This window comes from Hydractinia symbiolongicarpus, chromosome 8, assembly GCF_029227915.1.
Source record: "Hydractinia symbiolongicarpus strain clone_291-10 chromosome 8, HSymV2.1, whole genome shotgun sequence".
Lineage (NCBI taxonomy): Eukaryota > Metazoa > Cnidaria > Hydrozoa > Anthoathecata > Hydractiniidae > Hydractinia > Hydractinia symbiolongicarpus.
The window spans coordinates 28186981-28306027 of record NC_079882.1 but is presented as its reverse complement, the minus strand read 5'-3'; the positions used below and the strand labels follow the sequence as shown (position 1 = coordinate 28306027).

Genomic DNA, 119047 nt, shown 5'->3' with positions numbered 1-119047 from the left:
CTTTTTTTAATTTTTTTTCACAATAAAGTTTTTAAATCTGGCAAGATTGTCATATTTCTAACCTAACTTTCTTTTTAAGGGACGAAGGAAAGAAAAAAAAACTAAAGCTAAAGCAATGGCGTCACACCGGAACGAGATACTATAGACCAAAAAAATATTTTTCTAGCACAACATGCTCGGAGATATCAGTGAATTTGTAAATTGTGAATTTGTAAATTGTGACAAAAACATGGGAAAATGCAAAAGTTGATTTTCCTTGTGTTGCAAAGTGTTTCTGGTGTCAATCAAAGTGCAATCTATGCTTATCATTTGCAATCAAAAGGTCTTTGTGAACGAAAAGACCGAATAATAATCTGAATGGCCTTACGTTATCAAAGGTATTTTGTTTGCTCAACAAGTGAGTGTACATTCCTCAATAAAGTGTTCACCATTCTTTCTGATGTACACTGAAGCCTCTTTCCACGACAATTTCCTTGCGAGAAGTAACGCACCAGAAAGCCACAGGCGTCACTTATTAAGCTTCGCGGTAAGATTTGGGGTAATTTGGGCACGGTAACTTTTTAACATAAGCAGTTATGTTAAAAAGTTACCGTAGCAAATTGAAACAACTGCGTCCTAACGGCTGCAGTATGAAAAGCTATATGTTTCCTATTCGTAACTTAACAAGTGCCCCACACCCTAAGATGCTTTTTATTACAGTTCTTACATTTTTTAACGAGGTTTGTGATCTGTACTTTAAAACGGTGGATCTGATGGTTTGAACCCGTATTTTCCACAGGCGAATACAAATAGATCTAAGACATTCGTTTTCTTTAATTTGAATCAGAACGCACTCCATTACTGTTAAAAATTTAAATAAACTATTTTGTTTTTGTTCTACGGCTTTAGCCGCTAGGACTTTAAAATGGGCTCCTTTTTTTGTCGCCGTTTTACTACCGAGACTCTAGTGAAGCACGACAGGATACCAGTCTAGTGTAGCTGTACGGGAATTATTAGTTTTTGAGTGTGATAATAGACTACTCTGTTGCACAAGGTACAAAAACCTATTATATTTACAAATTAATCATTTTGCATTATTATTTTATGTTCAGTTGGTTTCGCTAGTATCAATCTGCAACGAACGTTTGTTATCTTTTAAGTGATCTGGAATTTACCGAAGCTAGATTTGTATTTCGTACAACAAGTTTCAACAGGCTAAAATTCGTTTTAAAAAACAAACTAAATCTAAAATAGTTGTTTTGATTGCTTTTTTACGTTTCATTTAGGTTTCGTAAAAGCAGTGTTTACAAACTTTACTCTTTTTTTCCCACTTTCATATTGTTATTCTTTTTTGCTGTGCCAGTTTAATAATTAATCATTAATAACGTGAGATTGTTCTGCACAATTAACTGAAGCAAATACTTTCCCGTAAACTAAATCAGTAATACGCCGTGGAACTTCCTGCCGAAACGACTGGCTTATTAATACTTAAAAAATAGTTATTCCTTTTGTCTCTCGTGAAAATGAAAAATACATTTAACAGCTAATTCGCCGCAGAATTTACATCATGGATCCCAGCTTGCAGTCATCCCGTGTGGAAATCCATGGGAATTCGCCTGTCGCAAAAAGTGAGTAGAAATATATTGTAAATATACCAAGGATGTGCATAAATTAAATATGAACCAGAATCTGGTTCATTTGATACCACCTCTCGTTCCTTGAATGAATATATTGACATGTAATGCAGATATTAATAAAAAAAATAATAACCTGCAATTCCAGTTACATCACTTGTATATTCGTAAGTTTTGTATTTGAGGAGGGCGGGATAAAATTTAAACCAAATTATTCTTAAAACTAATTATAACATGGTGTGTCAAAAGAGGTAAAAAAACTAGCCAAGAATAAAACCAGCCTTTGACGTGTTAAATAAAATTCTTAAAAATACCCTGTGTAGGAGGTCGTCAAGCCTTCTGCATGCTTTAAAATTTTATCAAAAATTCTGATCACTCCAGACAAAAGCTTCTTTTCAAAAATGTTTTTTCCTCTGTGCGTGAGAACTTATTTCAAAAGAACATGCAGAAAGAAAGCAAAACCGAATATAAGTTTTGCTTTTGTGAGAGCACATGTGAAAAAATAAAATAAGAAATTATATAAACTTTATATTTTTCAAGAAGTTACAGCTTTATATGTTAATACAACATTGTCCAGAAAAAACACAATAAATTATACGACACTCAAATTCTTAGCTACGATTCTTTAATACATGGCAGAATACACATAATAAAAATTGGTGTGTTTGTTTGCTTGTTTATTTACAGTGTATTACCGAATACTACAAGGTATTACAGTGTATTACCGAATACTACAAGGTATTACAGTGTATTACTGAATACTACAACGTATTACAGTGTATTACTGAGTACTACAACTATTACAGTGTATTACTGAATACTACAAGGTATTACAGTATATTACTGAATACTACAAGGTTATTACAGTACATTACTGAAACTACTACAAAGTATTACAGTGCATTACTGGATACTACAAAGTAATACGGCATATTATTAAGTACTACAGTATACAATACGGCATATTACTAAGTACTACAGTGTATTACTGTATATTACAAAGATATTACATTTGGCAGTAGTATGTATTAACAACATCACGACGTTGATAAACTGTTTAACGTCGCGTGTCGGATGCAGTTGAGCTGTCGTGAGGGAAGGAATACGACAATGTCGGGTAAAGGTGAGATTGTGTTGGAGGTTCAAGCATACGATATATTCACAGACTATATGGATCCTTCCATGAAGTGCTTCCCACATATCACACTAGTCCGTATGTGTGATTTAACTATATCTTTTAGTCTTGTAGAGTGAAAGAAGTTCATACGAATAGCGTTCCTACTGTCGATAGTGCTGTTATGCGAATCAAGCATGAATCAGTTATTATTTTGCTCCAATGGAGCTATGGCATCGTGTAAGCAAAAAAAACTAAAAAGGAAAAGAAATTGACGACAATAAAAGGTAGCTAATGTTCAGCTTTTCACTTGATGTATTAGGTTGACGGCCTTTTTGAAGTCAGTCCTTCTAGCTTCCCTGTGCACCTTCTGTTTCAGATTTATTACCCCCTGAAATGATACATATCTGCAAGGTTTGAACATGGTCTAAATAGTGAGTTGACGCCCCCCCCCCTAAACGTACTTACTTGGAGAATTGTTGTGCATCCACCCTATATAGTACTGAAAGTTCTGTCATTATCTATAGGCGGGTGCCCAACTTAACGCCCTTTTTACACGTAGCATCTTTAAGCGATTTTATCGTGGTAGATTCATAGGGATTGAATCTACCACGATAAAAAATAGCATTTATTAAATTTATTTATACCGTGTTTTGTCGTAATTGCAGTATAGCAAAAATTAAGATCCATTTCTCACAAATAAGTGCCTCCCCTCTCCCCTGGTTTCTCGTCCCCAACACTAAGTCAGAATTTAGATAATTTAGATGATCAATCCACAATTCCACCTTTTGTGGAGTAACACTAGTTCCCACCTTCTGCTGTCTGTATTTTGTTTTTCTAGAACTGTAGTCTTGTTAGATTTTGATATCGGGGATCTTAGGTCTGTGGTCCGGCTTATTTACCTAACGTTCGATCAATTCCACTGCGAGTGCGACATCTGATACCTCATAATCATAGGTCATATCTTTGATCCGGATTTTTTTAAAGAAAGGCCCGGAGTGTTTTGATCCATGCGAACACATCTTGTTCAACAACATCATTTTATAGCGGACAAAGGATTGAAACTTCACGTATCGTCTTTCAGTGATCATAAAGTAAGTATGAGAAAAAGTCGTATAAATATTCTGTTTCAGCGTTTATCAGTATTTTCAATAAATAATAACACATTCGCAACTAATAATTTTAACCTTCTAGAAAACAAAACATTTACACGATTGTTGCGTTGTGTTATAAAATCATCACACTGCGATCTTTTGAACGGTTCACATTTCACGGTCGTTATAAACTTGTTAAATAAATTATGAACATTGTTCTGTTCCGTTAGAAAGTAGATATGAGCTTAGGAGGCTTAGAATTCGTCGTACTTCGTTATTAAACTAATAGAAATCCAGCTAACGAATTCCAAACTTCTACGACAAAATTCTAGTAGTGGACACTTCTCTATAGCAAACGTTATCGTTGCAGATGGGGAAGAAGTTTGTCAGGATGTAATTTCCAATTGAAATGTTTTCAAAACTGACCTCCTTATTTAATGAACGGACAGATCTTACAATGGGCAACACAAAAGCATTACTAAAGTAAAGTTTGTCAGTATTTTATTTTATTTATTTATCAAAACTCTCTCACCTCTTGAGCGGCACAAGTAACTCGTTCCCAGGTATGAAAATTTACAGGGTTTTAAGTTCCGTACCAGCCTTCAAATTAAGAAATGAAAAACGAAAATATATATATATTAAAAAAAATATATTGATTTTCTATATTGGAAAAATAAGCTGCTGAGATGTTTCAGGGTATGTAGGAAGAAAGCTAGACCAAAAATATGCTGCATTACTTCTTGGTTAAACACTGATTTAACGGAAGACATTGTGATACTTTTTGATCTCAAAATCCGGTCTAGAAGGATTTTCGAATGCAACATTCGAAAATAGCTACAAAATCGAATGTTGTAGGTTCAAAGTCATGATTTAAAGTTTTGTGGAAGTGTTTACATGTCTGAAATAATAAGTGACAGGTGAATTTAATTAATTTTTTCACTATTCCAAGAATTGTTCTTTATTTTTTTACTAAAGTCATTAATTAAGGCTCCACAACCTACCCTCTCTGCACCTGAAAGAAAAAAGCTCCACTTATATTATTTTAAAAAGTTTACAGCAACCTTGATTTTATTATTTTAGTACTACAAAATTTTCCTCTATTATCAGCATCCCAAGTAATTGCTTCAGCCCCGTAGGATTTCAATGAGAAAGGGTGGAATGGGGCGGCTGAGGGGGTGGGAGGTGTAATTCTTAGTTTTTTCCTCGGAGGGTTAGAACATTTTGCAAATTCAAGAAAATGATGTAAAAATTTTACCTTATGATGTAACTTTCACTTACGAAAAACTTTGTGATATTAAATAAATAGATAATATTTAATCAAATCTGTCTTTTATATTAATTTTAAATATGGCGAATAAGAAGAAAATCTCTTTGCCTGTTTTGATCGTTGCGAAGAGAAACAACAACAATATATCTTACATATACACCGTTGTTTCTACAACAACTTCCATAGATTTTGAGTCTGAATTATCCAGCGTATGTGGACCCAGGTACCGATACAATAGTTGAACTTAGAGAATGTTTGACTTATCGAGTGTTTTTAAATTTTTGCTAACAGTTGGCGCAGTGAGTTTCTTGATGTCATAAAACGATCAAACATATTGCATAATTGTCCGCACGATACATAAATGACATTCTTTGTAGTATATTAAAACTCAAAAACCTCTACGTATTAATATTCAGTTTTAAACCTTTTTGCCAATTTTGGTGAAAAAATTATAGAAAAAGTTACAGAAATATGTTATTTTTTACTAAAAAATTTTTAAATAAAATTGTTTTAAAAACAACTTTTAAGAATCAGTTTACACGATTTCGACTCAGATGACCTAAAGAAATAAAAAGAAATTAAAAAATTTATGTAAACAATAGCACAGCGTAATAAGAAGAGAAAATATTAAACGGGGTGGTGTCGTTAACTTTCACAAAAAAAACTTGCCTATTTTCTCGGGTATAAATCTTCTCGCCTTTCGCGGATTGTTGCCAAATTCGCAAAAATATGCACTTGGGAAATACTCGTAAAGACAGTATTCGCAAAAATTTAAACTCGCGAAAAAATATACGTGTATAACTTTTGGCTCACGAAATTATCTACTCGTGAAACTTAGTATATTGATGTGCATATAAATTACGGAAAAAAGAATGGACGGGATATATATATATAATTTTGGGTAACTCGAAATTTTCAAACAAAGTAACAACAAAGGCGAGATTAACACTTAATTTCCTTACTCTTGCACCGACTGAATACAAAAGATCGCATAAAAAACTTGTCTATAGAATTATAAGAAGCTGAAATTGTTTGCCAAATGTTAGCTTTAGTCTACTCATCTTAAAAATATATATTCGATTCCAAAAATAGATACGATTAGCAAAAATAACAAGTTCTTTGTGAAGACAATTGAAAAGCACAGTGGACGAGCACAAGTAAATTAGACGTGTGAAGAGAAATGTTGTGATAAAATTTACTTGTTTAAACTTCAGAGTACGGTTGACATTTTAAATCAAGGAAACTCAAAGTTTTCTAAGTACATCGCTATTACAGTTTAGGTGAAAGTAAAAATAAAATGTCTCAGATATTTGAAGAAGGAGAACAATGTAAAAGCACCTGGCACAATGCGAAAGCAGAGTTTGACGAAGCTGATGATCATCTTGTTATTATGGGGAAGCCAGTGATGGAGAGGTGGGAGACGCCCTACATGCATCAATTAGCTGACATTGCGTGCTCGAAGGGTAATTTTTACTTGAATTTTGCTACAGTTTAATTATTCTTGTCCCTGTGCAGTAATGCAGATTTTAAAGTCACTGCACTATGATACGAAAAGTTCGTATGACATCGATTTTAATATATTTAATGGTCACGTATAAGCCATGGAAAAGAGGCCGGAATGATGAACAAAGAGCATGTTTTTCTATTTTTTGTATTTTTCTGCGCGCTTCAAGTTTTTGCGCGGGCCTTCTGCACGAATAATAATAAAGACGTACGAAATGTAAGGGAAAGATGTATAGATTAATTAGTGCGTTTTTAACGGTTTTATGACAAACTTTTTAACATCTTTTACGTGTAAAACTTTCTTTGGCGAGACATTATTAATTTGTGTGAAATAAAATAAACCTTAATATTTGGCTAAAAGTTTGTTGTTTAAAGTAGAGGCGAACATAAAACAATTTTGTGGATTCACAAAATAAATTTTAAGCGAGAAAAACATTATATTTCTTAATTTTAAAACCTGTTATGATAGCTACTATAACAACAAAACGAAATATATTTCTTTCCAACAATATTTTGACAGAGTTTCCATGGCTGTGTTGTTGGAAAATAAGTAAGTTTCAGATGTAGCTACTGTTGGTAGAAAAGATCTCCGACTTCAAATAACTCCAAATATTTTATCCACTATCGTAGTAACAGCATTTTTAACCTTTGTTAATAATTTTTGAAACTTTTGAAGCATATATTGCGACCAATAGTAAAACTTTTTTGGTTCGCTCTTCCACATGTTTTTTAAGAAAATACTCCGTAAGAATAAGAATATTTAAGATGAAATTAGAGAGAGAGAGAGTTAAAGATTCTATATTATAATACCCGTATACGTCTGTCCGTCTGTCTGTCACGAAAAATGGTAGCTTAGCTGCGCAAGTAGCGACACGCACGCAATGCGGTATAACAAAGACGGGCGAACGCATGGATTATTCCACGGGCCACCGACTAGTATTATAAGAATCTGCTCATCTTGAATTTTCGCTTGCATCCTAAATATGGAATATGTTATTGATGTAAAACGTATTTTCTCATGATTTATTTGAAGTACTTCCTGCACAAAATCAAAAATTTAGCGAAGAAGAATTTTGGTTTGTGCTTATACGAATTTGTCCTGTAAAAGCTTAGAAAATAAAAAAATATTCGCCATACATTCAACTTACAAGACTTTTGCGATTTTGACCTTTAAATCTTTTTGGGGTAATCACTGACGCGCAGTATGGAGAAAGTTTAGTCGTATTCTTAATTTTGTTTCTCGTGTTTTGCATGTGTCTACCGTTTAAAACCTTTTACGCGTTTGTTTACATTTCATGCTAACATAAAACTTTAACTGCGCTATCTACATATCTGGCAATACTGAAAAATATTGTCCTCCGTGACATTAATTTGTTGTTTGTGCGAGAAAGTAGAATCGAAAGGCAAAGCATTTTTGGGTCGTCAAAGGCGTTTATTATCATGCTTTAGAGATCAAGAAAAATTTTTTGTCGACTTTTTAGAATGATTAATGTGCAAGCGAATAAATGTATTGAAAGGGTATTTAATGAAAAAGAAGTTTTATCAACACAAGTATCCGTGCGTCTGTTTATCAAAGATAGAAAGTGTTTTAAATGACGTACTGAAGTAAGCCTCCAAGCACTAACAGGCCAACTCAAATTATTTGAAATCATTGTCACACTGTTTACGCTTTGTTCTAGGTGGGCGTGTGCTTGAAATTGGTTTCGGCATGGCCATAGCTGCGAGTAGAATGGAGACTTTCAAACTTGCTGAGCATGTCATCGTGGAATGCAACGACGAAGTTTTTACGAGACTTGAAAAATTTGCTGCTGATGCTCCAAACAAAGTGACACCTTTAAAAGGTTGTCTTTGTCATTTTACTGGCTTTGCCTATTTATCACGAAAGAATTGATAACAGGGAGTTTCAGATAAAGATACAGGGCAAGATTTATCCCCTTTCTGGTTCTGATTTAAGTCACGTCCGGGTGGTTTTGCAGTCTTTTTTTCCTCCTAGATGACTACCCCTCTAAATGGAACACAATTACTTTGTTCCTTGAGGGCTGAAATTCTAAACTTTATTTTTCTCCATCCTGCATTTTTTTAAATGAAGACATGCTATAAAAACACATGACGCTTTTTTCGACGTCTTGAAAAGAGTTAAGAGCATTTAGAGTTTGGGAGATCCTGGGGCTTATTTTGTGACAAGATGTTTATATGGAAGGCTTGAAAGTTCCCACTTTCCATTCATTACCCTCACCCTCATAAATAAGCGTCTTCTCGATCACTCAAAGGAAATATGGCGTTTCTTTATTTAGGTTTATGGCAAGATGTAATTCTGACATTAGAAGATGGAAGTTATGATGGGATCATGTACGATACCTACCCTCTTTCCGAAGAAACCTGGCACACTCATCAGTTTGAATTCATACAGCAACATGCGTCTCGCTTACTCAAACCAGGCGGTATACTTACATATTGCAACTTAACGTCATGGGGCGAGTTCATGAAAGGAAAATATGATGATATTGAAAAAATGTTTGTCGAAACGCAGATTCCCAAACTAATCGAGGCTGGATTTAAGCGTGAAAATATTTCATGGAAAGTTACAGATATCGTTCCAGAAAAAGAATGCCGGTACTATAGCTACAACAAGATGATAGCGCCCACTGTAGTGAAATCATAAGTCCAGATTATAAATCGTATTTGTTGTAAAAATATAGTTTTTTAGAAAGCTGATTAAGAACACCTTTTTTTCAGGCTATCTTAGCTAACTCTCAATCTTGTTCCCAGGGCGTTGTCACTTTCCATAATAACACTTACATAACACTTCCAAAATAACCACTTAGGGGTCAAGAGACCCTAGGGACGACGATGTATTACTCTGAGTTTCTATCCTAGTGTTGTTTATACACGCACTCTTCACATTAATCAAATGCTCGTGTATGTATTTCGCAGCTCAATCGTTCCCAGCGGCTATTGTTTATTCTTACAACTACGTGAAAACTTCAACAGGGTCTTGGAGCTGTGTTTTCTTCTTCTTAGCGGTGCAGGGAAAGAGCACACTGCAATTTAAAGAAAACACAATGTTGTACAATTACTATCAATCAATCATTTATTTTACGCCATCCCCTCTAGTTAGCATGCCACACCCCTAATTACAAATACAGTTTCAAAACACTGACTGTTCCGGAGTTTTTCTATTTCCAGAGAAATTTAATTATTCTTTCAGTTTTAAACAAAATCAAAAATATGGTTGCCTAAGTATTAAAAACAAAAAATCATGGAACAGAAATTTAAATCGGACGAAATTAACGAGTGTTTTTAAATGTCAAAAGATCAAAAATTTCGTACGCTTAAGAGAAGAGCATAATTTTTTTTATTCCACATAAGAGTTTTCCCTTCTTTTTTACTCCCGAAAGAAAACATAATTTGTAAAATTGTTCCACTTCGTTTCATCTGATTCTGGCTCGTATCCAGCCCCTCCGGCTGAAGAAGATACTAATTTGAAACCTTTTTCATAAAATTGATCGAACGCTTTTTCCAGATGGTTGTGTTTTAAAAAAAATCGATTTGTGTATCGTTGCTGATCACGGTCTGGATCACGTGTTTCGTTTAATGTTTCACCGAACACTTCCCTAGCAATTGCGACATTTCCACAAACTAATATTCTCTGCAATTTTCGAAATTTTATATCGGCCAAACCGTCGCGTCCGAAAGCGAACGTTCCGCGAACGCTCAATGTCAAGAAAGCAGGATTTCCTTTCGGAAGTTTCGTAACGTTTGCACCGGTGACCATGTATGCTCTTAAAGCTTTGATAAGTCCGCTAATTTGAAAATACTCGGCTTCATAAAGCAACCTTTCAGTTTCGGTAAACTTTTCTGGTAATATCAAGTTGTTGTTACGTAAATAATCCAGAACATATCGGAATAAAAGCCCGTCTCTGTCGATGAAAAATCTTCCGCGCGTATCTCTGGATATTCTTTGTCTTCCGCTAAACATTCGCGCGAGAAAGGATTCAGGATCTCTTAATAATGTTGTTAAAGATGTTGTGTATAGTTGTCCACCAACATTGAGTTCAACGATAGTAGGTATACCAACGCCATTCTTTTCAGTGGTGGTGATTTTTCTCGATGATTGCATGGTGACTTGCTAATTCTGTAAAAATGAATACACGAATGGTCAACACTTAACTATGTTCATATTTATTTCGTCTTTGCTCTTATCAAAGACTGTTTGTCGAACACAATCTGTTAACTTTAAAGAAAATCTTATTCCTTAGTAACAACGAAGCTAGTGGCTTTAAATACACATTTACATGCAAGCGCAGGTGCAAACTTTTTTCTTGTTTTTTTTTTTACTTTTTCATGGTTAATATTTTGCAAAGATCAATTAACGTGTCTTAAAAAAGAAAAAAAAAAATAAATAAAACTTTATGTTGAATAATAGATACTGGAGCTAGACAAATTTTGATATGTTTTAATATTCTCTCAAACATTCAAGTCCGTCCGAGCGCAATATTAAAATTCTTCACCGCAGAGGCTGCATCGAATAAAAATTATAAAACAAATAAGTTCTTACATCCGATATTTGGTATAATTGTTGGTGATTACTCAGTCAGATATTTAAAGTTGATTTTATATTTATTCTTATGATTTCAACGGAACCTGAAACAAAAAGCGGTTTTTCGTGCTTTCCTTTTAACTAACGGATTGGAAAACTGTCACATGTCAGTCGAATTCTCCATCAATTGTGGTCAACCAGGCACCACTTGACACCGACACATGTTTCTTATAAGTCTTTGTTGGTAAGGGCAAAAGTTGGCCTCAAGGGTTACTAAGCGTAGTATTCAGATGTCAAAGATTTTAGCTTTACACTTTCTATTTTCGTGCTTCAATCTTATTTTTTATTTTTCATTTTTCATTCATTTTTCTGAAACTATTTTGTTTGGTTCTGGTTAGTTGCTTAAAAAATCGTGCAGTTGTGACAACAATTGAAAGGAAGAAGAAGAAGAAGAAGAAGAACACTTCGCCATTATGGTTAAGCCAGCACAACTGTGATTTCATTCGGAGGAAATATTTAGAGCTCTCCATTAAACAGACTAAGTAAAGAAGTTTCAAATTCTAATCAATAAATTCCTAGGAACACCTGAGTCTTTGTAAACTCATCGTTCCAGTCTTTCGTCTGGCGATTTTAAAAGAACTTCGGAGAAAAGAAAGAACATATCGGAGTCTTCTATCTTCTAATTTATAAATTATATATGAGTTCTATTGATTGTTAAAAATATTGTGCCCACTCACTATTATCGTTTTTAAGAAAATGTTTTCTAAATTTTATTGTATTTCGCAACTGTTTCTAGCATTGTATCTATATTTTAAAGTTGCGGGAAAAGTGCCTGTTGGTACACGGGTTATGTGTTTATTTTCGTCCAGTAACCCGTTTGTTGAAAAAAAGAAAATTATCAAAGCTCGCAAATTGATAAAATTAGAGCCCCTTATAAATATAAGCAACTATTAAAAAAGTGTTTTAACTCAAAATGAAATAAAGCAAAACGGAAAAGAAAAGAAACGAAAGGAAGGGATTAGATACTGTTTCTTTTCTGTTTCTGTGAAACATGTGTTACCTGCGCGACGGGAAAGTATACGAGCAAACTTTTTGGAATCACAGAAGACCCCGTTTGTTTTTCTTAGAAGATATGAAGTGTGTAAAAAACGAAAGCGAAAATAAGCGCTCGTGAGTTGCTTATGTGCGAATGCTTAAATACTCACCTAAAATCCAGGATGGAAATAGTTTCGTGAATAAAATTTTGTTATTGACAACTTTGGAAACGGAAATATTACCTGGAATGCCTTTAATGTATTTGTTATTGTCAATCTCTGGATCATTGTTGGACGAAAAAGGAAAGGAAGTTTTTCCGAAGATGCTTTTTCGTAACGGAAATTTAATCATTAACGAAAATTGAAAAATACGAGTGAGTACTCAAACATTATAATTAAACGATTTCTTTATAAACATCAAGTGGGAGTTAAAAAAAAGAAAATATGTAACAACTAACAAGGCGGAGTGAAAGAAATATAAATGTTAATGCAGCTGTTAAGAAGGATGAAGTGTGTTAAGCGATTCCGTGCACCAAGAGGCGTTCATCAACACTAATGACAATGTAAACCTTCACCGACTAGATAGAAATAAATAATATTATCTTAAGACTTGCTCTAAAGATAATTATTTTCTTGACGGCTAGACAATAAGCGTCTTCGTCGTCCGTAACATTAGGTTCAAAGGTTATAAAAAGAACTAAGTAATAGTTCAGTCTCTTTCTGTGTTACACAACAGCGACGACACATCTTCGTTAAACAGACATATATATAATATTTATAATTTTCCTCTATGCTGTATCGTGAATAATAAGAGACAAGAATACAAATGAAACTCGTGTTGTTTCCGAAAAATTCTAGTTACTTACGTTACATACTTTACTTTGTAGCACACCTCCACAGAGGCTTCGCCCACTGTGTGTCGACAAGTCTTTGTCACTTTTTTTGATCTTTTGCGTATTTTTTGCGGTACCAGGGGGGAAGTGGAGTGTCTTCCTTAACCAGGTCAATCCATCGTTAATGAAAAGATATTAAAGGTAGTGTATTTACATCTGCTGTCAGCGAGTGTCACGAAAAAGTTGTATTTTGCAAACGAGACATATTTATGGTTTCAAGTCGCGCTGCTTGTAAAAACTATTAAAGAAGTATCCATGAAAGCAGTTCATGTTATGCCCGCGTTACTTCTACAAAAGCTTTCAAAGAACTCAAAAAGCAAGGAAAATACTAAAGCATTAGAAAGACGAACTGAACTATGGTATAAACTCAAAAAGTTGATGCAAAAATCAAAAACGTTGCAATCAAGAGTAAATGCTTCAAAAGAAATGAAGATAAAAAAGGCATGCGATTTTACAAATGTATTTCCGTAATGATAGCAGAAAAAAAGAACATAACAGTTGCACAAGCCACAGGTTTTGTAAGAACAAAGATTTCATTTCGTTAGTTAGATCAACTTTATTGTGTGTACGCAATATTGTCCCTAAGATCTTGTGGCCTCCGAGGCGTTATTACGAAGTGGCCAAACATTTCGCCGCTATCAGCTTCACCAACAAAGCGAAATGGTTTGGGAACGAGGATAGTATTTACGAGGTTCCAGAACATTGAGCATTTTTTAAGTGATATAAAATTATCAAATGCTATCTCGGATAAGTATAATGTCCATGCATAAAAGCGGGGGTTTTGGATCCTAATTCTTTATTCAAATACTAGGAATGTGTAGAGGGAAATTTCGATCCTTTTTTTGTTGTTTTTGTATCATGGATTAGGCTGAAGGTTGAAACAATGAAATACTTCAATATGGCTTCTCCCATGGCATGGCAACCAAACGATGAAATAAAATACAAATAGTACAATAAAATAACTGTTCTTATTGAGAAAAAGAAAGAAATAATGTAAAATTATAAGGGGAAATTTTATAAAAATTCCGGATTGTGATGAGATTATAAAGAAGTTAACCAGTATTCACACGTTTTTACTGTAAAATGGGAGGTTTCTTCAAAATGGCGTAAACTATACGAATACTACATTAAACGCTAAATTGGAAATTTACCACGTGTAAGACGAGACTAGCCACTACATTAACGCAAAATATTTAAGAAAATTAAAACTTCATATAACTGTTCAATTACACCTCTATTGTGCAACTAAAAATGCACAAGTCAAGTGTTGAAAGTTCAGAATCTTTATACCCATTTTCTTACGTCAGCGGTACAGGTTACGCCGCAGCTTGTGTGGGACAAAAACGAATTGCAATGGATACGATACCAAGTAAAATTTTTCTACCAATGGAAGGACATTTCGGATGATTGGACAACTGCTCGATAGACAGTCGTAAGCGACTGAAAGCCAACCTGATGGAAAAAAAATGACTGACGGCAAATTGCTGATTTTGGGGATGGAATGAAAGTACAGGGAGAAATGGGCATCAAAATCAAGACTTCACACAATTTTGAAGGGCGGAGTAACAAACACATGTAAATATATGCTTTTTTATGACAAACTACAAAATTTTATTGGTCGGTTTTGTTAACACTGCTTAATTCAAAACTTATAATGACGATCAAATGAAAATTTGTAAAATAAAAAATGGTTTATGACATTTGATAGCTCTTTTAAAGCAAAATAGATCTTACTTCAGAGTTGAGGGCAGAATTTTGACTTAATTGTGACATTATCCTGCAAAACGTTCTTGATACGGTCCTCCATGTCTCTACGTTTTGACAGCATTCTAGTGATGAACGCTCGACACCAATCGGAAAATATGATATGAAACAAACCGCTGCAAAAATCTGTCTTGCGATGCGTAGATTCTCACTTAATTTTGGGACTTTGACGAGGGTGCGTATTTAAGGGGGGCGCTTATTATTAAATGTATTGAAAGCTAAGGAAATAATTGTTACATTTTAACGCGAAGAAAAAACAACACGACACGACTATTACCAAAATAGCCCAACAAACCTATTTGGTTGTATTAATTCGGTCTTACCGAAAAATTACCTATTTAGCGCCTCCTTTAAACCCTGTCTTATTAAATTTGCGCCTTTTGGAAGAAAAGGGACGTTCATTCAGGGAGGCACACATTAAATACTTTTATTAAAAGAGGTCGTTTATTCGAGTAAATACAGTACCATAGCACTGCATTACTTTTTGACACGACACACAATTTAGCAAATATATTTTTTACTGTATATACATACTTTGAATATGGATTTCTTCGTGATGAATAGCGCAGTTGAAGAAAACGATAATAGAAAAATGGAACCAAAATAGTAGCTTGTCCCCTAAAAAAAATATCGCGTAATGTGAAAATTAGAAACGAAATCGATATTATCAAATTTTTAAAGACAGCAGATGGCATTTTATAAATAAAACATCTCTTAAACCAAAATATAAACGTTTAGTAGAAAACACAGAAAAAGATTCCTTATTAGGGCTGGTAATCGAGTTTATGTATATTGGACGAAATGGCGCGCCATTTAATTAGTTGTTTCGTTGTTATCGTTTTCAATATACAAATAAACAGCCAGTGTAGCAGTAACCAATAAAATCACTCACTCACCCAAACATCATGAGGAGAGACAGAGCAAAAACTAGAATTTCAGTAGTTGCGATGAACAAGAGCATTTGCTGTTGAATTTCACGATTTTCTATCTTGCTTATCAACTGGCGTAATCTAAAAAAAGAAGGTAGTTGGATGAAAGCCTCCCCTACGCAATGATTGGCTATTCAGCTTCTCTAAGGTAAACATAAGTGAAGGCAAAAAGGACTTACTTTAAAACTAAACTGTTTTCGGTGCCACTGACCTAAATGGAATCAAATAATGGAACGATCTTACAGATCACGTTACAGTGAACACATGTATTATTAATTAGCAAGTATAAAAAAAATCAGACAAAAAAACGACAGTATTTGTACGTCTTAAGACAGCAAAATAAAAATACTAAAATAAAAACAAATAAAAAGAATTATCTAATAAATAATAACAACGTATAACAAAGGGCTTACTTCAATAACCTTTCTGGTGTAAGTGGCAGCATGCATGACAGCAAAAATAAATATTGGCATCAGTATGACTATTAAAAAAAAAGGTATCACCTACATCGATAAAATATTCAGCTTCTCGTAGTTCTTTTTGAAAGCTTATCAACTTGAAAGTGTTTTCCGACAATTTATAGTACTTGACTAAATTTTATACAATTCATAATTTGCTCTTTTCTATTTTTATATTTCACAAGTTAGCCACTGAAAGTAGATTTTCATTTTTAGAAAAATAGTATATTTCGTGTATATTAATTCTCTGCTGTAACGTTACAAAGTAACACCTTTTCAAATGTTCGCAACTTAAAGTATTCCTGAAGGCTGTAATAAACAACTGTTTTCTTTAAAATTTATCAAGCATAAATATAATTCCTTCTTTCCAAAGAGTGTCAGATAAACTTTAACTAAAACTTCAATTTAGTCAAGTTAAAGTTTGTGGTCTCAAAATAAGGTATTTTATTTGAGCTTTCATAACAATGAGATTTTTTAACAATGATATTTAACTTTGCAATACATCTTCTAAGGACGAAATTTTTGGCCACTAAGCAGTCTGGGAAAGACCCAACACAACTATTCAAATTCCACCATACTGGAAAACTTCCAACATTTTACCCTAAACATTTTATCACAATTAATATTGTAAACATACCAGTAGCCGGTTGACTTCCAATTAAGAACAAAACACTGTAACTAAAGTAATGAAAGCTATCTTCCAACACCAACTGCTTAGCAAACTCCACCGAAAATTGAATTCTCTAGAAAATACAAAAATAAGAAAATCAGAATGTAAAACAATTACGAAAAGAACTACCCTCAGCAAAAAAGACAAAGCTATGGGATGTGGTTCCAAACGGTCAAGTATTAAAAGTCACACGAAATAGATCTTTGCAACTGTTAAATTAATTCAAAAAGTCAAAACAATGTTACAGGTAGTTGATATATATGTGTAATCAAGAAATAAGAGTAAATTCTCACTGGCATTCTTTGGTGTATTCTTAACGCTGATATTGCAGCAGAACCAATCAAAACTATTTTGTAAGAACTTGCACTAAACTGCATACTAAAGAAAAAAGCAAGTTCCAAATTTAACACACCACCCTCAAATGAGTTTACTTTAGAGGAATATTTTATCTCTGATCAAAAGTAATGATTTGCAATGGTGGTATAACACTTAGGTTCTGTTGAACAGTGCAAACAAGCATGGCATTTTGAGTACAATTCAACTAAAAACAGATTTGAAGGTTGCTTAGAAAAATTTCATATTCTAGCTATAAAAGATACACTAAAGCCATGCTTATTTCCAAAATTTTATTTTAAAAACATTTCATATTTTTAAGTAGCCCAAAAATATATCTAACAAAAATAAATTATTACCCAAGTAACGGAACTATATATAGAACTGTGCTAAATATCATGTAGATGCGGATTAACCAGAGGCATGTATCGTATTTGTTAGTGATAAGGTATTGCTAAGAGTAAAAATAAATAAATAAATTTGTTGTCTAAATGTCCTACTCAATCTTATGGTAACACATTAATAAAGAAATGTAAATTCTTGATAAAACCAAACAATTTTTTCAATGGGTGTAAACTTTGTAAGTTTATAATATTACCTTTACGGTTGGAGATTGATTCTGCTGTTGATTATTCTCATTATTTTGGGGATTTTCGTCTGCCATGTTTTTTATATGTTTACTGTGATATCTTCTAAATGTCAAAAATATTATTAAAAGCAGTAGCATTTGACAATGGACACCTCGCATACAGCTTGGACATAAAGAAATGCCAAGTAAGACAGGTGACTTCAAATAAAAAATTTACCTTGTAATTTAAATAAGAACTTACATTCAAATTTTTTGTGCCATTAATAAGAGCAATAGTGGAATATACCTTGTTTTAAAAAAATCTAAGAAACTGAGGCATATAAAATAGCATTTTGCATTGGGATATTTTTCTCCACTACACATTCTCATCCTTAGGGTTTGTTAGGTTTTTTGTAATTTCAGGTTCCGTCCAAACACGGAAAACCTAAAAAGGCCAGAGGACAAAGTTGTGGATAACATATTTGTTTAGTTTTTACATTAAAACTTTGTGCAAATTCAGTGAAGAATAAAGGCATGTTGTTATATATCCTAAAAAAAATGAAACAAAATTGTGTAAATTAATAACGAAAATTTTAAGGTTTCAGTAGATAATAAAAAGGAAAATAATTTGGATTTTAAAACTAAAACCAGTAAAAACTTATATGAAGCTAACAAAAACAAATAATTTGCTTAACCCTTTCGGCATAGAAGATTTAAAAAAACTCCATGGTCCCAATGGTCCCTATCTAAAATGTCAAAATTGTACAATTTTTTGCTAACGAAATGTAAAAATTTAGTGAACAGTGGTTTGAAAGATAAATGCTAGAAATTAGGTAAACAAAAAATGTTGCAACCTGAAATTACTAGTTAAATTTGACAAAACTAACTGAATATTGCTCATCTTGATCCAACGTATATCTGATTATATTTCTATCATTGTCTCTCACTTCACTATTAGCTCTACCAACAGCTAGCTAGATTCACTTTGGAATATCCAATAACAAGCCGACTTACAATGTAAAAATACAACAAGGAATATTTTAAAATAATATAAACAAACGTATACCAATCAAGTTTAAAAATTTGCTATAATGCTTAAGATGCTTCACTAAGATTACGCTCCCCTTTCACGGAGGCAAAAAATGTTGCTTTGTTTTAAGGTCTGCACAATTCTCACCTGCATGTTAGTCCTGGATCGTTCTGCTGAGCAGTTTGCATTTACACCAGTTGCCTCTCACACCAGAGAATTCCTTGGCCAGCCAGATTTACAGCTTACACCAGCAGAACTGGTGTAAATAGTGAAGCCAAAACTGACAAGGAAAATCAAATATTTTGCAGAACGAAAGAGCGGCGATTTGCATTTTCCGATAGAAACAAGACCATCACAACCGGGCGCGGAGAGTAGGACTCCGAAAACCAGTTATACACCCTGAAGGCATGCGCATGGGGTTATCCTACTTTGTTCAGACTTTAGGCATATCTTTTTAAAAATAAATTTTTAATGGTGTATTTACATGAAATGCCAAACCTAGTTCACTGCAAATTCAGCTGATTGCTTTCGTTCACCTTTATACTTTTTATTTTTTTTATTGTTGTTACTTGTTGTAAAAAAAAAAAAAAAAAAACAACAACAAAAATATAAATAAGTATTGTAACTTATTTGTAACTTATCATTTAAAAGTGGATTTCTCCTACATTAGTAGGTAAAGTTTTTGCTACATAGGGATCCTGCCTTGTAAATCAACTCACTATGGCAAATAAATATTAGTACTACTACAGTACACCATAGCTAAATCCACCCCTGGTTACTTCATATCTTTACAGACCTATGATTCACAGATTTTTATTGTCCTCGTGATGATGTTGGTAAATGAGGCCAGAAGTTGTATTTTAATAGATCTGATCGCTTTGTAAACCTTAATCCCCTAGGCAAGTAGCAAGACACTTAAAATAGTATTGGCCTAACTTACATTGATTACTGTGCAAACCATGCAATGTGTATTCTCCAAAATAAGTTACAATGCTAAGCACAAGGTAAAGAGACTGGGTTTGCCCATATGTGGCCAGTGTTCACATTAGCCTTCGAAACTTGTTAACAACTAGGAGAAACAACTATCGTCTGGTCTTGATTAGTACAGGTAAGCACCATGATGGCCATTTATCATGTGTACGACACAAACACACCCTTGGTAAACAGAGAAAATAACAACTTAGCCAACATCACCCATTCCTGGCCACTTTGCTTTAAACAGCAACCAATTATTTTGCTTAATTGATGCTCTAAACAGGTTATCAATTGTACAATTTGCAGTTCCTTGTGGTAATTGAATGCTTTTATCTTAGCAACATGCTGGGAATGCTTCCCCTATTCCCAGTCCCCTAAAGCCATGTAAACTCATTTTGCGATCCACCTGAGCTCATTTTTGTCCCCCAAATGAACATAGCATTGTAACTAGCTATCTAACAGTCAGGGAAATCCTCTTAATTAAGCTGTACAGCTTAATTTAGATGTCAACTTAATTAGGATGTATGATACAGTCTAATTAGGCGTTTTACAGCTTAGTTAAGATGTACAAAACTTTGATCGTCTAAAACACACATTTAACTGAATTTTAGCATCTATCTAACTGAATAATTATAATAATCCCCCATTGGTGGCCTTAGAGCAGCAGTGGTGCTCTGCCTTCTATCTTTCAGTGGAAAGTACAACATTGTCAAAGCTACAGTGCAAGTGATCCAGTGAGTAGCACAAGCAAGTTGGAACTGATCAGGGAAATACTATCAGTTGGATACCAAGGAGCGGCTGCACATACTAATTTGGATTATTTTTATGTGCAGCCGAACAGGTACGTGGAATTTCTGCTTGTTTGAAAATGTTGGAAAATGCAACCATGAAAACTGATTCACGCACTCCAGAAACCAATAGAACTCAAGATGAAATAGAGGATTTGGTGGCTGAACTCTGTCTCCGCACAAACTATTAAGACGTAGAACTTTGTTTGAGGAATTATCAATACGGAAAATCCCTTCAACAACTAAGTAGAAAATTTTCAAAGTCAAACAAACCCATTTTATTGGAAACTGCTATATTTCTCAATATTCCAGACTGTAGCCATGTAACCAAGACAGATCTCATTCATCTTATCATTTGCAGAATTCAAAACCTTTTACCAGAAGATTGCACACTCTTCAAACAGAGATACCGAACGTCATTTGAGGAAGTCCCTATCCTCAAATGTGCCGTTTGTGATCAGGGTGTTCATAAGCAATGTTGGCTTCAATTAGTGAATTCTAGCCGTGATGATCTTTTGGAGGATATAGATGAAATGTCGCTGAAACAGCTTTATAATCCTTTTTCACTACCTGGTATTTATTATATTTGTGACCATTGCGACAAATCAACCATTCCTCAAAATGTTGTCAAACAACCTAAAACTCAAGTGAAATGTAAAAAAAAATCTAGTGCCACAAAAAAATGCGCTACAAATTTATTGGACCCTGAAATCTCCACAAGTGATCCTGAACCAAACACTGAGACTGGACATACTATTACAAGGTCACTCCCACCACAACAAAGTAACTCATCTCAAGATAACACAAACGGAGAACCCAAAATGACTTCCAAAATTTGTTCCTTTTTTAAAAAAGGAAAATGTAAACATGGTATGAAAGGTGCATGATGTAAATTCCTTTATCCTAGACTTTGCAAAAAGTTAATGCAACATGGGACTAGAAACCCAAGAGGATGTACTCTTGGTCGCAATTGTCAATATTTTCATCCGAACATGTGCATGCAATCTCTGAGGAAAAGCGAATCCTGTTCCTTTTATCATGTGAAAGGTACAATACGGCATCCTAAAAATACAAACCACAATCAAAACACTAAATCGCCGAAAAATCAATTACAAAGCAATCACCATCAAAATACTAAAATGCACAGTGTAAACAAAACATTGTCAGATTTTTTAGATGCAATCCGCCTTCTGAAGGCGGAATTGATGCAAAAGATAGAAGAAAAATTTCAAATTTTAACTATAAAAGCACAAAATCCTCCTTAAGATACCGCTGAAATCTCACAAGAAGGAGAAGCAAATCCACAAAATATTGAACAATACCTCTTCACCTGCAAAAAAAGAAAAACTAGTCAAGGAACTCCTTGAAATTGAAAAAAGTTTACAAAAGTCTTATTTAAATGGAAATCTACAAAAAAAAACAGCTTTAGGAGCTATCAAAAAAAATCCTAAATACTTTTATTCATACGCAAAAAAGTTTTCTAAAATAAAAACAAAAATTGGACCGCTTATGGATCACAGCAACAAATTAACACATGAGAGCAGAGATATGGCCGAAATCCTTCCCTGTCAATATCAAAGAGTATTCAGTGAGCCAAAACATGTAGAAGATATAACAATCAACCTACCCCAACACACATCAGAAGTTCCAGAACTCCACTTTTCTTAAAAAGACATCATCAATGCAATTGATGAACTCTCTGACAACTCTGCACCAGGCCCAGATGGCTTCCCAGCAACTTTTCTGAAGAAGTGTAAAACATTGCTATCTGTTCCACTTCTTCTGTTATGGCAAAAATGTATAGACTGTGGTGAAATTCCCCAAATTTTAAAGCACCCACTAATCACCCCTTATTTCAAAGGGGGAAGGAAATCTGATGCATCCAATTACCGCCCAGTAGCCTTGACATCTCATATTATCAAAATTTTCGAAAAAGTCATCCGGAATCATATCACCTGCTACCTTGAAGAAAACAAGCTACTAAACGAAAATCAACATGGTTTTCGTTCTGGTCGGTCATGTCTTAGCCAACTCTTAGACCACTTTGATAATGTGACACACTTTGTTGATGGAAAACTAAATTGTGACATTGTATACCTTGACTTTGCGAAAGCCTTCGACAAAGTGGATTTTACCATTGTCTTAAAAAAACTTGAAAAACTTGGAATCAAAGGAAAATTATTTAACTTTGTTGAAGCTTTCCTGACAAACGTACCCAATCAGTCATTGTCAATGGAATGAAATAACATCCTGTTGCTGTTATTTCAGGCGTACCCCAAGGTAGTGTGCTTGGACCACTTATCTTCATCATCCTCCTTGGAGATATAGACTTAAATGTCAATGACAGTATTGTAAGGTCATTTGCAGATGATACAAGGGTTACCAAGAGCATCGACTCTCTCAGGGACATGGACAAGTTGCAAAGTGATCTACAGAAAATTTATGAATGGGCAGAAGATGCAAACATGAAATTTAATGATCTAAAGTTTGAGGTCATGCGTTATGGCACGAATGACACCCTGAAAATATGTACGTCGTATCTTTCCCCCTCTGGATCCATAATCACAGAGCGAGAGGAACTGAAAGATCTTGGTGTCATACTATCCACCAACTGCTCCTTTCATTCCCACATATTGAAAGTAGTAAATGACAGTAAAAACATGATGTCTTGGATTTTAAGAACTTTTTACACTAGAACGAAGGATCACCTTATGACCATGTGGAAATCTTTTGTTCTTCCTCTATTAGAGTATTGCTCAGTCCTATGGAGTCCACATAAAGTTGGAGGGATACAGATGATAGAGGCATTGCAATGGTCCTATATACAAAAAATAAGAAACTTGACCAATCACAACTATTGGAAATCATTGAAGGAACTGAAACTGTATTCATTGGAGCGTAGAAGGGAAAGGTACCAAATGTCAATCTGAAAATTCAAAGCTATCATCATCCTCTGCATGGGCGGAAAGCAAAACGTCCGTGTGGTCCATGCAGTAGGGTGGCAGAGTTCAGTTTACCTATCCATGGAATAAATCTCTTTAACATCCTCCCCAAATCCATCCGTAATATGTCTGGTTGCACACTGGAACTTTTTAAAAACAGCCTTGATAAATATCTATTCCAGATACCGGATGAACCACAACTGGTAGGATACACCACGTTAAGACGGGCTGATTCAAACTCTATTGTACATATGCACACATTGGTGTAAACTGGATGTTCAATCCAATGGAGGACTGGCACACAACTGCTAATCCTGAAGACTTTCTTTGAAAGCCTACAACAAGGTAAGGTATATAATAAATCCAATATTTACGTGCATATAAACATCTCCAATATATTAGTTTTTTCGTAGCATCCCGGAGATCAGCTAAATTTGAAGTTTTAAAAATATCCGCTTAAATAGGATGTATCACGTGATGTGACATCCTAACTAGGATGCAGTACAGCTTAAATAGAATATTGCTAACAATGAACCATTGTTTATAGTCCATAGCTTTTGAACCCGGGGTGCTGGAAATATTGTTCTTCTTTTATAATATAGTGGTCAAACTGACGATGAAAGAGTTGCAGCGGTGATTCTGCTAAAATTTACATTTTTCAAGAAATCAGGGAAAAACTTTTTCTACCTCCTGATTTAGATGTGTCACCTAATTAAGCTGCATGATACAGTTTATTTAGGAGATCTCCAAATTAAGCTATACAGCTTAATTAAGAGGATTTCCCTGACTGGCTAATGGATGGAGCTTCTGCTTTTTGTGAACATTAAAATTTTTAACACATATAGCTAGCTATATGCTAAAGTTGAAAAATGCTGCAAACGTGGTAAAAATGCATTAATATTTTTATGCGTGACTTCTTTGCTACGGGTGGAATTCTAGTTTGAGATTCGTCAATGGCCTCTCTAAACACTTTTAGCACTGTCGTTGTGTCCCTTTTTTATTTTATTATTGCAGGATGGCTATTAGCTAGCTATCCCTCAAGATTAGTGAGGCTAACCACGTGAAAGATAAATCACTGCTAAGATTATTGTAAGAAACTTGTTGCAAGCAATAAAGACACTAAAACGCTAAATTAGACCTTTACTTCTTCCGCAAAACAAAAACAAAAGATCTCTTGTGGCGCCGTAGATTAGTGGTTATAGCTTTCGTACTCTGTGCGGGAGACCGGGGTTCGATTCCTCTTGACGGCGATTCAACATGGGCGAGTGAATGTTACCATAGCCCCGGGTTAACCCAAGCCATGTGAGGGAAATTGGGGAGATGGCACACTGTGTGAGCCGTTGGATGTTGCCGGGAGTTGTCTAGTAGAGCGTGGGCCCTACTAATTGGGTCTGCGTAGCTCAAAATGAGCATTAAATACTCTAGGACTCTCCATCTAAGCCATGGCCCCTCCTGGAAATAATAGACAGGGTATATCCCTCGATATTTGTGAGGCTAGCCATGTAAAATATGCACATCTATCTATCTATCTATCTCTTGTTTATCGCTAGCTACTACTCAAGCTACCATTATGAACTAAGCTAAATTAACATCCAGGCTCAGTAAAAACGTACAGTCTAGTGCGCACAGAAGGGCCAACCTCGTCCTTAGTATTTGTTAGACTTTCTATATTTGGACAAAACTAGTCGTTAAGCCCGTGGAAAAATCCACGGGTTCGCCCGTCGCAGCTAAGCTATCATTTTGCGTGACAGACGGACGGACAGACGTATATATAATATAGATAGCCTTTCAAGTCCTGGTGACTAGGTTGAAAAAAGGGTTCTAAAATAATTTGATATGATTCTTTCCACAAGCTTAAATTTTAACTCCTGTAAAAAGATAAGTTTTTTTCATATGAAAGAGCTTAAAAGTTGTCCATGAATTTTTTTATTTTTTTTGAACAATCTTTATTTCGAGTTAAAAGTCTTGAAAGTTCAGCTGATGCAGAATTTATGACATCATCGATTAGATGCGCAGAAACAATCGCTGGTATAAATGATAATCAGGGTAACTAAATATTAATATTCATGTAACTATGTTCAAAATATCAAACTGGATAGGTAATAACATATTTCGCCAACACATACCTTCATAAAACCCTATAAAAGGCAGCTCACTTTTTTCTAATCCATAATGTCATGCATTAATTAGTATAATTTTTACCGTCTTTAATCACTTAAAAATGCAAAAGGTCTACTACAAAGCTGCAGAAAGAACCTTTATTTTAATTTTAAATATAATAACATCTGCCAAAATAAAATCTGTAATAAAAAAACTTTTTTTGCGCTACTCGCCATTTTTTTTGCGCTACTCGCATTTTTTTACGCTACCCGCCATTTTTTTGCGCTACTCGCCATTTTTTAGACAATTCTGTGAAATATTTGGTTATCTTAATACAATCTTATGAACGGCTGTCATAGCTAGCAATAAATAACACCTATGTCGAATGTAAACCAATCACTAGTCTGTACCAGGAGTTTCTTTGCTGTCGGCCTGAACTTTGCACAAGCTTATTTAACCATTGTTGGAGAGTCATTTTAGTTCTGATTTTCAGCGTCGGACTATAAAAAGAAGCATTATGGTACGAGTCGTTAGCCATTGGAAAAACTCACGAGTTTGTCCGTCATAGATATCCATTCGCAGGTAACTTATATCTCAGGCTTTTCTGTTTCCTTAGTACAAAGTAGCGGTTCTGCTACCCTTTCAAAAAAAAGACTGGTGCAAATATAAGTACTTAGTCGTTAACCCGTGAATTCAGTCCCGTTCCGGTCCTCAGATTATTATCTGCTACCATTTTGAACAAAAGACAGGTACCAATATAAGTAACTAGTCGTGTGGAGAATTCACGGATTCAGTGCCGTACCGGTCCCCAGATTATCACCCGTCGCATCGCTATTTCGTGTACCTTTCTTATCTGCTACCATTTTGAACAAAAGACAGGTATCAATATAAGTAACTAGTCGTGTGGAGAATTCACGGATTCAGTGCCGTACCGGTCCCCAGATTATCACCCGTCGCGTCACTATTTTGTGAACCCTTCTTATCTGCTACCATTTTGAACAAAATATGGGTATTAATAAAGGAGATAGTCGGTAATCCGTGGAAAATCCACCTTCCTTTAAATTTTACGCTATTTTGTGTGTTCGTAGCACTTTGTCCTTGCACACACACACACACAGAATACGGATATTATTATTAAGTTAGGAAAAATTTATTAGATTTTCATTTGAATTGACGTAACTATTTTGCAAATTTGGTTGAGGCCTTTTATGTTATATTATGGCACAAGGTACATGCCAACCTCGTTTCTGCAATTTTTTTTGTTTTGGTTAAGAAAATAAAGAATTCTAAATGTCAGATTTACAAAGACTATGAAACTGGGAAACCTAGTGAAATTCAGGAATGCTTGAGTTTATTTTTTCTCAATTCCGTACAAAGAGAAAAGAGAGGGATAGTTTTACATTACAGAAAGTACGTTGGAGACAGTTAACGCTAACTTATTAAAGTTTTTAGCCTATCAACTTTACGTAATAAGTTTACAACAACAATCATTACGGGAAAACGTAGAGTTAAGTTGCTACAAATCAGGCTTCTAGACAACAACAATAAAAATAAAACGAATATTTAATTAAAATTCTAATATATTTGTCTAATTGGAATAATTCGTGTGCGTGTGTTATAAGCATACATTGTCACTATTTACAGTCGTGTGGATGTGCGTATCTTCTTTCTCAACACAACTCTGCGTCTCTTTTTCGTCGATGTTCCGAAGCTCCTTTAAAATTAGCCACACATTTTTGCGCCAGTACTCTAGGACAACTACCATTACACGGATACTTACAATCTGCGCTGTAATATCTTCTACTACCTAGTTGCAGTTCGTTCCCTTTATACCAATCATAAAAAGCCTCACTAATATGTCTATTATTGACTTTAACTTTCGACCACGTGTAGTCTAGTATAACTTGACCATGTGCAATACATGAATTGGCAAACACTCCTGTGTCATTCTTGAATTTGCGTATTTTATTTATGGTTTGATACATTTTGTTTCGAAAATTTAATATTTTATCACGTTGATCTGTACCGCATTTTGCGTCATCATAAATACAGTTTACTCCTTCCAGGTAAGACAACTGCCAATGATCGTACAATGAATTCACAATATATATGGGAAGTTTAATATACTGTAATGTATTTTGTGGAAATAAACATCTATATTTGTCTTTCCGTGCAAAACTTTTTAAGCATTTCTGGTTTAAAACAGGTCTATGTAGACTGTACAATGCTTTAAATTGTTTTCGCGCCATGTTCTCCGTTTCAGATGTTGAGTCTTCGTCAAGAAACAAACCTGCGTCAATTAAACCGCGAACTCTAGCTTTCTCAGGAATATACCCTCTTATGTAATCACCTTGTAATGCTAGTGCCAAGCCCCCTGCAGACGTACCGCTTAAAACAACATCAGAAGCATGTGACAACCCTTGTGGTAAAAGGTTATCTAACAGCGATTTCAAAACCTTTCTACCTTCGAAATAAAATTCTTTACCTTTACCCGTGATAGAGCTTTTTCGGTTGCCGGAAAATAAACCACCATCACAGTAAGATAAAACTGCAACATTCCATTTATAAAATCGAGGATTAACTGCGCCATTTTTAGAAAGAATTCCATGAAAGAAGCTACTGATTTTCTCATTTTTCGAATGCAAAGTTGAGCCCAATATTGAAGACCTACGTTTCATGCAACTACGAAGATCATAGCACCACGCTCCTCCGTGGAGATGCACAATCCACTTTCTTTTGCCGCTTCCAAACCCTTTTCGATAATAATACCCTGGTGTAGATCCATCCATACATTTTGCTCCATTAGAATTTTTTGTGTAAAAAAAGTTTATCTTATTTTCATTTGTTTTGTTAACGTTTCGATTCCTGAGATTCATTTCCGCCAGATTTTTCCCGCTAATATTATGATACGTTTTCACAAGGTCCGTAATATCGATTTCATCTTTAGAATCAATGTTTATGTTTGGTAATTTTGTTTCTACAATGTTGGCTACATTGCTGATGCTCTCATTCTTTGGTTCTAATTCTTCTTCAATCAAAGTCAAAAAATGCTTATCTATATCATCTCGCGTTTTCCCCGCGTTTTTTGCTTGTAAAGGATCGGTAATGTTATTGATGTTTTGTGTAAACAATGCCGTTGTAAAATTGTTTTTGTTATTGTAAAAATTATCTAGCATAATATCGTAATCAGGTGCTTGGGAGTCAATGTCTGTCGTTTGTATGAAAGGTTTTGTTCTGTTTGTCACATTGTCTTGTTGAGTGTTATTGTCGACGTCGAGTGTTCCTGAAATAAGTTGAGATATGATGGGTATTCGTGTTTCAGAGATCGGTGTTTCGTCTTCCTCGAAGTTGTCGTTTTCGTTATTGTAGTCAGTATCGGTGTCGGTATTATCGTTAGCTGCAAACTCGTCAAATTCACGTATGATTGTCGGCGTCGGTTTATCTTCTTCTTCAAAAAATGAAATAATACTCTTAGGAAAGGCTTTTTCAGTTACTTGATGTGCCGTGGAAGTTTCCTGAAATTCTATGATATTTTTCCGATTGCCAACAACAGTGGCTGATGGTCTTGTTGTTGAAGTATTGGTTTTGACGACATTTCGTGTTTTTGCCGTTATATATTGAACTACATTGTGTTCATTTTTTGCGATTGGTTTCAAAAATTCCTGCAATATATCACGAGTTTGCTGTCTGGTTGTAGCTTGGTGGTGGTTGGTAGTTGCAGAACGTGGTGTTGCGTACGATGTCGTTGGAGATTGCAATGCACTGATATCTTTTTTCACCGACGCAGATAAATAACCCGAGTTTGATCTTTTGTCAGAGCTTGATTCTACAGATGTCGTTGGTTTTTCCATGAGTGTAGGTAATTTTGTGTATCGCGCATTGAAACTAATACCACTACCAGACTCTGGTTTAGGAATATCACTTCTAATATACTGTGCATGAATAACGTGCGCGTCTTTAGACTGCGTTGTGAAGTCGTCAGTCTCAATATTTAAATTTAATACATTTCTCCGCATTCGTAAGTCTTGTGAGCTGCCATCTTGTGCATAACGTCTACCATTTTGAATTAAAAACGTGCTGCGTTTAATTCTTTGCTTGTGTGTTGAATCCGTAGAGGTTTTCTTGCTTGTCAGGCTTGATTCTTGTAAGTTCTGTAAAATACCACTAGGTGAATGCAATTTCGAGTTTTCATGTTTATTAACCACAGTCTGCTCTGTGCAATTTAGTTGTCTATACAAATCTATTATTATGTGTAAAATTAGGAACAGCGCATTTCTAGATAGGTAAAACATAATCCCATATTAAATAGGATAATTTTTTCAGCTGTAGAAGCAGCATCTCTTTGTCACGTTGAAATTAATACAAGTCCTTCCATGGTATAAATGTGCGTTAACTACAAAAGCCAACCAGGTCAACCTTTTATGGTTAAGTTGTTCCACTTTTTACTCATGTAAGTATAACCAAGGTTAAAGCCGTTCATGCAGAAAGGATTCTTTCATTCAAATTTAAATCAGTTTTTCAAGCTTCATTAAACAGTATAGAAACACTACATGACCGCGTAATGTGAAATATATTCTTTCAATTAACCTTTTAAACTTGCACTAGTTTGTAAACACTTCACAGTGCGGTCACGTTTGCCACAGTCGACACTTTCTAAACAACCGCTCAAACATTGCTGCTTCAGTGAGCATGCTTATTGCAGTGGAACTAATGAAATTCAAAACACAGCCGATTAACAGCCATAAAAGTAAACAACAGTAGAGAAAAAAATAAAGTAAAATTTAATTAAAGGAAAACGTATTTCATAGCTACCAATTTTTCAAACGCTGGAACTGATACTGAACTGATAAGACCCTAAAAAATTTTCGCGAATCAATGGTACTCAATTTGCGGATTTTGCGATAGAAAATTTCGCGTTTTAAGACTAACGGGCTAATTTCGCGTTTTAAGACTAACGGGCTAATTGTATGATACCTGTTTTCGTTTCAGGAATTGCAACTTTGGAACACTTCCAGGACTACAGGAACCTGATTGTATAAAGTGGATCCTGGTAGAAACAAGATTGGACTGTGGGCCGTATACTATGCTTTCCTGGGTGGGTGCTGAAAATTATAAAGAATGATGTAATTTCTGATATTTTCTTTATAAAAAAACATTACAATAATATTTACACCTTTTTCGTTAAGCAATATAATTCAACCTCGTTCCCAGAACTTTGACAGGGAACGAGGCTGATAGTAATTTAAAAGTAAAGCATGATAAAAATCCAAATAAATTTTTGACGAAAAAAAAACGGTTGGAAGAAATTGGAAAAAAAGAATTAAGCAAAACAAAAAGAAATTAAACAAGACTTTTTATAAAAGAAAGTTCTGAATTTTTAGAATAAATAAATAAATAAATTGACGTTTTTACTATGTTAGACATACGCCGCTTGTTATTTTACAAGGGCGTTTTACATCAGGTGGTGCAAGAAATAAGGTCCCGTCAGTACACATACATACTTCAGCTGTCCCTCCATGGACAACGTCACCATTTTCTGATTTACCAGGCACCTGAGACTTTCGCAGATTTTTTAAAATAATCTTTTTTGCATCCAACAGAATCTATGAAATGTGGGGATAAAGCAATTAATAGAATTAATAGAAAAGTAAAACATTTGAACAAACAAAACGAAAAACATATATCAAAAATAAAAAATATATTCATATATCGCGATGCAACGAATTTTATAATGAACTCAGAGAAGAGGTTTGGAAGCGACAGTTTATAAAGCGTACCTTTCCCTTCTTAGAAGTTAACTTGGTATCCATTAAACTCTCCAATTTGACGTCATGTGCGTTCGATTTAATTTCGACGCCTTTTGCAGCGTTGACTTTCAACTTATTCGTTAGTGATTCCAATCGGAGGTCTTTTGAATCGCTGGCTTGCACCAAAGGTGTTTGAATTGAACTTTCCAGGTTTAAGCCTCCAGGTACTAAAAATTTAGTTAATGTTTTTGGTAAAATTTTTTTTAGATTCTTGCATTGGCGATAAATTTTTTTTATTCCCACGGCAAGTATAATTACTAATTCGCAGCTTGCTGCCGGAAGCTGAATCGATCCTCTTATAGCCGATTAACATTCAAAGAACATGAAATATAATAAATCTTCACTCAAATAAGCGCGCGTCGTGACAGGATATTAATTTTATAAGAGCCCATTCCTTTTTCCTTCAAATCCTTCCGGATTTTTAGTCAGAACAACTTGTAAGTTTTATGTCAATATCGAATTTCTGCGACATGCGTTAGATCTGATGAAGAATGGAAAAATAAAATTACAAAATAATTAGAAAATAGAACAAATTTTGTTCTAGCTTTCTCTTTAAATATTATTTGCTTTTTTGAAACAAACATTATCTGAAGAATAATAATAGGTTTTATTTAGCAATATTAGGCTTTGACTTTTTATCTTGTGGATGTAACGTTTCGGTTGTCGCTGTACAGTTTTAGCTAGTTGAACATAAATATTATTCAAACTTATAATCAACATTTACACAAGTAGAAGTACCTGAAATGTCCATATGTTCAATGTTCATTTTAATTTTCTTGTCATCAGCAAAAAGTAGCGTACGTCCTGCGCCATCTTGAATGTACAGCTTTTTATTTTTCAATATCACGTGATCACTGTCCAATGTGATTTGACCGACAACATTGTTAAATGCATCCACTGCACTAAGGGATATATTTTTCCGCGAATTCACTCGAATTGGAGAATTCTAAACAAGAAATAATAAGATTATATCTAGATCATTCAGTAAGCTGGTTAGGTCTAAAGCTAACTGCGAAATGTTATAATATATTATAATACCCATATATGTCTGTCCGTCCGTCCGTCTGTCCGTCCGTCCGTCCGTCTGTCTGTCACGCAAAATGGTAGCTTAGCTGCGCAGGTAGCGAGACGCACGCAATGCAGTATAAAAAGGACGGGCGAATCCGTGGATTTTTCCACGGGCTAACGACTAGTGTTGACAATTATTACTGCAATCCAAGTCATAGAGTGTGTTAAGACGTGCTAATGTGCTCATGGTTTTATATTCGGACAAGTGAGCCACAAGTTATTTGGAGAAAGCCACTAAGAGGACAAAAAGCAAAAGCAAAAGCCACATAAAGCCATAATTTTGAATTATTTTTATTATTATTATTCAATATTTTACTTGGTTACAAACTTCAGAAAATAATATTCTGCTATTAACAACAAACAAAATACCCTGCGAAATCTCGCGGCTAAAGTTCATCAGGGGACGAAATTTTGTGAAAAATGGTCGTTCATATTTAAGCACGCATGACACGACGTGTATAAACGGAAGAAGGGTCGGATTTCTTCCTGAATATTTTTTGCCTTTTCAAATACAAAATCAAATTAACAAATTTCTATAAATGTCTTATTCGACCTATCAAATAATTTATTCTTTTTATTAACCTATTATTAATTATGATAAAAAATATTGCTAATGTCAGCAAAGTCCCACCAAAGTACAAAATTCACTACATGTTAAAACCATTTTAATACATAGCCGAATAAAGAGTCAATCCTCCTGCTCGCGAAGAATACGACAAATATTAAAATTATATTCAAGAGTAAAGACACAATTTGTGTGTAAAAATTCTTATAAATCGCATGCAATTCCAGGACTTACAGTTCTGCTCATAATTGTCTTCGCACGTAACACAGACATGAACTCTGCTGTGCCGTCCATTCTCAAGCCATTACTTGTTATATGAAGCTTGCCCATACCATGCTAAAGTGAGAACATTTATTTTCATAGAATGATGACGATTTTAACTTACCTGATTTTGGTAAAAAAAGTTAAAAATTGTGTTATACTTGACATTTCCTTAATCTCCAATGGAAGTCTCATCTGTATTTTTGACAAAAAATTAACAAGTACTACTATTTTAAAATTAGACACAAAAGGTTCAAATTTCTTAATCTGGCCAGCATCTGATTTTCAGAACTTCACTCATACTTAAGTTGTAAAATTAAAAGAGAAACGGTAGTGTTGGAATTTGAGATTTTCTCGATATGTTTTTCAAGAATGCAAATTTGAGCATAAATAAACCACATTAGCGTATATTTCAACTTGATTAATTTAAAATGCCATAAATTTTTAAATAAAATTGCTTATTCCTAATTGGATAATCGTTTCATTGTAATTGCAATCTAGAATTTTTTAATCGGTCAGCAACAATGTAACACAGCAAGGTAACGACACAAAAGGCTAATAAAAAATGATTGTCTATTCTTAATCCTCTTTCACCATAGCACAAAGAAAATTAGCTATTATAAAGTAGTTAATTATATGATTAGTCACTTAGTAAGAAAGTGGTTAACTCCCAATCTCGTGTTTTTCCAAAACAATGCATGTTTACACGAGGAGTCAATATATTAAACAGCACACACTAAAACATTCCTGCTTTCGCCTGCACTGTACATCGTGTCATTTTTTTTTTTAACTTCTTAATGATGCATCCTTTATCAATTTTTAATCACGACTATCTTAACACTATCGGACAAGATACCTCCTTCGTTATCAGGTGCGAGTGTTCATAAAATATTAGTATTAAACAAATAAACGTTTGTTTCGCAAATACGTATCGTAAAAACCAGACTTTTAACTTTTAAAGACTATGTTTTCCCCACTTCGTTAATTTCTTGACCGCCATACTGAAATGGTTTGAACTTATTTCGTACTTAATTAAATCTTGACGTCATTACATTGCGCGGGTGGGCGATTTATGTGCCAGACCCAACCTATATGGGTGTTACAACCGCTCTTGCTCTGTTTACATTTTCAGAGACTTAATTTTGGAAAAAGCAAGAAAAATACAAGTCAAAACTCAACAGCATTGTATAAATATCCCTATGACTCCTTATTACACACGAAATCAAATTTTATGCATTTCTCTGCCTTTCCAAACCTAACGAACACATCCTAGACATAAACAAAGTAAAAAAATATTCACCAATCCAAAATCTTGAACTCTAATGATCCAAATAGTTAAAGCCAAATTGATGATAGCGATGATTAATATGAGCAAGATGAGAAAATACAAGCATCTCTTTCGCCATCCATAAATTCCAATTTTATAGACAATATGAGGAAGCTCAGGCTTTGTGTACTCGACATTTTCAAATGTCGTGGAGTTGTTGTTTTGTCGCTGGCGAGTTGGCATTTTTGCAAATTACATACTAAAAATACACCAAATGTAAAACAATTTTATAAAAACACAAACATTAAATTTTTGGTTAAAACTTAAGAACATACTAAGAACACAACAAGGCTACACTTCAGTAAAACACAAAAACATTAAGTCTCATCGAGATGTAAAGCCTGATCTAAAGAAAGCTTGTCCCTCAAATCGTACAGTTGTACAAGGAACATCAAACAAACAATTGTTGAACTGACTTGGAAGACTATATATATGTATCTCATATCAATGGCAAGTAAGTAAACATCGACACATCGAATCCTACGAAATAATTTCCAACAAAGATAACCTCGAGAACTCAGATCAACTTCTTGCAGAATACCAGCTGGTGTATTTGTTTTTAGAAAACATATTAAAGTTAAAAGCAAATAATGCGGAAAATGTGGGATTTAGCTGAACTACCTCAAAATACAAGTTTACACATGTAATTAGAAACAGCTTTCACAAACTAAAAGCATATTTCAGTCTGTTGCAAAACGTCTGTTTCATTGCACGTGTCTGCTGAAGAAAATAAACGTTGAATACACATAATCCTAACATTATTAGCAAAAACTAAAGTTTAACCGTAGAAAACCATACCATCTTGAATTTAAATAAACAGAGAGACGAGAAGTGGAAAAACAAACAACCTTATAAGACATTTCATTTAACTGATCTATAATCCGAGATTTCATTTGTGCAAACCAAGCAACGAGTATTTATCAATCCTATAAAATCTCCGACAATAATTTTACTAACTATTAAATTAGCTTTTGCAAAAAGTTAATAGTGCACAAGTTATAGTAAAAATTATAACGTTTTGTATTTCTCATTCTCTTCAAACACTGATTTTAATTGCTAGTAATTATGTGATCAAATCTAATATTGGTTGCAGAAGATATAGGAGATAAGATTATTTATATGAACAAAGATGATTAAGGAGATCAAACCTTCATTTTTTACAATATCCATACAACGATTCTCATAGTAACAAATCCATTTTAATGAAAGGACACTTTATATTGACCTTTGACTAGTTACGGTCGATGTACTGTGTAGAACAGAAGTATAGGATGCTAATTCTGTAATGCTTTAATTGTAAATGTCACAGTTCTTGAGGAAACAACAAATTATTACCATGAGCTACCACCTATTGCCAACCATCTACTGAGCTATCTACCACCAACCATCTACTGAGCTACCTACCATCAGTCACCTACTGAGGAAACCTATTCAACCAAGATCCTGCAAAATGGGTTTTGTGCACCAATACTCGTAATAAACTAAAGAACTTTACGACTGACCAACTTGATTGTGTAATTTTTTAAGCAGTAAGTATTTGAGATCAACCCTTCGACACCAGCTGTGCCCATTAGGGTCGACAATCGGCAGCAGCTCATGTAAATGATGACAAGGACAGAAGAATTATCAATAATTTTGTTGCCGATAGTAAACAAAAGCAGTAACACAAATTAAAAAAACACAACACAAAATTCTTCCCACGATTTTTTGTAGCAAATATCTGCCAAATATTGCCGACAAAACTAAGGATTCCCTTTGGCAAACTCCTGATTGACAAAATTGCTATAGCTATAATAACAACCATACAATATTGTTAAGAGTGTTTTATTAAATGTTTACTATAAGGCTATGAAATTATTTTCAATTTTCTGACTGCTAGTGTGTTAAGATAGGTAAAAAACAATATGGAAGCTCTTCGTTGGCGCTTAAAGTAAGTCTTGTTATGACTGCAAAACTACAAAGTAAATCAAGAAATCTTCTCATCCAGTAAAAAAGAAAATGTATTCACAAGAAGTATCAGACAATGAAGCAATTTAAAGAACATTAAAATTGAAAAGTATAAGATCTAAAGACTTTTAATAAAAAATTTATTTTTCTATGAACACTGCCACGAAACATTCTTTTAAAAAAAAAGTGAAAAATCAATAAAAAGTATACAAGACGACACATGTTCTTAACAAACAAAAACTTAAATGAAAGAAAAGAAAACACAGCTGATAGTTTGAAACTAAGTCTAAGTGGAAAAAATCCAGAAAATATAACCAAAAAAAAATCTTTACGTGCTGTAGTACAAAAGCTATGGCAACGAAAACAATATTTTGACCGGAAATTTTCAAATTCAAATAATTTAGGCTCCCAAACTGAAATGATTATCTATACATAAAACTTGTCAATTATTACACCCACATTACAACTTGAATACAAAGCAAAAACAGAACAAAAATTTAGTTTAGCAAAAAAACTAATGTCTTTAAGATAAAAACATAATTTTATTATAACCCAACAACAAAACCAACAATTTCCATCACAGAATACAAAACCTATTTCTTATATGCATATGTCTTTCACAACATAACCATACACTAAACCCGCTTACTTACTTCAGCCATATACTTCACCTCTGCATAATAATCTATTCATATCTCACAGTAACTGTTGAACCTTAAAAGAGGATATCCTGTCTCCATTGTGTTTTGTTTTTCAACCGACAATCAAGTGGTCAGAGTATTTTTATTACCGTTATAAATAGACAAATTTAATTACAAGTTATAAACCAAAACATTAAAAGACGTCCTACAAATGTGTTTGAAGGGTAACCATGACAAACCGAGCTTTTTTTTGCAGTGACACATTCAGAACAATACAAAAAGAACAAAGTATTATTTTGTGTGAATAAATGTTTACTATTAATGAAAAAAAAAAGTTTAGTTAAGTAAATAGAGGTGGGATAATAAATAAATTGGTGTTACGTTACACAGATGATAAGATCGAGGTAACTTACAGTATTTAAAAAAGATTAAACCTGGTCTGTCATACACATGTTGAAGCTATGAAATGAAAGGGTAGGAAAGAGAAAAGTGCCATTCTGATGCAACCAGCGAAGCGTAGCTTTCAGTAGATTTGCACTAACTCTTTTCTTGTTGGGACTTGTACCAAACTTGTTATCAGATCACATCAGGACAGAAGCAAATGAAACGTACAAATAAACACGCATGCTTTACCCTCTAAAAAGATTGCAAATATATCTTTCTGCTGACTTTTCGTGACATTTCAAAGTTGAATTATTTTAATGTAACTAGAAACCAAATCTTTCTGGCGTCAATACTTGTTATCATAATATTATGAAGTCTTAAAATTCCTATAGTGAACTTCTAAGAGTATCACATAAAATCGAATAAGTATCTCACTCAAAATATCCTTTTACACATAACAAAAACACAACCACACAACAGGCTTATAGTCTAAAAAGATATTCTAACTTGTTTTTAAATAAAAACTCTCAAATACAAATAAAAATAAAAACACGAAAAATTTTCCAAACTTTAATATTATACACAGAATTATTTTATATTGCACGCGATTAAATTAAGACTTTCAAATGAACATTTCACACACAAATATATATATGATATCTGATAAATTATTAATGAACCAATAATTCAACTTTACATACAAAGAGATCTAACTACAGTATTTTTAACAATTGTAATTGTTATCTAACATTCAACAGCTAACACCAATTCACCATTCAAAAAAGTTAGACGTTTTGGAGACAATATCAGATTTGAAAACAAGCTAGGTTTAATGTGCTATTTTATAAAAACCATTTTACATTTTTTAGAAGAAAGCCTTGAACGGTTCAGTACTAAAACTTCCTCAGCAATTCTGTTGTTTTATTAATCTTTCAACTTTTTAAAATTTTCAAAACAAATAATTAAGGGGAAATACGAAGACATGAAGCATTACAAAAAATAAAGTTAAAGGGAATTATTTAAATGTTAATGGTTGATTTTTAAGATTATTTTAAGATGCCTTGTGGATGAAGCATAAAAAATTTAAATGCATCAAGAAAATAATATTCACGAAAATACAGAGTACTACTTGAGCTGTAAAAAATGTCGTGTCAAACCTTCATGATAAGTGAGTGTTACCCCAATACAAATGACTTTCATAAAAGCAAGTTGTATTCAAACCACACAAGAGATTTAAGAGATTTTTACTTAAATTTTACAAAGTAAGTTTAGACTCTAAGGTGTTTAAGCAAGACAGGCACAATATAATAAATGCTGGTTTTCCAGACTAACATGAACTTACATATCCCTTATCTGATGACAAAGCGTTGTGATAATATTTGTCATTCCAAATGACGCACAAAAGTAAACCACTTTATGAAAGTTTTGGGAAAGCAAAACACACAATAAAAATTCATATAATATGGTACTTGAATAGGAGTAGTAAAACCCAAAGTTGATTGAAGAATGTAAAAAGATGACTCAGAAAGTAAAAAAAGTATGCTGAATACGACGTCAATACAAAACGTCAATATGGATTGACCTGCTATAACCAAGCGATCTCACAAAAATATCTGCAAATACTAACTACCCAGTCTTAATGTTGTACTGTGAAATACAAAGCCCAAGGTTGTGGTTTTGACATCAGATTTTTTGATACTAACCTGCTTTTTGTACCAGTAAGGTAATAATCCCTGTTACTAATTCTTGGAAAAACATACAGTGAAATATTTTCTAAATTGAATATTCTCAGTTTAAAAAAAAATCGCTGATTTCTTTACTAACATATGTCTTACTTTTCCTAATTGGTAAAACCTTTGAAAATACAGTGAAAAACTGTGTTAAAAAATGACTTTATTTTGTCTGTATGCTATATCCATCTTTTCTCTTTTTGGGTTCATTAAGTTTTAGTAATTTCAAAAATTTTAAATGATTTTATCAAACGAGAACATTCTGTCTGTTTATTAATTCTAACAATCTTGTATAAAAGAAAGACTGTTTAGTGGTCAAATTTCGAAAATCCATCAATAAATTAGGTTACTCCGACTGTATATTAATTCTAACTTGACAATAGATCTGCAAGGAAGAATAGTGACCTATTGTGCTCATCTTGCCATTGCCTGTTTAAGCCAACAATACCAGCAACCAGAAGATACACCACATGGAAATAGACATAAACATAGAACACAATAAATTACTTTTACATCAAAATTATGTGATTCATTTGCACTTTTGTGTTTTTCTTAGTAAGCAATGAACAAGTTAAAACAATACAGCTGTTAGACATATGCGTCAGGATATTCCTACAACAGTAATACTGTCTAGACACCTCATGTGGAGGAATCGATTGATTAACATATTTTTATAAAACTGTCTTGGTAACTAGTAACGACAAATAATAGTGTTTGAGTACAAAAGATTTAAATCCAGAAGAGGCAGTCCATCTTTTAATAAATTCTTTGCTTTTAAAAAGGACGTTTAAATGAAAGTAACACATGAGTAATTACTTCCTAAGAAAAAAAAAATGCGTTAATAGACCAATTTCATTGCTTGATGAAAAATGTTGGTGACTAGATAACAAGGCAGATACGACCATGAAAAAAGAAAACTGATGTTTCAAAACAATAACATGCTGATAAACTCTAAAAGAATAACGTGCTCTATTTTAACATTGCAGCAACATATCATTTAGGACATTAAAATGTCGCATGAAATCAGATGTTTCGTGCACAGTTTTTCTTAAACACAACTCCTGAAGACTTTTTGGCTGTAGATTAAAATGATTGACAGATATAATCTTTTGTTCGCCTCCCGAAGTTCTTTGTGAGATTCTAATGCTTGCGAGACATCCATTATTGAGAACGTTAGTGCTAATGGTGTCTGTAAATATATCCAATATGCAATCAGCTTTTAAAACATACAGAATTTTTAAGTCCAGCATGTTTAAAACAATCATTTCATAACCGGTGGCAACATAGCAGTCAACATTGCTAGCCATACAAAACAATGGTATGAATAATAAACTGTTGCGCCAACACTTAACCTTCTTAACTTGCATTCTTTGTTCGTTCTTTTTTAATCCAAAGTTAAAATCGAAACTTTTCAAGACTGTAAGCTTATTTTCACATAGCGATAACAATTTTAACTTGTTGTTGTTCTGAGCAACCCATATTAATCGACCTTTGACGTTTAACAAGGTGGGTAATTCATAGCTATCATCTCGTAAAAATATTTCAGGTTTTTGGACCATCATTTCATGAGCCTGATTTCCAACAAATGTTAGACATAGAAAGAATTCTGGATGTTTGTGGTTATCAATGACCACAACCACATTTTCACAAGTTAAAAATCGAGGGACGCTTCTTTGCGATGACCAGCTTGACAACGAGACATTTTGGTAACCAAAATTCACAACATATATCTTCACAGGAGCATTATAGCATATAAATAATTGAGAGGAATGCATGGAAAGAGTGTGAGATCCAAATTTACCATCTTCGTCAACAATGTTAAACTCAAACTTTTTAATCTTACAGTGTTTTAATGAAACAAAAATTGTTTCAAACTTAGTAGCAGCTTCCTCTTCTTGATATTCTTTTATAAGAACTATGCTAGCACTATCAGAAAGATAGGTTATATTTGGTTCAATTGTAGTCAATAAAGATGCAGACACATTAACATCTTTATCAAAACAAAACGTTTTTACATCTAATTGTGAAGCTAATGTTGTCAGCCTTTTATTCACTGAATATTTGCTGTTCTCTGGCAAATCACAAACATGCACAACTTGGCTACCATTTTGTAACCAATCAAAACATTCTTCGTAACTACCATCATTGCAATGATACTGGTCAGTAAGTCTTTCTTCATTTGCAGCAAACAATTTGACAGCATTCTCATCACTATTAAATCTTCTTAATCCAATGCACTTATATGAGCACAAAGACATGCTTGTATAAGAAAACTTTATTTTAATCAGCTGAAAATTCCAATTGCTTTGTTTGCTCAAAACACTAACATGTTACTAACAAGTGAAAAGACAACTTTTTCTGTAAGTAGGAGTGAAATAAAATATAAAAAATTATCAGTCAACGTAAACTGTAATAACTCTCAGTATAGTTAACACATAATTCAATCAGGTTTATTTTAACAACACATGATTAAAAGGTTAACTTTAAAATTTATAAGCATATACATGAAACCAAACGAATTTGTATTGGTAAAAAAACACATACATTATTTATTCATGTGCAAACCTTATTATAGATTATTACACTATTATAAAGTTCCTTCTACCCTCTTTATTCATCTTTAACAATTTATGAATAGGGTTGATTCTTAAAGAAAAAAATATAAGGAAAAAATGGTAAATTGCTCAATGTATATATCAAAGATTTCAGCATGTTCTTTTTTATACGTTTCCTTTCGTTACTTAGCAGCAACAAAATAAAAACATTGAGTTAGATCTCGTAATTCAAATTGACTTTGATTGGATATACTTAGTTATCATCTGTCTAATAAACAACACAACAATGTTATACTTCTTATCAAAAGAATCCTAGATTCATGCAAGCATTATATATGCATTTTACAGGAGACACAAATCTTCACGTTACACACCAAAATAATCACTTACCATAGATATTTATCTTTGACATGACACCTTCGTTTCACAGTGCTTACAGATTCTAGGGGGAAGCAATCCAAAACCGCAATACTCTTGAATTTCTTCCTGACCAATCCATCCCATTCTTTTAGACACATACTAGCAGAAAGTAATAAACGTTTTAAAACACAAACATGCTCTGCCTTATCAATGTATTTGCCAGAAGTTTTGAACATAGTTGTTAAATCCCAAAAAAATTCAAATGTATGTCACAGACAACTTTGTTAATTAATATGTTTGGAATATGTTTCTTTGATAAAACACAAAGAACAAAACAGATACACAAGCATTCCTTGAGTTCGAAACAAACTAACAACTTTTAAATGGAAATAAGGTGGTTTACTAGTCTCTATTCGCACTACCCTGGTAATAAAAATCAAAATTGGTAAACATTGCATTTTTCGGAGTACACATTAAAACACATTTAAACACAAAAGTATTCTTTCTTTCTTGTTTGAAATTAAAGGTAACTTTAATGTCCTGTTTTTTCGAATTTAAATTACACACAAGTAGAAAATACAACACATTGTTTGGATTTGAAATCTTAAGAATACTATAATATACTTTCTACAATATACACAGGTTACCTTTGTTAACAATACAAATCTATTTTATCTAACTTAAAAAGAACATGTAAAACAATTCTTAACGCAAAGGCCTTAACTTAAAGTTTGTCAGCGCACAACTGTTGTAGTTAGGTAAAGACAATAAATAGACTGGCTTCGTGCACTGAAAAATAAAGGGTTTGAAAGTTTTTATATGTTTCTCAAATACAAACAATAATGAAAACTTAAAATAATTTGGCAAAACTTCTGCAAGGGATAAATTTGACTCACATGATTTCACACAAAGAGCATATCATAATAGTTCAACTGGAAAAAGTTTATCTATAGAAGGCTTCGCAAAAAGAAAAAAAAACATGTTTTTTTTACTACAAAAAGCAGTGTAAACGTTTAAAAGGGTAAGGTTTGCAAACGATTACACATATTCCAGAGACATTTTTCAGTCAAACAGGTACTAAAATCTAGAAAAAAAAAATCCCATCTGAACATCGAAATACCCTGACATGTAATTTGTTGCCATTTTTAAAAAATCTTGTTCCAGAGTTTAAAAAAAATTATGAGGATTAATATAGTAAGTATAATGCATAGATCTGCAAGTAAAAACAATTTCCATAGAGAATACGAAAATGTAGCTATTTATAAAAAACACAATAGTAAAACTAGACATTCTCATTTGAACATATGTAGTATATTACTGCTTCATAAACCATAAACATCACTGCGCTGTTTGGTACCTGACGCACAAGTTGTGTTCCCAGGCCGCTATATAAACCTCTGCGACCTTCCTCTCTGTAAACTAACATTAAAGTCTGAAAAAATGATTTATATTTTCTAGGTCCAGCACATTCTTCTTGACGTAGTCTAGTTCTTACAACTTCGTGTGGATATGCACACATTGATGCAATTGACTTCGAAAAACCAGCGGCTATCATAAAATCAGACACATTATTCTTTTCAATATGGTCTTTACTATTATGTTTATGGTATTCTCGTAACATTCTTTTGAGTCTTTCATAAATAACAAAATGAATGATAGTCTCTATTATGCCAAAATAGGATGCAGAAAGTCCTCGGTAAAATCCCTTTAAGCCTTCTTCCTTAAAAACTTTACGAACACATTTCATCATGCCATATTTTGTTCTATAATGTAAAGGGAGATGTCTTTAGTAAAGCAAATAATTGTGGTATTAAGGCATTGTAGATTTTTCTGTGTCAGCCACTTTTTTTTATGAAAACTACACTTCTACACTCTCCATATAGCCCAGTTAGTCAACTGTTTGGTTTTAAATTAAATTTACATACTGACTGCTAAGTTGAAGACGTGTTTTTACAAACCATATGGGTGCTGTAAACGTATTTGTAATAAAACCTAGAATTAAAAAAAATTCTGTTATATCGAACAAAACAGAAATAGACTATCAGTTGCTGTGGAAATTCTTCAAATCTATAATTCTATAAACGCTCAGGGACAAGATAAAAAATCGTTTTGAACACAACAAAAACATTTAAAAAAAATAAATAAAATAAAAATAAAAAAAAAAAAATTTTTTTTAAAAAAAGTAAATTTTAAAGCATTTCGAATTAGAAAAAAAAATGATTTGATTATTTTAAATTATTTTGGTACTTTTCTATTTAAATAAACTAACAAAAATAAACATTTATTTCTCCATATATCAAAATCTGAATGGTGTTTTTAACACGCTTAACTGAATTCAAATGACAAAATTTCCTCAAAAATAGAAATCCACCAAATAAGTGAGCTCATTGGTAAAAAAACAAACATCATAGCAATAATCATTGTCATATAAAAATACATTTTATTTCATTTTATACATTTGTCATCTTATAATACAACACATTAATTTTTATCTTAAAAGCACATTTTCAAATTCACAGAAAAGTCACATAATTTTGCTAATAAAATCCTGTGTATGTATATGTTGTGAGAGAGACAGTTTCAAAATGACATGCTAAAGATATAACAAGATATCTTACCTGCTGACGCACCTGCACACATATGAACTAGTGGACTATCTTTGTCTACACCCATCCGTGTTATGCCTTTTGACGATTTAGCATAGACAGCAAAGTATATAGCACTATTTAAAAATCAAAAATTAAATTAAATTATGGAGTTAAATAACAAGTGACTGGTAGATTTAGCCATGTCTAAGCCTTTCTGCCATGCACAAATTAGAAGACCGAAGGTTGTTTTTTACCCATGTTAATTATTATTTGCAAGAGTTTTTTAAGTGCCAATATTTTATTTTTATTTTGCAATTTTATAACACCTACTCTTTATCATGTTAAGAAACTATATTTATTGATTTTAATTTTATAGTATAGATTGGTTGTCAATTTTAACTTATTAATTTGATAGAATGTAAGCAGTTGACACGCTTATGCTTATTTAAAAGAAATTAAGATTGAAACAGGATGAAATGTTTTCAAGGTTTAGATTGACAATTGACAGTTTTTAATTAAGCAAGAGATTATTCATCAACAAAAATTGGATAACACTCTTACAATAATATATAAGTAAATGTTATTGTAAGTAGGATTAGATCAGAGAAGCTAAATTTAAAGGTTGTGTGATAACATTAACCAAAATATTTTTGTGGCAATGTCTCAATGTCACTATTTCCAATGATACTTTTCTCTGCCACAAACAATGTTAGCATGCAAATAATAACATACTAACAGTATGAGAACATTGCAGTTGATATGAAAAGCAACAAAATGAAGGCAAACCAAAAAAAATATCTACCGTGCTGGAGCAACACCAACTAGGTTAGGGCCCAAACCCTTATAAAGAGATCGAACACCTTCTGTGTGTATCATGTGTCTACAAAATAGAAAAAAACTGATAGCAAATGATTATCAATTTTAAATGTCACTAAAAAAACAGGTGAAAACAATCAAGTACACAAAAATATATATTTTTGATCACAAGAACTAACAACCCTTTATTCTTAATTTCGAAAACTGATATAATGGTAAAGATGTAAAGGTTACTTTTACTTTTCAAAAAACCTCTGAAAGGCTTTGAAGCAACATTTTGCAGACATGCTAAAAAATCAAATGTATTAGAAGGCTTCTGCATCTGTAACTATATGCTTGTATAAAACTAGTATCAACAACTGACAACGTCATATTTTTTTTGTACCCCTTAACTTTTAAATGCATTGTTCTACATATATACTAAGGTTAATAACAAGAGCATCAATATCAATGGATAAAATAATTTTTCATATCTTTTATTGTTCAGATAAGAAACTTTTCTTGCATATATGACATCATTTTTGTCAATGATGTCAAAAAATCACTTTTGTGTAAAAAAAAAAATTATATATAGTCTACAATTTTACTAATAATAACAGGTATACAATAGTGTTAATTGTAAAAAAAGGCTAAAATATGTTGTTAACATTCTGTTAAAATGACAATTCTTCCTCTAATTTTTAACCCTAATTTTTTTCCTGTAAGGTCTTCAATTCTCTGTTGCATATAATACTATATTACAGTCTGCCTGATTTTTGTCAGGATTTACATATAGTTGTATACATATATGTGACAACAAGCTTACCGTATGCAACCAAGAATACCTGCAGGGCGGGTAACAATTTCATACTGTCCAGGTGCCATTTTAAGATTAGCCATTCCAACTAATTTTACTGGTTGAAAAACAGGTGCTGAAGACTAAAAAACAAAGAGTTAAAATAAATTACTCTTAAAGAGTGTCAAAGAAGCCAAGGGAAAGTACAGGCCCCGTCGAAAAGTCTGGAAGCTGAAGGAAGAGATTGTAGCAAGACAATTTAGTGCAAAAGTTCAGCAGTTAGCCTACAATAGTCAATGTGATAGTGACAATGTTGAAAGTACTTGGACTACTTTGAAGAATTGTCTTCTAGAAGCTTCTGATGATACCTGTGGGTGGACAAAAGGACCAGCTAGACATAGACAGACCTGGTGGTGGAATAATGAGGTTGACCAGTGTATAAAGGAAAAGAGGAAACTTTGGAAAGAGTGGAAGTCAGGTGGTAGTAAAAATATTTACTTAGAAGCTAAGCGTCGCGCTCGTACAGCAGTGTATAAGGCAAAATCAGAAGCAGAGAGAAACAGATTTGCAGATGTGTTAAGAAGGGAAGACCAGCGCAATGAGGTATTCAGGATAGCAAAGCAAATGAAGAAGACTAATCAAGATATTGTAGGTGGGAAGTGTATACGTAATGATGAAGGTGTTTTGGCTAGCACAGAGGAGGAGAAAAGGGTAGCTTGGAAGAATCATTATCAGAGGTTGCTTAACACTGAGTTTGATTGGGACAAGGATAATTTGTCTGATGATGATGTCGTAGAAGGGCCAGCTATGCAGATCAAGACAGAATGGGTAGTGGAGGCTATTAGGAAATTGAAGATTGACAAGGCTGCAGGAGTATCAGGTATTGTTGCAGAGATGGTAAAAGCATCTGGATATATTGGAGTTGAGCTTATTACAAGTCTTGCTAACCAGATTATAAAGAATGGTGCTATTCCGAGTGAGTGGCAGTCGAGTGTAATAGTGAATTGTTTCAAGGGCAAGGGTGATGCATTAGAAAGGGGTAACTATGGGAGTTATTGTATGCAGATGATTTGGTTCTCATAGCAGAGTCAATGGAAGAATTAGTTGAAAAGTTTGAGAAGTGGAAGAAAGGACTAGAAGAGAAAGGGCTAAAGGTAAACACAGCAAAGTCTAAAGTCATGATAAGTAGCATTGCAGCCAAGTGCGACCTTGTAGTTGGAAAGTGGCCTTGTGGAGTTTGCAGGAAAGGGGTTGGTAGTAACTCAATTTTTTGTCAGACTTGCAAGCATTGGGTACATAAGAAGTGCAGTAGTATTAGTGGAAGGTTAAGAGCTGGCATACAGTTTGTATGCAAGCGTTGCAAAGGTGAGATTATAGAGAATGAAGTATTTCCAGCCTTAATGATGTACAACAGTGGCTCGTTAGAGATAGTTAAGAACTTCTGTTACTTAGGTGATATGTTGGGCAATGAAGTATGTTGGAAAAAGTGTTACTTGCAGGATAGGTTCTGCTTGGAAAAAGTTTAGAGAGTTACTTCCTTTATTGACTAGCAGAGTCCTGTCAATTGAGGTAAAAGGTAGGTTGTATGAGGCCTGTGTAAGAAGTGTTATGTTGTACGGTAGTGAGACATGGGCAGTGAAGCAGGAAGATCTTGACCGTTTAGAAAGGAATGATATGAGAATGGTTAGGTGGATGTGTAATGCCAGTCTGAGAGACAGAAAGAGTTTAGATGAGCTAAGAAGCAGGCTAAGTCTCCGTAGAATTAAAGATGTTATCCAGATAAGAAGATTGAATTGGCTGGGGCACTTGGAAAGAATGGAGAAGGATAATTGGGTAAGAAAGTGTAGAGACTTGATAGTTCCTGGGGCAAAGCCCAGAGGCAGACCGAGAAAGACTTGGCAGGAGGTTATAAGGGCAGATTTGATAGAGAGGAAGTTGAGTTTAGATCTAACACAGTCTAGATCAGATTGGAAGAGGGTCATTAATATACCTCGTCCAACCCATGCTAGCATGGAAAACGGACGTTAAGCCGAGAATGATGATGATGATGATGAGTAAACTTGCAAGTGTCGGGAGGCTAATAAACTTAAATACCTCCCAACTAATGTAAAAAAAAATACATTCAGCAATGACTCTGGTATGCCAAGATATTTTGTGTTAATTTTTTTACTTGAAATCAGAAAATAAATTTACTATTAAACATTTGTCCATGGGAGTTATTGTATGCAGATGATTTGATTCTCATAGCAGAGTCGATGGAAGAATTAGTTAAAAGTTTGAAAAGTGGAAGAAAGGACTAGAAGAGAAAGGGCTAAGGGTGAACACAGAAAAGTCTAAAGTCATGATGAGTAGCATTGCAGCCAAGTGTGACCTTGTAGTTGGAAAGTGGCCTTGTGGAGTTTGCAGGAAAGGGGTTAGTAGTAACTCAATTTTTTGTCAGAGTTGCAAGCATTGGGTACATAAGAAGTGCAGTAGTATTAGTGGAAGGTGGAGAGCTGACATTCAGTTTGTATGCAAGCATTGCAAAGGTGGGATTATAGAGAATGAAATATTCCCAGCTTCAATGTTGTACAACAGTGGCTCGTTAGAGATAGTTGAGAGCTTCTATCACTTAGGTGATATGTTGGGCAGTAAAGGGAGTGTTGGACGAAGTGTTACTTGCAGGATGGATTCTGCTTGGAAAAAGTTCAGAGAGTTCCTTTGTTGACTAGCAGAATCTTGTCAATTGAGTTAAAAGGTAGGTTGTATGAGGCCTGTGTAAGAAGTGTTATTTTGTACGGTAGTGAGACATGTGCAGTGAAGCAGGAAGATCTTGACCGTTTGGAAAGGAATGATATGAGAATGGTTAGGTGGATGTGTAACGCCAGTCTGAGAGACAGAAAGAGTTCAGATGAGCTAAGAAGCAGGCTAAGTATCTGTAGAATTAAAGATGTTATCCAGATAAGAAGATTGAATTTACTGGGGCACTTGGAAAGAATGGAGGGAGGTAATTGGGTAAGAAAGTGTAGAGACTTAATAGTTCCTGGGGCAAAGCCCAGAGGCAGACCAAGAAAAGACTTGACAGGTTATAAGGACAGACTTGATACAGAGGAAGTTGAGTTTGGATCTAACACAGTCTAGATCAGATTGGAAGGGGGTCATTATTATACCCTATCCAACCCATGCTAGCATGGAAAACAGACGTTAAGCCGAGAATGATGATGAATGATGATGAAACAGCCCAATCTTTTAAAGTATTTAGAGTATAAACCAATAAAATAGTAACCATAGGCATAATGCCTTTCCCTGGGCACCATACAAGTAAAATAAAAAAGCTTATAATTACTGATTTTTTTGGCAGTAAAGAAAGTGAGAAAAAACTCATTTTTTAAAAAAAATCAAAAGTTGTCACCAAAATAATAAAAAAGAGATTATTAAAAGTGTACTAGTAAACAACTTTAATTAAAAATATTCCTTAAAAAAATTTTTTTTGTATTACTTGTTATTTGTTGCTGTATGTTAGAAAATTAATTCTTACAAGGCTTACAAAACCTGGAACTTTTGTTAAAAGCGCTAAGAAAGTTCTAGACTTTTGTTTATTTAATCTTGGATTCCACCTGGCCACCGGATTCAGATTAGTTTTTCATGCTAATTTCTGACCTCAGAGTGTAAGCATTTAATGTGAATACTTTTTATTATAAGTAACTAGTTGATAAAGCCATAAAAAATCCACTTAGGCAGAACAAAAATGGTAAAAAAATAAGTTGTTTTAGGAGTTTTGCTGACATCAGCAGTGCATATACAAATAATCTTTTAAAATTTTTTTAACCCGTTGCCTATGTGTGAAGATTTTGAAACGCTGATGAAAAAATTGTAAAGGATCATGTGTTATTGACGCTTGTATAACAAGATACAAGGGTTTGAAAATTTTGCCAACATCAGTAAATACCCACCAAGTATAAATTATTTTAGACATTTTTATCCTTGTTGCCTTTATTAAAGAGAACACTGATCAAGAAAATCTATAGGATCACAAACTTTTAATGAACGCTTACGGATACATTGGGGTTTAAATTTTTCTTGATGACACCATGAACGCATCTATTCTGAAAGGGAGATGATGTCAGTTACCTTCACCTGGCTCCAACTTATTTAGCCTTAAACTTAAAAGTACAAAGCAATGGCTTCTCTATTCTCATTTAATGAATTAATGTCAGTCTAAAGACATTGATGTCATGCCGAAATGACTAAGTACTTGCCAAATAGGACATATACTACTTTTTTCGGCGATATATCAAAGAAAAATGAACACATCTACCTTGTCTGTTACAGACACAAAGAGTGGAAGTATTAATATATGATCATGTATAGACAAACTTTTTTTGTCTGCCAATTTGTAAAAAAGGTTTGTAGAAGGTTGTTTAGTATTAGTCTTGCACACATAATAGACTTATTTTTTCACATTAAAGTGTGTTTGCACTAACTTGCATTAAAATATATAAAAAATATATAATAATTCCAGGTTAAATTGCTGCACTAATTAATCATGGATGTTTCCATTAGGTATTAAAAAATTAGCCTCAGTTACCTATTTGCTGAATGCGAGTTAACACCAGATAGAAACCAAGATTTAGGGTGAGAGTATTAAAAGACATTTTAAGCTCACAACTCAAAAAAAACTTTTACCAATATTTTCTATTACAATTCATAATTTTCTTGTTTTTCAGGATAAATCAAAGTATTACAAAGCATGTCAATATACTCAACTTGTTAAAAAGAGTATGCACAGAAGGAATATCATAGCTTAAACGTTAACTGTCAGTTTCATTACTATTGTTTACTGTCGTTCCATATCGTTTGTTATCAGCAAATTAAAGGACGGTTTTGTAATAACAGCGACAGAATGGCTGTTATAGTTTGCTTACATCATTTTCAAATAACAGAAAAGATCATTCTCCACATTTTACAATTGCTTATGTTTAACAGTAAAATAGTTTACACAAATTATTTCATCTTCTTTTCATTAAAACAATTATTCTCAGTGTGTACAGACTTCATAGGATACCTGCAATCTGGTTTTAACTACTTCTAGTGGACATGTTGCAATGGCTGCAGTGGTGCCACCCAACCTAAAAATAAATCATACTTCATATTATAATGTAAAAATAAATTATAAGGAACATATGGTAAAACTTAAGGACCATATGGTAAATAATAAAGAAGAGGTAACGAATCAAAGTTTTCAGTATATTCGCAAAATTAGGTTGTCCAAAATAATTGTTATCCACTGGTGGTTAAAATTTAAAGGGGTATCATTAAAAGTCACCTTTGGTTTTCCAGAAGGTTAAGTAAAATCAAGAGTATCAGTAATATGAACATATAACAAAACTGGTAGGTAAAATTGAAGGAGCCTCAGTCTAACCGTAGTAGAAAAGTGGGGGACGTTTTGAATCGTGAACCCTAAGCACGATAATCGAGGGTCTACGTATAGCGACTCTCTCAATCTTAACTTCCTTTTCTACACGTCTGAAATAGTATGCATGTCATTTTCATATACTGTCATTTTCATAAATTTATTGTTAATTTTTCACGTCATCACAAGCAAATAGGCAAAAATATGCTTCGCTTGGGTTTCGTTTTTAAAATTATTTGAAAAAAATAACACTTCAGCATAAAGAAAAAACTCAATTAAATTCGCATCTGCTATGGTTTCCAATTGTTTTGTTAAATAAAGAAATTATCTACAAATAAATCCATGATAAGTCCAGAGATAATAAGATCCATGATGATAAGATCCATGATAATCCATGATAAGTTCAATTTTGCAAACTTGCTTTATCCGTGCTCCATCGGAGTTCACATTCGTATTAGTTAAAAACCGCATAGCTGAATTTCTTGTGTAAGACCTGGTTACCAACGATGAAGGGGCCAGGTAAAAGAGATTTATGTCTACGTTGTTCTTTTAACTAAGTCAGGAATCGGTGAATACCTAGGATGGTCAGTTGACTATGAATAGGCTTGCTCGTGGATTAAAAGGATCAGGACTATTCAATAATTCTGAGATTTAAAAGTGTCTGACCAAAATGAAAATCTATTGGACGTTTTGTCCGACGAAATTTCAAAATGAGCTAAGAACATGTTGATTTTCAAAATTCAATATATATTTTTCAGGTGTGTAATTAATCACACGTCTGAAACGATTTAGGCGTGTGTCAAGGCGCATGTGCGCGATCGCACGCCTCTTCTGAAAAAGACTGGAGCCTAGGTAATGCTTCAAACATTTTTGCAAAACAATACAACAAAACAAAACAACAATTCTTATTTTTACGTCTAAAAAGACTCACGAAAAAAAAAGTTACGTAAGTCTAAATTTAATTTTGTTATTATTTTATTTATACCCAAAACAAATGACCTGAATAACACAGATTTTTTTTAACCTAGAAAAAAGGGTGCATATTCCCAATGATTTCAAAACAAAATAAAAACAACTACGCCACTTGGAAAGTGGCCCGTAGATAGGACCATGCAATTTTTAAGAGAAAGAGGTCCGATTCACTAATGCAATATTTTGGCAATTTAAAAGGAAGAAGAATTCAATCATCTTGCATGTTACAAACATACAGAACTTAAGTATTAAATAGGTCATGGGACTCCATATTTTGCTAGCACTGTCTGATTAACATGCTTCTTCATTTCACTGGTACCGAATATATAGAATATAAAAAAATAAACTTTTTCCCCTATAGGCTGTTTCTTCGCAACACGCATCATTCACAGTGCAATCTCAGGTGGTTGATTTAATCACACAGAGATTTAAAAAAATCTTACATGTTGGTTTACTTTTTCTATTCTTAAACATATTATGTGGCGATGTAGATTAGTGGTTATAGCTCTCTTACTCGGTGTGGGAGACCGGGGGTTCGATTCCTCTTGACGGTGATTCAACATGGGCAAGTGAATGCCACCATAGACCTGGGTTAACCCAAGCCATGTGAGGGAAATTGGGGAGATGGCACTATGTGTGGGCTGTTGGATGTTGCCGGGAGTTGTCTAGTAGAGTGCAGGCCCCAATTGGGTCTGCATAGCTCAAAATGAACATTAAACTAAAGCTCTCCATCTAAGCCATGGCCCCTCCTGGAAATAATAAACAGGGTATATCCCTTGATATTTGTGAGGCTAGCCATGTAAAATATGCCATCTAACTATCTATCTATCTGTCTGTCTGTCTATCTGTCTAAGAATTACTTGGTGAATTAGCTAGCATTTATAAACGCTTCTAAGGAGCACAAAAAGGTTAGAAACTGTTATGTTTGCTTAACTTGCTAGAATAATATTTTACATGGCTACCCTGACAAATATCGCCTATTATTTCCGGGAGGGGCCATGGCATAGATGCCCTAAAGTGTTTAATGCTCATTTTGAACTAGGCAGAAATAATTAAGGTCAGGGCTCTATCAGATAACACCCTGTGCATCAAATGGCATACACAGTGTGCCATATCTCCAATTTTCAACATAGTTTGGGTTAACCAGGGCTATAGTAACATTCATTCTAATTTGTTCATTTAGTTGGAAACTGTTAGAATCTTGTCGTGCTGTTATATAACAGGAGTAAAATGTAAAAAATTAGAACATACAATAGAACATACAAACTTTACCAGCTCTTGCTGAAAAGCAGTTACAAAAAAACATGGGTTTTTCGGGATATATATATATATTATATATAATAAAAAAATTTCACCTGAAAAGCCTGCATCCATTTTAAAAAGTAAAAAAAAAATACACTATTTTGGGAGGGGCATGCACACCTATATACCTAAAATCTCATAAAATGGCCTGCTTTTTGGTTGTAGTGAAGCAAAAATGTTTTATCTTATAACTAAGGCAGAAAACACAGTCAATTTATATTACTTTGACTATCAACAAGAATTGCGTGGTGCCTTTTCTAGTAGCACAGGAGTGTTTATTAACTACAAGACATCGAGCTTTGTATCCCTAGTCCTGCTTAAACTTCAATGAAAAATGTAATGGCATATTTATTTCACCAGTGTATATATCTATTCTGCTTGGAGTTACTGCCAGTAGTTACCTAGCGGTGAAATAAATACACTAGCTTAATCGGCCAGTAGTTAGCGCAGGCAGAATAGATACCCCACTTATTTATGTTCTTTGTTTTTGGAGAGCAAAGGAGAGGAGGGACTGAAAGTCCCAACCAGGGTTAAAAATATGTAGCTAAACAAGAGTTATGACAAAAGTAAATTGAGTGTAAAGGAAGAAAAGAAGTAAAAAATTATAAATATCAGAGTGAACTTGCGTTTGAATGCCCCTAATAAGCCAGTTGACTTTGTGATTTTTAAGTTTGCAATATGCAACACAATAACCACATAACATCAAGAAAGGACAATTATATTTACAAAAATTCTGAAAAATAAGTAATCCCTACCCTCCAGCAAATAGATGGACTGGAGTTGAATTCCTACACTCTGCCATGTGTGAATGCAACTCTCCAGCTTTGCTAGTTTTTCTTGGAAAATGACTAGCTTTACAAAACAACAAAAGTGCGAAACCTTCTACTTAATACTATAATGTCGCACTTGGTCTTTAACTTTTGGTTGTTTGGTCACGTGTATGTCAACTCGTCAACTGTAGCTCAGGGGATGTCTCTGAACCTTTAGCTTTCGTAGGCGATATGACGTCGATTTAATAATGATTTGGACAACTTTTAAAAAGTTTAAGGAATATAAAGAGTCAATTTTTATATTTTAAATAATATAGTGCAACAAAGATTGGGAAATGCAGATTTGCACGACAAAACAAATTATCCTGCCCCGCAGAATCAATGACATTTGATTGGTCGACAGCACGTGCAAAGAACATGATCGTCACTTATCAGTATTTGCCTGTCCATGATACTCCTTTAGAATAACTTTAAATACAAAATATATAAATTTGTAAAATCAAATCGATCAATCATGTATTCGAAAACTTTAAACACACTTTTGAATTTTATCGAATTGGTATCGAGTTATCTTCTTTGGTCTTCTCCAAAATATTTTTTACTTAAAAATGGTAAATAAAGCTGCACATGTTGGCGATTCTGGCGGCGGCGGTGGTGGTGATGCGTGGAAGACTTCTAAACTAATAAGAAAGAAAGCATGAATATTGTGAGGCATGCTGCCCTGTCTCTAAGGTGAGTTATTATTTATTCGCCCTAAGCTTGTGGTTAATATTGAAAAAAAAAAAGAATTTCACGATCGTAATCTTAATGCCAATGTTCAAAATAAGAGGCAGCAGCGTCCACTACACACAATTTGCCAAAAACATCCATTTGAACGTTAGCCTAGTAACTAAAAGCTTTATTTGAGGATACCAAAATTCTGTTTCTTTGATACAAAAGCTTAGACACAAACGATGTGTCAAAGCAAATTCCAAAAATTTAAATCTAATAATTAATGCAAAATAATGAAAATCAATATAGAAAGTGTTGCAGAGAGGTTGCCAAGGCAAAAGCATTAAAAGCACGGCCAAGGAAAGGGCACGGCCAAAGGCAGACAAGGAAACAGGAAGAGGAATCAACTAGGCAGGGGTAGGCAATGTAGGGGGCGCCGTAGATTAGTGGTTATAGCTCTCGTACTCTGTGCGGGCGACCGGGGTTCGATTCCTCTTAACAGCGATTGAGGGAAATTGGGGAGATGGCACACTATGTGGGCCGTTGGATGTTGCCGGGAGTTGTCTAGTAGAGTGTGGGTCCTAATTGGGTCTGCGTAACTCAAAATGAGCATTAAATACTCTAGGACTCTCCATCTAAGCCATGGCCCCTCCTGGAAATAATAGACAGGGTATATCCCTCGATATTTGTGAGGCTAGCCATGTAAAATATGCACATCTATCTATCTATCTAAGGCAGGGGTAGGCAATGCATGGGAGGCACCACAGGCAAGGCATAGTAGGCAGGCACCAGAAAAGGCATATAGCAAGAGTATGCAAAGGAACGGTCAGCGCTGGCAAGGCCAGGGAAGGGCAAGGCAAGAGCAGGCACGTTAATAGAAAATCTCCCCCCTACAACTCAAAGATTGTGTATACTCAATATGTCTAAGATATGTGTCATATTAGGCCAGGAGTGTAGAACATATTGAGGTGCAAATATTTCAAATTCAATAGCTCATAAAAAAGGTCTCAAATTTATATCAGTAAATATATACAGTGAATCATGTTAGCAGAATTATGTGCCAATACAAATATTTAAACAATTGGTCATAATGCTGAAAAAACTATCATTTTTTGATAAATCTGAGATTAAAAATTAACTTGGTTCGAATGACAACAACATTAAAAAGTAAAGAATTAGAAATAATCAGAGAAGTCCATGAGAAAGACAAAAAAGTTTAGTAAAAAACGCTTTTGTTTTTACCATAAAGTGATAGATCTATCACAAAAACAAAGCATTTTTGGGCTCTATAAATAAAAGTGATGAATGTACGCAATTCCCCCCTCTGCAACTCAAAATTACCTAATATACTCAATATAGCTAATATCATATACTTATGAATACCTGCTTGTTGTAGATGCAAGATAATTATATTTTACCTAGCCCTGTCCAGGATTTGAACCTGGATCTCTCATTAGGATGAGTGTCATAGCCATTAGACCAACAGGGCATGCATATACATATATATGAAGAACTTTACATGCGCATCTTATATATGCTGACATAGCCTTTTTACCAAATAGACAGGTGGACATGGCGTTGAAATGTCTGGTTTAGTCAGAAGTAACTCGCTCTACACCAGGCGTTAAACGTCTGGTGTAGAGCGATTTATAAGTTTTGTAAACTGTGCCACACATTCATGTGGAGCGCTTCAGTACAAGTATGCAGTATATCATATATTATGTGAAGCACACACAACAGTAAGATGTTTCAGGTGTTATATATATTTTTCAAATAATAACTTTTCTAAAAAAATACAGCTTATATGTTGTGCCCATCTTAGCGAATTTCTCAAAATATTTTTTGCAACACTTAAAAAGTGAATTTCAATCCAGGGTGAGATAGATAGATAGATAGATGTGCATATTTTACATGGCTAGCCTCACAAATATCGAGGGATATACCCTGTCTATTATTTCCAGGAGGGGCCATGGCTTAGATGGAGAGTCCTAGAGTATTTAATGCTCATTTTGAGCTACGCAGACCCAATTAGTAGGGCCCACGCTCTACTAGATAACTCCCGGCAACATCCAACGGCCCACACAGTGTGCCATCTCCCCAATTTCCCTCACATGGCTTGGGTTAACCCGGGGCTATGGTAACATTCACTCGCCCATGTTGAATCGCCGTCAAGAGGAATCGAACCCCGGTCTCCCGCACAGAGTACGAAAGCTATAACCACTAATCTACGGCGCCACGTAACATTTAAAAATAAAATACAGTTTATAACCTGTTTTTACCTTCTCAAAGTAAAAAAAAAAAACTGCAATATTTTATGAGAAAAGTTTCTGTGAAAAAGGCTAAAACACATTTTCCCAAAAACCTTTTTGCAACTTCAGTATAAAAAACACAGCGGAAACAGCCTGTTGTTACTGAGTTTTTATGTTTGCAAGGTTGTGATTCATTTTATTGTGGTAAATAGTCACTGTTTGATTTTAAAAAATGTGAAACGAAAAAAGAACCTTGTACACTTAGTCGTTGTCAAGAAAACATATAGCTATATTCAAACATTTTTAAACCATTAAAAAATTAATTTTTTTTTTTTGCAATTGGAACTGCAATTTGAGTGTTCTGTTTTGATTTTTGTATTTTTTTTCTTCTTTGTAGCAGGAGAGGGTATCAGGTGTGCTTCCCATGCCAACATCAGTTTGTGTTAGCAAGTTATTTCTCTGTAACAAGAAACAAATTGGGCAAATCTGAAGTGGAAATTCAAAAGGAACAAGGAATTCCCCAACCTCCTCCTATTGTAGGTTTAGCTTCATTATAGAATTTAACTGTTAATGCTGAAAGACATTAAAATTCCAGAATCATGAAAAAGTTGTAGTATATGTTTGGTTTGTTCTGGAAAATTTGTGAACACCACGATTTAAAAAAAGTTGTGAACACTTCGATTGAAAAAAAGTTGTATTGAGTCTGCATAACATTCTTGCAATTGCAAGGATTATAATTCAATTTTTTAAACTTGAACAACTTTTTTATTGGTTCAGGATATTTTTATAAACTAGTCGTTAGCCCATGGAAAAATCCATAGGTTCGCCGTACTTTTTATACCACATTGCGTGCGTCTCGCTACCTGCGCAGCTAAGCTACCATTTTGCATGACAGACAGACATATACGGGTGTTATAATATAGATGTTGTGGAAACGCTGTTGATGTTTTTTAATTTTGTTTATGAGCTGTGCATCCATCTGTTTTCTGACAACATTTATTTCATTGCTCTTATTTTTAGGAAATACCACACTGCAGAAGAGATGTGAGAATTGGACCTAAAAAAATGACACTTGTTGCTAATTTGGTTAGTTTCGTACTAGTTTTAAAATGCAACTTTTTGTGCATACTCTGCATTTGTGCACTTTTTAATCAGTCTTGTTTACATTTACAACTATTAAATAAAGTGGAATATTCTTATAAAATGAAGATTGGCAAATGAGATTTTCTGGGTGACATTATTTACAATTGAATCCAAATGCTTTTCAATGAATTCTGAAAATCTGAAATCCGTTTTTAAATCAGAGAATGGGGTTAAAAAGATATTTGACCTAAAGTGTTTGAATTTGTAATGAAGTATACAATAGTTGATATCAATTGTTGAAATAAAAAGTAGATTTCTGTTGACTTTTCTTTCATTTTTACCATAAGTTTGTGCAATTCAATGAAGTGCAGATTTGTGCTTGCATTGAATGAAAGTATATGTATACTTTATTAAAATTATTATTATTGAAATTGACAGTTCAGGTAGTAAAGATAGGACTATTGATATTTGTGAAAGTACTATGAGTACTGTACTCTAAAAGTATCTTTAACTCCTAACATGCCATACTGGTGTCCAGTGCTGGTGTGTCATAGTCAAACCATTATGTTATATCTTTTAACGTTCATCTACTTGCTTACAGGTGAGCCGCATGCCAATCCAAGAAGCCATTACCCAGTGTGAGTTTTCTCCAAAAGGTGCAGCTGAAGTTGTCAAGGAGGTATACCAAGCCTTCTCTGTGTCATCTGAAAAGATACTGTAAATAGTGCTTGTGGTTTTTTGATATAGTTCTCTTTAAGGATACGGTAACCCCCTGAGACACATAATCAGTATATTTATAATATCCCCTCTCCTCGCTATATTAACCCTAACAAATATAAATATTCTGAAAGCCGAATAAATTATCTCTAGAATGATGATAAAATTTTTTCATTAAAAAAATCCAAAAATTAGAAAAAAAATTATATACAAAAATTCACCCTTCCAGTTCATTTTGTCAAACACTCCCCTCAGTAAAGTTTTTGTTCGTTGAAAAAAATATGATTGCGAAGCTCTTATTCAGCTCTAAAAAACTTTGCTTTTTTTACTCAAAACAACACGTGGTCCCAAAAATATCGCATATTTTGTGTTACAATAGCTGTTTTATGAGTTATTTCTTTTTAAGCATGATGGATCAATAACTCGATATTTCCTCACTTTCTGCGTTAGAAAAAGCAAAGTTTTGTAGCCAAAGATATAATTGTCGCAACAAACTTGTTTGCGTACAATTTCGACAAGATGGAGGGGAGTGTTAACAAAAATATATACCGTTACGACTGAAAATTTTATTTCGAGAAAAAGCAAATCAAAGACCTTTGCTTTTACCTGCAAGAATCATGGTTACACCCACTTAAACGTTATGAATAATTAATAAACCATGAATATTTTATTTAAAATTAAAGGTAAAGTGTTTTCTTAGAACTATGGGTCTAGTTATTGTTAAACAGACAACAGGATAACATAACATAACAGGATAAAAACGAAAAAAATAAAGAAATAAATTAAAAAGGTATAGATGATAAATAATAATATATTTGGATAGATTATTTCCTATGTTATGTGTAGAGATGTAATTTTTTATTCGTTCTGCATAACTCTCTTTAATTATTATACAGATTAAATGTATTTGAGGAATTTTAAACTTTGAGCACACTATTAAAAAACACTAAAAGATAAAACAATAAATATTTTTGATTCTTTAAAAATATCAGGAAAATATGCCAAAGAATCAAAATTAAAAAAAAATGACCCTGAAGGGGGCGTTACCGTTAGGGTTATTAAAAAATGTTAGGGTTAAAGTAATTCATAGATGGTCAAAGATTTTCTCTTCTCTACTTTAAATTCATGCACAATTTCCCTTATCTGTTTCTTTGTACCTGTGGTAAGAAGGAAATGTGCTTGATAAAACACTCAATTTATGTTTAAAATAAGATTCAATTTGTCACAACAGTACAAAACTTGAAATGATTTGTAGTAATAAACACTATTTATTTTTACATTTTATTTTATTGTAGAGATAGTTCTTAGAAAACCAACATTATGTCAATAAAATGTTTTTATTACTAAAAAATAAGATTCCCAGTTAATTACAATTTTTCTAGTCTTGAATTAATTAAATTTTTTTTAGCTTGAGTAGTTAGTAAGCCAACTGCTTAAATTTTTCTAAAAACTGTTTATTTGAAAAACGTATTATACTACTTCATTTTTATTACTCTGTGAAAAAAACGTTTTTGGTTCTAATAGGGGGCGGGGCCGATAATAAGGTAAAGTCACCCTCGCTGTTCATCAAAAAATTTTGTGTGTGCGTAACCTTCTAAACTAAATAAGTACTTTGTAGGTTTTGGAAGAAGCCCAAGAAATTGCTGTGAAGAGATACGGAGTGGAAGACAAAAATAACCTATACGTTGGTGAGTGATAATTAAAGTTGATGTCTTTCCCACTTTCGCCTGTCTGTCCAAGCATTCCCGGGCACTTCCCAACAAGCAAAGACAAATGATGTTAAAACAAAATCTTACCTGCCATAAACTACATTGGAAATTAATATTCACGAAAACTATTTCCAAAAATTTAACTTTTGCAAGGTTCGCGAAAATTAAATTTCGACAATTTATACCGTTTTGGGGGTGTTTTCTAAAGAAGATATAAAATCTTCCCAATAACTTTCGCGGAAACTAATTTTCGCGAAATTCAATTCGTTTCGGAATATTTCGTAAGTAATGCGATCAGCGCTAAATTTATTCGGTATTTTACTCAGATTTGAGTGAAAACTCACCTAATACAATTTTTTAATGTATGCATTCTCCGAATGCTAATGAAATGATTCTTAACTCTTTTTTAGACCAGTCACACGTAGGTAGAGGGCAGCATTTAAAAAGAATCAAGTTTCATGGGCGTGGACGGTTCGGCAAAATGAAGCGTTACTATTGTCATTACTTTTGCGTGTTAAAAGAGGGCGTACCGCCCGGCAAAAACATTTCTCGTCAAAACAGAAGACGTTTGTCTGAACTGGAACAAAAACTTAGATATCCAAAAACGATTAAAAATTCCTTATCTTGGTGGTGACGCAAGTGCTAAGAAATGTTCTCACGACAAACTTTCTGAACTCTGACGTTTCTACTGGGTATTGTCTGAAAATATTTTTTTTAAAAATATATATTTTAGCGTAGATCCAACCGCTTTATATGAATTAATAGGACATTAAAGATGTTTTCCTGGTAAAAACATTTCAAAAGTCCGTTGTTGTTACTAGCGAAATCTTTCACTGCGAATTTGACTTGTTATTCTTTCCATTCAACGAAAATATGCGCAATTCACATTACCTCCGCTTCATCACCAGTTTCATGAAAGGAGTAGGAAAAACATAACATTTCGCGGGGAATATTTTTTGCGTATGATGTTTTAAAAAAGCATTTTGTCAATAAAACATTCACGCAAGTCCACTTCTAATGACTTTTTATTATCATTTTGACGTTATTGTGTAATTTTCTTCCTTGTGTGAATGAAATTGCACTCTTTCACACCACGAAAAAAAGAATTTAGTCACGATTTAAAAGGGCTACGAGCCAGTTAAAATGCTCACATTTCGTATTTACTGCGCACACATTAAAAATCCGGCAAACGCGTTTTGCGCAATGAACTAGATATATCTATATGTTCAAGTCTGGAAATTACATACATGCCGAATAAATAGCCATTTTTGCTTTTCCGCGCCATCAGCTGGACTTTCGTGTAAGTCACTAAAGTCGAAAACCAACAGCCCCTTTAATTGCATTTCTTAATTTTTTTCGCCAGTATAAAATTCCTTATTGTGCGATTTCATATGAAAGAGCTTGAAAAGTTGTGCATGAATCTTTTCATTTTTTTGAAAAATCTTTGTTGGTTTCCGAGATAACAGTCTTGAAAGTTTTGCTATTTATGCGAAATTACAACATTATCATCATATGACATCATCGATTGCTGGTATGAATGATAATCAGGGTAACTAAGTATTAAAATTCACGTAAATATGTTTAAAATATCAAACTGGATAGTTAAAACATACTTCACCCTAATTCATGTTAGTATGGACATCAAAACTTTAAAATCAAAAATCTTGAGGACCGATTAAGATTTTTCAAAAAAATAAAAAGATTCGTAGACAACTTTTCAAGCTCTTTTATATGACACCAACTTGTTTTTTTTTTCGCGGGAGGTAAGCTTTAAATGATATATCGGGGTAACATAAATTCAAGTCATCACCTAGCGCAACGTTTCGCAAACAGACATTCACAATAATCAAAACACGCGAAATGTAATTTTTTAGATCAGCGAAAAACTCAGACTACCATATTCGTCAAAAAAAAGGTCTGCTAACGACATGATGACCAGCGTCCTTCTGTAAATATAATAATGTAGATCATTGCAAACAGGCTAGCAAATTGGACGTTAGAAAAAGAATTCGACAAATAATTCAAAGCTGTAAGTACCGAAACAACTATTCCAATTCCAGTACACTGGACCCCTGGGTTTATTGCCTGATGTCAAAACCACTATCGCGTAAATCAGACTCAAAAATCAGTCAAAAAGGCAAAAGGTAAATCAGTCAAAAAGGCAAAAACCTCTAAAAACAAGATTATGTTAGTCAGCTAGATGGCTGTACTTCAATTGTTTGACGTTCAGTCTCAGTACAATCGTGGTTGAAAAAATAAAGCTTCCTTTTAATAACAACGTCATGTTCAGGTAGAGAAAAAAACAAGAGAGATTACTCGTGCGGTACATGAATTTTGTTTTTAAAAATATAAATTTTTCTAACTACAATATACGGAAGTAATTTGAAAGTGTGAATATGTAAAGTGTTATGTTTGACGCATCAGATGTGTCATTCTCTCACTACTGCATGTTTTGTGTTTTGAATAGACGCCTGAAATTTTTATTTAACCCCGTCTACAAATACCGCAAGTTTTCCGACAGCGTTGTCGCACGACACTGTTATTTAGACAGTATCCGTAAAACGAAAAAAAAGTGCAATAATCAGAGGTATCAATGCAAGTTGGTCGACAATACCCGCAAGTCTTTGGACAGAGATACGACATTCGTTGTGGTGAGTGGTAACAGTGGCCCATAAAAGAATAGAACGTACATTGCCCACTAAATGAAGACCATGGGTCGTCCCGACATTTATCTAAAGAAAAAGAAATAACGCGTAAAATGAGAAACTCAGACGAAGATGAGGAAACAGAACTTTAACAATTTTAACTGTTGTTGTTGGTTGTAGTGACTGCAAGGATACTGTAATGGTTTAGACACATATTCAATGTATTCATTATTTCCCAAAATTTATGAAGCAAGTTAATTTGTCTAAAATAATATAAATATGAAATTTAATTTTTTTCTAGGTAGGCATAAGTCGACACTTTTGTTTTTCACTAAAACGTCCATAACTCTCCCCCGTTTTATTTTTATTGCGTAAGTTTTAAAATAAGTTTAACATCACTAGATAGCAACAATGCTTGTCACATTTTTTTAAAAAAAAAGTGCGTCAAACGTTTTTTATTTAAATATTCCTAAAAATACTTTTTATTTATTACTTTTTTTTCACGAAAAAAACAAACGCGAACTTTAGTATATACAAATAGAGTATATGATACAAAATCATGAAATTTTATTTAAATTTTTATTACAAAATTATTGTGTCTCAGCTTCACACGTTGAAATTTACCAGTCATTGACCTTGTTTTAATGTTATTACTACCCCCTGACTTAAAGTAAGAGCTGTTAAATTCCTCTTTTAATTATTTCACTGTTTGTTTACAAAATCTTGTGTCGGATGCGCGATTACGGGGTAGTCTGAAAGTCACGCGTGCGCCTTGCAAATCTAGGAGACTGGGCGGACCCATGTTGTCTCGTGTCGTGTTTTCGACATATTGTGGAAAGAGAACAAAGTTCTCAAGAATAAAGATAATTTCTCAGGTGGAGAGCAATGGATGCAATGTTGGAATCATTATACAACTTACCCACTACAACAATGTGAACAGTCTTGTTCCCAGTTTTTTGACGTAAAGTATTGTTATTTTTCAGCGTTTTTGCGCACCTAAATACAAGCACACCGTCATCGCAATCTCATCGTACATTAAGAAAAAAATGACAACATCCTGTTGTTTTGAATTATGTGCGCTTTTAAAAAACAGACTAATCCTATGGCAGTATATATCGACTACAAAATATGCACTATTTTTCAATCAGCACAATTTGTGAACAGAAACGTAAAAAATACTTTCCGTGCTCTTTTTATCTCTACCAGGTTATCAAATAGACGTTAAAATAATTATCTGTGCGAAAGGGAGGTCTTTTTTTATGAGAGTGCGTATAACACGTTCTTGGATGGGATGGCCTTACTTTGAGATGCAGTTATTGTATTTACGTTACATTAATAATTTCAAAATTTCAAAATAATGATAGGAATATTGGCATACTTGTATAGCTTGTTTAATTGGCGAATATCAATTTTGCTTAATTGGTCTCGCTGTCCCAATCTCTTTCTCGGATCCTTTACGTAGGTGATTGTAGCGCGACCGTTTTTACTGAAAGCTGAATTTGAGTAATGCATGATAGAGTCAGGGTCATACTCTTCCCCAAGTGTGTCGCCATCTTGTGGTTTGTATTTTTTGAACTGTCTTTTCGAATCTATAAATCATGAAGTGAACGTTTTTTTTATAGACAGTAGTTGCAACATTGTCAGCCGAAGGTTCGTCGGAACGAAAACGTCAAATATACGACACCTTAACCTCCTGTCGATAATTTATTTCATAAAGTCTACTCGCATATCTAATTTGCGCGCAGAACCAACATTTTCTGCCCGAGTATTTTATTTATTTTTAGAAGTTGTGTGATAATCAGATTGCGCAAAATTGGAAAGAACGAATAACTAGTTTTAAGGTGTCGTCATTTTATCGACAAAAAATTATTAAATTTAATATCGAAATTCGTCGACGTAAATTCCAAAGCCTTTAATTTTTTGTTGTGTAACTTTTCAAAATGGTGACAGATGATGTTGACTTGGGCCTTTTTCTTCTTATTCAGCACCATAAATTTGTCAAGTATTTTATGGATCGAAAAAAATCACAAAAATAATAATGAGTTTTGTGTTTTCGGATTCAAAGATATGTTTTCCCAAGTGCTGAACTAAGTCGTCATAGTATGCAAAATAGAGGTGCTGTTGAAAAGTCAAGGTATAAGTAAGATACTAAGAAACTGATGACCCTACTTTCCATGGTGTTGTAATAATGCACTGTAACATGTTCATCACGGTCAAGTCTGGATTGCTCATGAAAGAATCCCAACAAATGCAATGTTTCGTGGACGGCTATTCCTTTTCGGTAGCAGCCATCTCCTAGAGAAAGATCTTGCCTTCCTCCATCCCTTCCAATAATCGAGTAACATCTAAATGAATTAAATATGCTATGAATGAAATAAAAAATCCCACTTTTCATATGCCAAATATAATTATTATTTCGCAATTTCGCATTTATTAAGTCGCGAGTTGGAATTATTTTAGCCGATAATCCCAACTTGCGACTTAACCCTTCTTACAATGTTTGTTTCGGATAAAAGTTTAAATGTTTTAAATAGAAGTTTCGGTAAATTAAATATTTCATCCAATAATATAAAGCTTTGCAATATTTTAGAGATATTAAAAATATTTTGGAATAATGTTACAAATGATCAAGTTGTTATCCCCTCCTCTTCTAAATAAATATCTTCTTAAGCCTTCCATCTTTTTAATCATTTCTGACAAACTTTGGCCTGAGGTTATTAATCGAGTATTTACGGTATTCCAAGCTTCTTGGGCATCCCAACTATTAATGCTGTTTCCGCATCAGCTAACTTTCTTATTGTATACTACCATGTATAATAAGACATTCTGGGAGAAATTGCTGAAGGAACTCTCCATTAAGATATTTTTCGTAAATTTGTAAAATAATAACTTATCGGTCCAAACTTTTTGTCACATAAGTGACAAAATTTCTAGGCTGCATGATATGTCAGAAACACTCCCAAGGAACAAATATTTGTGGAGAAAACGTTCGCGAGAAATGTTCACAACTTTGTCCTAACTTCCTTTTTTAGATGTCATTGAACATAAGGTTTTTAGACAATTTCAATAATAACAAATGGGCTTAGTTTTTTGTCAAGATTAGTGACAAATTTTTAGTGTAGGTGTCGGACGCGTGTTTTATACATGCCGTGGGATCGAAGTTGTCGGAAATATATCTCAGCAGCATACCTTAGACGGATAAGGTAGCACGTGTTTTTTAAATATAAGAATGTTTACTGAATTTGCTCGAAAAAGGAAAATCAATAATTGCTCAAGTTGCGATTAACTTGAACAGCCAATCTATTTTCATTTAACAACCTCTCTACACCACGTATTGGTACGAATTATCTAACAGACTTTGCATAAAAACTTAAATATTGACGGGTAAGGCCACTAACGCTTTTTAAATTCCTTGTTACCAGCGAGGTTATCGAAAAATTACAAAACGCGATCGTATGACATTTATATCACAAGGATGCGTCTATTTATCCAAGCTCAAGTCAGAGGACAAAAATACTTCTCTTATTTCAATACATACCCTACACCTGTGATTATTCGAACATAATCTACTTCTGTAGTTCTTTGTACAAATCGAACACAAGAAATCTTTTGAATTTCATAAATGGCTGCCCTAAATGCTGATCTTGTTTGGAGTCCTATACATATAAAATGATTTGAAAAGAAATCTTCACAAAAACACTACATTACTACAGTGGAATCCCCCTAAAGCGGACACCCTATAAAGCGGACATCCCTCTAAAGCGGACAAAAATTTTTGCACCGGCAGAATTTAGGTCAAACTCTCATAAAAAAATCTCTATAAAGCGGACGATTATAAAGCGGACACTCTATAAAGCGGACAAAAATCTTTGCACCAAATGACAGTTTCCCTTATAAACACTCCCTATAAAGCGGACAATGGAAAAATAACGAGATGAAATGTCACTTTTTCTTAAAATTTAAACCATTTTACTTAGTACATCTTTGAGTTTTGTTATTTAATGAGTCCAACACTTTCCTTATATTTTTCTCGGCCCACTCAACTGCCTTTTCAACACCAATTAATTGGTACTGGGCAGGAATTTCTAGTCCGTAGCCAGCACCACGGTTCACTCGCTTCCCAGTCACTTTACATCCGATGGTACAGTTAGGAAGCGACATGAATTTGTTGAATAGTTTGCTAAGGTTTTTAGGGACGTGCCCAACTACTTTATCGTCATCTGTAACAGCTACAGCAAACTTGTCATGTTCGTTATCTTCTTCCGCTTTTAAACAAAAATTCTCTTCTCTGACTTTTGGGCTCCATATGTCCATGTAAGCATGGTATCCACGGATAAACGAGTCGAAGCGATATTCTTTCTGTTTTATAAGGATAATCTCAATCTGTTGGTCAATGTTTTTGAGAAGCATCTCATTTAGTTGAACGTTCGACATATCTGTGTTCTCTTCAGCTTCTTTAACTTTAAAATAGCATTCGAATCGTGAAGACATTGCAGCGTAAAATTTTAAACTGGAAAGAATTTCGAATTTTGAATTTCTAATGCACATTCAACATGGCAATGTCGAAGCAGCAGCTTGCTGGTAAACTAGCGAAGAAAACTTTATCATTAGATGATAAGATCAAGTTTTTGGATTTCGCCAAAAAAAATCCAGAACTTGGATGTAGAAAACTAGCAGACATTTACAAGATTGGAAAGACAGCCGCAGCAAATATTTTAAGAGACGAAAAGAAAATTCGTGAACAACATGAAATTTTTCGTGAGAAAACAAAAAAACGTAACCGCCATGGCAAGTATCACAAGATAAATGAGATCTTATTCGAATGGTAAAAAAAGATGTTGCGCTTCTAACATCTACCCTAATGGTGTAATGCTTAAAGAGGAGGCGTTGGAAATTAAGGAAAAACTTCAGAACAGCGATTTTGATAATTTCTCCGCCTCTGACGGTTGGTTGGATCGTTGGAAAACAACATATTCCGTCAAAGAACGTCGTATTGTTGGTGAAGCTGGTGACGTTTCTACAGAAACGGTTACTTCCTGGATGGAGAGGATCAAAGAATTGGTTGAAGGTTATTCACTAGAAAATATTTGGAACATGGACGAGTCTGGCTGTTTTTTTAAAGCTCTACCGGCCAAAGGGTTAGTGGAAAAAGGAAAACAAGCAAAAGGTGGGAAAAAGTCAAAGCTTAGATTAACTGTAGCTTTTTTTGTAAATGCAGCTGGGGAAAAGATCGACCAGCCTGTTGTTATCTGGAAGAGTAAAGTCCCGCGTTGTTTTAAAAAATTGAAAGATCCATCGCGTCCAGCTAACGTTCACTACTTTTCAAATCCTAAATCTTGGATGACATCTCAAGTAATGGAAACTGTACTGGCACGTTTTAACAGAAAACTTTTATTTGAGGACAGAAAAGTTATTCTTTTTCTGGACAACGCCACCTGTCATCCGGAGTCAATGATTGGCCAGTTTTCACAAATCAAAATCATTTTCTTACCGAAGAACACAACTTCAAGGCTTCAACCACTCGATGCGGGGATCATCCAAAACTTCAAGGTGAAGTACAGAAAAAGACTGGTCAAATACGTGCTTGCAAGGATCCAGGAGAATAAATCTGCAACTGAAATTATCAAGAGCGTAGACATACTTATGGCTATTCAATGGGTTCAAGATGCGTGGAAAGAAGTAACCAACTTGACCATCAAAAATTGTTTCGAGAAATGTGGCGTAGTTCAAGGAGAAAGTGAATTGATGGAAGATCAAGAAGATGACTTGGAATTTGAAGCTCTGGTGAAGGAATTAACTGAAGATATGTCTGCTGCAGAATACATCGATTTTGACGCCGATGTTCCAGCTTCGGAGCCAAGAATTAACGAATTAGAAATAAATTGGCGACATCAAATCCGAGAAGCTAGCATTAACGCAATTGAAAATCCAGAGATGGCATGTCAGGTCGAAGAGATTTCCGAGGATGATGATGAGAGTGAAGACGTGGTTGAAGAAGAAATGCTTGGTTTCACCGAGCTAATCACTATGCTTGATAAAATTAAGCGATCTACTATTTTTGATGATACATGCCAAGAAATGTTGTCAACCATTACGAAAAAGATTGAGGAACTTCAGCTTCAAAATAGAAAACAATCCTCAATCAAAGATTATTTCAAATAGGGAGAAAAACGTGTATTGAAAGACCTATAAGATAAATGAAATATATCTTCGTAATATAACTTGGTTTCTTAGTTTATAACCTTAGCAACACTTAAAGGTTGGTTGCAACACCGACAAATTTGAGCTGCTAAACTTACTTTACACAGCCAACTTGGGTTCTTTGCTCGATAAGCTAAATCTATTGATGTTGCCGTCTACCCTAGTGTTGCAAGTCACCCCATGATACCCGCCAGTACTACAAAAAAAGCTTTTTTGGTCAAAATTAGGTCTAAAACTAATTTTTTGGTCAACTTCCTATAAAGCGGACATCCCTCTAAAGCGGACACTTTTTTTTGCACCAATGGTGTCCGCTTTAGAGGGATTCCACTGTATATCTAAACTACTTTTAATGTCAGTGAATCGCAATTTCCTTAAAATAACCAATTCTCACGTTTTAGCTAAGTTCACTTTCTGTTAGTCTCAACTTTCCAAAAGAATTCAGAAATTCCGTGGTGCTGCTGTTGCAAAAAACATCTTCGCTTACCTGCAGATAATGCGAATGTATAAGGAACAACTCCGTTTGGCCATCTGCGAAGTGGATTTCTTACTGTGTCTCTTCGAAGCCGTTTCTTTCCTGTTTCTATAAATTTAATAAAAACTTGCAAGTAAATATTTCATAAGTTTTAATGACGCTACCCTTCCCTCTGTTTCTAACGAGGTTAATTCGTTACTAAGTGATGTTTTGAGCATGTGAATTAAAAATAATAAAACCTGATGTTGTGTAAAAGATCCTGTAATAGTCTGACCGTCCCCAGGGCATTTGCCTTGTTGATGAAGTTACTCCGTAATAACGGCTCAGTAGCCACAAGATAATGACGTAAACTTTTAGTTTACACAGGAAGAATTTTATAATTTGTAACTTATTTTACACAAAAAAGTGAAAAATGTTTAATTTAAATGTTGTGGTTTTGTGTATATGTATTGTTAAAAAGACAAAAAACTGAGCTGCGACACTTTTGTAATATAAATTTAAAATTCCTACTGCAGTTTTGATATTTAAGAGCACAATCTCTAACACCACAATTGAATTTACTTAAAAACACTTACTTTGATCTAAAGTGACCACTTCATGTAACACGCACACGAAAACAACCAACAAAAATACGTTCCTTAAGATATTCATTTTCGCCTTCACTCAAATAATCGATGTTTTTCATTCGAAGACAGTTTTGTAATATGATCTTGGAACTGTATCTTATAAAGTAAGAACGCCTTAACAAAGGACAATGCTTGACAACTCTACTTAAATTAAATATCTGAATTTTTTTAAAGTACTTTTACAAGGCTTGATCCAAAACAAAACAAATCAAAAAAGCGTGGTTTAACTTACTAAAACAAATGAAAAACTAAAAACCGATTGATGATAACGGGCTGTGTGTCGACTACACAATCTATGTATGTTTTTCTAACAGCATGAAATTGACTTTATATGTCGATCTATAAGAGAATGACGTCACATATTGTTTAGTTCTAATTATGGCTGTGTGAAAAGATATGTCTACTTTGTTACGTATCGAATAATTTTTAGTGAGTGCACTCATCTCAAAGCAGAAATGAAAATAGAACATTTAGAGACCACAACCTACAAAATAAGGGTTTGTTGTTAGATCTATACGTTGAAACAACATTATAATAAACATTGTTAACGAGAGTACTAAACGAAACAATGCAGGATTGTATTTTTTATATTATTTAATTATATTAGCGCCTTGTTTGCTTAAATAAACGTTCGGGTGTATTTATTCAACAAATGGAGGCGTTTATGAGAGATAATAGTCTTGTTCACAGACTTTCTGTTTCCTGGGATCGAGGTAAGAACAAAACCAAGAACGTATCTATTATAATTAACATAACTTTAAATGCAGAAAGTCTTGCGAATTTAGCAAATTTTGGCCAAATTCACAAAATTTTATGAGCGCATAAATAACGCTTACCTTTAATTGTTCAATAAAAAGGATGATTTCATTCAACTTTCGAGATCTTTGAAATTGTTGCTAACATTTGGTGGTACACATACGTTAAAAGCAACTCTCAAAATTTCCAAAAGCGTCGATTCGCGAAAGTTTATGTTCGTGAAATTTGACTTCCTTGTTTTGTAGCTTGTCCTTGGCCACAAGAAGTGTGCTTAGACTCATATTTTACAAAACGAAAAGTCCTCCGCATGATAGTTATACCCGATCGTCTCTTTAGTTTGATGATCAGGTTCCGAACCCCCTCAATAACTTTTTTATCTTGTTCAAATTGAATCAAACTTGGCACACTTATAGGACGTCACAAAAGGAACAAAATGGCAGCAATACAATTTTGCTGAATGGGGTTAAGCTAGCTAAGCTTCCGCGGGCGTCATTTTTAAAATTTCATAGCTATCGCTTAGAATCGCCATTTTGGATCTTTTCATTAAACCGGCAGGCGAAAAAACATTTTTTACTTCACAGACATAAATTTATGACTGTTTTCTACCCACATAGGTTAGATAATGCAAAGTGTTAGTTACCAGATAAACTAAAGCCAGCAGACACTGGAACAAACAAATGCCTTAATTTTTCGTTATTCTTACGCTTTTTTTAATACTCATGTTATTCTTTTCTTTTTCTCCAGGCACTCTGCCTTTTGACAGGATAAAACTAAAAGTTAGCATACTTCATTCTTCGTTTATCACTAATTCTTTCCTCAAAATATGGCTTGTTTGCGCAAGTGTGAACAGCTGCCTCCTTATTCTAATTTACCTCTACTGCAAACTTGAACATCCTTATTTTACTTGCTGTGTTTTTTCTTAGATGTGACCCAGGCTTTAGTTGCTTCCGCGCCTCATTCCTTGGATGTTAATCAGGAATGAAGGGGAACATGAAACAGTTAAAACGTAGGAATAAAGATGAAGCATTTGTTATTGTAACTTGCCAATTTAACATAAATTAACACAAATAAAGTACGCCTCTTCCGAAAAATTCGACCAATAATAACAAAATCTCAGCTACAGCTATCTACAGAAGTATGATACAGCCTATGGTTACATACTGTGGTTTTGTAAAACTACCCGTCTGTGAAACTAAACGCCTAAAGCTGTCACAACTTCACCTTAGAGTTTGTAGAATTATTGACTATGGTGGAAACCTACACGACAAAATACTGTCTTGCGTTAATTCTTACTAGAGTCTGTATGTTTGTACGAAAATCGATCAACGGAGACGTACGTGAGAACTACGTGAGCTATTTCAATTTAATAAATCATACCAAGCAAACAAGAAACAACAGAATCTCGTTGAAACTGCCGAAAGTACGTCTCAAATACGGAAGAGCGTCATTCTATTACACTGGTTCTTTAATTTATAACAAACTTTCCCTAAATATCCAAAATCAAACAAATTTTAATATGTATAAAATCTTTACTAGGAGTCATTTCAATTGTTCCTGGTTTTTTGTTGTTGTTTATCTAACTTCATACATATACTTTTGTTCTTCAATTTACTCTTTGTGCTAATATTTATTCTTTGTGCGTCTGTGCCGTATCAACTTTAGAAATGTTTTAGCTTACATCTCTTTGTGGTAGTTTCTATCCTACCTTCATGTTTTCCCCCTCTTTTAACACTTCTATTTTAGTTTTAAAGTCTCTTTTCTTCTCAAACAACACTTTTTTCAATTTTTGACAATTTTATTTTTCACAAGACCCATATTGACAACAGAATTGTATATGTATACACTTGTATATAATCTGAAATTATAATCCTGTATAAATATTGGATAAATAAATAAAAAAATAAATAAGCTAAAATAAAGGTACTATAAATCTGAAAATGTTTGAAAGGTAAAACAAAATTATTTCTTAAAGTAATTAAAAAAATGTGAATCTGTATGAAGTCTAACTAATTTTTGCTGTCCCGTTTATCATGATTTGCATAGCGCTTGTTAGCGAAAGGTAAAGGAAATTTTAATTTTCTGCAACAACATATTATGAAGATCCCTTATAAAACTTTTCTGTGCTTTATACAACTTTTGTTTACATTTTTGGAAATGAGCGGTTTGTGTTTATTGTACACCCACTCTGTAAAGAACCATTTCGAGGTTGTGGATGGCACGTCCGTTGTTTTAACGAGGTAAAAACAGTAAATGCAATTTACGTTGTTGTAAATAGTACACGGAAAAGCTCGTGGTCATCATTTTTTCTTTTTTTTATTATTGTTTTTTATTCCGTACAAAAATTTTAATTACTCGTGTCTTCCTATTCACCATCCACCACTGCTACAGGAGATCCAAACTTCATGAATTTTTCGATTTTCTTGTTTGACAACTTTTCGTAGAGAACATTTTGTAATCCCATATCGAAGTTGTAAAGTTCTGATATTACGGGAAAATTAAATTTCACTTTTCCATTTATATCGTTTTAAGGTCTATTTTGTGGGATTCAAGGTAGGAGCATAAAATAAAGACTGCTGAATTCGAAATTTGAATTATATGCAGTTATAGAATCAGAAGAAAAATAATGTAGTGTAAAAAAAATAGTTTAGTGTGAAAAAATTAATCCAAGCTGTGCGGAAGTAAAATTTCGCGAATTTGCGAATAGTGAGTTCCCAACAATTGTCACTGTAAGATAACTCCTGTAAGATAGGCGATTCCTCAGAGCTCAAACGGTCCATAACTATTTTTTCATCTCACAAAATGACTTCCAAAATGAATGGTGACCACAAAAAGGGTAGCCGCATCCATAAAAATATTAAACACAACTTTTATCGAGATTGCATTGACACTCAAAGAAACAGCTGCTTGGCTAAGTATTAAAATACAACATTAGCAGTAAATTTTGTTTCAGCTTGTTCATAATTAGCTAAAAACAAAAATCTATATCTTTCACCTTCTAATTATGTAGCCATAGAAATCATTTAACCTGAAGTAAGGATAACACAGACAAAAACGTTTACGGGTGAAAATGCATACCAAGGTTAATATAAACTGTACTGAAAAAAATTAATTATCATGTGGAAAAATCTTCACATATTTTTTAATTTTTTTATATGGTTAAAAATACAATAAAATATACATCTTGACGTGTAGAAACTAAAAAATTCAGATACTAAAAATACAAATATTTTGCACAACTTTGGCTTTGCCCACAGGCAGAGGATATTATTTGTTATTAATATTCGTGTTAAATTCACGTGACAAAAATTTTTTTTTTGTATTAAATGAGGATTTAAAAAGTAATACGTTATTATGTTACCAAAATCCGTAGATATTTTTAGAGGCAGTCCGCAGAATAAAAACAAGTCAAAATAATAGAAGAGAACAAGTTTTGTAATTTAATAACACAGTAAGAACCAACAAAAAAATCCAAAAGAATAGTTCCTAAAAAGCTGATTGAAATATTTTTCCTTAACTTCGAACGACAAAACTGTAAAAATTGTAAGGAAAAGACCACTTAGCATTGCAAAACACTAAAAATTAATTTTAAGAAGTAAGTTATTCAATCTAAAATAGAGGACAAGAAGGAGCTTGAAAATTAAAAAGGGCAACATGAGTAATAGCACCACCTATCAGAACGCCACTTCTCTAATAATTTGCTTATTATTTGGTGTGGAGCTGGAAAAGAATATTTACTTTCACACAACATTGGCTGTACTTGGAATTGTACTGGCTATCTTAACAATAACCTTCAATGCAATATTTTTATTGGTTATCTTCAGGTTCATAAATGACCTATCCATACCAGATACGTTATACGCTATGTTAGCAGTAAGTGATATTCTCACTGGAGTTATTGTAATGCCATCCTTTTCAGCTTTTTGGATTCACGCTCTACTTTCCCATAGCGACTGTATGCTGGTAAATTTCATGAATGTAATGGTACAAATTCTGGGAATAGCATCTGTTTCAATGATTGCTTTGATCACGTTAGACATTTTCGTTGCCATTGTGTATCCATTCTTGCACATTTTGTACTTCACAAAGAAGTTTTTCTACATGATGTTTGGATTTATTTGGACGCTGGCTATCATATGTCCAGTTGCTTTTGTCATTATTTCAGCTAAAGATTGGTACGTTTATCAAAACATATCAGGTGGAATAATCATTACTGTGTTCCTGGCTCTCCTTGTCATGCATTTAAAATTGCATCGTGTGCTGAATAATCTGCAATGTCAAATCACGCATGTCAATAACGATCAAAAAGAGAATCTCAGAGCAAAAAAAAAGGCATCAAAGCTGGCCACTTCAATTTTAGTCACCCTGTTGATTTGTTGTGCACCAAGTTTGGTCTATTTCCTACTTACAGCTATTAAAGGGAATACAGTTTTTACATCCAGCTATCTCTTTCAAGCCTCTGAAGTTTGGTTTTTTCTGAATCCCTTGTTAGATCCATTTGTATATTATTTCCGCTTAAAACGAATAAGAAAGGATGTGCTTAAAATGTTTTCTGGAAGAAATACAGGAAGTTCAATATGAAAGCGTTGACGAAAACATGAAGTTACAGATAACATCCGACAATGCACATTCCCGACGGTTTTATTTAACGATTGAATGGATGCTAAAAGTCGTGCGGTGCAGATGGTGTTTTTTTGGTTTTTTCATTACAATTTATTAATTAACTACACTAGGAAATGCGTAAGAACATTTTATTATTACATTTCCTCTGCACTGAAAGGAAACCTCTCCATTCGTTTTATTGATTAATTTGTCGATAACTTTGGAAAAAAACAATTTGATTTGTTGCTGTATTGCTTACGTATGGTAATAGCCAATGCGTTGATGCTTGCTTACGTATGGTAACAGCCATTCACAAGCGAAACATTGCCCTCCATAGTTTGGAAATAACTTCCTTTTGCTAGATACTTTACCGTTTTTAAACCAAGGAATATGTAGCTCTACGACCCTTTTTGCAATGGAATTTTCGATACATGTAATTTCCTATTCGGGCGAATCCTGAATATAAAAATAGAGGAAAGTTCAGCTGTTTAGCTTATGTATACCGTCTGGACATATTTTAAATTTGATGGTATTTTTCGAATTTTTTATAACCAAACCCATTCCAAAAATTATATTTAAACCGAGTTCAGAATACACCATTTGGTCCGGGTGCAGAGGATTTTAATGCGATATGATTTTAATAAACAGATACTTTTGCTTAACTATTGGATGTAGATAACGTACACGTTTAATTATAAGGAATACTTTTATATGGAACTGAGTTTCAGTGTTATAATCTGTAGGGTCCTTAGTCGCAATAAAACTATTATGTTCAGTTCATTATTACCACTTGTGAATGGTCGCTGGCTGGAGATGACTGTTGTACAGATTTGTACCAAGTCAATCTGTTTGTAGCTTTTAGAAGGATCCCTGGGGGAAAAATGATATTGAACTTAAGTTTTTATATACTATATCCCGCCAGGCGTAATTTAAAAAACACTGTGCGCTTTTTGAAATCGACTGTACTTCTTGTTTTAAAACACTTTTCGCCAATGCCAGATACTTTTCGTGTTTTTTGTCGTAAATTGAGGAACTAAACAACGAAAGCGTACGGGTCTAACAAATCGTTGTGTTTGCGATACACGAACTATATGCCGCTAAGCCTTGCAGAGCAATGGTAGCTTTGAAGTTATCCTTGGATGAATACAAGAAGTATGAACCACTGGTACGAAAGATATTAAAAGAAAAAAATACGACTGAAACAAATGACAGAAGAATTATGTTGGTTACAGATTTTTACACAACGAAGATTAAAGGTATGTGAAGTTTACGGACGCCCTTAGGGAAACAAGAAAAATACCTTTTTCAACGTAGAAAGAACTGTCATAAAGGGAACTGTTTCAAATGATGAAATTAAAAGGTTTTTACAACGATTAAAGTTAGTTATGAAGTGTCAAGAGGTAAAAATAAAGCTTGCGTTGGTGGATAAAGAAGGGAAATTATTGCTAGATAGAAATACGTAAAGATATAGATCATTAATGGAAACCTCCATTTCAAAATATCCAAAGAACTAACTGATCTTCAAAAGAATTAAAATCAAGAAATTAAAAGTACTTGAAGACAACCGAACAATAATAGTAGATAAAGAAAGGAAATTTAAACCAGAAAAGAAGCTGAATGCGTTTAAATGTAACACGAAAGTTAGTGAAAAAATATCCAATTACACTACCGAAAAGATGGAGAAATAATGCAAGCCAGCCGAAGAGAGTTTAAAGGTATGTAAATTTTTAAAAAGAGGTTTGAGTATAATTAGAATTAAAGAAGACTAATTGTCGACTAAACATCTTAATGGCAAGCTAGCCTTTGATTGAAAGGATAAAAACAAGGCCATAAATAATATTTGAAAAATAATATTTCATTAATGCATGCAGGTTTTCACTTTTTGAAAATTTAAATATTTTTTTTTAAATTGAGAGATTACGGTTTAGAAAGACACAGGTTACCATCTTATCGGGACATTTGAAAAGGTTTTACACATTTCGGGAAGTGCTTTGCAAGCATCTCAACTCATGCCAAGTTTAAGAAACAGTAAGATGATTCATTTTAATCTGATTCTTCTAAATATTTTTGCTGAAACAATAAGGCTAGCTTGCGACATCGTGAATTTGTAGAGCATCTACTTGAAAGTAACTAAACAGATTGAGCATTCATTGCGCTGTGTTAAGCTATTGACCGGTGCGTATGCTTTTTATGATTTCATTGATTCAAAGAAACACGTCGGTAAATATGTGGTCAAAATAAGTTTTTCTGTAAAGAAATTTGTCGTTTTATTTAAAATTTCTTTTGAATTTCACAAGCAAATAATCTACGCATTTTTTTTTCGGATAGCTTATCATATCATATCCATATCGAAAGCTATTAACAAGGTTGCTTAATCTATCTTTACTACAGGCATCAAAAAGTTGTGTGTTAGAAAAACGTCTAAGCAAGTTGAAATCTGCACAGTCTTCCTCTTTCTTGCCCTTGTTGACAAATAATAAAAGTATTTTTTTATGTATAAAAACTTGCCAATTTTTGTTCTTGGTCAGTTTTTGAATCATAGATTTTAAACGAACGCATATTTTTGAGTCTGGACCAGCATGACGTTTTATGCCACAATAAATATTAATAAATGGGTTAACTCATTAATTGTTCAATTTAATTTTGAATCTTAGAAGAGTTGCGAAATGACTAACAAATTCATTCTGAGCACTTGATGGAGACTGCAAAAAGTAGAGGCGATAATGCGAAAGATCTTCAAAATTTCCTGAGGTAAAAAAAGATATCGTTTTTATCATTTTTGTTACCCAATGATCTAGTCACCTAAGATATTTCAGTTTCATCAATCAGTTTGTGTTTTTGTAGAACCCAAAAGAAACATCACAATCGACAAAAAAAGATCAGAACTTTAGGAAACATTCAAATAATTGACCGACAATTGCATGTAAAAGACTTTTTAGGGAGGTTTTAGTGAAGCAATAAAGTTTTTAGATAACAACGTAGTATTTTAAAAAATTTCTCGTTTCAAGCATCGGTTAATCTTTTTAGAGAAAGGCTCTCCTTTCTTACAAGATACAAGGTAGTAGACAGATTATAAGATTTTAGAAAACGTGCAGTATTTTAAGAGCAAGCGAGCCTGTTGCGTGTAAATCGCAGCCGACCGTCCACACAAGCGCGCAAAATACGAACCAGAACAAAGAGGAAACATTTCAACTTGCAAGTTCTGTGAAAAAAAGTCACTAAAAGACACTGCAGTTCAGAAAATAAAACAACACAAAATGAATTCCTGAATAACGGATCTATGAAATAATTCTGAATGCTTTTCTAAAATGCTAGAAAAATAAAGCGTTCCTTTCAAGACGGTCTGGAAATGAATAGATGGTACTTGTATTGACAACAATTTTATTTTTTATCGTCTCAATTGTTATTTTGTTTTTGGTAAAACGTGACCTTATTTGTCAAGCCTTTACCAGCCTTATTTGTTCTGATCTTGTAAGGTCACAAGTTTAGTTTCATACTGTTCTCACTTTTAGAATGTCCTTTTTTTGTACTTACATAAAAGAAACGAGTGTTTTTTTTATTGGAGATCTATAATTGTGTTTATGTACAACCGTAAAATATTTTTTCGCAGTTATTGTAGATAAGAGAAAAAACGGCCACAACCAAAAACAAAGAATTCACAACCTGGATTGATCACATTTTATATAACTTAGATAGTTCTTAATTTTAAAAATAATTATTTGAACCTGAAGCTGCTCTTATTTTTTTTTTAGACAAAATCTAAATCTATTGAAAAAGTAATCTATAAATGGTTATGAGATAAAAATCGCTAAATAACTATCAAATTGAGTATGTTATCAAATTATTTTTTTTTTATTATAAATGCTAATGTCAGAAAAAGCGTGAAAAAAAACAGACAACAAAAATCAAATTCACTTACAGAAATTCTAACCGGCTGTTTTTACATGAGAGGCGGGACGGGTATTAATAAACTTTTTATAACAAAGTAAATGTACCTGAGGAAGGATAAAAGTTAATTTACCCGTAATTTTTTAAAAAAAATGATGGTTTTTGCAGGAACATAAAAAAGAACACAAAAAATAATCGTTTAGCAAATTGCGGCTATTTCTTAAGGCAAAAAAATATATTCCCTTCGAATATGACAGACGTACATAACTTAGACGTGCATAACTGTCCGTTATTTTGTAGTTACACTTAGTTCTGCGGATTAAATGCATTACAGTTTTTTTGCGAAATTACACAAAAAATTGTTTAGTAAATGTGTACCCGGTCTATTGCATATCATTAAACACAACACATCTACATTTTTGTCACAGGCACATATAAGTAGCACATTAGTATGTAAGACTAGTATCTCCTCACAAAAATCTTTAAATCTTTTGTGCTTTTTGTCATAAAATGAATTTTTTAAATAATCTTGTGATAAAATAAAATATAGCTATTTGTTTATCTGGGAGTTGTACTGTATGTTAATTTCAATTTATCGTTACGGGTGTTAAAACCACGGTGAGTGTACTTGCTTTGTTGTAAAATAATGTATGGGCAAAATTATTGGCAATTAACACGTAATTGTTCCTGTCTATTTTGTTTAAAAGGGTTCATTTTCAGCCTTACAAAGCCCATTAAATTTTAAAACATGTTTTTGAGGCATTTCTTCTGCAGGTTTCAACAACTAGTCTCTTATAACAATATGCTAACTAAGTCAATGTACAACGTAAATTGCATGTTATTATGTGTCATTTGTTACACGCCAAACCATTAAATTTATTGTGTAAATACCGCATGAGAAATAATTTTCAGGAGAATTTTTTTGAAAACAAAATTTAATATTAACGAAAACTAGAAAAGTCCTTATATATCACGATAATTAAATTTTGCTAATTTCGTAAAGAAAGAATTTGATAACAATTTTTTTTTTAATTTCTACCGATTTTTGAGGGCTTTTATGTAGAAAACATAAAATGATGACTACAAATTCGTTTTTCAACATGGAAAAAACAACACTCTAAATTTCGCGAAAATTATTTTTCGCCAACTTTGTGAATAGCGAGTTTCCTACTAATTTTGTGGGAACTAATTTTCGCAAAATTAAAAAACACTAGCAAACACTAACTCGCAAAAATCAATTCCCGCCAAAATTATTGGTGATTGATTTTTATTCTTCGTTTGTTGCCTTTTTTTTCAACTTTGTGATTAAAATTAACGAATTGCCTGATAAAAGTGTCTCTTTTTTACAGGGGTACGGCTCATTACCGATATCAGCAAAGTGTTTAATGATCTTTTACATTGTTCATCTGCTCAAGTGAATTTTTTCACTGGTGACACAACCTTTTTATAATATAGTTGTTAATTTTGATGGTTTTATGTTTTTTAGGCGCTGTTGTAGATGTTCATAGACCCATATGGATGTTTCATCTTGAACTTGTATATTAAAAGCTTCACCAGTTTCTTCAGTTACAAATTTCTAAAAGAAAAATGATAATATCAACATATTAACGTCCCACCTTTTCTAAATACGGTAGCCGCACTCAACATAATTTCAATCCAAACCAATTAAGTTCAAACCGTAAAAGTTTTTGAAAAACTCAACATAAAGTAATAATCAGTATCACAACGAACATCCAATTCATATCTTCATTGAGATGCTGGAAGAGTTCAGAACATCAAACAATTTACTTCATGATACTCCATGTTTTTCTCATACAATGAGCAAGTCAATTCTTGCCATTCACCCATCTGACTGATATCTTATTTTCCTCAGCAAGTTGTCTCAGTCTAGCTATATCGACTCTCAGTATGATGCCTTTGCCTCCAGAGTTTCAAGTAAACATTTGCTGTTGGTAAAGCAGATTATTTGAGGTATTTCTGAAGGGAAAAATATTTTCTACATGGTTGATGCCAACAAATGTCAGCCCCATCTTATAAAGCCATTGCCTCTGAAGCTAATGATCTTTTAGTCACTCTAGATAGTTTCTTAGACTCCTACATTATAGGAATCACTTTATTACTATCACCAAGAAAAAATGATGAATGGTCCCTGTGAAGAGCTACATTTCCAACTTGCATGTTTACATCAGCAAAACATAGGATTTTCGCGTTTTTCTATGTCAAAAATTGCAAATATGCTCAGTAAAACACGTCTCTCTTACAACTTATTAACAGCTTTATTGGTTAGTCTCAGATGTTCAATTGTTGGTTCCTTACCAGCATTGGCAACAATTCACTCACCATATGAAATATCAGACTGGATCTGACCAGTAACTCAAAATAGCTGACCAGTAATTGATTAATTTTTACTTTTTAACAGTATCAAGAACTTCAACAGATTGCTTCTTACTTTTAGCAGTTATAGCACCCAAGCTTTGAATGTACTGATCGTTATCGATTCTAATGTCATTGCTACTTTGACAGATGTCGAGACTCAATTATTTAAAACATAAACTAGCTTTGGGACTGATTTTAAATTTAGCCTTTAACTTCGCTATGACCTTGTCATGAAACTGTTCTGCACCACAATAAGTAAAGTTATCAACACGACATACTAACAATCATTTCTAAGGTCTGTGGAATCCTCTTCAAACCCTCTGGCAACTAACCTGGCCTTCACAATATTCTTTTCATCCTTGAAATTTTCCTTTATAACCCATTTTGCTGTTATTACCGGTTGACCATCATCAATGACTTCCTCAAACACGTCATTGGATATAAGGTTTAAGGTTAACTCCTTATGCTTTGCATCTACCACATCTTGCCCTGCTCTTCTGCACTGCACAAATAAACTGCTTCTTCGGGTAAATCACTTTCTGACCAACGTTGAATTTTTGACCAATCAAAACTGCATGGTACTGTTTTCCCTTGTTTAAATACATTGACCCAATCTTTGTGTTCCCCAAATTGCTTGGATTGTCGTGATAACACTTGTGCTCTCACTGTTTGCTATTCCAGCTGAAATTTTATCTGAGTACTAAATTTGAGTTGACTTTCATTTGTCATTTCTAAAACTAACAGTTTTATTTCTAAAATCGACTTAGATTTTCAAGGACTTTCTCTATATCACCATTGTCTGGATCTTGCCCTCTTTTTGGGATGCGGGCTTCTTCATCGACTCTATTTTTACAGGGACTTCTGTATTGGCAATATCTGTTGGATCCTTATCTGGAGTCACATTTAACTCAACAGGTGGTATCTTTCATATTGACCTTAAAGCTTTTTCCAAGTTATATGGCTATATCGCCTGTTCCATTTCTTGTTTCTCAGTAGATTCTTTTACGTTATTTAAACATCGCTAGTTTGCACTAGCATGTATCAGTTCGCTTGGATGAACTTTATAGTAAGCATCTCATTGTCTAACAAGAACATTTTGGACAACTTTACCCAGTACAATTAGTGGTCCCTTTCACTCCTTAATTTTTTTCTGCAAAACACTTTATCTCCATTTTCGTATACTTCATGTTAATATGTTTTAACTTGGTTTGATAATGCTTGATTGATCTTACCACTAGCTTCAGCTGCAATAAAATACTTTCGAGCAGAATGTGGAACATACAAATTAGTACGTACAACATCACTTGAGGTTTCTGTATCTAGAGCAGGAAGCTTGTCATGCAGCAGTGATGGAACAATGAAGTTTTGTCCAAACACTAATTGATTTGGACTGAAGCCATTATTATTCTAAAGAGTGTTTTTCAGATGTAACATATACCAAAGCTATATCTGGGGCACAATTGCAATCATCAATGGTTTTCAACCTACACTCGTAAATGACTTTATTGTGTCCTTACACCCCCATTATGTTATTCCAAAATGCCATCACCATCAACAGCACAACATTCTTGCACCACAACCAGAATTGCCACCCTCTGCTCCACCTTTATATGGATGTCTCACCTTGAATATGTATTGAAATCAGCATCTTCAGTTACTAGTTATTAAAATAACAATAATAATATCAACATATTAACAGTAGATACGTCAGAAAGTATAATCACCTTTTCTTGTCAAAAAAAACATACACAGTTAAAACTGGCGTATAAGAGACTAGTCGTTCTACCAAACTATCTGTCGATTTAAATGCATAGATAAAAGTATATTTATCTAAATAAAAAAAAATATGCCAAAATGGGAAATTTTTTATTGTTTTGGGATACTTTAAGCAACCAGGCTTAACCCAACCAACATCTCGTAAAAAAGTCGTTTTTGACTAATAAAAAATTAAAATAAGCAAGTGTAAATTTGAAGTTTTTTAGAATTTAAATCTGTTGCTTAGCAACATCTTAGCGACTTTGAGAATGAAATCAAAATTTTACCCTGAGCGAAGCGTGTATATCCTTGATTGTATATCTGGGAAGATAGATTGTATATTTAATTTTTTTTAAAAAAAAACACATGCAGCAGGAATCTTCAAGCCTCTGGAATTCTTCTTGTTTTTTTTCAATTCCTGTTTTAACACAACACAAATATTGGTAAACTTTCTTGGTTTTTCGCGAAAACGTTTTACAAAAAAGTCCAAACTTCTTTACTAATCTACTGATGGATCAAAATAATTTTGGGCAAAATTGGTATAAAATATTCGAAGGATATTATGTTATAAATACCATTTCTTCAATTTTTAGAACTTGTTATTTTGAACAAGTTTTGACCAAAAACGGTATAAGTCGTCAGGACAGAAAACGTTATCACTACTTACCTAACCTCACCATTGTGCTTAGAATTTTTTTCCTGTGCATTGTGCCTTGTCTAAAGGGGAGAATTTCTCATGGGTTAAATTGATACAAAAAAGGAAGACTTTAGTTTAAATCAACGTTAAAAAATTTCGGGTGGAAAAGAATGCAAAGGAACATACTTAAAATGTCCGCTATAAAAATTATTTAACAAATATGTCGACGTTTACAGAGTTAACATTCAGAGTCAATTGATAGATTCTACAGACAGTGTATGGTAGCGTTAACGCACAACGAAGCAAAACTTCCTTCGGTGCAGAAAAGAAGGATATGAAGATTCTTTTCGTTTACGGAGAAGAGAGTCTCGCATCTGCGAAGGAGATGTCTTCATGAGGACACATTTACAAAGGATTTATAGTTTGCAAGACCTCTGTTTGTTTGGACAGCATTAAAGTTAGTTGTTTTTATTTTATTTTTCGTTTTTTTTCTTTAACTGAAATCTTTATATCTTTCTCTTTCATGTAGCCACGGTAAGGAAGGCGTTCAGGAGATGAAGAAAAGGAGATGAATCAGCTGAGTTCTGCAAAGTTGAAAAAAGGAATAACGCACAGCCCTACACAGAACGTAGAATAGTCTGTTCATAAACGAGTTGGAGGAACCCATGCACGATTGCGTGGATTGCGTGGATGATGCTGTTTTTAGTTTCGCTCCCGACTTTACTTCATCATCTCTTGTAAAGATTAATACCGTAAAATATTAACTTCTCATATATTCATAACAAGAGTAGAAAGACTGTTGTTTTTTTCGTATTTCAATACCCTAACGATCAATAATAACAATCCTTTTTTGCTCGCTTTTTATCTGAGTCAAACATCTCATTAGCGAGCTTCTTGTTACCACTCCAGTTGCATTCATAGCCTCAAAAAGAAACTGTGTAACTGTTTCGAAAAAGGTATTTTTTTTAAAAAAAACAAAAAAAGAATGGACGGCAACTGCAGCTAAAATTATTATTTTAAAACAAGCTTATGAATATGGTAGTATTGCTATTTAAATTGGAGTAGTATGATTTATTGGAATAGGTTGTGTTTGCGGTCGGCCAAAAAGAACCAGTTTACTGGATTTAAATATAGCCACTACTTCACTTCACTGTATACGATTTAGTATGTGACTCAGAATCTCGGCAGCTACGTTGCAGTATACTGCCGCGTGGTTTTTTATAGACAGTGATTTTTTACCACCTCTAAAAATATGCGTTCTCGTTGAAGTTGCTTGCCATTTGTTTCTTGACTGCATTTCCTTATGATTGTTAGAGAGAGTGAACCTTTTCTTTTGCGTATCTACAACCATCCTTATGATTGTTAGAGAGGGTGAATCTTTTCTTTTGCGTATCTACAACCATCCACATAATGTTTGAGACAAACTAGAAATTCTATCAAAAAACCAGAAATGGTCCTTGACGCAAATGTCCATTTTTCCAACTGAGAAAGTTTAAACAAAAAAAAGGAAGCTATAATTAGCCTATAGCAGCACTGTAAGGCTTCGTTCTACTGAACTTTTCGGTTTCACTAGTTGAATTCAGAATTTCCTAAAACCCTGAGTCTTAGCTAAAGCTGAAGTTCCGTGAGCCTAGAGGCAGTACGTGGAGTTTGAGAAGACTTGTGGTGCGAGTTTGTGAATTTTTATGTCAAAAACCGAAAAGTCTCAATGTTTATATGAGTGATTGTGCGTACGAGTCTTAAATATACTTATTTTTAGGTATTTAGCTACCTATAGGGAGCAAGAGCTCATTTCGTTGTATATTTGTGTGAATTCTACTAAAATCTGGCTAAAACACTTTATCACTTATAATATTTGATATTTTAAACAAGCCACAAAATTCTCGGATTACAGGTAAATAGATTTACTAATAATTTACTAATAACAGCACATTGTATCAAATATCCTGGGAACATAATCGACCCGTATGATTCTTAACGTAAACTGCATGGTCACTGCAATGAAGCTGACCAGATCTTTTTTAATCACCGCATATTCCTGACAATGTGTTTTTTAGAAAAATTGTGAAAAGTTCTTTAGTGCTACATCGGGTGTGTCACACCAGGGTCTACTGGCTAGTGTTAGGAAAGTAATTATCAATTTATTAAAACCAGCTAACCATAGGTAAAAATTAAAAGCAAAAGTTGCTCCCAAAAGCTAAAAATGGTTATTTCTGGGAAATGCAAAAATTAAAATTAAAAAGTTACATTTTTTCTAACGGTTGTCAACGCCTATTATTATAGAGACAAGAAAAGCTGCAAGTATCTTATCCTTTTCGCTAGCTTTTACTTGCCAAGAAATATCTTGCCGTAGAAAGAATGCACCAAACGCGAGCAGAGAATCCTTGTTGAGTGGCGCAATCACGCAGTTTGATTTTTAGGCGCCCACTGCTTCTTGTTGGATTAGGAATAAGCATCCTGTTTATTAAAAGTTGTAGAAAGAGCATTGTGTTTCCAAACCTTGCAACGTTTTCACCATAATTGAGTATAAGGTATCGTAAGTCTATGATGTGAACTGCACGCAATGAATTCAATAAAAACGTTTTTTAGTCCATAGAGACAATCTGATATTAAATAGAAAAAAATATCGCCTTACATTTTGTTTTCTCTTTCTCAACTAAACAATTCACGCATTTAAAACAACATTTCATAAATATGATTTGCTACTGACTGTTTGCAAACAAGATGTCGCCGAAAGAAGGAGAATGTAGTTTTCCAATTGTGTATAAAAAAACATCTATATTGCGACATATCTATGAAATCAATGAAATAAATATAGGCAATCAAAATCAAAATAGGTTGTTACAAAGCTCATTAACTTTAGTTACCAGGAAGAAGGGCAACAGAAATCAAAGAACGCAAAGAACGAAGAGAAATAAAACAAAGGTGACGCTAAAAATCTACAACATCTGATAAAGAAAGGAAATTAAAGAATTTGCAGCATGAGTTAACACACCACTTAATTAATTTACAATCTGTTTGGTTGTTCAACTATCGCCAAAACGTTACATCCACACAGCCCTATACTAGAAATTATACTAAGCAACTTTGCAAAAAATATTTTTATCTTTTAGTGGATACTGTATAATGTTGGTTCAAATTAAAACGTTGTTTGAAGTTTGTGAGTTAGAATGAGTTAAATCTTGTCAGCTTTTTGAAAAATAGTTGAGGAGTACATATACTGCCATTTAAGAAATTAAAAATTAAATTCCGCAATAAGAAGTTATTAGCCAAACACGAAATTAAATCCTCGCAAAAATAGGTGGCCGTAAGGAACATTTTTATACATATCTGGGAATTTTTTTTTAATGCTTTGGTACATAATTTGGAGGCAGTATCTGTTCTTAATATTGGCTTTTGTTGTTATTTACTGTTCTAGTCATTTATCTTGAACTTATCTACTTCTTAAAATTGGCCACATTTTTCTTTTTCTTTTTCGACCGCCTTTTGAACGGATTCCCGTAACGTCGAAAGATTCGCAGAATACACTCAGCGATTACGAAAACGGTAAATTCCTTGTAACACCTAACGAAGCTCATTCCCAACTTTGTTACGTGACAGTGGAATAGGTAAAACAGGTATGCCAAAACACGTAAGATGTAGAAAATAGTTTTTTAAATTTGTTCATTAATTTTTTTTTTAATTTAGTACAGTAGGAAATGCGTAAGCGTGCGGTGCAGATGGTGTTTTTTTGGTTTTTTCATTACAATTTATTAATTAACTACACTAGGAAATGCGTAAGAACATTTTATTATTACATTTCCTCTGCACTGAATGAAACCTCTCCATTCGTTTTATTGATAGCTTCATCGATTACTTCATGGGCAGATGTAGGTTTTTAAAGAAGTCGCGCCAAACTATTCACTAAATTGCTAAATGGAATGATGATGTAATTAAAAGCATTAATTAATGTGGGGAATTTGACAACAAGTATTAGCGCAATTAGCACTAATTAACGGTAAGTATTTCTTAAATTCCCCTGTACAGTCACAAATCATGAAACCAATGTATTATAAGTTATAATGTAGTTTAGGTATCATTAGCTGAATAATAAAAACAATAATTATAAAAAAATAACAACAAAAAAGTTTTTTGAACATCAAATATGGTTAGCGAAAGAAACAAAATAATTTTTTGAGTTGGATAATATTTTAATGCCACGCCGAAAAAAAAATGTCTCACCAAAAAAGAAAAAAAAACACGCTGATAGAAAAGCTCAAGGTGAAATAAAAGAGTGACGTCAAAGGAAAAACTCACGGTAAAAGAAAAACTCACGGTAAAAGAAAAACTCACGCCAAAAGAAAAACTCACGGTAAAAGAAAAACTCACGCCAAAAGAAAAACTCACGGTAAAAGAAAAACTCACGGTGAAAGAAAAACTCACGGTAAAAGAAAAACTCACGCCAAAAGAAAAACTCAGGGTAAAAGAAAAACTCACGGTGAAAGAAAAGACTGACGTCAAAAAAAACTCACGCTAAAAGAAAAACTCACGTCAAAAGAAAAACTTACTGTGAAAGACAAAGTGACGCCAGAAAAGGAAAACTTACGGTAAAAGAAAAACTCACGGTAAAAGAAAAACTCACGGCAAAAGAAAAACTCACGGTAAAAGAAAAACTCACGGTAAAAGAAAAGAGTGACGTCGAAAGAAAAACTCACGGTAAAAGAAAAACTCATGCCAAAAGAAAAACTTACTGTGAAAGACAAAGTGACGCCAGAAAAGGAAAGAACTCACGCAAAAAGAAAAAGAAATCCCAAAAGAAAATAGTCACGCTAAAAAGAAAGAAAAATTCACGGCGAAAAAAATACTAGAAAATGGTGAGGCTGTGCTGGATTATAGGTAGCTTTCCCTGACCAAAATATGGGTGATGCAGATTTGGTTACGGAAGTAGATGCATATTTCGACCCGGGCGCAAATGTTTCATGGCACAATAATGAATACGCGAAATTAAACACTTTGCTATATTATCCATGGTGCTATTATCCATGAATAAGGTCGTAAAACGCTTTGGCTCAATGAAACTAGATCTAATAATGTGCCAGACAATATTGTTCACTATTACATAGACGCACAAAGTAATCTAGGTGGCTGTCCTGTAGAGCTGATCTCTGATCACAGAAAATGCAGCATCCATTCAAGCATATTTCAGAGGTGACCCAGAGGCACATCGATATGTATTATCCCCACGAAATCAAAGAATAGAGAGATGGTGGTGTAAATTTTGTAAACAAAAGTCAAGTTGTTGGAATTTTTTTTTCAAAGATTTAAAATCAAATAGGACCATTGACACAAGCTCAAAAATCAGTTTGAAAGCGCTATGGTTTTGATTTTTTAAATGTGCTGTAAAACGATCTTAACACAGTTAAAGAGAACTGGAGCACGAATAGAATAAGATAATCGAAATGCCAAACCCAAGGTGCATGCCTTGATTCTCTATACTTTTTTCCTACAAAATGGAAGCATAAATCATAAGCAGCGAGTTTCAGGCCATATGATTTAGATTCGACGTAGCTTTTTTTTGGCATGACATTCTATTGTGGCGTGAATCATTTTCTCTTATTATTATCGTCATCTTATTATTACGAAAAATAAATTCTTAGAAAGTGTTAAATTAAAAATGAAAAAAAATCTAAGTGAGAAGACCATGATTTTCAGAAAAGACGTTAAATTGCAATGTTTCACCTTATTCTGAAAAATTAAAGGGCATCATGAGTACGATGGCCCCTATGGCTCACTACTCTTCCAATTTAAAAGAACTTTTCTTCTATTATTCAAACAGTTCACTTCTGTTTTCACACATCTCTTCTTACCTTCGATAACTTCTCTTCCATTCGGAACACTTCTTTAAAAGTGTAAACACTTCTCAAATCCAATTTTGGTTTGTGTAATATTGATTAAGCCAGATTTTGTTATCTAGCGTACTTGAAAATGACATATTGTCTCCTGGTCATGAAAAAGTATCAAGTGTTCTTAGCAATTAATAACTCTTCAAACTTTCTCTTTGTCTGCTGCAATAGATCACAGTTGGTATAAATAGAGACACGTAAAGCCAAGTATACTTCTCGCGAAAGGTGAAAAAAATACAAACCATGGGTGCAAAACAATTTGCTGAACTTATGGAACAACATATTTCTTTAAATATCTAACAAACCTACAACACTGTTATTTTTATTTTTTTACCGTCTTGTATATGTTATTGTTAGGTGATAAAGTGATTTATTATTAATATTATAAAATTGCTAACCAGATTTTTAAATTAAGTTGTAAAGATAAAGTTTCAGACCACTTGCAGAAGAGAAGTGTCAAGATACAGAAGAGAACTGTTTGAGTCATAGAAGAGAAGTGGTGTACTAGTCGGCCGGTAACCTTAATCTCAGGGAAGAGCGACAGCTTAAGTGGAGCGACTTATGCAAAACTGGAGGCGAGGTGTAGAGTCTCTGTTAAAGTGTGGAGTCATTGAATAAGCCTGGAGGCAACGATAACGAAGAGACCGGTTGTATGTGGTTGTATCGTACTGTTTACGAAAAGATCCACCACTGTGTTATCTCTACTATAACTACAAGAAGCTTAAAAACAAGTGAAACGTTTTAAACTTTTGCTAATCACGCTCTATGGAATTAATTTAATACAATTGGTGACCTAAAACTTTCTGAGAAATTGTATATTGCAACAATCAATATAGCATAAATTTTGGAAGTTTTGCTGACGTCAGCAAGTATCGAATAAACTAAATCATCTTTGTTAGTTTGTGGTAGGTCTGTTATCATTCAAGTAGCTTTAACGATAAGACATGAAACAAGAAGTTCCGGCAAAGACCTCCTTTGTACAATATTTCGGAAGAATTATTAAAATGTTCTAAGAATTGTTACGAAAATCAACTCGCCTTGTAAAATAATGTTTTACTCTAAAAAAAGAACAGAAAAATCTAGTTGTGTTGTTCTTTAAAATTAGTTGTCCACGACGCAGTTTGTGTTACGTCAGCTAAAATGGCCGTCAATAAATTAGCCATAGCTATTAAAGGGGATACGAAGCGGCTGTTGGTTTTCGATTTTTGTGACTTACACGAAAGTCGAGCTAATGGCGGTGGAAAAATTATATAATCGCTGAGGACAAAAACAACAACTCAAATTATCTGAAATATCATATCGGACATGCAAATATAACTGGAAATGACAAAAAATTCCCTATATATATTGAATATCCATGATTTATTCAATATATTGTTTTTAACTCAAACTTTCTAATGAAGTAATCTTTAAACTTTTTTAACTAGCTAGCTATTCCTCCGAGAAAAAAAATTATCGTACATTAAACCAGTCTAAGCAACAACAATGACTTAAAAATCTTTTTAAAGGTGTTATTTACCTTCTTAAGGCTAGCAGCAGCTCCTCGTGTTGTCTTTGCTCCCTCTTTTGTCGATTTTATTTTACATACCGTAGCTTATTTTACCGCCAAAGAGAATACTAAAGAAAATTTTTTCTTATTTTAGAAAATTAAAATAAAAGTATATCCAATTTACCATAAATTGATTATTCATTAAAACAGGTTGTCCAGACGTCTATATGATTCTAAAGTGTATATAATTTCTTGCACCTAGACTTCTTGAGTGATCCGTTTATTACACGCTATTCTTCGGAAATAACGTGGATTAAGCTTATTGAATCGTTCCGTAGCCCCTTTCATAAAGAGCTTCGACGTGCTCGTCACATATGAAAAACAATTGAACCGTCAATGGTTCAGTTGACAAGTAATAAAATGACACAACTGTTTATTTAACATCTAAATCCAAGACATTAATGATTAGCGAGTCGAGTCGAGTTTTATAAACAAAGGACGAATTCAGAAGTTTATAATTGGCTTAGATACATAATGATCGTAATTCATGTCTTGAGAACTCTGACATTAATTTGTAATCCTTTGAGATGGTTTTGACATTATTATTGTTTAGCAGCGTATTTGAAGTACTGTGTGTTTTATTTTTTATTAACTTCAATAGTTTTAACTATCTTTATTGTTTTTACCCAGAAGATGGTATTGTGGATAATAGGTATCTTTGTTGACTTCTAGTTTATTTTAATAAAGGATGATGTTTAAGATTTTAGGGAAAAATGTGGTAATGTGGTGAAAATTTTATCAAATTAGAATCATTTTTTCTTAACCGTTGATGCAGGCATGCTAACTGAATACGATTAAATTTTTTTCCATTAATTTACGTCTTGCAAGGTCATTTTGCCTGGGTTTAATTTTGAGAAATAGGAATATTTTAGAAAGGAATGTAGATCTTAAGCAAAATTTATAACGTTGTTTTCTTACAACATAAAAAAGAAATAAAATTTAAAAAAAGCATCCATTCTGTACGCGTACTTGGCAAAAGTAATGATACCGTTTATATTTATCATTTATATATAATTAAGCACATTAGAATTAAATTGTGCACTTTACAGACCGGAATGTATCATTTCAATTTTGGTGTGTTACATATGACCAGGTTGATCTCAAAAATGAGATATGTTTTGTTGAAAATCAGAGAATCATAATATGACGCGTCCTGTAAAACTACTTTTAGCACTGGACCTGCATTTTTAACTAGGGAATTGTTAGCTATTAAAGGACTAGAATATTTGGATAAAATAGTACAGAATAATTGAATTAAGGAGAAATGGAAATGGGGACGTCGTGTTTTTTTAGATAAATATGCATAACCCGATGGACGGGTAAAGTGTGTTTACTCACAGCATTTGAAAGGTATCATTTATTGCAAAGGTGGTGGAAAGTGTGTTTGTGTGTCAATCGCAAATGCAATCATTTTCTCTTTTCTTTGCCCTCTTAAGTCATATGTTGTATAGTCTCACTAATAAGTCCTCGAATAGCAGCAGAGAGTGTTGTGATTGGTCAACTCTCAATTGAGTGTTGTGATTGGTCAACTCTTCAAGTCTTACTGTTTAAACGTTGTCGAGCCAAATTTTCCAAGAAAGCGTCACAAACCAAAATATTTAATTTTGCGATTCTTGGAGGTTCACATTAAAGGAAAAAATGCCGAAACACAGAATTATTCCCACTTAAAAGTGAAGGTGACCATTATTACATTATGTTTTAAGACGCTATCAACTGTGTTGTCATGACAAGTAGAGATTGTTTAGAGCAACCAAGCTATCAAATTGCTTATGAACGCTGTCAACTCCAACCCTTAGCAGAATTAAATGGATTCACTCTAACGATGCAAAAGTGACCTTGCTGTATCAGACACGCCAGCAGGAATTTCAATCCTTCGCAAAGTCTTTGCTCATAAGAATGTTTCTTATTTTGAAGATATATTAGGATAACAGATTTGACTAAAACAGAAAAAAGCTCCTGTTGGAAAATGGTACTGAGTTAATAAAGGTAGTCCTACACACTTCAAATTCGTGGAGGCGGTGGCGCTTCGGGTTGTCAATTTGGCACCCTAACTTGCAAAAGCGTAGCGTCCCTTGCCTGGAATTATAGCAGTGAGAATTGAATTTGAAATAGGAATATTTGAATTCTATTTCCTTTGATGAAGATCTTCAAACATTGATTTCGATGTGCTGTCAAATGCACATGTAAACAAAGGAAAACGATGACAGAATCCGTAAAAGAAAGTTTAGAAAATGCTAAATTACTAACTTCGCTGTATTTGAGTGTACTAAAAATTGACACTATGCTGCAAATAGGTCAGCAGGTCCAAACAAAAGAAAAAAGTGCTTCATTTAACGAAAATTGATGAAGAAAATGAAGGATGAAAAACATGGTCTGCTTTTGACCCTTATAAAGTTACTGGATAGTTTTCCAAAAGAAGAATACAAAAAGCAAACTATATTGAAGGAAACGGGTTACCCGATGTTATTGGTAGTTAACAAGTTTCCTGATAAATTAATTTTTTATAAGATTGATCACAATTTTAGCTCTCATAAATTTTTAGACAATTTTTACTTATTTAATCTGTGATTGTTACAATGTTAGTACTACTTCTCTTTATTTCGTTATTTCACAATTTCAAAATTATTCTTGAGGAGGTTAAACAGCGTTAGAGTTATATATCCGTTAATCTAGTCGCTTATTCTGTTTGATGTTTTATATCTATGTCCGCTATATTCTTATACATAAAAGATTATGTACCACTTTGAGTGCTAATATTAGCCACATTAAAAGTTCATTTTACTTCCCGCACCGATACAAAGAACTATAAATGATGAATATTGCAATTAGCTATTTACTTTCATGTTGTACCTCATACGAAACACTACTTTCTTTAAAGCTAGATTGTTTTAATCTGCGGGAGAAAAGGAAGCTAGTTGGTTATATAAGTAATCATCGCGCAGTGCACAATATTGTTTCATATATTTTTCGAGTTCTTTTTCAAGAAGAACATATTTAATATTATACGAGGTTATAGAGGGATAACTACTTTGTTGTTAGTACAAGAAATATTATTTTTGTTTGAATGGAAGATGGAACAAACAATTCTGTGTTGAAAATAATTCAAAATATTATTCGAATAATTAGAGAAGAAATGGGAAATCGACTTAGTAAAAGCGACACAAAGTTGTGTACATAGTAATTTCGTACCTAAATTAATTTTTATACTTTTAATTTAACATTTCTTCTCACTAGGAAATACACTTGGTACATTTTTTAAAGAACGTATCAAAAATCTTTTTAAGCTCCAAAATAGAAATAATAGAAGTTTCTCAAGACTTAAATAAATTTTGGTACTATAAACTTTTGTTTTTGTTACGCAAACTCCAAACGTTTTTACGTGGCCATATTGACATGCAAAATATAGGATATTTTATCTATGTCACTCTGCTCAGCCAACCACGTACGCACTATTGTATGGAGTTATATGTGGGTCAATATTCGTGACGTGGTTTTCGTCGCGTCGCAATACTTTTCGTCATGTGGTATCCTTCTTCGTGACGTGGTCTTCTTCGACTCGTAATAGTTTTCATCGTGTTGGATCTTTCTTCGTGGCGTGGTTTTCTACGACTCGTAATAGTTTTCGTCGTGTTGTATCTTTTTTCATGGCGTGGTTTTCTACGACTCGTAATAGTTTTCGTCGTGTTGTATCTTTTTTCGTGGCGTGGTTTTCTACGACTCGTAATAGTTTTTGTCGTGTTGTATCTTTTTTCGTGGCGTGGTTTTCTACGACTCGTAATAGTTTTCGTCGTGTTGTATCTTTTTTCGTGGCGTGGTTTTCTACGACTCGTAATAGTTTTCGTCGTGTTGTATCTTTTTTCGTGGCGTGGTTTTCTACGACTCGTAATAGTTTTCGTCGTGTTGTATCTTTTTTCGTGGCGTGGTTTTCTACGAATCGTAATAGTTTTCGTCGTGTTGTATCTTTTTTCGTGGCGTGGTTTTCTACGACTCGTAATAGATTTCGTCGTGTTGGATCTTCCTTCGCGGTGTGGTTTTCTTCGCAGCGTAATGCTTTTCGTCGTGTTGTATCTTTCTTCGTGGTGTGGTTTTCTTCGCAGCGTAATGGTTTTCGTTGTGGTGTATTACTCTTGTTGGTGTGATCTCATGTGTCGTCGTGTCGTATGTCACGTCATGGCGAAATAGTTATGTTGTTTTTTACACTGAATTACTAGTTCGTGAAGCTTTTACACAATATATTTCACTTTATTTCTAGAGTGGCTTTGGTCTTTCTACTGGGTAGAGCTAGCTGTCATTTTCTTTTGATAAAAGATACATTCTTAGCTATATATTTAGCTAGCTAGCTGTATATTCTATTATCTATTTTGTAGTTTAAATGGATTCTGATGAAATATCATAAATCAAGTAAACTAACTACATAAACATAAATTATTACATAAAACTCTTACACAACACATAATATTTCTTCATAATCACAAATGTAAAACTAACTTAAAAATAGAATGTAATTTTTAGCACTAAACTAAAGGTTATGTTTATTTTATTGCACTTTATTCATGTGACTTTGATTTCTTGTAAGCGCTACACGAATTTAGTAATTCGTGTTAAAAAAGCAAAAAATTTTTTGCTACGAAGTAAAATACGCCACGAAGTGAATTACGCCGCGAAGTGAAATACGCCACGAACTGAAAGACGCCGCAAATTAAAAAAAAACGCCGCGACGAACATAAATACGAATCGACGAAACGTAAAACCACCCCACAAAGAAAGATACGACGCGACAAAAACCACACCACGAAGAAAGATACCGCACGACGAAAAGTATTACGACGCGACGAAAACCATACACGAATATTCACCCACATATATAACTCCATACTAATGATGATGATGTATACATGTTTTTTTATAAGAAACTTAAATTCTAAAATGAGGATTAAGGATGCTTATGAAAAGACTTAATATGCTCAAGTTATGCTTAATGGCAAGTCGATTTATTTGGATATGCTTATGACAAACACACGTTTAGGCTCAAAATATGCTTATATTAAAAAAAAATATTGCATTTGAATTTTAAACATCAGTAATTACAACTTAAATCTCACTACATACTCGCCAAATAAAGTCATAAAAACTTTACGACATTTTTTTAGGCTTTACATAATGCTTATCATATGCTTAAAAAATGACCAAATTTGCTTATAAATGTCATCCTTACAAAAAAAAATATTTATTCGCGGAATGTAGAAATTCAGAATATAAATATCATGGTCTTGTGATCTTATAGTCTGTGCAGTGAAGAGGAGTGAACAAATAAAATATTAAAGATAGTTTGCTGCATTTTAAAGTTCTTAAGGCTTGTTTACCTGTTTATGTAATAACAATGCACCTTTTGCCAGTTGTAGTTATAAATTAATTGACCTAAGATGTGAACTACATCTTATTAAAGGAAAAAGGAAGATAATAAAAGTATTTTTAACATAGTAAGGGAAATCCCTTAAAGCTTGCAATGTAGTTGATAAGTCACGTTATGACTGCGAAGTGTAAAAGAAATTTAATTTAACTTTTAAAAGAATTTTTTCCGTAAAATTACAGAATTTTTTTTCCTCATGAACAATAACAGGAAAAACAAAACATTATCGTCATTTTTTTGCCTTGACTAACCCATTAGGTAATTTTAAAGGTCGTAAAAATAACGCTGAGTAATACAGGATATCAATATGGAAATGGCATTTGAAATGTCAAAAGCTGTCACTAAAATCTTCTTCGTAGAAGGTTTTGTAGGCAGCTGTTCCGAATCAAAACACAACAGAGTAAGACAATGAACAGAAGCAATTTTCCTTAAACTAATGAAATGCTAATTCAAAAACAAAACAAACAGAATAAAAGGGTGTTTGCAACATAGTTTTTTTATTTATTCTTTTATTTCTATGTTAGATGGTTGTTTTACTTATTTTATACAAGATATTTAATAGTTAAACATTGTATAGTGGTTTTTCACAGTAGAGCAACAAACAGACACATGGTTACAAAGAAGTTAAAAGAAATCGACAGTAGCAACGCAATAAATATGAAATTCACGAAGTTACAATATACTAAAAATAACAATATGTATTATTTGAATTGTTGATTTAACCAATTATATATTCTTTCAACATGCTTCTGTCAAACTGATATTATTCTTAAAATAACTTCAAAAGAAATTCATAAAAGCAAACGAAAGAAGAATAAAAATAAGGAAGTTGAACTTGGGTTTGTAACAATTCATTTCAGTACTTTTAAAATAGACAGGATGAGTGATAACACCACCACTCCGATAATTTGCGATTTGTTTGGAGTGGAACTGGAGACAAACATATACTTTCATACAACATTAGCCGTACTTGCAATTATACTGGCAATATTAACAATAATCTTCAATGCAATATTTTTACTGGTTATGTTCAGATTTATACAACGACTTTCTGTACCAGATATGTTATACGCTATGTTAGCAGTAAGTGATATTCTCACTGGAATCCTTGTAATGCCATCCTTTTCAGCTTTTTGGATTCATGCTCTACTTTCCCATAGCGACTGTATGCTGGTAAATTTCGTAAATGTTTCGGTACATATTCTAGGAGTAGTATCTGTTTCAGTGATTGCATTAATCACCATGGATGTATTTGTCTCCATTGTGTATCCATTTCTGTATCCCTTGTACTTTACAAAGAGGTTTGTTTACATTATGTTTGGTTTGATTTGGACGCTGGCTATCATATGTCCTCTTGCTCTTGTAATTATTTCAATTAAAGATTGGTACGTTTATCAAAACATATCAGGTGGAATAGTTATTGCTGTGGTCCTTGCTTTGTTTGTTATGCATTTAAAACTACACCATGTGCTGAATAACATGAGGTGTCAAATCACACATGGTAATAACGAGCAAAAAGAGAATCTCAGAGCAAAGAGAAAAGCATCAAAGCTGGCTACTTCAATTTTAGTCACTCTGTTAATTAGTTTTGCACCAAGTTTGGTTTATTTTCTACTTACAGCTATTGAAGGGAACACAGTTTTTACATCCAGTTATTTCTTTCAAGCAACTGGTGTTTGGTTTTTTTTGAATCCCTTGTTAGACCCATTCGTGTATTATTTTCGCTTGAAAAGAGTGCGAAAGAATATTCTTAAAATGTTTGGTAGCAGAATTATCCCAGCAAATATGTCAACTTTTACAGAATCAACATTTAATGTAAGATACCCTGCTAATTACAAGTCAACTAACAAATAATGGATTTAAATAACAGTTTAAACGCAAAGAATAATATATCACCAAGGACGATGTATCATGTACAAAAGAATTAACAAAATATAGACTTAAATGGTAAAATAAATTAATATTAATAAATAAGGAATTGACACGTTATATTCAAATTACTATATTCGTCTTTTCTTTTATGTGGTCCATGAAATAAAGGCAGATATTGGACAAAGTAAAATCGCCTGTCGCAATGCGTTTGATCATTATCCAAATAAACAGCAAACGAAAAGTATTCAAGAGTAGTTCTCATCCGTTATTTGACTTGTTTTGACTTTGTTCCCCGGCCAAAAATTATAATTACCAAGCACATGAACTGCATGCAGAACAGAACGTAATGGATTATTTCTGAAATATGTTTTTTTTGTTCTCTGCACATGTTTCTGTGTTTTTTGTTCCAAAAATAAATTCCTGTGAAAAATTATCTGACTGCTAAACCGTAAAAATCAATTGCTGCGAAAATTATATTCTCCCTCTAACCACAAATGATATAGGCACATCTCACTTTTTTCTATGCGGTGTTTTTTTAGTTTAATAATATACCAAAAAGTTGTGAGAGAGCACATGTAAGGACCAATCAAATCAATTTCAAATTGTTTCGTTAAATTGGAAAGATTATTTTAGTGCACCATAAAGCAAATATCCATCTCCAATAATCCATAAGCATTATTTAGTGCCGTCTTGTTAAACTATGTAGATATTTGTCTTGTCTCCGCTCGTTCGTACCGAATATCTGCGAATTATTTAAGTCTATAACAAGTTTTCTCACAAGTAAGTGAAAATTCGAAATCAGGCAGGAATGTGTTTATGCAAAAAACACAGCCAGGTTTACGATACGCTTATTAGAGAAACATGTTAGAACCTTGTACATTACCTTCTAGGATGGAATGGAATGGACCCGTTTTTACATATAAAAAAAGAGCGGCATGACTAAAGGTGTAATTATACTACAAGTTAGTAAAGTGACGTTAATTAAATCTTATTGTGTATAAGATATAAGAGAAGTCTGTGTCTAACTAATCTACCCATAACACAGGAAGAAACGCACATCAGAAAGATTACCAATACTTGGCAATATGCTGAGCAATCACCTATGCTTATATAGAAAAGTTACCAATCAAAACATAATTTAAATTCTATTGGTTTATTAAAAGTTAAAGGCGTTTATATAGGTTTTGGTTGCAAATTAAGTTATCCATTTCTTTTTGGTTGCAAATTAAGTTATCTATTTTAATTGCAAGTAAAAAATATATATATTTTTTCCAGGTCAAATATTCTATACCTTCTATTATCAGCATTTCAGCTGCTCTTATACTTTTAAATTTGCAAATATAAATTCCGTAACTAATTTTGAAAAAAAACTATAGTAAAAAATATTTTATCAAAATGCGTTTAAAAACTGCTGAGATATTTTTTGCAAGTAAGAAAAGATCCTGGATTTTCAATTAGCGAAATGTGAAAAGACCTTAGCTTTTCAACACAATGCACAACATTGACGCATTCTTTTTTAGGATAACATTAAACTACATAAAAATTGTTTCTCTTTTTTGTGTGTTTTCTTTCTTGACCCACCTACCTTTCTGAATAGCATTGTCGGAAAAAAAACAACTGTTGTGGGAAAGGGTTGAAGCACCGTTATAGAAAATCAATTTTATTTATTTCAATATCTGCGACTTTTACACAATTTTGCTATAAAATAATCAAGAAATAATTTCCCTATAAAGGTATTATATCGGGCCAAACCTCTATTTGCTACTGTTTCAGGTGTTTTTATAAGTACGTAAAGCATTTTGCGTGGTCGTAAAAAAACCAACCAAAAAAACAAACAAAAAAAACAGGTGCGAAGTTGACCGCAATCAAAAAATATTTCCAAAAAAGAACTAAAAATATTCCGATTTACTTTAACAGGGAGTGGTAGGAGGGGGAGGTTAAGCTATAGCAAGAACGGTAATAGGGATTATAAAATTCGCTGCCATTTTATATTTTCCAATTAAAAAAAAGAAAAGAAGTGCCAATGTTGGTGTGCACGCTGATAAAAAATAATAAAATTGTTGAATTAATCTGCGGAATTACAAAAATGGCGTTCGCTGTTAATGTTAGCAGAGATACCTATTGTCTATCTCGAGCTCGTAACAGATCAGAAATTTTTCGAGATAGAGACGGTGAAAAGAAAAAATGCGGGGAGAGAAAAACTACCGAAGGGCTAGAATACTTGTCTGAGACAGACAATGTTCAAGATAAAGAGAGATCAAACTTTTGATATAAGTTTTTTTTGCTGCTCGAGGGTTATTCACAGAATAGAGTTTCCTGTTGTTTACTGCCAACAAAATATAACTGTGCCAACAACATATTTGAACCATGCATAGTTGGGGAGATCCAAACACAATTTGAATAAGAAAATTAAGGGGCGGGAGTGGTTGTTACATATTTGTAAAACCAAATCACTCCTAAAAATAATGCACTTTTATGTAAAACACTGTTTTTTTTTTTTGAACACATTCTGCAATTACTGCATCTTGCACAGCACTGTCCATGTTGAAAAATAGGTGTGTTTTGGAAGAATCGTGTATACGTACCTACGTGATAAAAAAACATCAGTCAATTGAAATTCACCTGTTTATTTCAGGTCTTAAGCCTGAAACAATTCTAAAAGATATTCAATATTTATTTTCGTGATTTTTTATTTGGGTAATTCTGCATACTTAATACTTTTATGTTTCTCAAATTGCAAAACCAAGGCACAGTAAATAATTAATGAACGGAGAATCCTTTTTACCATCATAGTTTGCAGAGGGGTCAGAAACCCCCAGTTTTAACCCCCCCCCCCCTATCATTAGGAATCCCACTCTGCTTATTTTAAGAGTACCCCCCCCCGTATTATTTCGAGGTCAAGCTATTATATTCATCCTGTAACGGATATGTAACGCAAACATCCTATTAATTTAAACTAATATTCAAAGACATCAGAAAGCACTTTTGTTGTTGTTGTTGTTTTTGTTGTTGTTCTTGTGTTGTTTGTGTTCTTGTTGCTGTTAAAAAATCATATGGAACCTACCAAAAAAGCAATGCTAAATAGTTACAACGAATTCATAGTGAAAAAGTTCTAGGAAAAATTAAATAGCTCTTGTTAATTCCATTTGTCTACTTTGTCTGCCTTTCATAGCCACCCAATGTGACTAAAAATACCTGGTATCTTTAGAACTTTCATTACGATCATAGATAAGTCTCTCTAAGTATCCAACGTTTGCCAATTAAAAATTGCCAGAAGTTTAATTCACTGAGTTTATTAAATCTTTTCACAATTTTCAACTACAAATGATTTTTTGTAATAGGTTTTGGCAGGCAAAAAGATAAATTTAGATATATTAATAAATAAACAGGATCTAAACTTTAAAGAAGAAAAAATAAAAACTGGCTGTAAACTAAAACAATACAAAAAATGAGCAATTGATTAATAACAGATAACAACAAATATGAATGAACATATTCTGCCGCATAATTTTTTTCTGGTTCTTTCATTATGGACTCGCATAATGCTTATTGAGATTCGTGGTCAAAAAATTAAGTAAGCATGCATTGTGAACATCGCCACTTTTCAGTATCAGTATTTAGGCTGGAACTGTGCTAGTCAGGGAGCTACCAACATAAAAAACAATGGAAAAATACAAATAAGAGGGACAATCATTTGAGTGCATAAAATCATAATAACTGTAATTATTCAGCATGCACGGTTAAAAAATAGTCTTAAAAAAATTCTTAGCAAGACACCATCTACGCCATCTTGCCTTCTTGTTTCCCACTAATCAGATACGCAAATTTTGTTTACATTTTTGTTTACATTACATCAGGGGATCACGGTTTCAAATAATTATTTTCCTGGATGCGGATAACTATAATGTCACTCTTCTTTTTTTCCTTGGAATAAAAAAATTCGAATAATTGAAATGTAATGAAAACTGTATTGTTTAACAGCGTATAACAGCGTATAACACATTGATAGAACTCCCCGAAATGTTAAATACGTCAGAATTCGATTTACGGGAAATGGAACACTTCAAAAATAGAATATTGGAAAGTGATGAAAGGAGAGGCGAACAAAAACTTTTTTGTGGCAGCCAGAAAATAAATTTTAAGTGAGAGAAAAATATATATAGATTTCTAAATCCTTAACTCTGCTAAGATAACTACTATAATACCAAATAAAAAACTGTATTTCACGACTACCTATATATCTTTCTAACAACATTTTTACAGAAATTCCATGGCTGTATGGGGTGAAAATAAGTAGGTTTTAGATGTACTCACCGGTAAACATCAAAAATAAGATTTTTGACTCGAGATAACTAAGAATATTTTTTTTTTTTTTTTTTGACATTTATTCGGGTTCCATTATACAATGGTTCTTATCCCTATAATAACATAATAATAACAACAATAAGAATAAAAAGTTTAGAACAAAAATGATACAAGAAGCATGGAGATCTAGGTTTCAATAAGAGTTGTAGATTTAGGTTTTGTTAAATGGTTGTTGATAGATTAAATAGAGGAAAGGCATAGGCTATAGTTGTATATCGGCGGTAGGTCGCATTCGACTCTGAAAGACTTCGTTAGAGATAAAACTTATTACTTACAAGCACTTATTGCATAATAAGGATTTTTTTTTTTTTTTTTTTTTTTTTTTTTTTTTTTTTTTTTTTTTTAGAAATGTGATAACTATATATATATATATATAAAAAAAAAAAAAAATTCTATAATATAAAACCCAAGCATAGGAAGGCTCACTGTGGAGGCTCAGAGATTATCATATGGTTCGATATGTCTAAACGAGATTTGGAAATAAGAAAATCTTGGTAACTTGGTGGAGGTTGAAAAATATGGAAACTCGGACCCGCGCTTGATAGAGTTGGTTTAGCAGAAATTGATAAGGAAATGCTTGTACAATCGGAGAACCTAGCCTTCCCTTGCTAAGGCAATGGCGATTGATTTATCTAAAAAATATTTTTTCGTTTGACTGTTAAATGTTGAAATTGAATCTAGGTTACGTATATTTTTTGGCAAATCATTAAAAACTTTAGACACTTGATTGTTGAAAGTGCCATTTTCACCAGGTTCAATCATTATTCCATTATCAATAGATCGGAGAGTCCTTTTGAAATTGAGCTTTTTCATAGACAAGTAGTCCGGCCACTTTTCATCGTTTAAAGCTTTAAAACCTGCGATCGAGAGGTCCAATTCACAACGTTGCTCAACAAGAAGCCAACCCAAACTTGTCACATCTTTCAGGGTGCAGTAGCGACGGAGAACGTACCCGGCTGCACACGACTGTACACGTTGGATGCGCTTTTTCAAGTATTGCGGAATTTGAGCGTACACGGTATTGCAATAACTCAGTTTGGAGAGGACAAGAGATTCCGCGAGTGTTTTCCGAACTCTATACGGGGAGAATCTCTTGAACCTTTTTATCGTTTGTAAATTTGCGTAAGCTGACTTTGTTGCATAATTCACTTGAGGTAACCAGGAGAGGTTTTCGTCCATTTGGATACCGAGTATCTTGACATACAGTTCTTGTCTTACTGATCGGCCTTCTGAACGTAGGAGGTAGGATCGATCTGATGGCAGTGATCTGGGTTTTCGAATAACCATCATTTGTAATTTGTCGCTGTTGAAAATCAGACCATTATCTCTCGACCAGTTGCATAGTGATGTTAGGTCTAGTTCAATTGCCTTGATGGATTCGAAAAGGTTTTGTTTGGGACATGATTTGCAGAGGGTCGTATCATCGGCATATTGGATGGAGGGTGTTTGGATTTCATTTGGTAGGTCGGCAACGTATATGTTGAATAAAATCGGGCCAAGGATACTTCCTTGCGGCACTCCGAAGAAAATATTTTTGGGTTGGGATTTTCGGTCATCGACCTGTACATATTGTTTTCTGTTCGACAGATAACTGACGATAAGTGAAATAATTGATTGTCCAAATCCTAATCGGCTCAGTTTGCGTACCAATATTGAATGGTCGATGGTATCGAACGCTTTGGAATAATCGATCATTACTGCGATGGTTATGTCATTTTTGTTCATTGTTTTTACAATATCGTCACGCAGTTTCAAGAGAAGAGTGGTGGTGAAATGTCCTTTTCGGAATCCTGATTGTGTCGTGTTGTATACTTTGGATTCGACGAAGGTTAGTATTTGGTTCAAGATTACTCTCTCGAAGATTTTTGATAGGATTGGTAAGATGGAGACTGGACGGAAGTCTTTTGCCACTGTTGGATTCGCAACTTTTGGAATTGGACAGACGCGTGCCAGTTTCCATAGATCAGGGAATGATCTTGTGGTGATGCAACTGTTTATGATGTGAACAAGTGGGGACGTGATGTAGTCATGGACTGGCTTCAGGAATTTGACAGGGATATTATCATGGCCGCTCGAGCAGTCACTCCGAAGATTTCGAATGATCTTGTTTACCTCTTCATAGGTTGTTTCGTGCATTTGTAGTAACTGTTCGGTATCAAGTGGTAGTGCAGATATGAGCTGTTTGGGATTCAAGGGAACGTTTTCTTTCTCGCAAAGACGAGATGCGAGTGTGGTATAGTGATCATTCAGTTTATCAGGATCAAACTTTATTCTAGCGGTTGGTGGTTTGAGAATCCTGTGGATAGTTTTCCATACTTCCTTAGGATTACTCGATGGTAACGATTTTAGAATGAATTTTGACTTGGCTTTTCTGATAAGTTTTTTGTGGTTGTTTCGGAGCTTAACGTATTCACTGTTGTCTCTAGATTTGGTTTTTCGTATCTCTTCGAGAGCATTTTTGGAGTTGTTGATTATAGGGTCTTGCATCCAGGGAGCAGGAGGTCTTGTGAATCTGGTACGTTTCAATGGAGCGTGTCGTGATAAACATTCAGTAATCAGATGGTTTAGCATTGATACTTTGTCGTTCGGATCGTCTACTGCGTAAACGATGTTAAACGGTAGTTGCGAAAAGTCAGTAATGTAGTCATTTAGCGAAAAACGTTTTTCATCGCGAATGACTTTGTATCTTGGTTCGAACCGCTGTTTGCGAATGTTTATAATGACGTAACCGAGGTCATGATCACTTATTTCGTCGGTTTTGATGACGTTCTGGTGGATGATTTTCTCAGGTAGGTTCGTCGAGATATGGTCGATAAAGGTCTTATCTTTTCTTGTTGGTTTTGTAACATGCTGCGATAAGTCAAACGTATTCAAAATGTTCATATATGTTTCTTGACTGACCGATTTAGTGAGAAGGTCGATATTAAAGTCACCACAAATGACGATTGGACCGTGCCATTTTGTGTAAACTTGACTCAGGAGATGTTCGAATTTGTCACACCATTCTCTTTTCTCGCCTTCTTTGGAGCTTGGTTGGTATATGCATCCGACGAGATAGTGAGAGTTTTTGTTCTTACCGTTGACTTCAACCCAGAATTGTTCGATGGAAGGATCAATTTTCGGAATATCAGTTCGTTCTTTAAAGGTTATTGATTCTTTTAAGTATATTCCTACACCTCCACCCTTACTTCCTCGATGGTTACCTTTGAATACATAGTCTGGGATTTGAACATATTTTTCTTGAGTTTTGTTCTGGAGCCATGTTTCTGTTACGCAGACGATATCGAAATTGTAGTCTTCAATCATTTGTTTGAATTCGGTGAGAGATGAAAGAAGACTTTGTGTGTTGATGGTCGCTATTGATGTGTGATTTCGATTATCAAGAAGAGCTTTGATGTGTTCGCTTGAAACTTTCCAGTCTGCAGTAGGTTCTACTTCAACAGGTGGATTCTGATCAGTGGATATATTTTGGAAGGGTAGTTCTGAATGCGTGCATTTTGAACAGATCCAGGGTGTTTCCTCTCTGGATGGTAGCGGTTTGCGGTTGACTGTTGTACATGAAGCGTGACAGATGTTCATGCAGGAAGTACACCGGAGTCTCTTTTGATTGCAACGAACAGTTTTGAAGCAGTATTGACAGGGTTAAGGGCCTGGGTTTGGTTCAATATCGGCAGAGAGGTAGAGGAGTAGATGTAATAGATCTATCTATCTATCCCTTTTCCACACCATGCTATCAACTTCGAACGATAAAGTTCGTTATCATAAGATGACGCCAAATTTGAATAAATATACAGACCGGAAACCATCAATAACAAATCGAACGTGCAATATGGTGGCTTCATCTTTCTTCCTTGGTTTTACTTTTTTTTATCTTTTCTCGCTATTTTATTCGCAAGTTAAGTGGTACAAAATAATAAAAATATGTTATTCCCATGTTGTTCAACACTTTTGTCATTTTGATCTTCAACTTTTTTTTATTAAATCACATTGTGTATATTGACCCTGTGACCATCACAATAAAGAGAGAAATATGTCCCATTGTTTTTTAATTTAGCCACCCACTTGACAAATGCGTAAAAGTACTGAATTATAAATAATTCAGCACTCACAAAAATGTAAAAAAGATGATGTATGGTTTATAGTTGTAGTTTATAGAGCAGGCGAGCAAGCCAATGAGTCTGGTCTTTAAAATCAACGCTTATCATAAGCTTTTATTCAGCAGCCGTGCCGCGGCGCAGTTCGCCTCTCCTTTAAGTATGGCGTTTTCATGAAAAATCGAAATTTAATCATTGTAATGGATAAAAAAGACTTACATTGAGCGTCTCGCTGCGAAAAAGAAAAGTGAATTGTTTTATAAGTCGTTACGATCAACTCGTCCGAAACACATGGAGCCATCGCGTATCAATTTTGATAGCAATGCTGTGCGGAAAGCCTAAGAAGTTTTGATTAGTTGAAGGAGCCTATTTTTTACTGAGATTCTTTGGTACACATGTGTTCCGGTGTCGTAGCAAGTGACAAGATTGTGACAGATTTACTGCAAGTAGAAGAAAAACACTCACAAACTCATCACAGACAGAATAACAACATCCGTAACTCCATTTTAAACCACAATTTAAAAAAGGTGAAACATTTATAGACACGAAAGTTAAGAAGATTTGCAAGATCAAAGAGGAAGCTTTCACTATGGCCGCAGAAAGAAGAAAATTTGAAAGGTTGCTGGTCATAGCAAAAAGCAGCAGAGATATCACTGCAGAAAGTTTTATCGTTTTCGTTGGGTCCGATTCCTTGATCACTTGCGTTGTCAGGCGGTGGCTTGGTAAAAACAGTCATATCGAAGCTGTTTCAAACAATTAAAGATAACGTCATTCCACCGTGTAATGATTCCAACCAAGATGTATTCATATTTGATGGTATAGTGCTTTTGCAGCAGTTAAGAAAGTTCCACTTTCTACTTTTAGTGACGTAGCCGAATTTATTCTGAAAAGAATCACACTAAATACAGCTGCATTCATCTATTTCGCGACAGTTCAACACAAAGATGGGTCAATGAGGGAATATAAAGGGCATGGCTTGGAGCTGATTGCACTTTAAGGGTAAAGGTTGAACAGCTCAGTCAAAAGAAACCAACACAATGGAGCAAATACATGATGAATGAGAAATAGCGAAAATAAGACCGAGCTTATCAAGCATAGTCTGAATGACTTTTAAATGGACAACGTTTACATATGCACAGTTGACAGACATATTGCCAATTTTTGCTCAGTAATTCCAACCACAAAGCTACTTTCACACAAATTTGAACAAGGTAGACCGCCATTTCAAATGATAAGACTGGCAAATATCACAGCATTCTCTAATAGAGAATGTCAACAACGCCTGTACAATTTATCTTTTTCACGTTCAGTTCGATGTACTATCCGCATTTACCTAATTGGAATCATAAACGGTTGCTCAGCGGCTTTAAAATGTAAATAACTTAACTACATCGCGAACACTTTCACATAAGCAGATCAAAATAATTTCTAAATTCGACACTGAGACGAAAAAAATAAATTCTGTGAACTACTTTGCAATTTTATGATTTGTAAAGAAAGAACAGGTGGTAAAGACAAAAACTGGGAAATTAGGGTTCAAAAGCACATAATAAGTTCATAATTAGATTTTGAACAGATGTAACAACTGATATTAGATCGGCGTGAAAAGAATTATTTAACTTTTTCACTTCATAAATATTAGAACGAAGAGTATTGAATTTACGTGAGCACGAAATGGAGTTTCTTCCAATATTTGTTATCATTCTATACTTTATTGGAACATTATTACACTTTTTTGGATGCTACATGTTGTATCAAGTTAGAATGCGCGCCTTGTACAAGACTCCATTAACATATTTATTGAATTTAAGTTTTTCAGAAGTTCTACTAAGTATTACTGGCTGCATACGAAGAATCTTATTTCTCTCTGGAATTTCAAAGGTAGCTACATATATAACAATGTTTCAGTGGACTACGTTTACAATAGGGTATTTTCTTGCCATGATACTATTGACGATCGATCGATTCTTGGCCGTATACCTTAACCTCAGATATCATCTTTACTGGAGTGAAAAAAAAGCTACCACCACCATAGCAATTGCATGGTTTCTAAGTATACTGTTTGGGATTACCATACAAAACATAGTATCAATGAAGATCGACAACATCATCACATTTGCAACAATTTATTACCTTCCTCTTGTGGAAGTGATATTTTTGCTGATTGCAATTTTTACTTATGGGTATTTTTACAAGCAGATGCAACGACATAAACGACAACGTCCGTCTGTATCAAGATCAGAGACGACAAAGCAAAACACCGCAGGGGAAGTTCAAGTTAAAGAAAAGCACAGAAGAGGAGGGTTTTACATCCCCGCCCTAATCATGATCACTTTTGTTGTGTTCATCATTTTGCCCGACCAAGTATACTTTTTCACTACCATCTTGAACGTTAAAATACCAGATTACGTCGTTCAAATGTTGTCTTTGGCGTACATATTTGCATACATTTCAGACGCAATGATATATATATTTCTATCAGTACCAGTACGTAGGAGAATAACCGCAATGTGGAAACGACGCTAAAAGCTGTTTCTTGGTTTGGTTTGAGCCGTGTCATAACGTGAGCGATATTACCTAACTTAAGAACTTCGATAGTGTGCGTGAAATGGAAAAAAATTACTGGGATTCAAGTGCACAGTCAACTCTCACTATCCTTAAAGGCCGGCTCAAATGCATCCAACATTTCATCCAACATCGTAAACTTTTAATGTTGGATGAAATGTTGGATGCATTTGAGTGAATCAAAATTTCCTAAAAATAAATAAAGAAGAAAAAAATCATGTTGAATGATGTTGGATGAAGTTTGATACCGATCAAACATTCCATCCAACATTTTCAGCTTCATCTAACACAACTTTCATGTTGGATGCATTTAAGTCAAATTTCATCCAACATTTCACGATTACGTAATTATGATAATAATAATAATAACGGTTATATTTGAGCTCCATAATTGTACAAAATGGCTCTTTTCCTGAAATAACACATGATATTCGTATAAAGATTAATATATAAATAAAAAACAAACAAAAAACAAAAGAAAAACGAAAGCCAGTTCATAATATAGTATGTTTCACAAAAGTATTAGAAAGAGAATTATAGAAGAGATCAAGTAGTAGTAAGATGGATAATTATGTGAAACATACTAGCTATATGTTCTAAAACGAGTTGTTGAAAATGCGAAACAAAAACAAAACTGGCGGATATGGAATGATAAAATATAGAGAAAATGGTGACTTGGAAAAAAGAGAGATTCTGATAAAGTAGGTAGTCGAAAATCTTATTGAATGTGCAGATCTTATAAAATATAGTCATATAAATCACTAACATATTTAAACTTAAATTCATGCTTTTTACAGTTTGCATTAAAACCCATAATTTTCGAACACATTTTCGAACACATTTTCGAACGTTTTTTTTAAAGGAATGCTTGTCTCTTATAATAATACAGAGACTGTGTCTGTCCGTAACAGGCAAAGTGGATGTGTTCATTTTCATTTGATGTTGCCGAAAAATGCATGTCTAATATGTTAAGTTTTCTGACGTTACGGCGCAACGTCAATAACACTACTTTAACATCAATATCCTATATTAAATTAATGAAGCCATTACAGTGCACCAAAAACTTTGAGGACAAATAACTTGGAAACGAGGTGGTGACGTCAATGTTTTTTCATCGCGTAGGTAATTAGGGGCCACCTGGGACCAATTTGGGTAAGTTTCCCAAAATTGGGTCCCAAAATCCGTTTCGGAATGCACGGGTTTGAGACGTCATCAAAAAACCTTTAAACCCTAATATCTTTGCAAACGTTTGTCAAAAGTACATGATCCTATACATTTTCTTGATCAGAGTTTCAAGATCTATACAATGAAGGCAACCGGTATACAAATTTCTGAAAAAAAATTTGGGGGGTTTTGACGGGCCATCCATTGCTGACGTTAGCAAAATTTTTAAACCCTTATATCTTCTTAACCGTTCGTCAATAGCACATGATCATATACATTTTCTTGATCAGCCCTTTAAGTTCTACACAATATAGTCAAAGTGAAAATAAGGTTCTAATTTATTTTTTGTGGATGGGTTGCTGACGCCATCAAAATTCAAATAACGCTTCTTTTTCATTTTTATCCTGCCTCAGTGGATTTTCCACGGGCTTTATCGACTACTAAATAAATAAATCGAGAGTGTGTGTGAAAAAATTATTTGTGAATTGCGAGAAGAAGCAGAAAAAGTCAGGATGGTAGCTATGGCCAGTGATTCTGAAGACGATATCTACTAACCAGGTGAAAAATTTTTAAAAACAAAGGATGAAAAAGGATGCTGAAAGACTAAATCGACCGAAAGCAAGGCTGAAAAAAAAAGAGAAAAAGCAAGAAAAAAGACTCCAAAACAAAGGCGTCAAAAGATTGGATTGATGCTGATATAACCCTTATGATGGATATGTTAGAAGGAAATCCATGTTTATGGGACCTACAACACCTTGGTTATTAAAAACGAGACATAAAAGAAAAGCATACTCGGAAATCCCGACAGCCTTGGAAACGACAGCTGCTTCAATAAAAACAAAGATAAACGGTTTGAGGGCACAATTAGGACGAAAAATAAACAAAGAAAAAACTACTAAGAGCGGACAGAGTAATGACGAATTATACATTAGTAACAGGGTTTATTACGATTAACTGTCGTTTTTAGTCCCATTTATCAAGGCTAGGGTACTTTGAAGCAAAATAATATTACAATAAAATGGGTCAACAGAAAAAGCGGTAGAAACTAAGCCGGTACCCAAGAAAAAGTCAATTGCCGAAAAGAAGTTTTTGATTTCCAAATGTACAAACGCCATAACATCAAAAGCAGCTGCCCAACCCTAACACCAAAAATGACGCGATAGTTCCGAAGACTTCTAACTTTGCATTGTATGTTGAGGAAAAATGTCAAGTTTGGATAACTGCAATAAAAGAATAGCGAAAAAACGCATATCTGACATTTTATTTGAAGCCGAAATTTCATCTAATAGAAGTAGAAGAGCAAAGAAGTCCGTTTGAATACCAATTTTCAACTTACACAACTTTGCACCATTCAACTCTCATCAGTCCTAACCTCACGCACTTCTTACTCAAAATCTCATCAACGTACAGGACCTCAAGGTAAATTGGCTTTCAATATTTCCACCCAAAGTTAAGTTCAAGCATCATTTAATCATGGCCAGCCCGAACACGGAGGGCAAAATTATATTGAAATGATAAACAATAACGGGATATATATTTTTTTATTTTCGTACACTTTATATAATTTTCTTTAACATAAAGGGTCACAAACAAGTAGCAACATGTAACCAAGCATATCTATTTCATTATTTCCAATTAACAGCACTTCCATTGCCATTCTACTGTCCCATCGTTTAAGAAATAGTCCAAAAAAGTTTCTCTATCAGATTTTGCATATAAAGAAGTATCGTGTCCACTTCGAAGAACTTCCAAGAATAAAGCAATTTCGAAAGGTTTTCATCGCGCCATTTTCCGTCTGCTATTTCTCAATTTTCCAGGATAATATCAGCAAATGAAGGTGGTCGATAACCTTAAATGATTTAGGGCTCTTGATTAACATGTTGTGGAGTGTAAGTACCGTAAGGATTACGTCTTCTACATATTTCGGCTCAAGATTAATGATACTAAAAAATATTCTCCAACGATTTGCCAAAGTCTCAAACAAATTTTCTGAAATTCTGCGAGCCCTATTAAATCTGTAGTTGTAAACTCGCCTTTCTTTGTTTAAGCCCTGTTAAGGAAAAGGTTTCATCATAAGTTCCTTAAGAGCGAAAGGGTCATCCCCTAGAAATACATAGGGAGCGCTTTCACCATTCGAAAGCTTTTTGTCAGCTGGAAGCTCAACTGTTCCATTCTAAATTCCTTGAAAAGGGTGGTTCTATTCCAGATTCCAAAAGCGTGGACTCTCCCGTTTGAACTAACATCGGCATATAAACATTTGTACGACGGACCTGTAATTGTAATTGTAAAAAATTGATCCGCCATTGTTTGGCCTTTTGATTCCTACATGTTTCCCGTCGACTGTACCAAGAGCGTGTGGAAAATTCCAACCTTCTTCGAATTTTTTCGCAGCCTTAAGCCAGTGCCTTTTGTTGCAGGGACTTTGATAAAATCAGCTGTCAGACGTTCAACCACAACTTTACAGCAACCCTTTACGATGTAAGACACATTCATTTAAATGCAGTACTTGAAGCTTAGTAATTTGAATGACCCGCCAGTGGCCACGTAGTGGGGGGTTGAAGGCCAGTCGTTTGTCTGCTTCAATCGGTCTAGTCCCACCAACTATTTCCTTTTGCGAGATAAGGTTAAAAATTTTGCTCAGTACAAATTCGAAATTACCCACATCCATCCGGAACATTTCCCAAAATCCTTGTCTGTCTTCTATCATCATTTCTTGGATAATATTTGTAAAATATCCTCTTTCTTGTCTTCTTTTCAGCCAGCTTTGTGTTTTTCCCCTGGTCGGTTTTTCATCATCCAATAACTCGTTTAAAGCCATAATAGCTGCAAAGTCCTTCATGGTGAGCAGTCAAATAAATGAACACGTCATGTTGGATGAAAAGTCTTGGATAAAGCAACTCAAACGCAATTTCGAATTTTTAAACTTTTGAAATTCAAACAAATTTTCATCTAACACATCATCCAACATGCGAACAAAAACTTTTAATGAAATGTTGGATGCATTTTGATGAGCCGGCCGCAAACCTCAATGGAGAAGGAGAAATATTCGAAATATCGCGAAATGGAGACAACGTAAAAAAGGAGAGACAAACGTTTCCGTAAAAAATGAAATTGCGAGATACTTAGATATTGCGAGATAGATAGAGTTTTAGATATGGCAAAAGTTAACTGAAACATAAACTATCTTATAACAATAAAAGACTAATCTCTAATAATTAATTCCTTTGGCATGTCACAATCAATAAACTCAGACTACTGCAAACTCAAAATCAAGTTCTTGGTTTAAGCTATGATTCTCTTTCCGAATCGCTTGACTCGAACAGCACCCTTTCCTTATTTCCAAGTTTTTCTTTACTTCCTTTTTTTTCAAGTATATTTTTCTTATTGAAGAAGAACTACTTTGTTCATCACTAACATACTACCAAGCAGTGAGCAGGATTCGATCCGCGGTCCCCAGAACTGGGAGCCGCAGACGAACCCACTACACTACGTGCGGCAATATGTTAGTGATAAACTCAGATAGTTTATCCGGATGTTGTGTATACATATAGGTGAATATTTATCATAGCACATCCGTATTTCATTCTCCACAGAGAATGCTCGACCGTCATGATCAGAGGTCTGATCGGGGTGAACTGCGATTTTAAAATGACTGTGAAATTTTCATGCAAAGAAGTACACAATAAGGATAAGAAACAAGTACTTGCGATGATAAGAATTAATCAATTATACACTTACGCTAACATGATGTTTTTGATTGTCTCCCCAAAATTCGCTGCTCCATGCTGCGTCAAGTAAGAAATTTAACAAAAAAAAATCTTGTATCGTAAAATGTAAAGGCTGTTGTTAGTTTTTCGGCGACTATCAGTTATTTTTTGGATGGGTAATACACTAATTCCGCATTCTTTTCTTTCGAATTTATTACCTCCCTTTAAAATTGAACATTTAAACAAATTAACATACGGTGCTTATAAATATTTTATAGCCCAGTCGAAAATTAAAGCCTAATTTGTAGCCTCTTTAAAAGAAAAAGGCTGAGAGGTACTTTATTGGTAAAAAAATTTGTCAATGCACCATTTTTTTGTTAATCTTCCTTGTTGATCTTAAGGAGACCTTCCACTTCTAACAAGTCTTTCATTTCCATACAGGAGACAAAAATTAAATCGTCGTCCACAACTACACCACTCCTTCTCTGCAGAATTTTTTTCATTTCAGCAACTTCAAATTTTAGATTTGGAATCTGGCGCAAACAATTTTCGCTGAAAAGCTAACAAAAAGAATGTACTAGCTTCAACCACTTGATTTTTATCAGAAATTTCGCCTTTTCATTGAAGCTTTGACACCACTTTGTGTTAGATATCAACTGAAAACATTTAAATGAAATAATGCACTTACTGCTTTCCAGCAATGGGTAATTACTGCTATTATCTAGACTCCTTCTTGGATCTATGCTTTTACTGGCTTATTAAAAATTCTAGCAACACTCCCATAACAAACACCAAAATCCAACTAAATTTTTAAGAAGAATTTGATCTAACGGCGCGATTACTTTTTCGCGCCATTAGATCCTATTTTAGAAACAAAACCAGCAACAAAACTATTTTATATTGACTTGCTGAAAAAAAGAGTTCTAAGTTTTTATTTAATTTTTAACCCCAATTTTTTTTGATAAAATCTATAATAAAAGTTAGGAAAAGTCACAAAATTTCAACATTCAATTTCATCGACAAAAAAAGATATGCCCAATTGAAATTGCCGCGGGTTCTTTGTGCCCCTAGGTATAATAGTGGTAAAATTGAAGTATCACTATTTTCAGTTCCAGTAAGTCATAACTCGTTCTGAACAGTGAAATAAATCAAAACAATTTCTATTTTTTTTGGATAGAGGGGAGTACGCGTTTTTAAACATTTAGCTAACTGGTTGGTGCCTATAGATATAAAAAAGCCGACAGCTTCAAAATTAATTTGTGAAACTGTGCTTAGAACTATATAAATATTTTCTTGTTGTAAAGTCTATTTAAAAATTCTATGTTTCAATAAAGACACTTAGTACCCAATTCCCTTTGTATTTGTAAACTACAAACTTAAATTGTAAAGTTGTTATAAAAAACTACGACAGTGTCTTGCCTCGAAGCATTAATATAAGAGTTCAGATTGTCTTCTTGATACTTTTTGAAAATACACTTTAATTCCAAACACCTGCTTTTAAATTGGTTTAAATTGGTCACTTGAAAGTTGATTCCACAATCGTTAAAAAACTCCTTATATAGTTCGTAACGTTTACTTAAAAGACGTGATGAAAAATTGTTTAGGGATTTCATTTTCTTTTTTAATAAGTTTCGAGTTTTCAGAATACAAACGGAATGCCAAACATTTTGCAATGCCATAGGACAAGGGATTGATTACAGACATACTATAAAAATGTTATGACTCGGTATTTGCGCTATCTTAACTTCTAGCTAATGTTTACATTTTTGCCGCATTTGACTGGCTTAGAAGGCGATGCGTAATAAAGCTATCATATTTTCATTGATTTCATTTTTTAAGGACTGTAATTGGTTCTAACTTTTTAGCTAGTTATTAGCACTATGGTCAAGGAAAAAGCTTGGGGCATGACATACACACTAAATACAAAACTTTAGATAATATTTTTTATTGGATGTGTGACTCTGGCTATCTTCTTCTTTTGCGTGAATATTGGTAGATATGTCGTAATTTAACACTTATTCTATGGCCATTGCTATATTAAAGGTGCTTTTAGGCCCATATTTTGAAAACAACTGTCAATTTGTTATAAAGAAAGATAAAATTTAGGAAGTTGTTATATAATAGTTTTCCATACACAAATAGTAGGTTCTGAGCATGTGCCAAATTGCTGCATCAGCTATATTTTTGTAAAACCCATGCCTTGGTCGAAGGTATCGCACCTTAGTATCACCGAGTAGTAGTTGACGCCTATGAACAGTTGAGGAGAATCAGAGAATTTTAACGCATTATCCAACCTCTAGTTTGAAACTCACCAAAAATGAACTGACCCAATAAAGTTTTAAAGATCTAGTGTACATATTTATGTAATAATCGACATTGGAGCTGGTGTGTACTTATTTCGCCTCTTCAACATTCAACGATTGTAGCTAGATAGCTAGAGCTATTATGCAAAAAAACTACAAAAGAAAGTACCTCAAATCACACATAGCTACTGGACATTCTTTTGCTTTTGTTTGGTGATTTTGTACTGATATTGTCGCAAACATGCATAGTTTTTAGTGTTGTTCGTAGCTATCCATAAAAAGGTGTGCTTAATATTAGTAAAAACTGCTTTGGCAACTACTGATTGAATTCATTTGACGATTGGTTGGAATAGGATTTTTTGGCGTGAATTAATTTTGAGAATCAATAAGTGGAATATGGTACTGAAGACGAGTTGCAAGAAAGCTGCAACATCGATTTGTGAAACTGTGTTTACAACTATAAAGATATTTTATTGTTGTAAAGTGGGTACAAGGAAGGAAAGAAAATAACGTTTTCGTCCATCGTTTAATTTTTTATTGCTGAAAATTCTCTCAAACTGTATTATGTTGATTCATTATCCTGAAAACTCCCATTGTCGATATTGAAGTGTTAAAATGAAAGGGCTCTGCCACGCAATTTACAGCTTTTATTGAGATTTTCTTGCTTAGTTTCATCATATTTTAATCCTCCATTCTAGGTCTTGTTTTTCAAAAAACATTATATGGAGTTACAAAATATGCCGAATTTGTGATTTGGAAATTCATGACAAAAAGGAACACAAAGACCAACTGTCACACAAAGTAATTAAACATTCAATATCATATCCAAATTTCGAA

The 119047-nt window shown here is 33.7% G+C and overlaps 10 protein-coding genes across 12 annotated transcripts; 4 read left to right on the top strand and 6 right to left on the bottom strand.

Annotated features, from left to right (window-relative positions):
• Positions 1 to 6228: 6228 nt before the first annotated feature.
• LOC130654374 (guanidinoacetate N-methyltransferase-like) lies at positions 6229 to 9331 on the top strand. The gene is made up of 3 exons (XM_057456940.1): positions 6229 to 6551; positions 8271 to 8432; positions 8886 to 9331. Exons 1-3 carry the CDS (start codon positions 6386 to 6388, stop codon positions 9251 to 9253), a joined length of 696 nt encoding a protein of 231 aa, XP_057312923.1. The 5' UTR covers positions 6229 to 6385; the 3' UTR covers positions 9254 to 9331.
• A 325-nt stretch (positions 9332 to 9656) lies between these two features.
• LOC130654373 (BTB/POZ domain-containing protein KCTD12-like) lies at positions 9657 to 10989 on the bottom strand. The gene has a single exon (XM_057456939.1). It carries the CDS (start codon positions 10709 to 10711, stop codon positions 9977 to 9979), a length of 735 nt encoding a protein of 244 aa, XP_057312922.1. The 5' UTR covers positions 10712 to 10989; the 3' UTR covers positions 9657 to 9976.
• Positions 10990 to 14193: 3204 nt separating this feature from the next.
• LOC130654372 (transmembrane protein 33-like) lies at positions 14194 to 17969 on the bottom strand. The gene is made up of 9 exons (XM_057456938.1): positions 17811 to 17969; positions 17572 to 17666; positions 17173 to 17257; positions 16847 to 16952; positions 16165 to 16232; positions 15931 to 15962; positions 15719 to 15832; positions 15357 to 15440; positions 14194 to 14510 (listed from the first exon to the last, which is right to left on the bottom strand). The coding sequence occupies exons 1-9, from the start codon at positions 17958 to 17960 to the stop codon at positions 14375 to 14377; spliced, it is 870 nt and encodes a 289-aa protein (XP_057312921.1). The 5' UTR covers positions 17961 to 17969; the 3' UTR covers positions 14194 to 14374.
• Positions 17970 to 26729: 8760 nt separating this feature from the next.
• Positions 26730 to 30611, bottom strand: LOC130655828 (uncharacterized). Its single transcript, XM_057458636.1, has one exon. It carries the CDS (start codon positions 29905 to 29907, stop codon positions 27286 to 27288), a length of 2622 nt encoding a protein of 873 aa, XP_057314619.1. The 5' UTR covers positions 29908 to 30611; the 3' UTR covers positions 26730 to 27285.
• A 123-nt stretch (positions 30612 to 30734) lies between these two features.
• Positions 30735 to 42561, bottom strand: LOC130655832 (gamma-sarcoglycan-like). 2 transcript variants are annotated; one of them, XM_057458640.1, is made up of 7 exons: positions 42291 to 42561; positions 37645 to 37867; positions 34617 to 34842; positions 33290 to 33391; positions 32161 to 32368; positions 31393 to 31589; positions 30735 to 31218 (listed from the first exon to the last, which is right to left on the bottom strand). In XM_057458640.1, the coding sequence occupies exons 3-7, from the start codon at positions 34824 to 34826 to the stop codon at positions 31027 to 31029; spliced, it is 909 nt and encodes a 302-aa protein (XP_057314623.1). In that variant the 5' UTR covers positions 34827 to 34842; positions 37645 to 37867; positions 42291 to 42561; the 3' UTR covers positions 30735 to 31026. The 2 variants fall into 2 exon arrangements, with proteins under 2 accessions (XP_057314623.1, XP_057314622.1); XM_057458639.1 differs by lacking the exon at positions 37645 to 37867 and having other exon boundaries at positions 42291 to 42555.
• A 285-nt stretch (positions 42562 to 42846) lies between these two features.
• On the bottom strand, positions 42847 to 55307 carry LOC130655831 (solute carrier family 25 member 36-A-like). The gene is made up of 7 exons (XM_057458638.1): positions 54861 to 55307; positions 51484 to 51547; positions 46470 to 46582; positions 45651 to 45728; positions 44879 to 44982; positions 44186 to 44252; positions 42847 to 44023 (listed from the first exon to the last, which is right to left on the bottom strand). The coding sequence occupies exons 1-7, from the start codon at positions 54905 to 54907 to the stop codon at positions 43543 to 43545; spliced, it is 954 nt and encodes a 317-aa protein (XP_057314621.1). The 5' UTR covers positions 54908 to 55307; the 3' UTR covers positions 42847 to 43542.
• Positions 55308 to 55469: 162 nt separating this feature from the next.
• On the top strand, positions 55470 to 62083 carry LOC130655834 (39S ribosomal protein L22, mitochondrial-like). 2 transcript variants are annotated; one of them, XM_057458641.1, is made up of 6 exons: positions 55470 to 55607; positions 58233 to 58371; positions 58856 to 58921; positions 59520 to 59597; positions 61254 to 61323; positions 61755 to 62083. In XM_057458641.1, exons 1-6 carry the CDS (start codon positions 55573 to 55575, stop codon positions 61976 to 61978), a joined length of 612 nt encoding a protein of 203 aa, XP_057314624.1. In that variant the 5' UTR covers positions 55470 to 55572; the 3' UTR covers positions 61979 to 62083. The 2 variants fall into 2 exon arrangements, with proteins under 2 accessions (XP_057314624.1, XP_057314625.1); XM_057458642.1 differs by having other exon boundaries at positions 55479 to 55607; positions 58236 to 58371.
• A 1573-nt stretch (positions 62084 to 63656) lies between these two features.
• LOC130655830 (zinc metalloproteinase nas-13-like) lies at positions 63657 to 71441 on the bottom strand. The gene is made up of 7 exons (XM_057458637.1): positions 71238 to 71441; positions 70675 to 70770; positions 67528 to 67645; positions 66159 to 66334; positions 65368 to 65578; positions 64909 to 64985; positions 63657 to 64076 (listed from the first exon to the last, which is right to left on the bottom strand). The coding sequence occupies exons 1-7, from the start codon at positions 71311 to 71313 to the stop codon at positions 63829 to 63831; spliced, it is 1002 nt and encodes a 333-aa protein (XP_057314620.1). The 5' UTR covers positions 71314 to 71441; the 3' UTR covers positions 63657 to 63828.
• Positions 71442 to 75695: 4254 nt separating this feature from the next.
• On the top strand, positions 75696 to 77359 carry LOC130653914 (histamine H2 receptor-like). Its single transcript, XM_057456408.1, has one exon. It carries the CDS (start codon positions 75696 to 75698, stop codon positions 76620 to 76622), a length of 927 nt encoding a protein of 308 aa, XP_057312391.1. The 3' UTR covers positions 76623 to 77359.
• Positions 77360 to 98464: 21105 nt separating this feature from the next.
• LOC130655025 (adrenocorticotropic hormone receptor-like) lies at positions 98465 to 101226 on the top strand. The gene has a single exon (XM_057457727.1). It carries the CDS (start codon positions 99020 to 99022, stop codon positions 99992 to 99994), a length of 975 nt encoding a protein of 324 aa, XP_057313710.1. The 5' UTR covers positions 98465 to 99019; the 3' UTR covers positions 99995 to 101226.
• Positions 101227 to 119047: the final 17821 nt, after the last annotated feature.

Excerpts from the sequence above, each read along its gene's own strand:
- LOC130654374 (XM_057456940.1), top strand. The coding sequence starts at position 6,386 with ATGTCTCAGATATTTGAAGAAGGAGAACAATGTAAAAGCACCTGGCAC. Across the intron at positions 6,552-8,270 it reads TGACATTGCGTGCTCGAAGG|GTGGGCGTGTGCTTGAAATT; the intron begins GTAATTTTTACT and ends GCTTTGTTCTAG. Across the intron at positions 8,433-8,885 it reads CAAAGTGACACCTTTAAAAG|GTTTATGGCAAGATGTAATT; the intron begins GTTGTCTTTGTC and ends TTCTTTATTTAG.
- LOC130654373 (XM_057456939.1), bottom strand. The coding sequence starts at position 10,711 with ATGCAATCATCGAGAAAAATCACCACCACTGAAAAGAATGGCGTTGGT.
- LOC130654372 (XM_057456938.1), bottom strand. The coding sequence starts at position 17,960 with ATGCGAGGTGTCCATTGTCAAATGCTACTGCTTTTAATAATATTTTTG. Across the intron at positions 15,833-15,930 it reads GAAAACAGTTTAGTTTTAAA|ATTACGCCAGTTGATAAGCA; the intron begins GTAAGTCCTTTT and ends TTCTTTTTTTAG. Across the intron at positions 14,511-15,356 it reads CGAAGAAATCCATATTCAAA|GTTGGCTTTCAGTCGCTTAC; the intron begins GTATGTATATAC and ends TTTTTCCATCAG.
- LOC130655828 (XM_057458636.1), bottom strand. The coding sequence starts at position 29,907 with ATGTTTTACCTATCTAGAAATGCGCTGTTCCTAATTTTACACATAATA.
- LOC130655832 (XM_057458640.1), bottom strand. The coding sequence starts at position 34,826 with ATGCCAACTCGCCAGCGACAAAACAACAACTCCACGACATTTGAAAAT. Across the intron at positions 33,392-34,616 it reads GAGTTCAAGATTTTGGATTG|CATGGTATGGGCAAGCTTCA; the intron begins GTGAATATTTTT and ends TTCTCACTTTAG. Across the intron at positions 31,219-31,392 it reads TAACTTCTAAGAAGGGAAAG|ATTCTGTTGGATGCAAAAAA; the intron begins GTACGCTTTATA and ends CACATTTCATAG.
- LOC130655831 (XM_057458638.1), bottom strand. The coding sequence starts at position 54,907 with ATGGCAGAGTGTAGGAATTCAACTCCAGTCCATCTATTTGCTGGAGG. Across the intron at positions 45,729-46,469 it reads GGTATTCTTGGTTGCATACG|ACACATGATACACACAGAAG; the intron begins GTAAGCTTGTTG and ends TCTATTTTGTAG. Across the intron at positions 44,024-44,185 it reads CGTCTTCAACTTAGCAGTCA|AACAAAATATGGCATGATGA; the intron begins GTATGTAAATTT and ends TTTACATTATAG.
- LOC130655834 (XM_057458641.1), top strand. The coding sequence starts at position 55,573 with ATGAATATTGTGAGGCATGCTGCCCTGTCTCTAAG. Across the intron at positions 58,922-59,519 it reads TGACACTTGTTGCTAATTTG|GTGAGCCGCATGCCAATCCA; the intron begins GTTAGTTTCGTA and ends ACTTGCTTACAG. Across the intron at positions 61,324-61,754 it reads CAAAAATAACCTATACGTTG|ACCAGTCACACGTAGGTAGA; the intron begins GTGAGTGATAAT and ends ACTCTTTTTTAG.
- LOC130655830 (XM_057458637.1), bottom strand. The coding sequence starts at position 71,313 with ATGAATATCTTAAGGAACGTATTTTTGTTGGTTGTTTTCGTGTGCGTG. Across the intron at positions 67,646-70,674 it reads TACATTCGCATTATCTGCAG|GACTCCAAACAAGATCAGCA; the intron begins GTAAGCGAAGAT and ends TTATATGTATAG. Across the intron at positions 66,335-67,527 it reads CGAATAATCACAGGTGTAGG|ATGTTACTCGATTATTGGAA; the intron begins GTATGTATTGAA and ends TAATTCATTTAG.
- LOC130653914 (XM_057456408.1), top strand. The coding sequence starts at position 75,696 with ATGAGTAATAGCACCACCTATCAGAACGCCACTTCTCTAATAATTTGC.
- LOC130655025 (XM_057457727.1), top strand. The coding sequence starts at position 99,020 with ATGAGTGATAACACCACCACTCCGATAATTTGCGATTTGTTTGGAGTG.